General features: G+C 37.2%; 1 long non-coding RNA gene across 1 annotated transcript; it reads left to right on the forward strand.

Moving 5' to 3' along the window:
* Positions 1 to 53,648: 53,648 nt before the first annotated feature.
* LOC118167523 lies at positions 53,649 to 121,297 on the forward strand. Its single transcript, XR_004751179.1, has 3 exons — positions 53,649 to 53,712; positions 53,817 to 53,896; positions 121,201 to 121,297. It is a non-coding gene; the product is annotated as an uncharacterized LOC118167523 (long non-coding RNA).
* The last annotated feature ends 16,979 nt before the right edge of the window (positions 121,298 to 138,276 follow it).

Below are 138,276 nucleotides of genomic sequence, written 5' to 3' on the forward strand. Positions count from 1 at the left end.
TCTCATCTCATGAGCTCCCAATATAAATGCAAAGATGAAAATAAGAAACAATTTTAATACAAGTAATTTGGCAGACTGGCTAAAAGGAAAAACAGGAAATCTGTAGGCCCTTACAAGAGTTTTGACCATGAAATTTGTATCAAAGTGTTCCTGGGGTTCAAAACCAGAGACACAAATAATTTGATCACAGCAAATAAAAGATGAAAATTTGCCCATCTTGAATTTAAGTATTTTCCATTTATCTCTCTGTTAACCTGACTTCATATCCAGTGCTGGCATACTCGTAGAGGAAGATATGAATATTGTAGCCAGTCAGTGGATGGCACAGCCATTTATCTTCCCCTGGGCTCCTTGGGCCTTCTACCATGAGAGTGACACAAGCAAGCATAAGGTAAAAATGGAGACAGGCAGAGAAACTTTAGCTACTGGGCCCCTACTCCCCGCAATCTTCAAGAAGTTTCTACATTCTGGAGCAAAGGCAGAGATCTCAATCCCTTTTTATTTATTTTCAAGTTTCTTCAAGGTTTATACATCATTATAAAGTTATCGTTTTAAAGGTTTGTGAGTAACTATACATCCACTGACATTGGCCAGTATATTTTTTTTCTGGGTATTTTTAATAAACTTTTACTAGTCATACCCATTACTGATTAGCATGGAATGCTATTTCTGTTTTTTATCTGGTAACAACTTTCTGTATGTCTAGATTTCTTGTTTTCGTCAAAGCCATTGCTCCTAGTAGCAAGTGATTGTTCAAAAGACTTATTTTACATTTTCTGCAAATTTCTAACTTTGATAATTATGGACAGAAGTTTAAAGCATGTCAAAAGCTATACCCAAATATTCAGAAGTTCAAAGGAAACTGAAATAATCTGAAAATGTACTTACTTTCAAATGTTCTTAGTTGTAAACCAACTTCATAATTTATTCATGAAGTGATGAAATGGCAAGTTTTCATATTGCTGCATCTTATTTACTGTCAGTATTTCAAAACTCTTGGACAGTAAAAATGGCTGTCAGTCAGCTTTAATTTCCATCCTAGTTAGCTTTATTTCCATTTTATAAAGCCATAGTCAGAATGATGCTCTTTCTGAGTACGCATGATTAAATATATATTATCTCTGCATACACACACACACATATATATATAAACAAGCATGCTCATTTAACAAGCAGTTACAAATTCATTAATTTTAATGGTATGAATTAAAATACCTTTTATGGTATTCTATTCCTACTCTAGAATGGCAGTGTATGGAGACTATTTTCTATATGGAAATACTGTAGAAAATTAATACTAGTCAGTGTTTTGTGTTTTGTTTGTTGTTTTGTTTTTGTTTGTTTTATAACAGACCTCAAACTGCTACAATTTTAATCAATTAATAAATCAGCAATTAACTATAAATTTAGAAAAAAAAAAAAAAAAGTGGATTTTTGAGTAACTTGGAGTACAACAGAGTTGTACTCAAAAAACTGGAGTAGTTTTCTGTAAATCTTCACGTTGCATCTAATGCAAGATCAGGACAGTAAAAATGGCATAGTCCTGTCTTGAAGTGAAAGACTAGCAAAAGGGAGGTAATCATATCTCTTCTTGGATGTCTTCACCATTGCTACCAAAGGCAGTGTTCTTTTCACACGCAAGTCCGTTTGTCATGAAGAAGGAATGTGCATATGATATCCTTTGTGTGCGTCTCTCAGAAGGGAAGGATACTGAGGAGGAGGAGTATCTGAGGGCCTTGCTCACTCATTTGTGTTGCAGGAAGATTTCTATGAATAAATTATTATATTGCTAATGGATATAATGCCTGCAAATCTTATATTTTCCACCCCCATTTTTTCATGTATGACCCTCACTCTCATCAATGTGAAACCTTGCCTGTTTGTAACTGAAGCGTTAAGAATTGATATATTAATTACATTGACTATGACGCTGAAATTCTTATGTCTCTTCAGGGCTAATGATTGTCATTAGGAGCAAATATTACAGTCATTCTCATCTTTTACAGGTTTCATTGGGCAGTCCCCCCTAGCTTATCTGTTACTGCACTTCCGCATGCGGAAAAAAATATGCATCAAGACTCTTAGGTATCAATATAAAACAATTTATTATTTTTTTTCCCTGCCAGATCAGCTGATTATCAAATGCTGTTAATTGCTCTGCTGATAAGTGCTATAAATGGTGATTGTCACATCTGGTTAAGAATGGTAATGAAGTTCTTCTGGGAACCCTAACATTTACTTCTAATGACAATGTACGTATCTTCTCACTCACAAAGCTGTATTGTGAGAAACCTACTGCAGTAACGTAATGATGTGCATACATTATTTAGGAAGCATGATTAGATTCTCCATTCTGACTTCTATTGTCCAACCCATGTAGTTATTTCAATCAGTCTTTTGGGGATGAATGAGACGAAGATAATTAGAGAAGGGCTATCCCTGATGATCGAGAGTTAAAAAATAAAAATAAAAAAAATAAAAAAAATAAAAAAAATCCATAGACCACAATATTAATATACTATAATGAATATTATGCAACGTTTTTAAAAATTGTCTTAGAAGGTTAGGGTCTTTTTTTTTTCTCCATTAACTTTCAGCAAACAAGTCATATTTTACAAAACGCAGAACCAGCAGGACTATATTTTTAAGGATTTAAGTGCTACATTCCTTCCTCCTGTCCTATTGCATAGAATGATTGAAACTACTATATTCCTATTTGGAAAATAATGCTTAATATTATCTATACTATTTGAATCTTGCATTTATCACCTGTGCTTTGATCTTGCGATTAGAACAGTTTCAGTGCGGAATCCAGTGCTTATAAAATTGATGAGATAGCTAGTGTATCTTTCATTCCATATAATCCAGACATATTTACCCATGTTCAAGATTCAGGACAGGTGGATTTAAACCCTGTCTCTGACACAATGTTTTATTGTAAGACCAATAATTTTTATCCTGAATCTTTTCTATTCTTACCCTGCCAAAACTGTGTTAAATGATATTCATTTTCTTGAGATCTACAAACACCTGCATAAGTCCAAACCGTACACCTTCTTTAGCAAGATAAGGAATGAATACTTTTTCTTCTAAAGCTTTTCTACTCTACTGTTGGAGAGTTTCACTCAATATGTGCTGAATAACTTCAGAAAGCTGGTTTTATGATTGACTTTGGAATAAAATTCTATAATCCTCAGAATCATTTTCTGGAGGAAGGGTAATCCCAAACTTGCCTGCAAGAGTTTAATCTCTCTTAATTTGGGGGTTCTGTAACACCTGTGGTAAATGACATATTTCAATATTGTATTCTGTGATCAGAAAGCCAAAACAAGTGGGAAAAAAACCTGTCTGATGACTTACCAGATTCCAAATAATGGGAAATCAAAGCAGCCAGCAGAGTCATAACAGATGTCCTGCTTTCCTGTGAGAAATTGATGGCTAAATGAATAAGAAAATATTTATGTTGCATTAATAGCATAAAGTATTCCCATAATTTTTTTCCATATGTAATTCACCTCAAGTCTGGTTTCTGTTTTATTTCTTTCCTTTTCAGACCAATAATAGTAATAATAATAATAATAAATCTGATTCTAAAGACCTAGAAAATGATTAGGGTCAGTTCAGGGATACAGAATTTAATGCCTGCTCATAGTGACAGATCTAAGCTGCTTCCCCAAGTGAAAAATTAAGATTTTTGGGGTACTGAAGAAGAAGCTTGCTACTTCATTCTGCCTAATATTCTTTTAATAAGACAATAAATATGTTTATTCAGTGGAAAAAAAAAAAAAAAAAAAAAAAAAAAAAAAAAAAAAAAAGCCCTTAATACTTCAATACAACCTTTGATCCAAGAAGAAACTTTCAAACCTCAAACCCTCATTTTTGGAAATCTTTTACCAAGACTAACCAATTACTTTTCGCTTGTATTTTTCTACCATAAGACTTATAAAATGAATGATAACTGAGACTCATTATTCAGATTTTTTTTTTTTTAATTTCCTTCTTATTATTTCCTTCTTTCCTCTTTGATTCCCTTCTCTATTTCTGCTTTCTCCTGTACCCACAATTTATTTAGAGGAAAGCTACTACACTAATGTTTACTTTGGACACAGTACTCAGTGCACTCACTTGGAGATTTGCCTGGGTATGTTATCCCCATACCAAGCTATCCACTGACCAGAAAAAGGCAATCAAAATTAATGTGTTTTTGTTGTTCGAAGTGTTGAAAATATTGCTACATCATCATATTGTCTATGAAACTGACCAAGCCAACAAGCTATTGCAGAGGATGCTTTATATTCAGCTCAGTGTCTTCTTTACAGACTTCCTAATTTGTTTAAAGAATTGCTGATCAACAAAGTGTCTTGAAACCCTGATACCTGATTAATGACCTTGTTATTAAAACTAATCTAAATGCATGCTTCAGGGTACCTTTAAAGGAAAAGGAGTTTTTATTTAGGAAGGCAAGGAGAAATTGAAAACAGTTTATGTGCAATAGATATATTCGTTGACTTATAGCTTAAATATTTGGAAGCACAACACAGCCCAGAGAAAGCAGTCTAGGAGGTTTCTGGAGAAAGTGGAAGATAGCTTCCTGACGCAGCTGATTAGTGAGCCTACCAGGGGTGGTGCCCCGCTAGACCTTCTCTTCACAAACAGAGAAGGACTGGTGGAGGATGTGATTGTCGGGAGCTGTCTTGGGCAGAGTGACCACGAAATGGTGGAGTTCACTATTCTTGGCGAGGCCAGGAAGGGAACCAGTAAAACCACTGTACTGGACTTTCGGAGAGCTGACTTTGGGCTGCTCAGGACACTGGTTGGTAGAGTCCCTTGGGAGGCGGTTCTGAAGGGCAGAGGGGTCCAGGAAGGCTGGGCGCTCTTCAAGAGGCAAATCCTAATGGCGCAGGAGCGCCATCATGGGCACTGTTCCCATGTGCCCAAAGATGAGCCAGCGGGGAAGAAGACCAGCCTGGCTGAACAGAGAACTGTGGCTTGAGCTTAGGAGAAAAAAGAGGGTTTATAATCTTTGGAAAAGTGGGCAGGCCACTAGGGAGGACTATAAGGATGTAGCGAGGCTGTGCAGGGACAAAATTAGGAAGGCCAAAGCTCATCTGGAGCTCAATCTGGCTACTGCCGTTAAAGATAACAAAAAACGCTTTTATAAATACATCAACACAAAAAAGAGGACAAAGGAGAATCTCCATCCTTTACTGGATGCAGGGGGAAACTTAGTTACAAGAGATGAGGAAAAGGCGGAGGTGCAAATGCCTTCTTTGCCTCAGTCTTTAGCGGCAATACTGGTTGTTCTCTGGATTCCCAGTACCCTGAGCTGGTGGAAGGGGATGGGGAGCAGGATGTGTGGCCCTCACCATCCACGAAGAACTGGTTGGTGACCTGCTACGGCACTTGGATGTGCACAAGTCGATGGGGCCGGATGGGATCCACCCAAGGGTACTGAGAGAACTGGCAGAGGAGCTGGCCAAGCCACTATCCATCATTTATCAGCAGTCCTGGCTATCGGGGGAGGTCTCAGCTGACTGGCAGCTAGCGAATGTGACGCCCATCTACAAGAAGGGCCGGAGGGCTGACCCGGGGAACTACAGGCCTGTCAGTTTGACCTCAGTACCAGGGAAGCTCATGGAGCAGATCCTCTTGGGAGTCATCATGCGGCACTTGAAGGGCAAGCAGGCGATCAGGCCCAGTCAGCATGGGTTTATGGAAGGCAGGTCCTGCTTGACGAACCTGATCTCCTTCTATGACAAAGTGTCACACTGGGTGGACGAGGGAAAGGCTGTGGATGTGGTCTACCTTGACTTCAGCAAGGCTTTTGACACCGTCTCCCACAGCATTCTCCTCAAGAAACTGGCTGCTCTTGGCTTGGACTGGCGCACGCTTCGTTGGGTTAGAAACTGGCTGGATAGCCGGGCCCAGAGAGTTGTGGTAAATGGAGTCAAGTCCAGTTGGAGGCCAGTCACTAGTGGCGTCCCCCAGGGCTCGGTGCTGGGGCCGGTCCTCTTTAACATCTTCATCAATGATCTGGACGAGGGCATTGAGTGCACCCTCAGTAAGTTTGCAGATGACACCAAGTTAGGTGCGTGTGTCGATCTGCTCGAGGGTAGGAAGGCTCTGCAGGAGGATCTGGATAGGCTGCACCGATGGGCTGGGGTCAACTGCATGAAGTTTAACAAGGCCAAGTGCCGGGTCCTGCACCTGGGGCGTAATAACCCCAAGCAGAGCTACAGGCTGGGAGATGAGTGGTTGGAGAGCTGCCAGGCGGAGAAGGACCTGGGAGTGATAGTGGACAGTCAGCTGAATATGAGCCAGCAGTGTGCTCAGGTGGCCAAGAAGGCCAACGGCGTCCTGGCTTGTATCAGAAATAGTGTGACCAGCAGGGCTAGGGAGGTGATCGTCCCCCTGTACTCGGCTCTGGTGAGGCCGCACCTCGAGTACTGTGTTCAGTTTTGGGCCCCTCGCTACAAGAAGGACATCAAGGTGCTTGAGCGGGTCCAAAGAAGGGCGACGAAGCTGGTGAGGGGCCTGGAGAACAAGTCTTACGAGGAGCGGCTGAAGGAGCTGGGCTTATTCAGCCTGGAGAAGAGGAGGCTCAGGGGCGACCTTATCGCTCTCTACAGATACCTTAAAGGAGGCTGTAGAGAGGTGGGGGTTGGCCTGTTCTCCCACATGCCTGGTGACAGGACGAGGGGGAATGGGCTAAAGTTGCGCCAGGGGAGTTTTAGGTTAGATGTTAGGAAGAGCTTCTTTACTGAAAGGGTTGTGAGGCATTGGAACAGGCTGCCCAGGGAGGTGGTGGAGTCACCATCCCTGGAAGTCTTCAAAAGACGTTTAGATGTAGAGCTTAGGGATATGGTTTAGTGGAGACTGTTAGTGTTAGGTTAGAGGTTGGACTCGATGATCTTGAGGTCTCTTCCAACCTAGAAATTCTGTGATTCTGTGATTCTGTGATTTTGCTTGTAATAATGTGTTTTAATTGTGGTAAATAGCAAGAATTTTCTGAGGGAAGATGTTCCCGCCCTGAATTATTTCAGTGTTGATTGACCTTACTTACGCTATCAGGATCAATAAACCCTCTCTAACCTGACTGTTGGAGTAGGAATAGCAGTCTAATGTATTTTCTATAGATGACAAACATTTTGCAAACAGGTGGTCTGATTGCTCTTTTGGGGCATAAGAGTTCCACATGGAAAGTTATAATTACAAAGATGAAAAAAGGTCAGATTTTCTAGAGTTCTTCTTGAATAGCCAAATATGCACTGAGGATACCAATATTTTTTTTCCTACCTTGTGAAGGAAGCTATCTTACAAGTTTATTAGCTACATGAAATATATATAGCAAGTAGAAATTTTCTTCAAATCAAACTGAGATGTTTCCAACTGTAACACAAGACTATTTAGTAAATTGACTCTTTATTGCTCTCTTTCATAAGCTACCATATTAGTTTGTCTTAAACCCTCCTCAACACTCTATTAAAATTTCATTAGCTAGAAAAAAAAAAAAAAAAAAGGATAAAACTTCCTTTTAAGCTTTAACTTTACGCTTCTCTATTCTTATTCAGCAAATATCATTTTTGTTAGACATACAGAAGTGTTTGTTTAACTTCATAGAATAGCTACAGGTGTTATTTTCCATCTTTGTATAAATTATTTTTTCCTTAGATAGAGTATTTTTCATTTGAAGTGTATTATCTAATGTTAAGCAGAGAAACAAGCCTGAATTCAAAGTATTTCAGAGGTTAGAACAGAGCTGATCTGAGCATCTAACCAGGAGCATGGTTCCAGCAACAGGAGTTAAAAATAAAATCCACGTGGACAGATTTGTAAGCTGTGGAATTTTTTTTGACTAATCAGTGTTAGCTAGAAGTTTTAGTATGTTACCGAAATTCAAATAAGTGCCTGCTTAAACACACTTTTGCCTGCTAGTAATATCTATACTCTTTCTTTGCACGGGACACAGCTGCAGTTATAAAACCACTTCTATCAGCACACTGACTTTCAGACCCCAAAGTGAGTTTATGGATACCACAACTAGAAAAATCATTTGACTTGTAAACAGAGTACCTGTTGATCAAATAATTGCTGAAATTAATGAATAGATAATTCCAAAATTTCATATCAGAAAATACACACCTAAAGTTTCTGTTCTGAAGATCTGTTTCTTTCAATTCTGGGGTTTGAATGTATGTGGTTTCTAGAGAATATTTTTGCAAAATAAATGCTTCCCTGGCTATCATCATAATTTCCTAACCTCTTAAATTTCTTTGGTACTGCCAGATATCAAGAGTTAAAAAATATCTAGGCCCAGTAACTCGGCAGACAACTTTTATGTGAGCTCTGCTTAAATTCAGCGTTTAATGGAATAAATGGAAATGTTTCCAGTGATTCTGGATGGCCCCATGAAGCCAGATGTCACAGTGGTTCCTCTGAGCTTTGCAGCACTGTTTCATATTGTGTATGCATACCTATTCTAGAAATGGTTCTCCATTTGTGGCGCTTTAAAGATTCATTAAGTTGTATTACTTAGCTGCACAGCAATTAAACTATATAAGCGCTGCAGTTAAATGATGTGGTCTCCAGAAGAGCAGAAATCTCTACTCTCACTTTGTGTGTAGTTTCAGAGTCTGTGTTTCAAAACTGCCAGTCACTTGGCTTCATTAAGCAATGTCTTAGCCAGTGTAATTCACTGCATTGCATTACACACAGCATCTCTAGTGAAAGGCTACAACAAAACCAATCACTTTGTCATTGCTGTTCACATGAAAAAGTGTTTGTCAACTTATCACAGCCAAAGACTCATTTTGTCTTCTCCTCTGCAGCCAACCCCTTTCCAGCAGTGTCATCAGCACACGTCCCTACTGCAGCACGTAATTATTATCTGAACAGACTGGAAGGGTCCAGCTGTGAAAGGTGTTCTCCTACAGGAAACATATGGCTCTGCAGAGGGTCCTGCCTGTGGTGGCTTCAGCAACTGCAGACTGTCACATGAAAGGCTTCCAAGCAGCTCAGCATCCTGCTTTCTTGTGCCCCCTCATCCTGTGTTCTGGTTTCATGCAGCTTTGATTCAAAGCAATCTGCACTCTATCTTATGAGCCATTCAACAACAGTAAAGCAGGCACTTAGAAAACGGCACCTGTATTTATTCTGAAAGTAGATAAAAATGCTCAGTACTCTACCTTAACACCTACTCAAACTTCCTCCTTCACTATTACATTTCATACCTTTTTTTTTTTAAAAAAAATAAAAATAAAAATAAAAAAAATCGTGCCTCTTCACAAGGAAATGCAGTGACCTCTTCCCCTGTGGGATAATAGGGCAAACAGTCTTGTGAATTGAAGATGCTTCACAACTTTTCACTTAGATTACTACATGGGGACAAAGACTAGAAGAGGTGCCCAAGTTTACTTAGAGCTCCCAACTACCGTAAAAATTAGAAGTTTCCAGCAGGATACACGCACTCTTTAGTGAACAGCCCCTGACACTGGCACATCAGGAGCACCAGTAAGGGACATCTTGTTCTTTTTTCCCTTCCAAAACAGTATTCATGTCTTCTTTCAAGGCTCGTTATGAAGTATTTATTGTATTTTCTTTTCAGTAGTGTTGCGTTAAGGGGTGTAGCCGATTAACCGTTACGATTAACCCTAACTGAAAGCCTCTTCAATGCTGGAGATTTTCTTTAGCAAAAGTGAACGTTAGTTTTATTTTCCTAGTTACTTTAGGCTATTGTACCACAAGTAGCCAATCACATAAATGACATTATGCATAATTATGAATGACGACCTCCATCCCTCTCTCCTTTTTCACTGTTGTAGCAGCTTTTTGTAGCTTCACAGAAGCTAAGCTGCACAGTTTCTTATCCCCAGTTTCCATTGCTGAAGAAACACAAACTGGCTAGCAGTCAAAGCCATCATTCATTCCTTGTCATACCCAGAGATCTGCACAGCAATGGTGAGGTACTCAGACAGCATTTCTGGCTCTAAGGACTGCAAAGAATCCTTGGAGCTCACGTTGCCTCTTTCTTTCTTTTTCTCTTCTTATTGTTGATTTTTTTGTTTGTTATTGTTCATTTGATTGTGTTTAGCACTTTCATGAAAGGATGTCTTCTTTTTTTTCCACCATGATAACTGAGATATGACCTGTTTTCCTGTGGAAATATTCTTTTAGGAGACAGAACAATTCTACCAATGTGAAATACTTTTGCCCCTTTTTATCAGCAGTGTTTTACTATTTGGAGTTGAACTGACTTACGCTGAGACAAAAATTGGCCTAGCACCTTTCAAGGTACCTAACAAGTTTTAGTATCTTCTAAAATTTCCCATACAATTTCGAGTTATCAGATTGTAATGTGCAATTGAAACAGAATAAACTGTGTTAATGCAGCTCTACTTTGAAAACAGAACACTTTTTAAAGTTTTTATTGAAGGAGCAATTGCAGGACATTAAAATTACAGGGCATCAATATTATGTAGTTTCTGCATGTAGTTACTTGACCATTTAATATCTTATTTATAACCAGTAGAGGTTGAATTGTAAGCATCATCAAATTACAGGTTTAATAAAACAACAATTTTCATCTCCACTGGACAGATATATTTTTTCAAAGTTAAATCAGACACCATGACGAGGATGAAAGCTGTCAAGCGCTTTAATGTTTGCCATTGTCTCTGGCAATAAAATATGACGCTGCACAATTTTGTAGCTCAAAGCAGGATGTAAAAACTTGTGTCTGTAAGTGCGAGCTAGTGCCCTGAATATTTGCAATCTAATAAACCCAAACACATGTCTCTACTCCAAGTGCTTTTCTCCTTGTTTCTCCAAACAGAAATATATGGCTTTATTAAGTGTATAAATTGTGCTGTGGTAAACACACTAGACTCTATTTCCTTCTGATACTGTGTACATATCCTGCTTTTCTTCACATTTTATTAGGATTGACTAATCCTCTTGGAAAGCTTAGCACACCTATTTAAAAAGAAAGAGGTAAAAACTTCTGAAACAGCCTCCTTTTCTTCCCTCTTTAGATAGTGACCCAGGCCAACACAGTGCCTCTCCAAACCCATTTGCAGCAAGCACCTTCTCAATTATAAAAATGAAAGCACATCCTGTTACATACTGCTTCCTCGTGCAAATCTCAGAGTAATAGGGCTTAGCTGAGATCTCCGCAGGAGATTAAGTCTCTCCCTGAGGTGAGAACGCATCCACAGCTTTATTTACTGCCGTACAAGAAAAGGAAGGGGAAAGGGAAGAGAAAGAGAAAGAGAAGGTGCAAGGCAGGGCAGAGGCCCCTCACTGTCTCTCCTGTGTGCAAAGCAGTGGTGGAGTCAGGCAGGTTCAAAGATGAGCTCCGTGAGTCTGGGGCTCTGCAGATCCAATGGCTTGAGAACAATCTTGTGATTCCTCACCAGGAGTAAAGAAGTCAGAAAAATGAAACAGAAACTCCCAGATGCAATTCCCCTGTCATATTTAATGCTGTGCATGCCAGGGAGGAATCTGATTTTTTTTTTTTTTTTTTTAGAGAAGTGAGTTTATTCAGATGGCACAGGTATGGTCAGTAAATCTCTTTGTCCTACACATCTCTATAAGGATCCTGATTTCTGCAGCCCCAGGGTACATGGATATATATGCAAGCTAAGCCATCAATATGCAGGCAGTGCAGCTCTACTCCATAAGCTTTACTGTAGCCCTTGGCTACACCACCAGCTGCTACCACAGTAATCCTTCCTATACAGCTACTTTTTTCCCATGGCTCTGGATGTTATTGGACCATTGTTCATATCGGTATCTACTCCAGGCAGTTTCTTAGCTCACACACTGCCACTGAGAGAAGTGCCCTGCAAATCATAACACACAGCACACTCAGAGAGACTTCACACATCCTTTTTATGCTCATCTATGTGGTATCTCAATTAAGGTTCAAGAATTTAAAAGGCTCACCTATGTGTATAATCGAAACAGCCATGGACTCCAAGTGCCTACCATGCCACAACAAATTGATATGCAGGAAGGCTTCCCCAGAGCTGAATCTCTTGCTCCTTCCCCTGCTTAGCTCCTCAGGGCTCACTCAGTCTTGCAGATGCAGGAGTACAATAGTATTAAGTCTTATTCATGGCTGGCCAGTCACTTGCTGTAATGACTCCCCTACCTGTCTCCTCACTATCACCTCCCAGCGGGACTGCTCTTTCCCATTTCCCTTTCACCCCCACTGCCTTTAGCTTTTTCAGCACTCGCCTGTATAGCAATGTTTCCTCAATTTAAAAAGGATTGAATAGCAAGTAGAAGATCCCAATGTGATTCACAATGCTGTGTATGACATGGAACACAATCAAATCATACACACCATCAAAATAATGCTTTGTGTGAGATTCATCAGGTTTATCAGAGAGAAAGCCAAGAGATGAAAGAAGAGGATGAAGAGATACAGCCAACTAATTAAGCAGTTGTTTTCTGGAATGGTTGTAGAACAGACTGCCTTCAGGCACTGCAAGATGAAAATAATGTATAAAAAGGACTGAAACAAAGCAGTCCGCAAATGAAGCAAAGCATAATAGAACATGGCAAGTTAGTAAATAAAAATGAAATATTAAAACTTGACAAAAAAAAAAAAAAAAAGAAAAGATTTTAATGAGAATTATTGAATAACCTGAAACAAATCCTGTTTTGTTTTAAAATGAGAAATATTTGGTCACAATGCAGGCTTCTATCGTGCTGCATACCAATTTTCTTCTCCATCCTATTCCCCTGCCTCCCATTCCAATAACTTTCACACCCATTAACAAATGTTGAGCAAATATGGTATAGCTATAAGGTTCTCCAAAGATAAGTCAGTCACTTGTGTTTCCTGAAATAGATCTATGGATATAAATTGTATACTTTGATTTCCTAGTGTAAATGTCTGAAATCCAAAAAAAAAAAAAAAAAAGCCCTGCAAATTCATTATTCCTAATTATGGAAAAAGCTTTGGAGGGACCTACCAAGAAAACACAAAGCACACATGGATGAAATCAGAATAGTTAAGCAAATTCCACATTCAGACAAGGTTGTCAGAAAGAGACAAAGGAAGCCATTGGGGTTGCATCAATGGAAATACGGAAATCAAGAGTCTTAATTACCAACTGTGCAAAACAAAAATCAAGAATGGAAGATATATGAACTGAGCAAGTAGAAGAAACATTCTGGGACTGTTATACTGACTTGTTCTAGTGATTGTTATAGTAGTAGAAAGTATCTGTGGCAATTAATAATGGAGCTACAGGCAGCACAAAAACATAAGGAAACAGTTCTAAGGATCAGAGTTATGAACTTCAGTTTTAAGATGTCATACAAAGACAGAAATGTAAAGGAACTCGAAAAATGCCAAAGGTGAGAGGCATCTGAAAGGGGCACGGGGAGAAAGATTTGGACAGCAGCACCACATGCCATGATACTCAGTTACAGGCAGGGCTGTAACCCAACTAAGCATGTCCTGCATTTTGTTATCTAACTGGAGACTTTCACAATAACTTTACAGAGCCTGGCAATTAAATTTTAAATTACACCAAATCCCAGAAAAAATATTGTTAAGGATCTTATGAACAGTTTTGCCCACTATTAATAAAGGAAAATTAAAAGTTTGTAAGTGTGACACCATTCCCTTTCTAATTGGCAGATTATGGAAACAGAGACCCACTAGTTAACGAACAAAATTACGTCACCTGGAGTTGGTATAGCTGAAGAGAAACTTCATATTCCTGTGAACAGAGCATAGTTTGTCTAGAATGACACACTGCAAGAAAAAGACAGCGAGGAAGCAAGACTGCTCTTTGATTTACAGATGCTTCTCAGCAATGAATTCGTTTCAGAAACAGAAGGCAATCTCTTCTGGAGAAACAAATAAGCAAAAAGCAAAACAGAATAAAGAGCCAGAATGTAAACTAAACACTTGGCTGGCTCAGAGCCTCCAATCTGATGTCTCAGGTTATAAATAATCGAGGGCACTTATATTATCCATGTTGTAGAGCACTGGTATTCATGAATACTTAAAAATCCTCTGACAACTGGTAATGTTTCATCAACCAGAAAGTACAAAAGGCAAATTAGTGTTGTTTTTTCATCACCCTTTGTGGGCAAAAAGATCAAGGAAGAGATTTTCATACTGGCATAGACCTTGCCAGTCTTTTTCCCTGCTTATACATAAAGATGTTTCTGCAATATGACAATGAAGGCTGGCAGATATTAAAAGGAAAGTCACCCCCTACAGAAACTGAGCAACTTCAGGATATGAAGTCTTTTATGAGTATTTCATAAAAGGATTTGGTCTTATTTCATGTTTATTTTATTATTTTATAACAAGAACTGGACAAGTCAATTTTTTTTGGTGAATCTTGCTTTTGGCATCTTTGAATATTTTGTTTTTTAACATAAGAACAGGATATTAATAGCTCTGGCACAGAAAAAAAAATCCAAAATGTAGTATTATAGATGCAATGTTTAACAGAATTACAATACTAATAGAATTTAAATGTCAAGTTTAGCAAAATCACAGTAGAATTGAAATAGTACTTTATATTGTATACTCAATTACTATAGTACTATATTACATATACAATTTAAAATATACGCTTTTGAACAGTATAGATTCCATTGGTGGCACAAAGATCTCTATGAAGTATTTCAGAGTATTTCTTTGTATTTCAGTATTTCTTTGTCACTGAAACTGTAGAATGATGTTAGCAGAATCTGAGCATTTTTCTTCTTCCATTAAATCTCCATCTCTGGACAAAATGATATCTTAAAACTGCAACTCTGCATATTAGCATGTTTCCTATGCAAAGTACTTCACAATACAATTTCTATCCTAAAAAAGAAAATAAATATGTGCATGATTTTCTTCAACTCAGATTTCCAGAATTATGTTTTAGTGATCATTTTCTAGATAAGGAGCAAATTTAAAGCCATATCAACTGTTCATTATCCATCGTACTACAATTGTTTTCTCTTCTACCAGTCTATCCTCTTTCCTCAGCTGCTGTCTCAAAATATGCACATGCCAGTGCCATACCTTTAAAGACTCAAATGGAAAAAGTGACCTTCATTTTCCTCTTGTAACAACCCAGAGGTGAAAGCAGCCCAGAAGCCATGCCTGTCCCCATCCCTGGTTTGGGGCTGCAGCTCTGGGTAACAGCAGCTTTTCTTACAGCCATTTCTATGGGATACTGTGGGCTGGGTGTGGGTAGCCTGGGGTGCCGTGAATGTGCTCCCAAGTCTCTGGCCTAGGCCTGCTGCATCAGGACCTGGGTAGACCACACAGGCATGGCAGGGACAGCTGGTGGCTTTGGGCCTCATGTCACCCTCCGAAGCCAAAGCTGCACCCACTCTGAAACAGCAGTGTGGCAGGATCTATGAGCAGTACTTTGGACAGTTGCTTACTGAAATGGGAGGCAGACCATACTATAAAACAGGATTAGATGCTGCATTAAGGTTTTTGTGGAAGCCTTCAGACAAGTATACACTCCACCTTGTATTTAACATTCATCTGATGAGTTTAATCAAGACTATAGGCTCTCTTTGTGGGACAAATTGGCTCTTGCTAGCATTTCCTTTCATCTTTCTTAAGAAGAAAGGGCATTAAAATGAAAATGCAGTTTTATAAGAACTGTAATTCTAAAAGACTGCAATGTACTCAAAACCCAGCAAAAGGTGCAGAGCTAAAAATAAAAATGGCTACAGATAGAAATTGCTTTTCAGATTTCAGCCATATAAAGATTATTCACTGCCAGTGATATATGGCCACTTCTGAGTAATTCACAAAATATTCTTTGCCATATAATGTATGCAGAAATGTTTTTTCTTTGGTGTTGGAAAGGGCAAGTGAAGAGCAGCCACTGTCTTCCTCCCAGCTGAAACTACAGGTAGAATTTGAGGTAGATGGAAAGCTGGAGCCAAGTTAGCAAAATAACACCCATATTCTTCCGAAATTAAATGCACAGAAGAGATTTAATGTAAAAAAAAAAAAAAAAAAAAAAAAAAAAAAAAAAAGAAGCAGAGACTACCTTTCTCTCTCATTAAAGGCTGTTTTAACAAATTAGTGTCCTTATTCTTAACAGTAAAAGTTAATATACCAAAGTTTATTACTTTCGGTGTTTGACATTTTAGTGACCCATGTAAGAATATAGTAGGATGTATACTTAAAATGCTAATTTTATAGAATAGGAGCTTCCATTATTAAAACAACAAATCTCTGGGTGATGAGGAAACATTTATTTATTTTATCTGGATCATAACTGTCATTGTAGCTAAAGAATATCCATTTGGGTGCAAGGAAAAAAAAATCTTGCTTAAGCATTTACAGTAAGAACAAATAAATAAACAACTGGTGCTTGGCTTTTTAGTTTGCTTTGATTTCAGTAGCAGAAAAGACTTCTTTCTTTCCGAGCTATAAGTTGCATGCGGTTGACAAGCAATGAACTGCCCCTTAAGGCTTGGGATGCATTTCTGAACACTTATTTGGTGTTTTCAGCCACTTTAATTTCTGTGTACAAAAACGGAGGCTCTTGAAAGGGATTTATTTTCAAAATATGTTTACTCTGTAATTTTATTAAAACAGTCCAAAGGATGTGACTAAAGTTGGACATCCAGAAATGAGACACCCAGTACTTACGATGAGTTTGGAAGCTCTTGGCCAGGAATCTAATATTTGGCTGTGATCAGAAAAATAACAGACTTCCCACTTTAATAAAACACCCTAACATTTTACCAGGATGAAGAATAGATCAGTTCCAAATAATACTGTTGTTTCATTCTCAGTATTGCACAGTATCTCTGCTATTCATTACTGAGACTGCACTTCTACAGTTTTTATTTGATTTAGTTACATTTATTATTTCAGTATTGACTGAGGTTTTCCTCTTCACACTTTCTCTCTTTTTCTCTGTTGTGTAGGATTTCTTCTTGGGTGTTTTTTCTTCTATTATTATTATGCTTTTCAGATTTTCTTCTCATAACTTTAAAACCCCAACTCTACAAATACTATTTTAATTTATCTGTCCAGCTAAAAAATAGAAATGTGTTTTCTCCCTGAGAACTGGTAAACTAACTGGAAATGAAGTGGTCACTGTCATCTTCAGCTAACAGCCTGGGGGAGAGAGGCACTTTTCAGGCTGTTTATTCACAGCTAGGACCAAGAGGTGTCTTGATGACACCAACTCCATTGTCTTAATGATGCCAACTCCAGTGTCTTGACCAATTCCAGTGTCTTGATGAAGACTCCATCTGCAAGGTTGGGCTGCTTCTCCTGCAGAGCTGATGTTTACAGCTTGATCTGGGTTCCACCATCTCACGGTGCCAAGATTTTGACCTTTCAGGCAAGATGCCAAGCTTCAGTGCAATCTTACTTGTTTGAGCAGAGTGCATTGACACAAAACACGTGTCCACAAAGTACTGGAGGAAATAATGGGATACAGCCGGTGGCTGGAAACCTGAATTCAGATATTCTCTCAAGCGGGTAATTACTCCTTGTACTAGTCTTACACAGAAAGCCTTATCTGAGATGTACTAGCAGTAGGATAAAGCTTTCTTTAGCCATACACAAACGTATCAGAATTGTTTCTTCATTACCCAATCTTTTAATAGTTAGTAGCAGAAGGCATATAAACACATTGTAGGAAAAATTGCACACACACACAAAAAAACAAACAAACAACAACAAAAAAAAAACATCATAAGACCCTTTGACCAGAACTTGAGCTTTACTGCTTGGATAATGTATGTTAGTTATTTGTTAATTTAAGGCTCCCGACATAAAAAGGTAAGCTTGGTTTATTTGGAGGATTTTTTTTTTAGAAATTTACATTTTTCAAAATTGACATTGTCAACAGCTTATTTTTAGGGCTGCAGCTTTAGACCTGTTGGCCTTAACCCATGGCTGCTAAAAATGAGTATGCATAAAATATATGAGTATGCATCTGAATTTTCAAAATAAGTAATCACTATTACTTTACAAAGAATTTATACATCTGATTTCATTTTTACCTTTTCCCCTCTTATCAAGGATTAATGAGAAATACCTCACTGTCTGAAATGTCCTTTTTATCTATCACTAGATATTTTACAATCATCATTTTGCTGGTCATTTTTACCATCTATTTCTAGTATTGTAATGAAAATCATAGACAAGCTCCACACTGAATTACATCAGTATAAATCTAATTTTCATTTGTGAGAACTGACCCAATGTAACAGGAGGCAAATGGTGCAATAACATCACCATTTTTGCAGCAACTAAGACTTTAAAATCTGTGGCAGGATTTTGAAATCCTGTATGACCACAGAGGAGTTAAATTCAAGGGCATTCACAAAACACCTGAAATCAGATCAGGTACAGGGAACAAAAATGGTTACCTTCAACAAGTGGGGAAAGGAGGGAGAAGCTAGCATTAGAATTGCTAAGGAGGGATAAAACTGGGGAAGGCAGAGCTGTGGGAGGGCTTGCCTTAGCCATCTATTGATTTTCTGATGTACAGAATAACACAAAGGAGAAAGGATATAGCATTGAGCCTAAGAGAATGGTGGTGTTCATGCAGCAGTAATTAGAGGTGAATTATCAGGCTATAGAGAGGGGAATACCTGTGGATAAAAGTCCCAGGCTTTTAGAAATTATTATTTGTAGGACCAGTGAAGAGCAGTCTAGCTCCTGAATGGCCCATTAAGCTTTGAGCTGTGAGGGGAATTGGCAGAAAGACATACACATAGAGATGGCACCTCATCAGGTTAGGGTGAACATAGGGTATGAGATCCACTTACACAATCACTAATGGTGAACTCTAATTTCAGACAAGTTAGTTCTCATCTTTTTGGAGTGGAGGGGGCAATGGTATTTTAAGACCTTATCAGCTGTGCTATTTCATTTCCCTCATTTTAAGAATGGAGAAAACGACTTTTTTGTCTTGTCAGTGAAGCTGTATTCCACTGTGGACAGTCACCATTGAGCACCTCAAGCTGCTTATTGGATTGCAGTGGTACTGCTGGGGGAATATCACTCATACTTCACAGGTGTGGGAGGGAACCCAGCATAAGATAAACTGAGGAAGCCTAATTTCAGCAAGGTTAGAAAGACAGCTGGTGGTGCAAGCTGGCTTTTAATATCCCAAACATAATATTTAACTTTTGTTGGATTTTGTGACTTCTTTCAAAAAAGAAAGAAAGAAAAAATCTGTGCTTTTCATGAACTCACTACATCCATACTTACTCCTATGCTATACTTGAGTGATGTCCAGAATGTTACGGGGGGGGGGAAGATTTCACTTGGATTGAATTAGGTAAGATGCATTACTTAGGAAAGAACTTTGCACTGACTTCAATGATTTATAAAATAAAATAAAAAATAAAATAAAATAAACCCCGAAACTGCATAATCTGCATGTATTAACCCCATGTTTTTTTTTGTTGTTGTTTTATGAGTTATCAGTAAACTGTCTTTAACATGTCCATAGCTGATTGATTTAAGTGAATAAATTTTAACTATGTAAGAGATTTTTGATGTTAATGCCATGTGAGAGCTGTTTTCTCTCTGTGGGGTTTTTGTCGTTCCCTGCAAGCCATCAAATTTTTCAAGCTGTGTCAATGTCATTAAGAGTCAAAGAATAGATTTCTACAGCATGTGAGACAGAGGATGGCCAGATGTAGATATAAGGACTGCATATCTTCATCACTGGAAATATTATCATGCTTTTTCTCAAGTATGTGTGTGCATTTAATGCCCTGAAATAGTAGGATATTGAATTAATTATATTCCTATATTCCCATGAGAAAACATGTAAGGGAGTAAGATGAATAAATCAGAGGAAAGAAAACAAATCAAAACTTGAAAGAGATAGGGGCATATTTTTTTTTTTATTTTTTATTTTTTAGTAAGAACAAAGTGTTACCAAAAAAAAAAAAAAAAAAAAAAAAAAAAAAAAAAAAGGGCCATTTCTGCTTCATCTCAAAATGATAACAGTAATTTTTTCTGTCTTTTCTTTAACCAACCTGTTTGGTACATGGAGCTATAGAACTGAGAGAGGTACTGTCATTCTGTTTTGTGAGTAGCATTTTTAAACCATACAGGACTCTACTTACTCACCTGAATGAATCACTGGGAGACAGATTTTTTTGTTGTTGTTCTCTGTTCCAGTACAGAATGTTATTAAGCATGTTATTATGCTCCCTTTTATGAAAATAAGTTGTTTCCCTAAGCTTAAAATAAAACTTACTTGCTTGAAGCTACACACTTACTCTTAGATATAAAATATTACAGCTACCAAAACATATATTTTTTTTTTTCTATTGAATATAACTTCTTTACCTCTATTGAATTCAACATGGAGATTTCCACTGATTCTCCTCCTGTCACTACCAATACTCCTCCCTGTTTCCACTCTGCAAGAAAGCTTAGACCTTGCTGAATGGGAGACAAAGATGGTATAAACCAACTTTCTACAACTATGGGTATAGTTAAGAAACAGAAGTAGATTTTACATATGGAATAGAAATCAAACTGGTTTTGAAATGTGTTTTAACAGCCCTAGAAGAATGATTGCATTCTGCCAGCATATTATACTGCCTGGAGGATATCTGTCTTATATCTAATTATAGATTCTACAATTATGATATTGCATAGTTTGGATTTTTTTCATTCCTGTGCTTCATTCATAGTCACTGTTGAGCTGGGCTCCAAGCGTAGTCATTTTTTAACACTTATTGCCCATATTTCATATAGGTTTAAGACATGAGCAGTAAAATTTTGCTGCCAACATTAAAGAGAATTGTGATCACAAGACAGAGCTGCTTTGAACCAAAATTCTTCTCGTCAACCTTTCAATGCAAAAGTTGCTTGAATAAAAATATCTCTAGAAATGTGGTGAGAAAGATATACTTCTGAAACATAAAAACATTAGAAAAGAGTTTATTAAACCTCATGCTTCTTGGGAGAGAGAACTGAAATTGGATTCATCTTTTTTAGATGAATAATCAGGAAGGGAGGGTTTATAAAAAGAAAACATGCAGCATATCTCCCTGTTTAAATGTGTGTGAACAAAATCCATCCCTATAGTGTGACAATGAAATGCAGATGCAATCTGAAAAGACTTCTTTACATGAAGTATAAGAAGACTTGATTCTTGACTCAGAACTGTTAAAGTCATTGAAGTCATGGAAAATGAAATGTGGCAGGGCGGGGAGGAGGAAAGACAATCATCTATTTCCAATAATGGTCTAGAATTAGAACTATAAGTGGATATAAACCTGCAATTTGGAAAGGAAGCAACATGAGTTTCCATGTTGCATTGCTCGTTCAGCAAGAAAAGCATCCACTTAGCAGCAGCACTACAGCTCTAAGCACGGCAATAAACCTTTTAAAGTGTCACTTTTTTTAACATTAATCTAATGATAAGAGAGAGAGGCAATCGCAGAAGTCATTCTTTATTGCACCACTTAGCTCCCAGAAACTTCATCAAAATCAGGAGGGACCCCTTTTTGTTCTGATTGCCTGACCCAGAATCTTTAATCCCCTTTCATTAAAACCATGCCGCTTTGTTTCCTCATGAATTGCCTTCTGTGCTTTTGGAAATCACCAGGCACAGACACAGCACAGATCAGAAGGCTAGGCCAGAGAGCAGCCCTGGCACATGAGTAGCAGTGCTCTGCAGCAAGCCGGCTGTCGTTCGGATGTGAGACATAAAACTGACACCCTATTAATGAATGATAGCATTAAAAAATCCACCATACTTGATTAAAACATCTGCTTAGACTTCAAATGAGGTATGCGGTTTTCTTCAATATTTCAACAGTGCTTAATAACATGTCACTGTAATTCAAAACTGATAAGAGAGGAATCTGCATCAGTGTATTTGTTTTTACATTCCCTGTCCCTTTGAAGAGTTTCCATTTGAGCATTTCTTTCTTTCCCTATTTTCCTTCCTCCTTTCCCCACCCACAAATAAAAAGGGTGACTGGTATTTTAGTGAACAACCATGATGAAAGGAGAGTCTATGCAGTGCCTCTCCTATTCTCTATTAGTTTTCTTCTATTCTGTAATAATTCTCATCTATTTTTCTAGAAAATACTTTAAAACATCTATATAGCTCTAGCTGGTAGTAGAAAAGACTAAGTTAAAACTGGGTATAAAAGATTAACAGTGATGATGCAATCAAGGAGAAATTAGTGTTTGACCAGCTGATAGACTCTCATTGACATGACCCTCTTGAGGACATACTAGAAGAGGTGTCTGCATTTGGCTGCAGGACTGTCCCACCAGCAGTGGAGGTGACAGCAAGCAGAGACCTTTCACCGAGGCTGCCAGGGACACCAATTACATCTTTATGGAGAGGTCAGCTCCTCGTCACTGTCCTCCCTTTGTCCCTTGGACTGAAAATCAAACGCATTGCCTGTATTCCCCTATTTTCATCAGTTTCTGTTGCTGTTTGTCAGGATCCATAAATCCCTCACTAGCAGAGTGAGGTAGCGTTCGAGGCAAAGGGCACAGTCACAGTACAAGCAGAGCAGACTTGAAGGAGCTCACCTTCCCTCAGTAATACCAAGGAGGTCAGCTCAGACTTGCTGGCCAGAAGCCAGCTGAAGCTGTGCATTTCACAAGTGCTGCTGGTCTTTCCGCTGGTGAACTGGTGGGCTAAAACACATCTGTGTTACAGATTGACCGCCGGATGATAAGCTAGAGGCACTCTTCAGTTTCACAGTCATGCAAGCCACAATTGTCATAGCAGCACACTGATCCAGTTTATCTTAGAAATCAGGAGCATCTGAAGATTTGCCATCTGGAAGTGTCTACAGCTCAAACTGAAGCTCTCGCTGCCCACATGGGAAAGGGCATGTTATGTCCATTGCCAGAAGGTTATCAAAATTTGCATGCCACTTCAGAGCCAGAAGTGCTCAAGGCCATAATATTACTCTCTCTCAAAAGACTGTTGGAAGCTGAGTAACACTGCTGGACTCAGTGGTGAAATGACAGAAAACAGTGATGGTGCCAATCTGTGCTGTATAGAAGATCCAGGGATTTTATGATTTTCTCCTAAGCTAAACCTTTTATGGTAGGTTTTCTCTGTGATTGTGGTCCATGGGTTTTCAGCATGCCTTATGTTTCTTCTCACTCCAGTTGTGGCTCAGGATGATTTCAAATCTCTAGAACTGGCAAAGGGCAAGGCTGCTGCCCCAGCACCCAGTCCAGCTTTCCAAACTCAGAAGCCTGTTTACCTTGGCAGAAAAAAAAACAAGACTTTCAGTTGGTTCTGATTAAAGTTAAAGATAGTGTAAAAGAAAATGTCTGAATTTGCCACTAAAACCATATTCAGCAGAGTGAGTGATCTTAGTTTTCACCACTCTGTCCCTTGTGAATACTGTATGCAAAACCCAGAAATGAAAATGTGAGACAAAGTTATATAACAAGTTGTTGGAGTGTGCAATCCTGTTGGAAGTGAATGGTCCACTCAGGGCAATGTCTTGTTCATAACAAGCGACACTTCAGAACTAGCTTAAGTTTGTCAGAGTACAAACAATCATGGTTTCTTACCCTGTGAAATTCAGGGTATGTTTTGCCACAGGTTTGATTGCCCAGATTTACTACACAGTTACATCTGTACAGAAACATACATAAAACCAGGCTGAACAATCTGGACTTCCTTGTTTGTTTTTTGTTTGTTTGTTTGTTTGTTTGTTTCCTTTCCTATCCCCTTGGCACAGATGGGGCAATGGATGCTTCAGCAGTCTAAGCATACCTTAAGCAAAAGCTGAAAGGAAGACTAACTCATCTACCTGCCTTGCAAAATTCAGACTAAGGGAATTAGTGCAAGTGTGCAGCTAAACCAGGATTTTTAATTCCAAAGAGACTAGCCTAGACTCCACAGGATGTTATACATGAAGAACTGGAAATGATCTTGCATGTTATTTGACCACTTCTAAGAATTTCTTGGTCTGCCAGTCATAATGCTTTGGACTCTTTGAACATTGCTAGAAGATTTTTCTAATTGTTCTTTGAGTAGAAGCAGGTATAAGGTTCCTGGTAAATATATGTGAATACATGGTTGTTTACTGGAGGCAGAAGTTGTTAAAACCAAAATCCAGAGAAGGTTGACTCACAGAAGTGCAATGTCTTTGCATGATACAATATAGTATGCAAAAAGTTACCCTGTGAAAATCTACTCCAATAGAAACTTTTTTGTATTATCATTCTGATATATTGTGATGTTAGATAATGTAATGATGCTATATATGGCATTCTTGGCATTTAACTGGTTACTATTGCAAATCTCTGTCTTGACTTTCTAGGACCCATTACTTGTATGGAATGATCATACTGGGATGAGAAATTGTATTTTAATTAAATTTACCAAGTAGCATCCACGAAGATGCATGTCTCTTGGTGTGACCTTGCAGCTTTCAGTGTCACAGCTTTCAGTGGGAGATTCTTTAAATTGATCACAGAGATCACTTAGGAAAAGACTTTGTCACACATAAAGGTTTTAATCGACACTACAAAATGATCTCAGTTTCTAGACCTGTAAGAAGATACTGGTCTGACTGAATATGATGCACAGATATGTGTTTGATCTAAGGTTCAAAGCAGAAACACTTGAGAATGGAATTTTGATTCAACTTACTCTGCTTCTAAAACTTTAAAGCCTGTTTTTCCTGTCATACTTAAGACAAATGAAAATTAGCTTCAGACAATTCAACAGCAATTCAAGTGTGCAGCTGGGTTCCTATATTAAGGGATTGGGTTATGAATGCCTTATTAGAAATTTACACATATTATGTTAAGTCCAAAAGAAGTTGTCCAAGAAATACATTTTTTCCCCTATTGTTATAATGATCCTTTCCAGATGAACTAAGAGAAGATTAAAAGCTCACATCGGTTTTGGTTTATGCACTGAGAGTCAAGAGATCTGAGCATTGCTACTCTACCCAGAAAAAATAAGGTAACAGTCTGCTCAACATAGCATTTAACATATTTTCTAATATTTTATCTCTGTTTTAAATTCAACGAACAATTTTTTGTAATACAGGACTTAAAGAAAATACTGTCTCTTTTGATTAAAATGAGAGAGAAATGAAAACCTTTCCCGAAGTGAAGCTATTAGAGATGGCAAAATATGAACTATAATAAGAAAATAAATGGCATACAAAGAATTCATGAAAGAAAAAGTATTCATCTATCACATAAATTAAATGTTTTCTTCCATGTATGAACACCTTCTTATGTGGTTTAAAAGCACACTGACAGACCATCTCCTGCTGAACCTTTGATAAGAAAAACAAATCTTCATATACAATCTAACTGAAAATTGAAAGTCAACTTTTAATATTATCTTCATTCATCTTTGACATTTTCTCACTGCAATATTGTCATTAACAAAATTTGTTCTCTGAGAAGTTCTCTACCTGTTACATTTCAGGGACCTATGAAAGGGAAATTACTTGCTACAGTCTTCAGGAAAGCACAGACACAATTAGGCCTCAGAGTCTGCCATGTTAGTTTCTTCTATCGTCCCTTCCAGTATAAAGTTAAAACAGTAAACCGAAGGACTTCTAAAAGTTGAAAATAGTGTGTATGATGTATAAAAGTTATGAATTAATAATTTTTAATTTATCCTCAGGTGAGTGTCACGTGAAATCATCATGCAGTGGAGCTGTATCACAGTTGCTTTTGGAATGATTTGGGATGATTGTCAATAGTATGAATAGTGCATGATGTTTTCACAAACATCAGCTATCATTCATTATTTGTGCTTACCTTTATTTTACTGGTGTTTTCCCTTGGTTTCATTAATATAAGGTAGTTTTTCTCTCTCTCTCTCTTTTTTTTTTTTCTTTTTTTTTTTTTCTCTGAACCAGTAGTCCACTATTACATTTTCTGTTCAGTTTTGACAATGTTTGTTTGATTAGCAGAATTTTAAGGTCCTATGATATCCTTCTCTGTCAGAAGACACAGTTAGTTAGTTAGTGCTATATTGGCACCACTTAATTTTTATTGTCTGCACCATACCTTCTAGAAAGTCATCCCAGCCTGATTTTCAAATTTAATGCAAGGTCCATAAAAACTTTATTTGTTCTTGCTGTCACTGGTGTATACTAGTAGGTAATACAGAAGCTAATTATTATGAAACTGAGAAAGTAGGACAGTTCTCAGAAGATTAACTACAATCAATTAACAGGGGGAATGAAGTCACCAGTGGCTTTTGACACTCGTCTCCATCAGTACAACCATTCTCCTTCCAGGACATGGAGGGATTATTTTCATGGAAAAGAATAGCTGGCTTGTGGGCTTTGACTGCCAACAGGAGAGTCAGTTAATTTTGAAAGCCACGAAGGATTTTGTCATTTAAACATTTCTCTCCAAGGGAGTACAATGAAATAACTGAGGTATTTCATATTTTAAAATGAAAGTGTTCTAATATTGATAGGGTTTTTGCTTTCATTATTGTTTTCACTATAGAACTTGTTTATTCATCATTTTGAGAAAGGTTTATAATGATGAGCATTTTGACCCAAATGTGTTGCTTTCAATGTAGTCAGAGTGCAAAGTGATGGTAAAGTCAGTATTATGTGATGTTTTGCTGAGCTGGTAGCAATGAAAACCCATATTGTACTTAGTTAATGCTCTGCAGTCAAATAAATGACTACTTAAGAGCTTATGGGAAATAGGTAAACAAATCCATTCATTTTCATAGGACTTTTGCTTGAGAAGGGCCCTTGGCTATGGGTGTTTTTTGCTTCCTCTAATCATGCTTTCATTTTCTTTTCCTCTTTTACATACCCTTTATGTTGGGTGCTATTTTTTTTCTTTATCTTCCAAATAATAAGCAAATGAAAACCTAGCAAAATATCAGTTTGCTTCATATCATAATGTTCATGTTTTAGTTACTTCATATGTTTGAAGCGGATTTCACTCTGTTGTTTTCACTTTGGATTTAAGGTCACATAATATTTTGCAGAGCAGAGGGAGGGCCTAGACAAGAGAAAGCCATTTGTGTTATTTTCAATGCACTATCAGCCCACTCAGCGTATGTATACAGTATGTCCATTTGGTAGTATAAATATAATCATTGGACAGATACCACATATGCTATGAAACTGAGCAAATTAATCTGATTTCCACATTTAGTACTTCCCCATAAATTTCTATGCACTAGAGATTCACCTCAGCACCTGCTGGTTCACATAAGTTGTGACTGATACACACCATAAGACTTAATCAAGAACTAATTTTAAGATCTAAAAAAAAAAAAAAAAAAAAAAAAATTATTGTCACATGTATGTTACTTCAAAATATAATTTCTGTATTACACTAATTCAGATACAATAGTAACATTAAATATTTAAAGGTAAATTCTCATACAACTTCTTTTTACTAAGACTGGAAACTGGAGAAATGCAAGCAATAAATATTTCTCTGGGGTTTGAATGTCCCTATCGCAGCAATAGTGAGGCTGCCTGTCAGTCTTTCCCACATCTTCCATATACTTCTTGTGCAAATTAATTTGGCCACCATGTTGACTTCACTGATATTTGAATGCAAGAGACTAAAATGCTTACTAAATTATTTCCAATGAGAAAAACAACAACAGCTGAACAGAAAGCAGCCATGTTACTAAGGCCTTGAATTCACACACTGAATTGTCTAGATACATTTCTCCAAATTTCCTTCAAAATTCCTTTCAGTGACTCACACTAAAAAAGCTCATATGAAGCTGGAAACCTTGGTCCAGCTGTCTAGTCACTTTTGGTGGTTTCACCCTGATGGGCAGCTAACTCCACCACAACTGCTCCCTCTACCCCTTCTCAGAAGAAGAGGGGAAGAAAAGATGATGGAAAAGGGCTCAAGGGTTGAGTTACGGACAGGGAGATTGCTCACCAATTACAAACATGGACCAAGCAGACTCAGCATAGGGAAATTAATATAATTAATTGACTCTTAATATCAGATTCTAGCAGTAAGAAACAAAAAGCAAACTAAGAATGCCTCTGACCCGGACACTCTCTTCTCCATTCTTCCCCTGAGCAGTGCAGAGGAATGAGTAATGTGGACTGTGATCAGTCCCTAATGCTTCATCTCCGCTGCTCCTTCACAGTCACTCTGCCCCTGCTGCACCTGGGGTCCCTCCCATGGATGCCGTCCTTCCCGAACTGAGCCTGCAGGGGCTGCCCACAAGCAGCAGCTCTTCAAGAACTGCTCCCACATGGCTCTGTACCACGGGGTCCATCCCCCAGGAGCAAACTGCTCCAGCACGGGTCCCCCACGGGCAGCAGCTCCCCCCAGACCCCTGCTCCTGCGTGGGCTCCTCTCCACAGGCTGCAGCTCTGGCCCGGGGCCTGCGCCTGTGGGGGCTCTCCATGGGCTGCAGCCTCCTCCAGGCCACATCCACCTGCTCCACCGGGGGCTCCTCCACGGGCTGCAGCGTGGAGATCTGCTCCATGTGGGACCATGGGCTGCAGGGGGACAGCCTGCTCCACCAGGGGCCTCTCCACAGGTCGCAGGGACACTTCAGCTCCAAGGCCTGGAGCACCTCCTGCCCAGGCCTTGGGGGCTTCAGGGCTGTTTCTCACTCCCCTCTCCTAGCTGCAGTTGTGCGGCATTTTTTTTCCCCTTTCTCCAGTGTGCTGCCACAGATGCCGAACCAGAATTGCTCATTGGCTTGGCTCAGGCCAGTGGCGGGTCCCTTTTGGAGACGTCTGGAGCTGGCTCTGGCTGACATGGGGCAGCTGCTGGGCTCTGCTCACAGAGGCCATCCCTGCAGTGCCCCAGCTACCCAACACTTGCCATGTAAAACCATCACTACATTTGTCTACATTTGTCTGGCAGTCCATGAACAAATGTAAGTTTCTAATGCCTAGCTAAAGAGACATGGGAAAACAGCTTTGGGAGTCTATTTGCAATGCTCACAATGACTTTAATGAAACCTCCAAAACTTTCTGACTCACCTTCCCATGTACAGAATCGATGCACAACAATTGCGGTGTCTTAATAATAGTAACACTGCCTATGCTGTTGTTGTTATTAAATCTGTGGGATCAATCTGAAACAGTGGCAGTGTTTACAGTTTAAAGGAAACCGCTATCGCTCAGTGATATCATAAATCCTAAGGCTTTGCTGACAACTGGAAGGGTATATCTTAAGCTCTTGTGAAATCAAGTTACAGTTTGGTAAACTCAAGAATGTGTGGCATAGGGACATAATATTAAATACAATATTACATTCACATGTTCTATCTTGTATCATCACATCAGTGTGACATTATTTAAGAAGGAGCTCTCTTAATTTGTGCACATATTTTCGTACCCCTAAGCCTTGTTTATGTTTCTTCTTGGTATTATTGTATTCAGATTAAAAAACAACACAAATTATGATCACAGCTACTAATCCAACATACAGAGCATGAATATTCAGAGTTAACAAATTTTAAAAGAGGCAAAATTCACAGTGAGGAGGAACTTATGAATGTATTTGTGAATACAGTCTTATTTAAACCCTGAGGAGACATTTAGCACAGAGATTGCTACTTGTAAATTTTTTACATGGCTTTAATTCTTATTACTTTCATCTAATCTTCCAGACTGTAAGAGAAAAGTAATAATACCACTACTCTGTACAACAAGGGAGTGTGAATTTTAGCTAAACTCAATAATTAATATCTTGTTAAAGAAAATTAAGGAAAAAAATAAAAAAATAAAAAATAAAAAGAAGAAATCTCCTTAAGATCCCAGTATATTTTTGCTTTTTCTCTGCTGCTTCTCCTACCTGATTTTATCCTATCAGGGCAAAGTATTTCTCTCTTTCTCCCTCCCTCACACTAACACTTTTCTAATTTCAACTGTTACTGCAAGATGGAAATCAAAGCTGCTTTGCAATGTTTCAAATGCATAATTAATGCTTGTAGGTGGAATTAGAAAGTCCAGAGGATGTCATCATTTTGATGTCTAATTTGCTGTCCTCTGCCAGGAAGTGTGTCAAAAACAACCATCTTGGGAAGGTTATTACATCACAACAGGATTCTGTTATTTTTTTGGAACTCTGTATATGATGTCACTAGGTAACACAAGAAATCTATTTAAATGAAAGAACTCAGAGATGTACACCATAATCCTACACATCCTGGAATTGTGTTTTCAAACCAAAAATATTAAGGATGCCGATGTACATACATCAAAGTTGAAGATACAGGGAAGGACACACTGTTAATGTAACGTCATGGAATGAAAATTATCAGGCCCTTCAGTGGCTTTATAGAAAGTAGTATATCCTGGATTCAGTGATGGAACAGGAGAAATACTGGTTTATATTGGAGCAATCTGGCCTTTGTGTCTGGTTTTCAAAAATAAATGCTGCATTTATCCTTACTCACAAAATGCGATGTTGAATTACTGACATAAATGACTCCCTTTCCTTTAGACTCTTCACAAGCATTCAAGCCTTGCTGGCTTAAACAATAAAAGAGAACAAATGATTGATCTTTATTATATGATTCAGACCTATAATAAAATATATCTGTCACTAATATATCCAGGCAGATTTCACAATTTTTACTTAGCCAAAGGCATTATTAGAACAGAATATTTAGCTGTTGCAGTGTAGCCTAGGTGCCATTACACTTCCTCTGTTGTTACGATTTGACTTTTTAAATCAACTAATATTTTTATGCTTAGTTCAATAACAAGAATTTTTCCATAACAAAAAAAAAAAAAAAAAAAAAAGTTATATTCATTCCCCTTGCTGTTCATCTACTTCATCTTAATGTAAAAGGAAGGTGAAAATAAGCAGAAATTATACAGTGACTAAACACTGAAACAAGAGAAGGAAATACGAACTTTTATAATACTTACTTGCTTGGAATGTTGTTCAGCAACTAGAACAGGGCAAAACAGTTTTTTCTATTCTGGTATACAGGCATGCACCCATTTACTCTCAATTATCTTCAGAAAGATTTTGGAAGTAGTCATTTTAGTGAATCCTTTTGTAGGACAGAAACATAACCTCCCCGTGTCTTTCCATGCAGTTTCTTTGTCTGAAAGCCATTACCTCCATCATTCATGCTAGACCTCCCATGTCTCTCTGTGGGAGCTGTGTCTGTAGTCTAAGCATGCTTCCAGCTTTAGTGCTGGAACTCAGCATCTCTGTAGTCCACAGCATATAAAATTGAAAAGTGGCCTTATAAAGCCATATATTAATCTATTATAAGAGTAAAGTCATATTTAGAACCCAATCTACATGCTGTTGAAGGCACCTGTTTCTTTTGATTCCATTCTTTTTACATTTTTATTTGTATTCAGGGTGTATTCAGGGTACATAATCATATAGTCAAAAAAAAAACAAATCAGCCAGATGTTTACAGAAGATTGTAACTGCAGAACTAATCAGATAAGATGAGAACAGCTTATAAGGACGGTAGGATAAAGTGCAGTAACAATTTAACTCTGGGCTGTATAAGAATGTGGTTAAGGATTTTTCCTGACTTTGAAAAGAAAAGATAACAATGATCCATTTTTGAACATCACATCAACCATTCACATTTTATAATGAAGTAATAGGTAGTGTATGGGTTACATATCAAAGATCAGCATTTTCAGGTAGAAGTTGTAGAAGTCAGGAAAGATCCTTTTTTTTGAAAGGATCATTAGCAGTTAAGTTTAACCTTATGATTTATCTTATATTTTGTAGATGTTTTTCAAGGCAGAATAAATTTCATGAGAAAATTGCTTCTGAATTTCACTTTCCTCTGACTTCCAAAAGCAAAGACGTGGTCAAAGGTTTTAGGACAATTAATAACATGAAAGATCAGTTGAGCAAATTGGTTTCTTTCTGACAATGAGAATCAAGTCTACAAAGTTAACTTTTTTTTCATGAAACTGTCTCAAAGCTGATTATATTTACACTTCGGTTATGAATTCTACTTCTCTCCAATGACTGTTCCTCAGAAGTCCACAATTCAATTTATGACACTCAGAATTAAAGTAATCAATTGTTCTTCTCAAGCAAATAAAAGAAAGGACAAATCTATGAACACCTCAGAAAATGCCAGTAATTTTAAATGATGTAATCACTTTGAGTTTTTTAGATTATGTACTGTCCAAAAATGTTTTCTTGAGAAAACAAAATTTACCTCTTGAGGGTCAAGTCCATCTTCAGATTTACAATGATGGCCAATTCATGTTTGACTTGTGAGGTTCATGGGGAATAAATTTAAGATGATTTAACTCCATTTTTAATAAAGTCTTCCTGTACACATATAATTATAGACAGCTGTCCGATGTGAAATGGCACATTTCTATCATCTTCACCAATTCTGTATTAATTTGCTAGTGCTGAAGATTGGTCATCTGCACACGTGCTCATAAACAGATTTCCAGGATTTTTTTGCACGTCCCTTTTGACATTCAGACTAATGAGTATTACTACAGGATAGGAACTCCATGATCACCCATATGCAGGGCCAAAGTGAAAAGATCCTCATAGCATATTTTTGTGGTCTGCCTCATTTTGATTTTATTGAACTGTGAAGTAGTTAAGTGAAATAAATTAAAATAGAGATCATTAGCTTTCTGAAGGGAGAAGGAAAACTGTTCATACTTATGGCTACTTTTCAAAGCTCAGAACAGTCTGATTAAACATTTTCAGTTAATACTGTTTGTTTGTTTTTTTTTGGCTTGTTATTGTTGTTGTTGTTGTTCCCCACTCTATTTCAGCATGAAAGCTTCTGTTTCTTTGAGTCCTAGGCTGGTTCACAAGTTTTACCATTCAGGTTTGACTGTTCTAAAGTAATTAAATGAATACAAGGAGGATAAATCCAGCTGTGTGTTGTTAAACACAATTACCCATGCGTACTATTAGGCTCAGCGAGCCTAACTAGAAACTGATATAATAATTACTAGCTGGAAACTGAGTAAGTATACAAATTTCTCTGTATATTTGCAGTTCTTTTTGCCACAGTTCTCCTAAGTTCCATTGCCAGATACAGAATATTTGGCTAAATTAGTTTTTGGCCTAAGCCAAGCACCCTGTGCTTCACATCAGAGAAAAGAATATTGTAGTCTCCTCTTATTTCAGACTTGAAATTGACCCAAATGCACTTTTCAGAGGTCTCAGAATCTCAGAATCCTAGGGAAAAACACCCAACCACCACACACGCGGGGGGGGGGGGGGGGGGGGGGAAGCAATACTAAGTTGGTCCTTGCCTTCACAACAACTTCACACACATCTGTGTCACTCCTGAAAAATATTCATCTAATCTGCTCCCAGCAAATTGTCACTGGTTAAAGCTTCTTAGCCATTGCAAACTTTAATATGGTACTTCTGTGTGCTTAAGATTTGTTCCTCCCCTCACTCCCCCGCCAGTGTCTAATCTGTCTCTTCCTTTCTGCATTTGAGGCCACTCTTTCCTGCTCTGTTCACCAGGGACAGTAAAGTAGATTATTCATCTTTGGCAGAAAGCAGAACATATCTGAAGACGGTTACAGTGTCTCCCCTAAATTTTCTTTTTTGTAAGCTTAATAACTCTAGTGTGTTCTCTCCTTCTCCAAAAGTCATAACTTCTAGAGGGTTGATCAATCTTTTTGCTGTCCAAATGGTCCAGTTCATTTTTGAATTGTGGTGCCCAAAATGAACACAGTACATCACCTAAGGCATCACCCACACTGAAAGCCGTAATTACTGTATGTGTCTTGCAGTCTGTATGCCTGTTTATACTTCCCAGTATGATGCTTTTTCACAACAGCATGACATTGTTGACTGTAATGTGTTTGTTCTCTGCAGAGATTTATTACTTGATAAATGACATGGTACCATTTGTAGTCAAATACACACTTGTATTTGGGACAGGAGTTTCTACAGGGTCTTTTAATTTTTCAATAGAAAGCACACAGTATGCATTTTATTGAGTTATCAGCAGAAAATTAAAGTTTTATTGACTCCTGCATAGGAACATTACTATTCTAAGTGAGTGGGAGATTTGGTCTTTGAGTATTATGTATTTTCCTCTAATTAATTATGCACATTTTACTTTTTAAATACATTTTGAATCTTCATGTAAGAATAAAACTATGCAGCCTGAACGTGGTACGTATATATATGTGTGTATACATATATATACACACACACCATGGAAAATGAAATCAGGAACTCATCTGAATTCAAGTCATTTGTTTTTCAGAAAAGTATGAGTCTGAAGGAAAGTATGACTTCTGTGATAACCTTTCCCATTGTCCAGGATCAACATGGGGCTGTAAGGTTTTGTTTAAATGGAACACAAGTAAAAATGATACCGAAGACCAAACCATGGAGAAAACACACCATTTCTAGTATATCTTGCCTCTTCCTCCCCTTTTCACACTGAGTTTGGTCTCCCTACCTGGAAGCAGAGAACAGGTTCGTTCTTCATTTAAATCACTCATATTAATCTACACCTTTCCTTAGATCCTACATGTATTAATCCATCTTAGTATTAGATCCAACACCCTCTCAGCTGCTAAAGGTAGCCCTGTATCAGATCACACAAAGCAAGGAAAAGATGGTGGCTTCTGCCTGCCAAAGCTTTTCATCCTTCTGGAAGAAAAGCTCTGGTCTTCAGAGATCATTAAAGCAACATGGTACCTCTGCCCTGACTGCTAATGACTGAAGGATGTGGTTTGATTTCTTGGTTATTTTCTACTGCCCACGCTGTATGCTTTCCCAAAAATAGGCATGTGTAGGTGTGGGTAATCACTTGGTGTTTCACTGCTTTTCAGGGTAAAATAACAGTCGTGTAAAAATATTTCAGAAGAATGTAATTATTAAACAAAAACTTTTTTCTAGTTTTCTAGTTCTGATAACCATGAGATGGTTGCCCATGGATATGCACATAAGGATGCTCACTCTTTACCAGTTACTGCTACTTGGCTGGGTCTGCTCCCCATCTTCCATTCAGCCATTTGTATACTTCTGAGTAAAGATATGACTAAAGATAAAGAAGGCTAGCATAATATTTAAAAACTTTATTAAAAAAAAAAAAAAAAAAATCAGTGGTAAATTGCTGCAGGTTTGCTAGGGCTCATACCTGAGATTTTGGGGTGAAGATGAGTTCCCAGCTCATTTTGGAACAGGCTCGGCAGTCTCACTTGAAAGGGGGTTAAAGGACTACAGTGCTAGAAGAAAAGCAGTTTCCATCTCAGAGGACAGCACAAAGCATTTTTTCAAAGGCTGCCTGGGAGGGGTGACTCAGTGATGCCAGTCCATACATCAGTCTTACCTCTCATTTATTTTTATTGATATTGATGTGGTACTTAGCTGGATGTATCAAAAACTCTAATCTATATTCAGTGCTGCAGAATTGCTCGCCCCAAGATGTGATCTACTCCTCATTTTTTGTTTTCCTCTGTTTCATTGCAACAATCAAGGTTTAGAATAATGGAAGAGGTTAAGCAGATGTTCAAATAAGACTGAAACATTTGTTTGCTGACTATTACACGCTGATGGTGCAGTATAAATAACAAATAATGCAGCCAGAAAGCACAACAGCATATCCCCAGGGAACAAATAATGATATCTAAGCCCTATTTCAGCAAAATACTTGAACACACATGCACTTTCTAGAATCCGTGTCTAATCTATTAAATCAAGATAGTCTTCAGTGTGGCAAGAACACCAGAAGCAGAGACTTGCCATGTGCAGAGCTCAGGAGAGAGGGAGGTGGAAACAGTCCATGAAGCCAATCTGTGAGATCTGCGGAGGCTCCACAGAAGGTTGCTCCTGTCCCTGAGGGCAGCCTGCTGCACAGACTGGGACGAAGTTGAGGATGCATATTTTTATTCCTGGGAGCATGCAAACAAGCATGCTCCTCCAGGCTCCCTGGGCTCCTGTTTCATCCAGCCCCACTGGGACAATGGGAAGAGAAGGGAGGAGAAGGGGATACCCCCTTTGCTCTCCTGCCAGAGCAGCAGTACGAGTTCCAGTTAACAGTGTCAGCGTTAGGATCAGTGCATTTTTCTTTCGGCAATTAACATGTCTCTAGATTCCATCTTACCAAAATTATTAAGTTAGTTAATTTTCAGTGAGCCACTGGACACTGAGCTTATCCCTGTTAACATAAATAAAAATTAATCAGCCAAGAAAACATACTTCCAAACCACATGGCTTGTAAAAGCAATGAATTTTTAATGTGAAGATGAAAGAACAGTACATAGTGCTGACAATTCACTATCTGGACCTTCTTTATTCCCTGCTTAAGTAACAATCTAAACATTACTGTAAATCTATGCCTGGAAATATAGACAGCTGAAGTTTTTGAAGCCTTTTATTACTATCCTTCTGTTAGGAGGGCAGTCTTATCCTTCTGAAGTCTGACTGAAAGTTATGAATTTAGATATTCCTCAAAACTTACAACTAGAGTAGTTCTCTGCTTTATTCTTCCTTGAAAACCAATTTACCTCTGCTCTACTGAGGTCTGACATTTTTTTATATTGATTGGTAAATTACATGAAAAATATTTCATTCCATAGCACAGTATGGAAAATACTAGTGAGGAGATATACAGCATTTTATTACTCATTTTTATTTACTTTATTGTCTTCTTTTATTTCATGTTTGCTTAGAGCTTTGTTATCTTATTCTAGCCTTCTTGCAAGATTTTAGAGAGTGATCTATAAATCAGGATAATAAACCAGACCTCAGTGAGATGAATATTCTGTGCAAAGGTAACCAACTCTGGACACCCTTTAAAATCTAAGTGGAAAAAGAGTAGGTGCAGGCTTCATTGGCCTGAATTGTATTCCTTACATCACAGATTGGTGACATGTAGGTGATTAGAGCAATGTCAATACTGACAGAAGAAAATACATCTTCTGTATCTACAATATTCAGCTCACTCGTGAAATCGCTTTTCAAGGCTCAGAAAGCTTCAATTCAGTATTTTGAATCACTCATCTATGCCTTTTTTTTTTTTTTCAAGTAGAGGTACATTCTAAGTTATTCACAAGTCAAGTTCTTCTTATTTTAATGCAAGCAAATTTTAATAATTTAAATCAGCATGGGTACTTGAATGTTTAATTTAACAATTAGTATGGCTTACTTTTTTTTTAACAAGAAGAAAAGAGAAATGGGTTGCTCAGAATTGCATGGGGGCAATCATTGGCCACAATGGCAGGAGACAACCCTTGCAACACAATCGGTGCTAGAGTTACATTCCAGGTTTTTATTTACACTAAGATTTATCATTGTTAGCATTTGTTCAGAAACTGCAGGTATCGTTCATCTCTTCCAACTCTAGCTGTATAAAAGCCAGTATACAGTTTATGTGTCTCCAAAGTTTTCTTTTTAGTCAATGGACAAAGACAGATATGTCCAGATAGGTATTTCCATTTTAAGGATGTGTCTAAAGCGAGTAGGATAAGGCCTGTGGAAGCACCTCTTTCCATTTATTAGGCATAGCTGAAATTAGGTGACATGCATCCTATTTTGTGTGTTTTTGTCATCCCATAAGAAGATCCATTGTACCAAATCTGTCATTAAACAATTTTCAGTCATTCCCTTCAACACTAGTAGTGATATGGCAATTGGCAAAAGATTTTAGTAATATAAATTAAATAAATAAATAAATTTATTTATTACTAAATTTAAATTTAGTAATATAAATTAAATAAATATAAATATAATCTGCTCATTCTGCTTATAATGAGCAGAAGGAGCTGATCTAGACCACAGAAGCAAAGCACCCTTCCACGTAAGGCAACACAGAATTCAAAGAGGCGATGTCTGAGATATTATTAATAAAAATACTTTATATAAGACGTGAGATAAGATAGAAAGGGTCAGCTGTAATGGAATTTATCTTGCAATATATGGATTAATTAAAAGTGATTTGAGATTATGGAAGATAGATGGGTTTTGCTAATAATAGCAGTGGTGGTAACTCTGGACCTGACTTTTTGCAGCATAAGAATTAATTTTTTAAAATATTTAATTCTATTCTTGAAAATTGGCGTGGAAATGATTTATATTACAATGTTGGACTCAGAGTTAATGAACCTGAAGAAGTATAACCTGGTTTTCAGAATTTCTTCCCCCAGACATGGATAATTTGTCTTATGAAATGTTCAAGCATTTAAATGACAAGCATTTGAAGGTAATTGTTAAATTGTTTAATTTCATTTTGGAATAAATGTTGGATCCCAGCCTTTGAGGGAAATACAAAAGAGAATATGGATTTACTGCTAGTCCTTTGGTTCTTCCCACACTTTTTATCCACCAAGCTAACTACTCTAACTGGAGAAAGTTATCTTAGAAATTCATTGAATGCTTGCTTCTGATTATGAATTATTTGCAATGACTTTGAATTCCATAGATGAGTACCTCAAACAGAATGAAAATTTTATGCAAACGCAAAACAGGAGACAGCTCGAGCTTCTGGGGTCTTACGTGGCTTGTAGGCAATTTACTGCTTCTGTTACTTCCTTTATTCTGTATTTTTTTATTTTATTTTTTTATAATTTATTCTTCTTATTTACTGGATCCATATCATTTCATACTATTTTTGTGTCTTATCTGGAGGATTAAGAGTTTATAAACAGGTGACGGATAGCCAAGAAGAATTCATATGACAATATAAAAATTCTGGCAAAATGTTTCCTAAGTGAGTGTTCATAGGAGACTTGTTTTGTGTTAGAAAAATACCATTTCAGGACAATAAGAGTATTTTTGTTTGATGGCTGTTCTGTTGCCAGTGTGATGTGAATGGATTGTATCAGCTTATTTTCCAGGAGAAAGTTATGTTTTATCATAAAATGCACCAGCAACACAGTCCCTTTGATGTCTCTGTGGTCTGTCTCCTGAATATACTGTTGTGGGCAGCATATAATACCATCAAAACTGAACTCAACTTTGATCATAAATCAGTCTCTCCAAAAGAAATCAGGGGTCTGAGATAGGCAGAATGAACTTATAATACAACCATCTATATTGTATTGACATTAAAGAAAAAAAAGATAAAGCTTATTTTTTCCTTTCTACTAACTTGGTATTTTTCAAAATTAACATTATCTTGCAGAAACCTAATTTCTCATTAATTTTTAGAAGCTAACCAAACTAAATGCAAATTCATGCTGCAGGCTTCTTAGCCCTTCAGTTTGAAAACAGACTGAAAAATAAGTCTGACCCCTTTTGATTTGACATGAACTAGCTAATCTTTTGGTAGAAATGAATACAAAAAAAAAAAAAAAAAAAAAAAAAAAAGTGTTCACAGCTGAGTATTATATTAATCAAAGAGAAAAGATTGTTCTTACATTGAAAGCTATGAAGAGTAAGTTGAAATAAAGAAAATGGGTTTGTTATAGTTCAACACTGGCATTTCTCTTTATCAGTGGGCACTGTGGGTGAAGAACCACCTATACCAGATGAATGCATAGTGTGAGGGGCACGGCATGCCAAACGTCCTCTGCAATGTAAAAAGAAAGAAGCAGAGTAGTGGGTTTTGCCCAAAGACTGTGAAATACATTGCCCAAATATTGTCTATAATCTACAGTCCTAAACCAGTCTGAAAATTGATCCCAGGTTGTGATTTAGTGTGTGGCCCTCCATGAAGCTCACAGAGTCACCATCGAGAGCCACAAGAATATTAGCTGTTTCTCATTCCGCCAAGGTTCCTCCAGAATTAGCTACTTTGCATGCTGTCCTCTGTGTCACTGAGGCTGGATTTCCTACTTCCTACTGCAGTGCTGTTTGTGCACCACTCTGATTTTCTCAATCACATGCTAAATGTTTTAACAGCATGGTGATATATACTTGGCATGAAGACGGGGCAGGGGTGGGGGGAGTAGCATAGCCTCTTTTTTCACATTTATTGTTGGTGCTTCATCCAGAACACATTTAATGAGGCTTCAGATGAAATATGTGAGTCTCATCCCTTCATGCAGTATTTGCAAGCAGAGAAATATAAAGAAAGAGATTATACAGTCCTGGTTGTTAAAGCAGGTATAATTGCTTGTGTTTTTTTAAAAACAAATAGAAGTGAGAATAAATTATGTTTCTTAAAGTGTGATATTCTGATCATTCAAGCACAGCAAGAGAAACTGCTCATGCACACATTATTACCATGCAGGAAACAATTTGTATGCATCTACTGTACTTACAGTACTATCTTTTCATTTTGTTACCACAAAAATAAATAGCATGTATTACTACTCATAGAAGAAGTATGTACTGTAATATATTTTTCAATGTTATATTGTAAGGAAAAACAGAGGTCAGAATGCAAATTGATGATTTTACAGCACCTTTAAATAAGAATTGTTGAAGCATAGCTAGATTTAAGGCTTGAGTGGGGTACTGCCACAAGTCATTTTTTGTAGCTGCCCACTGCTTCCAGGGTTTGCAAAGTCATCATCTATGCGCAAGGTTACTGTCTGCCTTTGCAAATATTTAACTGTGTTTTAATGAAACATCCCAAACATGAGTGCAATTTGTAACATATTTCCTGCTCACACTGGGACACCGTAGAAAGATGTCTGGAAGCAGGGATGTGATCCTAAGAGGTTTAGAGCATCTTTAACTCATGTTGCAACTTGTCCTTAGATTCAAGTGAGTTTCCAGTCCCATTGCTCATCATTACTGAACTCCCTGGTTAATGTGCATTCAGAAGCGGAGGTGCTGAATGAGGGAGAGCAGGCTCTGACAGTTCAGTCATGCCAAGAATTTGTCGCTGCAGGATTCCCACAGGGAGGCCCAGTTTCACTTTGCCCCCTACCAAGAGGTCTGTCAGCCTGTGGGATAATTTCTCCCCTGGGGATGGTTTGAGTTCTGTCTCTGGAGGCTTCTAAAACTCACCTGCACTAAAACATGTGAAAATGTCTTGTGGAAACTATGATAGAAATATAGAAATGATGAGCTAAGCAGGCTATTCTCTGTCCAAAGATGCTTGCAGACTCAGATAGTTTGAATTCAGGTTTCAAGTTTCAGAAAGGAAACAGATTCTTAAACCTTCGGAGCCCTAAAAGTCTAAATCATTGTGAATGCATTTCTTAGAAACTCACACGTCCATGACAGCCTTCCACTTGAGAGCTGGTTTTGTTACAGTGAGGGAAAACAAAGAAACAAACAAAAAAGCACAAGAGGACAAATTAAAAGGTTATTAAATTTTTTTAAAGTCATTTTAAGACAGCTTTAAGTTACAAAATGTAAAAGGTCTGAATGAAGATAGATCTATGAACGAACAGTATTCTGGAAAAACAGAATTGAAATACATTCCAATAATATAATACCAGCCCTTTTTAATACTAAAAAGCAATCCAAACATGTCAAAAGCAAAGCTTTGCTCCCTCCCTTCCCCAATGGACAATATTTTTTTTCTTGATCTTTCTAATTACTAATTAACAAACTTAAGGTATGCTTTCCTGGACGACGTGTTGATTAAGTTATGCCAAGTCTCTATCCCCAAAACCAGTGCATTAAAGAAAGTAGCAGCTCAGGATTTCATACCTATATAAAACAAGTTTTCTTTGCATTGTTACTTTCTCATGTGCATATTTAAAATCTGCTTTTCTTTTTCACTGATTTTCTGTATTAGGATTTACAAATGTAAATCATCCTATTTATCCTGAAAGTTTTCTCTAGTAGGCTTTGGCCAGTAAGTACTTTCTTAGGAGCTTAGCTGATTTTCAAATGACTGCAGTTTAGCTTTAGCACAGCTAGAGAGTCGATAGAGAGTAATAATGTGCTCTTTTATGCATTAAGGAAAAGACCGCAACATATTGATGACATAAATTACAAGTATTCAACATTTATAATGAAAGAGTTCAGGATGAATGATACATGCAGTGAAGCAACAACACTAATTCTGTTCTTGATTTTCTGAAAGACTGATCTGAATACATGAGGCAACAGCTGCCTGGTCAAATACCTTCAAAAAATCAGCCTAGTACTATTAATCAGAGCTCTCAGTGAAGTGTATCGTATTATAACAACATGAAGCTGTCACCATACCCCAGCGAGTAACACTAAGCACTGTTCAGACATGACTTGCTCCAGTGGAATTCTTCAGTTTCCTGCAGTAAAGAAAATGAAACCCATGTGTGTAGTTTGAACCAGCTGGCAGCTCTTTAAATTAGATAGGCATGAGCTACTTATGAGATCGGACACTCCTCCAGATGCTGCCACAATTAAAAACAAAATAGTTTTCCTTATACTGAAACACCCACATAATTTCTAGCTGTCAAGAGATTGGCATATTTTGACAATTTAATTTAATAGATGCTTTCAGGGAAAAATATAAAAGCTGCAACTTTTCTTTTCAAGGAACTTTGTTTTTCCCCTAACAATGTGTTGCACCAAAAAAAAAGAAAAAAAAAAGAAAAAAAAGGAAAAAAAAATCAATTTGCTGAGAGAACTTTAATAGAAATTATTAAACTTGCTCAGAATGTAAGAGAATAAGCTGCTCTCTTCCCTAGATACGCAGACATGTGAAGGCATTAAAATACCCACCATCTGCTTTTACTTGTGCTTTGTTTAGTATGCAGAGTTGTGACAAGGTAATCTCTGAAGGCTCCCAGATTTTATTTCCTTTTTCACTATGGCTACAATTATTCTGACTGAAAGCAGTAATCTGAAACTGGGTGAGACACCTTGTCCAAACTAGATGTCTGGTTTTAGTCATCATTCAGCTGCTCAAAGGACAAGTGTCCTTCTCCCCTGCTTACAGAGAAGGAAGAACCCTAAGTATCTGGGATGTCAGATGGAGAAATCATCTTCCCACAGACCTTTTTATGCCACTGTACCAGTGTGAAAGAGGTGTTTCCAGAGCAGACATGCAACACCACCCCTTAATCTCCCTCTTCTGTAGCTCTACAAACATAAGCTCACTCCTACATTATAACTCTCACTACATACTACTTTAGAAAGAGCTTGGAGACTCATACGCGTCTGTCTCAACAAGACCTTTGCAAAACGTTAGACTCAGAAATCAGCAGGAGTAACCTGCACAGATAGCAGAGGCATAGCTGCACCCTCAGTCATAAGGAGGGCAAACAAGACTGTTCCCAGATCACCATCTCTCTTGGGAACTAGATTTGTGCCTCAGTTCAGTCCAATAGACACATTTCTTAGAAAATCACAGGCAATCTTCCACCAACGAGAGTGAACATTGTTTGCACCCTGTGTTGTTAGCTACACGCTCCCAGGACCTCTCCAGAATGGAGATGCAATGTACTGTAAAGCATGGCCAAGGGGAGGCCTCCTTCTGGTCCTGGATGTGAATCATAGGGATAAAGTGAGAAAAAGAAGGGATAGGCAAGGGTTATGGGGTATCTCACTGGCTGCCAGGCAGGGCATCAGTTCCCTTCTCCTGTGTAGCCAAAGCATGGATCCATCACTGTACTAATTATGATTTTGTGGGAAGCCCTGTTATACTTTGATAATCATCATTGTCATAACAAATGCATGGAACCAAATTCAAATTCTCCATTCAGCTTTTCTTCTTCTTTTATGGAAGAAGCAGATGTTCCTTGCTGCTCAATGACAGAGCATTCTTAGTTAAAAGACTGCAAATATCCTCATTAATATAGTGCATTAGGAGGTGTCTCACCTGTGCCAACATGGCCTCCACCAGCACTGATAGAACTGTAAGCCAAAGGATGATGCCAGGATTCAAAACAAACAAACAAAAATCAAATAAAAATAAAATAAAATAAAATAAAATAAAATAAAATAAAATAAATAAAATAAAATAAAATAAAATGAATAGTAGATTATGTCACATTGTTATAAATAGGCATGAATTTATCTGCATTATGGTCAGTCAGTAGCCATGAATTTTAATATCCTGCACCTCCATGAATTTCTGCTTTACACTAATCAATTTATTTATAGTGTTAGAAAAAAACATGAATATAGCTATTTGAGTATAGCTTCTTTCTGTGGGATTCCATGCTTTTCATGCAGACTTGATCCTGCAACATCACTCTCTCCAAGTCAGTGGGTCAGCTCTGGCATGAGAGAATAGCATCAGCCCATAACTGACCAGCTTGACACAAATGCTGTGCCTTTAGAACAGTGCAGTGACACATCTCCAAACGCTTCCCTGGCACCACAAAAGAGCAGCTGTTCCCACTCTTTGGCAAAAAACATGTCCCATGAAAAGATCTGTCTGGTGTCATCTGTCTTGCAATTTTTCCAATACCAGAACCTGAATGAAAAATATATTTGTTTTTAAAAACAAAGGTTAACATAACAGCTTGAATTTCATGCAGATATGATAGCATGGTATGATAGCAAAGACAACGTTAAATATTCATCAGACAGCTGAAGTCACTAGGGTAGATCATCAGTTGGAGACAGATTACAAGACATGTTATTATCTCCTGTAAATAAACAGGATTTAATGCTGCAACAATGACATCTGTTAAACATGAAGTAATTCTGTCCTTGTGGTTCACATTTATGTGAACATTACATAAATGGTCTTAAAAACAACAAAACAAGTCTTGGTAAAGCTATGCTAAGAAATTCCCATAGGTGAAACAGACCACCAGGATCTAACTCCATTATTGTATTTTAGTTTATGTTTGATTTCAGATAAAATACCATTTTATCAAAACAAACAGGCAAACAAATCACATGAATGCTGATTTGAATTTTATAGCCTGTCTAATCAGCATTCTAAGCTTTTTAAGAGACAAAAAAAAAAGAACCTCTCTTTCTTAAAGTGTGTTTTTAATTGTTGAATAATTTTGCTCCTAGATAAAGCTATTAATCAAACTCTGAGTCAGCATTTCCATTTTATGCACTCCACAAAGATAACTCTGAGATAGCCTCAAAGTCAGTAAACTTCATCATCTCTTCATCAGTGAATTCTCTGCAACTCCGAAGTGCCAGTCATCCCAGAGATTCATTTAATACATCTCTCCACACATTCACTGTCTGCTTTTAATGTTCCTAACATCTGCTGTCAACAAAGAAAAATAAAGGGAAATGGGTTTTGATTTGCATCCTTTTATGATAAGGTATTCCAGACGCATATTGTCACTAGTCCTGTTACTGATGGCATTTAGAAGTATGCCTTTATCATTCATTTATTTTTGTTCACTTTATTTAAATATTTTCTCCTTTTTTTTTTTTTTTCTTTTTAATGGTAAAGTTCTCTGTGTTTCTTGAAGGTAGTAACTAAGACAATTTAGGTGAAGATAAAAACCAGTGTTGCTTTGCAACACTGCAATGGAAAGTGATTGTAAAAGAGGATGTTTTGGGTCAGGGAAAGAAGGAACTACATGGGGAGGCATTTATTATCTAAGCTAAGGAATCAGGTGATTTTCAGCTCAAATAGTGACTCGTGGCAAAATCAAAGCAACAGCAATAACCCTGCACTTTTGTTGCAAGTCCTTCCATCTGAGCACATGGAGGGAAAGCAAGCCCTATATCAGGGAGCAGCACAGTCAGGCTGCTTGGTCAGGGCAGGCGAGCTGGAGACTAGGGTCCCCGAAGAGGAGATGGGAGGCTGCACCAGCAGGTCAGGGTCAGCCTCAGCCCAGCATTCAAGACAGCTGCAGTGAGACAGGTCCCTGGTCCAGCCAAGAAGTCAAGTCAGCAAGTTAGGAGTGGGGTCAGTGCAGCTGGGGTGTGGTGGAGGTGGGCAGCATGGGGAGGTGGCAAGCCCTTGGTCCCATCTTCTTCATGGCAATCAGCAAAATAGGAAAGAAAAAAAAAAGTGAATACAAAAAATAAACATAGAAAAAAGAGTAAGATAACAAAGGTACAATACTAACTTGCATGATAAGCATTGCTCACAGCTCTCACATTTTATTTTTTTTTTCCTGAGCACCAAAATAAAACCACAGTGCAATATGGCTGGGGTTGTTTTTTTGGTCATCATTTTTAAAGGATCTTTTCCCAAGCAGTGAAGTGTCAGAAAAAAGTAAGAAAGTGAAGCTTTAGTATAGTTATATGATTAATACATAGTATATTTTGACTTCTCGGTGAGTTTGCATGGAAGCTCAGTGAAAGTAATGGTGAAATTCTTCCCCTGAAGCTGACTGCCTGTCCCCAGAATCTGAAAGGTGTTTTTTCTGTCCCATAATTTACGTCCAATAATATATCTTACCCTACTCTGAGTCCAAGGGCTAACAAAATCCTCATGCTTCTTCAGTAAGGAGAAAAAAAAATCTGTATTTAGATTACTGAAATAGGTATAGCAGTACAGGCATATAAATCCACGAGTCCATCATTTGAAAAAGGAGTTAGAATAATTGGTTTCCAAGATTTTTGGAAGCTTTGATTTGATTTGAAGAATTGATTTTATATGACATTTGTCACGTAGTTTTGATTTCTTATAATGTACGCAAGTTTTTTTCTTTTGTCACTGGGTTATCATGATTTGTCCATTCAGTTATGAAGTATTCGGTGTCATTTATGTCTTTTCAAGTTCATTCTCCATGTCTGTAAATTATAATCCTTTATTAGGGTTGGCAATGAGCTGGAATTTCACTAATGACTTCAAAAATGATCTGTCTATACTTCCAAGCTCTTCACATCAGTGCCAAATTTGGAAAATTAATTCTTCTTCTTTACACCAGCTGTCTGTGCCAGAAGACAGTTGAACAAACGATAATGCAGGGAGAAGAGAACAGAGAACAGAAAAGTGGAGAATTGGGATTGAAATTAATTTGATTGTCAGTCTGAGAAAGGAGTACTTTTATGATTCTAACCTACTCCATGCCAAGAATTATTAAATAAAGATAATTCCAATGAAAAGGTCTTAAACCCAGACAGAAACCAGAAGCACCCAACACTGATTATTGCCTAAGACTAACTCCAACAGGAAACGGAGATATAAGACCACATTTTCTCCAAGCATATTTTCTGCTAGATTGAGCTGAAAGTGTAGGACATCATCTGGAGCCCATGAAAAATTACACCTCTAATAAAAAGATGATAGGACAATGCTTCCCAAGAGTGGGAAAGATGAGTTTAAACACTTAGTCCTAGCTCTACACTGACATGTTTTGTAACAGCAGGTCAGACAGCACTCTTTACAGTGAAGCTCTCAAACATAAGTCAAGGCTCCTTCCTCCTGACTGACAATAAAATATGCCCTGACATATTTAGATTTACTTTTTTTATTTTCCATTTCATTCTGTACTTCTCTATGCAGTCAACCAAATTCATGTAACCTTTCCTCTCAAGAATAATTTTTCAGTTTTCAACTTTAGTGTCTTTGTACAGACAGTAGACTTTGCGTGCAAGCTTACTGTTGGTGCTCAAGCAATGCACAAAAATAGCTATATAGAATAATTTCTCATTTCATATTGTGCTTGATATTAAATACTTCCTGATTTGAAGTTATGGATTCTCGTCTCTAAAACAATACAAAATCTTAGCTATATCTCATAGCTATTACCCTGTTTGTCTTTCACTGTCAAAGTTCTTAGTTGTTATTCTAGGAACTTTGGATACAGTGCTGCACATTTATTTGATTAGAAATTCTGATTTACAGGCAGAACAACAACAACAAAAATAAAATAAAGGAAGATATGCCAAGGTCGATCTTTTCAGCCTCCTTTTTATTTATTTATTTATTTTTATTTCCTTCTCCATCCCTCCCTCCCATAGCAGATATGCTTGATGAACAAGCTTTGGGGGTCCAGGAACAATTTTCTTTATGAACTGTACATGGATTTCATACCTTCTATTCTTGTGTATTTTGTTTTGTTTTGTTTTGTTTGTTTGTTTGTTTCCTAACTGGTCACTATGGAAAGCTTCCAAACATGCTATAGTAATTCACGGTGGCATATTGTATAGTCCCATTCTTTATTATCCTAAACATATGGCCAGTAAAGAATTAATCAGTCTAATAGACATATTTACTGTTATTCCAGGTTACAGTAATCAGACAATCCAGTCCTCATCACTTCAGAATTTCCTGATCCTTTCAGGGTGAAGTCTGAACTTTTCAGTTAATTTTACCCCAAGGAAGGTTTTGGGAATAAGCATAAAGCATCTCAGACAAATACTTGCAGATTGTCAATCTTCAGTCTTTTCTGAATTGTTTATTTTTAAAAATATCTGAAATATTTTAATGTTGGTTTGGTAGACACATACTTTTCAGGCTTGAATATTCAAAGCTAGCCTCATAAATGGATCTGAGAAGTTCACTTCTCAGATTCAAAACAAAAATGAAACAATTTGGAGGAAAATTTTAGCCAAGCATCTCTTGTTGACTACACATTTGGTGACTTGATGTTTGTTTGTTTGTTAAGTCCTACACTTTTTATGAACTTAATTTCTGTGCTTTTTTAATAGACTGTGTTGGGTCTGTCTGGAATGGAGTCACCTTTCCCTGCAGCAGCCCACACAGTGCTGTGCTCTGCACTCATAGCTGGAACAGCACTGGTATCACTCCAGTGTTGTGTCTATTGCTGCAGAGTGCTGGCACAACATCAGAACTCCTTCCAGGCCCCCAAGAGCCAGCAGGCTGGGGGTGGGCAATTGATGGGGAGGGGACATCACCAGGGCAGCTGACCTAAACCAACCAAAAGGATATTCCATAACACCTGATGTCACACTCAGCAATAAAAGGGGGGCTCTCGTGGGGGAGGGTCTCTCCTGAAAAACCGGTACGCGTTTTGAGGCCCTGCTTCCCGGGACGTGGCCGAACATCGCTCGTTGATGGGAAGTAGAGAATAACTTTTTTTTCTTTCTCTCTGTGCTTCCACGTGGCCTTGTTGTTTCTTTTGTTTCTCTTTCTCCCCATTCCCCTTTCCTTTAATTAAATCATTCTCATCTCAAACCTCGAGCTCTTTGTGTTGTCTTTTCTCCCCCTTCCTCTTTGAGGAGGGGAGGAGTGAGAGAGCGGTTGTGGTGGAGCTCGGCTGCCCACTCGAGTAAAACCATCACATAGACCTATGGATATGCATCACACACTTAAAAGTACATGTTACTGCCTCTAGTTTATAACTAGCTGACAGAATTGTAACAAAAGTTGGGACAGAAATAAGAGACAAACCCCATGACACAAAATAAAAGAGAGAAACACAGAGGGAAAAAAAAAAAAAAAAAAAAAAAATACTTCATTATTTCATAAATGACAATCCTGAAGATAGTCCACTGCAAAGACTTAGAGGTGGTCTTTGGGTTGTTTTTAAGATTTAGAATAAATTTTGTTTAGTAGTTATTTTACCTCACTTCAGAGGTGAAGTCCTGTAAGTGTAGATAAATGGCTATACTTATGCAAATATAGTTAGATTCAAATTTCAGAAAAACAATGGAACTAATGTTTAGTATTAATGCATTTTGTATGCATAATAGACCTTAATAGACTGTAAAAGTCATCAGCCATTTAGACACGGATTTTGCTCAATGAAGTTGAATAAATGGGTTAACGTGCAACATGACAGGCTCAGTTTCGGAACATTAGTTTTTAATCCACATAGCAATTATTTAAGTATTTAGGTGGATTTAATAAGCCAAATAGCCCTGAAAATCTTCATAGAATGTGGTCCATGTTCGAACCAAGTTGAAGCCTTATTACTGCCATCACGAAGTGCTCCCTTCCCCTTTTCCTCAAATCCTAGTAGAATTTGACCAGAGCAGATTTTAGAAGAATCATACATGCAGGTTTCCTTGTGTGCTAGCAGACTGTTTTGAAGCTGTTTCAACAGAAGATCATACAAAAATTTAAGTTCCCTTATAAACTGGAAAATATGTATTAACCACTTTGTCTTGTTATAATTACTCTAGTCATATTGCACTACATCTTCCCCTTGCAAGCAACTGCATCATAAACCACCCTAAAGAAACCAAGTAGAACATGATACATTATTCAAACAGTTAAAAGCAGCCTCTAGCCCAGAGACGCTTCTCTTTGGTCTTTGCAATCCTCTGCACAACAAAATTGGATGCAGCAGATGAGCTAATGAGATGGAAGTAACACTGTTAATGACCACAGATGAATGAAATGAGACTCTGATTGTGATCACATGTTCCTGCAGCTGCTTTATAAGTTAGGTTGTGCTCCCCTTTCTTCTTGGGGGTAGGAAAAACAGTGGGTTGTCTACAGTTGCTGTTTCACTGTGTATGCTTGTATTGGATTTATGCGGCAAGGGTTTGGTAGTGGGGGGCTGCAGGGGTGGCTTTTGTGAGCAGAGGCCAGCAGTTGCCCCATGTTAGAACAGAGCCAGCTACAAAAGGGACCTGCTGCTGACCAGAGCTGAGTGAGTGAGTGGTGTGCTTCTGAGAGAGCACACTGGAGAAAGAGGGTGTGGGGGAACTGCTGTGGAACAGCAGCTGGGAGAGAGGAGTGAGAAAATGTAAAGAGAAAACCAGCCCTGCAGAAACCAAGGTCAGTGCAGCAGGAGGGCAGGAGGTGCTCCAGGCACACAGCATGAGTTCCCCTGTGGCCCCTGGAGAGGCCCCTGGTGGAGCAGGCTGTCCCCCTGCAGCACATGGGTCCCACATGGAGCAGATCTCCACGTTGCAGCCCATGGAGGAGCCCCTGGTGGAGCAGGTGGATGTGGCCTGGAGGAGGCTGCGGCCCATGGAGAGCCCCTGCAGGAGCAGGCCCCGGGCCAGAGCTGCAGCCCGTGGAGAGGACCCCACATAGAGCGGTTGCAGAGAGCGACCATGAAGGAGCAGCAGAGACAAAGAGCTAAGGTCTGGCTGCAGCCCCTGCCCTGCTCAGGGGGAAGATGTAGAAGATGGTGCCTGGGTCAGAGGTATTTTTAGTTTGCTTTTTGTTTCTTACTGCTTGAATCTGTTAGGCAATAAATTATATTGATCTCCCTATGCTGAATGTGTTTGGTCCATGTCTGTAACTGGTGAGCAGTCTACCTGTCCATATCTCAACCCTTGAGCCCTTTTCTGTCATCCTTTCTTCCCCTCTTCCTTTATGAAGCAGTAGAGGGAGCAGCTGTGGTAGTGTTCAGCTGATCGCTGGGGTGAAGCCACCAGAATGCTAGAAACTTGGTATGTAATGTTTCATGAAATGAATTCTTCACTGATGTTTCTGCCACCATTCCAGAATTTACTCTGTTTCTACTGATGCCTTGTCTGTGTTATCTGTCTCCTGTTGTTGAATTTTTATTTTTATCTTTCTGTAACTGAAGTACTTCTCTTTCTATTGCTGTACTGTTTGCTGTTTCTGCATAACTTGCCTTGGTAATTGTAATAGCTCTCCATTCCTGTGGTGTTTCCTTCAAGTCATACTTTCAACAGGCTTTGCTTCTGCTCTCTTAAGCAAAGAGAAAAAAACAACTTCTGGGATGTGTTTTTTTTTCTTTTGCGTGTGTGTCTTAAAGGAAGGAATATAGGCTTTCCAATGGCTTTTGTTTTCCCAAGTTGTTTATAAAAACTTCTGCCAAGGACAGATAGAAATGTCAAATTTACAAGTTTAATTTTACCTCTTTTTTACGTCTGTTTCTTTCAGATACTTGTCATAACTACAGCGCTAACTGTTATTGGTTGAAACAAAGGTCTTGTTCACCTTATGTTTACAAAATTTGTCCTTATTCCAAATAGGTCTTGTTGTAGCACTGTGGCATGAAAGCATTTATTTCACCCTATACTCTAGCTCTTGAAGTGTCCCTTATGTTCAAACTTCTTATAAACTGCCTCTTGACAGAAATCACTTTGGAATGCAGGAAATCTATGTAAAAAGTCTCAAAGGAATAGGAGCACATCCTTTGTGATGGTAGTCCCCTATAGGTACCAAGTAAACTGGGTTACATCTTGTAAGTAAACCTCTTTTCCGCAATCTTGATTTGTAGGCTCTATAAGATGTGAGGTTCCTCTATCCTATGCTAGTCAGTTAACTACTGTTTCCAGTATGTATTCTCTTCTGCTGTCATATTAAGTGAACTCAATGTTGGAATGTTTATCATAATCTCTTTGATGTTGAGTCATATAATCTCTGGGGGGAGGGTGCAACAAGCAAAAAATATGGTTGATGGAACTCGGAAGCCTATAGAAGGAAAAAAATGGCTTTCAACATGTTCTGAATTTGTAAGTTCTTTCCTCCATTTACCTTAATAATTCTGTTTGCCCATACTGGAACCTAACTGTCTCTGTGGACTGTAGGGGCTCTGGTCTGATCCCATCTGCTAGGTTTCCTGGCCTTAAAACTACTGAAGATCAGTCTATCAGGGTCTGATGTACATATCCAAAGGTGTTTTGGGTAAAACTGTTTTCAGGCAGTGAGCAAATATATCCATACAATAAGTGATGAGTGCTTTATGACTGGTGTTAAATTTGCCCCAAACTGAGTTACTGTTACATACTTGTTTGGTGTTTTGAAGTAACCAGTATGCACTTGTAAAATTACTCTTACCTTCGAAAGATTGAATTTTCCATTCTGAACTTTTTCATGTTAACAATGGGCAAACTGAGATACTGTTTATCACTTGTCACTTTAAAAAAAAAAAAAGTGTAGCCACTTTCAGTTATTGTTTGCTATTAGATAAAGTAGCTACTCAGCAGTTGAGGTTCTTAAAGTTTAATTACCTCCATGAAGCATTGCTATCAATTCTATAGCTTTTATGCAAGACTGTAAATGTTAATTTCTTCGACCACAGGCGAGTAATTACTGTGCTACTAAGTTCAATTTTTTCTCTACCGAAGATTTAAACCATTCTGGAAGTTTACTTCTGGCTTCCAAACAGTCACATGTATATGGTGAAAAAGGAAGCCGTGTATAATGTTTTATACTCCACCTACTAGTTCCTTTAAGTCATCTTCTTATTGTTTTTCCTTCCATTGTGTTTTGAGGACAGTGAAAAAGAAAGTAATATCCTGAAATTTATGTTTATTTCTTCTTTCTATCACTTTTTGCTAACACAGTTAACAAGTGCATGAAATTTTACTGTGGTCAATAGTAATGAGCTACATTTTTGTGTTCACCAACAAGAGTTAATGAAACTAATTAATTCCTCTTTGACTTAGTTGTGATTGTGAATGTCAATTAGCTTCCTCATCTGCAGTAACTTTACACTAGTATGGACGTTTAGAATTAATTAATCTTAAAGAAAAATAACTTACAAAATATTGTAGATGGCATTGGCCTTTTAATTTCCCTTTTCATAAAACTAACATATGGAAGGATTTCCTAGCTGGCCAACACAATGCCTTATGAAAGGTATTAGAAGTCTTGTGTCCAGCCCAACATGAACATCATAAAAGAAGGTATGTGGCAGGGGAGCAAGGAAGCTGTTCCTGAAAGAGTGAAATGTAGATTTCTCTGGAGAAGTATATAGTTTTATGACTAGTGATGTCCAAATGGCCCATTTACATAGATTGCTTTGTGTCTTTATGGAATAGCTAATTCCTTGTTGGTGAGTAGGGCTGCTACGTGTTCCCCAGCACAATTAGTATCCATATACTGTAGTGTTTTTTTAACTTGCTAATAGATATGCCTCTGAATTGAGAAGGAAGAATGCATTTTGACTTTTTTTTTTCTCAGCATAGTTTTCTATTACTTCCTTGAATACCTTGCTTTCTCAAACAGAATTGCATATTCTTTGAATCTATCAGTAAATCACTTCACAGAACTTCTCTATAACAATCTCCTAACCCTCTTTATGACTATCTTTTCAATTTAAAATTCTTAGAGAAGAAAGTCTTAATTTCTTATGTATCCCATGACAATGCAAAAACGTCTAAACTTAAATTCTTTTGCTTCTAGGAACTAAGAAGTCTACATAGCATTGAAGAACTTTTTTTTTAAAGGAAGATTGAAGAGCTCCAAGGTAAAATGCAACATGGCTTTCAATGGGGATATGCTTTAGAGTTATATATATGTATTTTATATTTTATTTAATCCTAATATGACAAAATATATATATTTTTTAAGGCAATGGAGAGCACCATGAGAATGTCATGGACTTAGTACGATCCAAGAGCTTACTTGCTCTCATTCTTCACTTCTGTACAGTAAGTAGTTACCTGTTGGTCCTTTCTCTAATTTGTTAAATCCTCTACATTTTTATGAAAAGCTGTTTCTGACCAAAAAAAAAACAACTTGGCATTTGTTAACTTATTTTTTTGAAAGATAAAAACCTGCAACTGATTGTTGAATTGATGCTTCTTTGAAACTTGAAGGATGGCAGAGGTTCTAAAAGATTCTAAAATTTTAATACATTTATTATAATCAGTATCCTCAATCAGTGATATTTTTTTCTTTAGGTTCATTTCATGTTCTATCATCAGCAATAACACAGGAATTTAATATATTTCTGAGCAGTACATCCCTCTTAGTTTCAGAAGCTAGAAAAAACTACTGTCATTAGCAGTTGCCATCCTCAGAGTGGCAAACATGGGGTAGACAGATCTTCTTTGTTTCCTAGTTGTTTGCAATATAATACATTTAGACAAAAAGCTAAAACTGGAAAGAAAAATGAAAAAAACCAAAGCCATGAAGGGGTGCCATATTTCTTCTTAGATGTGTGAATTTGGGACCTGAGAATGTCATTGCACATTAGGTAATTAAGATGTGGAACATATCACTAAGAATATTTATGTTGATAACCACTTACTAAACAAATGTGTAACTTCATCTTGTCTTATTTGCATGTCCAAGTGGAGAAATAAGGGAATCTGCATCTTGTTTTGTTGTTTCAAATTGTTAGTAAATAGTACTCATTAGTTAGGATAATGCAGCTAGAAACAAGAGTAGAATTTGGTTCTTATCAAAGTTATTTTATCTTTTAATAAACATCCTTAGAGAAGCAATCGCTCACTTCCTTAGGGGAGAATGCTGTTACTAAAATAAATTCCATTTTAAAATGTTTGCTTATGCATTTTTGTAAGAAGTGTTGTGTTAATTCACTTTGGTGCTAAGAGCATAGTAAAATGAACTATTCAAAAGTTCAAATACAGTGTAAAAACAATCTATCATATGCATGATATGGGTTTTAAGTTGGTATTAATACAATCACTTTTTTCTAAGCTATACAGTCATTCATCTCCTGTACAACATAATGATTGAAGTTCAAGAACAGTATGGGGTATTTTGCAAACAGAGAGAAACGTCTGTGTTGTTAGTGGACATCTTTAAGTTAAGGTGGTTGGTGCTATTAAAGTCCAAAAGTGCTACTGTGGCTGAGCAGTTACTGTTACTGTGTACTCTTACTATTTTGTATACAGCTTTGGTGTTTCTGATTTGCTTTATAATTAAAGTGGCACTATATTGGTGGAAATTAGAGGCAGTTGAGCCTAATTAGTTTAACAGGTTTAAATAAGCTGATTTAGAAGAAAATACTTTTAATTGTTTATAGTTTTTCATTGTTTATAGTCAAAGCAATGTTACAGGTAGGGTTTGTTGGTCTTCATTAGCTTGTGCTTAGATTTCAGGGATAGTTTTTTCATTATGTCTATGAAAGGAAATAGACTGACAGTTTTCAGATGTGCTAAATTATATTAGACATAGACTAGCTTATTACTAAAGTTTTTTGAAGCATATTGTCCTAGCTTGATCAAAGAAGTAAACAAGCTTTAGCCTGATTAACCTATAATAGTAATATTCTTTCCTTCAGATGTATTTTCCTTCTGACAGTATGATCTTGACTTCTCATTTTCCTCTTATGACAATGTTTCACCAACCTTAAAACTAATTTAGGAGGAAATAAGCTAATTGTTTTTAAGAAGTCAAGTAGGAAGTTTCTTTTCGTACATGCATCATGAATAGCCAGTTAGACAATACTAAGTCAGATGCTCTCAGATCACCTAATGAAATTTAACCTTCAGCATTCCTTTTTATTCTGACCTCTACTCCTAGGATTGTTAGTTTTATTTCTGAAATATAAAATACTATGTGAAAACTATTTCAAATGACTGGGATGAAAAGAAATATACTTGTCTTAAAAAAATATCTGAGGAATTACAGGTTAATTCACTTTGTTTCATTCTGAAAAATGAAGCTGAACTAATACATTTTTAAATGCCCTCAGGAAAACAAAGAAATAATTATCCTCAGATATTTGACTGAAATATACTGCATCAAAATCAGCTTTTTCCTGACAAGCTTGCGATTCCTGTAGGTAAGCGTAGCAGTAATCTTGACTTCAGCAAGGCTTTAATATGGCCTCATAATGAACTTAGGTGAGCAACCTAAGCAGTTATCAGCTAGGTAACGCTGGTGTGAGTTTTCCTGACTATTGTTACCCTCAACTATCAACGGATCACTGTCAGACCAGGAGGATATGCATGGTGGATTTCTACAAGGCTGCCCATGTGTTTGTGCCCCCTGAGTGACTTTTTTTGCCTCTTCTGTATGAAAAGCATTGTATCTCTTATAAGATAATAGGGAAAAAGGAAGGAAATGGAGTCTGTGGCTTGGGATCTGTGAATTTTGCACATGCAGTAGCTAAAATCAGCAGCCTAGTATAAAATAAAACCCCAGGAACTTCAAGAATGAAGAACAGGAGTAACTTACAAATGATACTAAGCAAGCAAAATTGGAAAAACTCAGCAGTACAGGATTAGGTTAAAAAGTAGCCTTAGTTATACTGGAGACATGGTTGAAAAAATAAATATTAATATAGAAAAGCACTATGCTTGAAGAGGATCAATGAATGGCAAGCATAGTACACAGTTGCATGTAGCAGTTCTGCACTTATAAAATAGTTATAAGTCATGTGAAATATCTTGCTTTATCAGAAGTACTATGTCCCTTTTGGGCACAAAGTATAAGTCCATTTTCAGGCCACCTTCCACTTTTGACCTAATAAAAAATAGATTTGTTGAGTTTAGGGAAAGAAAAGACTCTCACTGAGATTAGGATGAGAAGGGGTATCTTTAAACTGCAGCCATGTTGTGTTAAGCAAGATCTTTTTAATTATAAAAGCAGAGGAGCACCAGAGTTTACTGCCTATAAGGGTTAGGGATATCTCATATTTGGAGACTTTTAGCTATAGATTAGGCTGGTATCTTCTAGAAATGCTTTTGTTATCTTAGTTTTTTTTGCCTTGGAGCTTTGGACCGTGAGGGTGACTAATGACCTCTGAACACCCTTTTCAACCCTCCAGCCTCCAATTTCCTAGTGATAAATCTGAAAGAATCTTACAAAGGGAACTCTGAAGAATTACTTAGGAAAAAAAAGCTTTTTATTCTTTTTATCAAATGACTGGCTTAGACTGAGAAACATGTATATACACACGCACTTTTATATATTCTGCCAGTATTTTAGTTTGAGAGTATTATATGATGCTAACAAGTGTTTCTTCACAAACATTTTCTATTGTTTGCTGGTTTTGTTGTTTTATGTGATTTATGATGTTATTTAAACCAAAAATATAGTTAAAATATAGTTTTGACCACAATAAAGTTCCCTCAGGAAACCAAAATTGAACAAACTACACACAAGTGCTTCCAGAGTCAAAACTGATTTGATAACAGAAGACAATCCTGAATTTATTAGTTACAGATTTTCATTATATGGATGCTTAATTTGTACTTTAGTCAGTACTTGGAATAGACTTTCTTTTTGTCGGTGTTCTTAATCTTTAGATCTCAACATGAACAAAGAGCAACTGAGACCAAAAAGACATAATGAACGGTCTCTTTCAATTTGAATACCTTCAAAATTTTTTCTTGTCAGTCATAAAATGTAGAACTTGAACTTAAACATGCCTGCTGGAGGAATTGCTGTGATTTATTAGGCAGTCTAAAGTGTCCAATTCTATTTACTGTTATTTGGTACCCAACAATTTCTGATAGTTCTATTTTCACTTCCAATTCATTTACACAGATTCATGTTACTGCACAAAAGCAACAACTGTTTACAGTCTTTGCTTTCATGCTGTTATACTAAGTGCTTCAGTTGGCATCTGCTGTTTTGTGCTGTCAGTCACCTGTTCAGTGGTAGGGCACCTCCTACTGTCTTTTATCTCTGTGTACGTAAAAGAAATGATCAATGTTATGTGTACCAGTTGATTTAAATACTTCCTGTTTCATTTGTGTAGGTTTGCCTTGTCAGAAAATAGGTAACTATTCAATCTCTCTACATGCCAACTTCTCCTGAGTTCTTCTGTTAGACCTGACATACAGCCAAGCCTCATGGGCAGGAGGTATCAGATGTGAAGAAGCAATAGGCTGCCTTCCTGAACACAAGGCTAAATGCAAATACTAGAAACATATTTTACTTTAATAATAGTAAAATAATGCTTCACAGATACAATACGGACATAGAGACTGGATACTGAAGTAATCAGTTTTTCACATATGTATTTCTACATTGCACAAGCATAACTGATGTGTTTTTGTTCTTGTTGCTGATGACTATGGCAATTGTCCACCCTATTAGCTATAAGCAACTTCAAGCTCTTGCACAATTCTATACATAGTTGGGTTATGTCATACCAAATGAAAGGTTCCCATGTTTCTATCCCATCCTGTGGGATATAGTGTCCAGCAAATGTGAGATTCCTGTTTTCTCTCAACACTCTTCAGTATATACCATTCTGATAGTATAATTGAAGACTTCATTAGCATAACTAAGTCACATTTCTTACTCTGTATTTTAAGGCAGGTCCAACTCCAACTTGAATTGAAGCTTAATCCTAAATTGCTGTCTATGTATATACATAGATTCTGAGTTCAATCTGTTCCTTTGATGTATACATAGGATTAAAAACATATGGAACACTCTGAGAGCAATTATGTTATGGATACAAAACTGCAAGCATCTAACCAGATGGATATGGAATCTTTTCCAGAGCAGTTATTTTCAGCAGTGCATGAAAAAGTGATATAGTTTTAAATGTCACTACAGAGGTGCAGTCATTAGGCGTATCTTTAGTAAATCTGCAAAAATAATGTTATTTGTTGGTGGTGTTCAAATGAAGAATAATTACTTGATTATGCAGTTGCAATTCAGGAATTTTAGGTAGAGAGACTGATTTCTGAAATCCACAGCTCATGATAGTTTTAAAGTCAAAACCACTTACTTGACAGGTATCAGTTTTAACAAAATATCACTTGTATCTGTCCAGGACATGAAATTTAGAAGGAAGTCCCCAGTTCATGAGTCACTAGTTACACTACAACTGAGTTTGCCTACAGCAACACTTCAGTCAAAAATCTAGTGCAGCTTTCATTGTTTTGCTTTATGGAAGGAATCTCCATATTGTTTCCTAATCCTGGCATATTTTTATTTCTTAGCAATATTGAAAGTTTAAGCAAACAAAATAAAGTTTCCATCAGAACTTTATAGTAGGCCCAGGTCAATTGTAAAAGACAAATATTATCCCAGCATTGCGAGCTTTTTTTTTTTAAAAAAAAAAAAAAAAGGAAAAAAGAATCATGTCTCATGTCTAAATATACTTAGAGGAAAAAAAATAAAAGGTCTTCAGTTACACTGAAAAATTTGAGATCCCAGCTGCATCATTCAAGCTTGGCAGTAAGAATATACAACTTTTAGAAAGTAAATTCAGTTTTGTAGCTAATGGTCTGACCATCATGTATAAGATCTGATTGCGAGGAACTAAGATATAATTTAGATTAAACAAAAGTATTTCCATTTGCTAAAATAATTCACTTCCTCTAAATGGAGAGCAGAAACAACTGCTGTTACTGTGTATCATTAGCAGCAATTCTAGAAACAAAATCATAAAGATACTTGAAGAAAGAACTGTGTGGCAGTTACATTTAAAAAAAAAATAGCAACAAAAATGAATGGAATCAGTAGGTGTTGTACAGAATGTGATAGTATTAATTGTCAAAATACTAGTGTTGAAACAAGAATTGGGTATGACTGGGGTGGGGGGGTAACAGCTTTATATTTCCCAAGGAGTGGCCTGGGCTAGCCTGTACCAGTAATAGCTCTACCAGAAACTCTTGTACTGCTGGAGACCCTCATCATATGTCTGCTACTGAGAGTGTGTTTTCAGTGATACTTGAGAGATGTGCATGCTGCTGTTGGATGATAGTGATTTTAGATTAAAAAAACTGCTATCCCTGCTATTGCAAAGGTAGAGAATTTACTGTCTGTGAAAACTACAGCCTCTTAACTTCTGCTAATTATTTTCATGTTTTGTGGGAAAATAATTCCTCTGCCTCTTGCTCATTTATGAATTACTAAAGAAATAATACTCTATCTCCATTTGAACAGGTGAAATTACATTGAACAAAAATACAGATGCCCAAGTGAATAAATGTCTATATGTAAATAAAAGTATACGTATCAACAATTGAATTAGACATTACTTTAATGGGAAAATTTAGACTGATAGATCAAGCCAATTTTAAACTTTAAAATAGAACTGAGCTAGGCTGGAAAACAGAACTGAGCTAGGCTGGCATTCATTAACTCACTTCGTGCTAATGGTTAGTTCTTACACAGTCAAACACAGTTCTTAACACTTGAATCTTAAATTAGCTGTAGCTACACGCTACCACAGAGATGATGCTAGGTAGTAAGGACTGACAGCTGAAGTCCCTGAGGTCAAGGTGAGCAAGCTTCAGAGCACTTCCATGAGGACAGCCAGAACTGAAGAGTGACTTTTCTTTTTCCCCTATCTCTTTTCACTTTAGTGTAGTGTTTTTTATATTGCTTGCCCAGCCAGGAGGAGGATCTCATCTGTTCCCAGTGGATCATATCTTGTTTATGGTTTTGCCGCTTGTCCTTCTTGTGTGTTCAGCAAGATGCTGATGCATCATTTGCAGTGCCTTGTGTTCGTTTTGTTCTTTATTCTTGATTTTACAAAGTATCTGTGATCTTGATCTCACAAATTATTTGTTGCTGTTTACATGTTTTCTTATGCTATCTGAGTGCAGCTGTACAAGTCTTTGCCTTCTTTGGAGGTCACACTGCTCACATGTTTATGTAAAACACTTATACAGGGGGCCTGCACTAACAAAATACATTGGTTACAGTATTTTAGTATGCTTGGGTTCAAGGCAAGCTAGTATTTTTCTACTCTGAATGCAATTCTCAGGTATAGACGTTATGGGCCTCTTGAATGTACAGCTGTAAGAGTAGGCTGCTACTGGACAGAGACATATTTGCTGCTTACTAAGAAAAAGTTACTGTATGGGGATCTGCATTCATATTATCTGTGAACAGCTGCAGAGCTGTACCAGTTCAGTACCCACATGTTCTACCCTTAATAAATGAACTGTATAATAGCACAACACAGAAATCAATACTGGAATACCGATTCCTAGTCCTTAATGCCACTGAGTTCATAGAATAGCAGCTCATGATGGCTGATGATCCTAAGTAAAATAATGATGGTACACATGCAATTGCTGAACAAAATACTTTGTCTTCATAAGCAGTGGTAATACTATAGTAGCACAAGTTTCACTGTAGGCTCTGTCCCACATGCAGAATTTTTATCAGGAATCTGTCCTACTAAATGCATGTAATTCTTCATATTTAGAGGTTATATCTACCCAAAACAACTGTATCCAACAGATATGACTAACTCTGTTGCTTTTGGTGATATACTTGAGATCTGTTTAATAAATAGTCTTTTTAATGTTACTCTGTTGGGTTGATCTCAAATCTACTGGAAGTATTAGAATGGTATTTTTGGCAAGGATAATTTCTTTGAATAGTGTCATATACAGTCCGTTACCTTTTCTGAAGTACTCTCCTGATGATGTGGGTGTAGGACACAGATCGATTTTCATAGTTGTCTCTGAAACACTTCTAGCTCTTCTAGGAGTGTTTTCTTTGGCTCGTTTAGCCGCATTTGTTCAAGGGAACTTCTCCCTAGCTTTACAAATGTTGCTGTTTACCCCACAGTCACTGGAAATCATCTAGTTAGGAAAAGAGATTCACATTTGTCATCACTAAAAGGACACTTTTTTTTCCCTTGAAGAATTATGTTGCAAGGTTCAAATATGAAAAGGGCTTTATTGGTTCATTATGAGACCTAACATGCTCAAGAAACCAATATCAGTGGTTTCTAAGTAGGCAATGGCCTCCACATTGCTGCTACAAGCAATATCCAAAGTACAGTAGATGTTATGTTCCCACAATAACATCACAGATCTCATGGAAGTACTTGAGACCTGCTAGCTCATTTCAGTTTCATTCAGAATACGTAACATGAAGCCTTTGAAACTCTATGCAGGTGTGCCAAATATTGTCAAAAACTGCCTAAGCTGGCATGACACGTTTCTCAAACCCCACTTCTAAAGTCAGTGTAGTCCTGGCTCCAGAGCTAGTTTTGAAAATACCCTTAGAGCTAGTCTCAGCAGCCAGGGCTGCATTATGAAAAATGGTTTATTAATGGCCCAGGGAAAAACCAAAATGTTTATTTGCTAGGATGTTTTTCATCCCTTATTTCTGCCACAGGGTCTTAGCACACACAGGTGCACATTTCCAGGGAACAGAAAAAAAAGATGGAGAGTTAGTGCAGCAATCATAGGTTTATTAGCCATTTCTGATATTACACATCACTTTAGCTACTCAGAAAAATGATCATTTAGGAAACATGGTGATTAATAACTGAGGAGTCAGGCTGCTGCTTAATATTCATCTGTATTAAATCAATTCCACTGTACTGTAGTCTGGATCATTAAAATAAAACCCTTTCATCAAAATAGATTTCTGGTGTGTTCAGTAAACCTGGTGCCGAGGGAAGAAAAGATTACCATGCTTCTTTTTGCATTTTCTGAATCTAGCGCCAGTCACTAACTGTTTTGGCTCTTACCAGGAATTGGAATAGGCTTAGTCTCTTGGTCAGGACAGTTCTTAATTTGAAGAGTTCAACTGAGGTTATATAAAACGTGAGGACTGAGGAGATTTTTGCTGTGTGCTGGTATACCTGTTAAGCTGTGTTTTTACTATCAAGCACTTAAAAAGGGGGAAATATATACAAATATGTCTCTTGCCTAAGAATTTGAGTAGACTATTGCCTGGTTGAGATTTGAATTTTGTTTTTAAATGCTTTGATCCAGCTGATAATCAAGTATTTTCTTTAAGCAAGCTGTTCATTTGATCCAGTGATCTCAAGCTTGAAAAGAAAGCTAGGTGTCAAAAGCAGGTAGGATCTGGAGGAATGGTCTGTGAGAGACAAGACCACAAGACCTCTGCCCGGGTGCTCTCTCCTGTTCAGGATGGGACCTCCACCTACTGGCCTTGATGGCACATTCAGCAACAATATGCCGTGAGCCTTTTCCTATGCACAACATCTGCAATTATAAAAGTCTCTAGACAAATAATTTTCCATATGCATTAAAATTATCTGACTGTGCATTGATTATCAAAGGCAAATTTAGAGGACATCTATATTTAATATACTACCAGCACTTTGATTTCTGCCTTTCTGTTTTGTGTTGATTAGACTGCTAAAGCAGGCTGCAGCTTTTTATTAAATTTAGAGAATGTCAGTCAAACAAAAGGTGTTTTATCAGTTTCCTCTGTGAAAGGAACATAAATGGGAACATTGGATTTAAAAGAAAAAAGATGACAAAAAACGGCTCATCTCTAACCATTTGATATCATCTGCAGTTTAGAACCGGAATATATATATATATATCAGATAAAAGGAGCACCTTTTACTGCCTTTACCATAAGCCATAACATTTTACATACAAATATATAGCAAATTTTGAGTCCTCAGTGAAAATGTTTTAATGCATCTCCACGAAGGTTTAGGTATATATATTTTGATGTGTAGGTGTTACATATTTTTGATATGTAGTTGTTTAGGTATATGTGTTTTGATATGTAAGGTGATACGAATATAGCTAACCTTGAATGTGAGCTGCACAGTAAAATATTTCTGATAGCGCTGTAGGCTGAAAGGCTTATAATGCAGAGTTATCTTATCCCTTAGATTCTAATTAAGGTCATTTTCTGATAACAGATTTCATGCCCATACTGATATTCCAAATGTTCCTAGAGTAAATTCAGAGGAATAAAATTTGCAATGAGCAGGAGGATACTTATGTCACCATTGTCTATGGCTATATTAGCAAGTACTATGGCATAAAAGGAGAAAATCTGTGGAGTGTTATTAAGGAGGATTGGATATCTGTAATATGCTTGATGGGTGAGGAGGTGAGCTGCTTTGGACTAGTTTTACTCGGGTCCTAGAGACTGAGCATGGATTAATTACTGGAGGGCATCGAGTACTGTATGCACATCTTTCAGTTTTGTTTCACCCAAAAGAAATACAGTTCATATGCTCTGAGACTGTTCTGTAAGGCAAGCCAAAGCTCTGTGACCAGGCACAAACAGGTTTGTTTCAAAACTGCACCCTGATCCTCACTAAAACACTAATGTATACATTGTGCTATTTTAGTTTATCAAAGAAGATTCAGCTTCAGTTGTTGCTAAATACAGCATCCAGACAATTTATCCAAACAAAGACTCCATTTGCTTATGTTACTAATTGCCACAAGGTGAATTAGATAAATCAGCTTTGTAACAAGTATAATCTGGGGGCCATGTTCATAATTATAATGAGAGGCTAGGATGTTCTTCAATTTTTATGTGCTGCTGCAGCTTCAACTTAGACTAGAAGAAACTTCCTACAGTGGCACCTGATCTCTTTGACTCAATAGTTAAAGATGAAATAGGGTAAGCAAACCTTCTCTCACCCTCCTTATTGCTCACCAGATCAGGACTGTTGCTTTCATACCTTAGCGATTAAACGGAAAGGGTTAAATTAAAAGCTAAAAAGTATTAAATATGAACCTTCCGTACCATTACCTCCTTATCAGACTTGTGAAAATTATAGGTGTAGCTTATAAAATAAATTTATTTTCTAAGAGTTTGTTTTTCAAGTTGCGCCAGTACTAACAAACACTTTTGCTTTCAAGGATCATTACTCATCAATATAATTTTTTCCAGATAATTTGCAGGAAAATAAAGCCATTCAGTCCTTATGGGACAAAGTTAAGACTTTAACTCTTGATTCTTCATCCTTTGGGCTACCTTCTTCCATGAACATATGATATGGAAATGAAAACAGATGCTTTCCCTGTAAGGCCCAAGTAGACGTTTCTGGATGAAAAGAGCCACTGAGAAATGAAGGAAATAGTGCTTTCCACTGACAAGAAGCAAGAACATAGAGTAATAGAAAAGGCAGGAATGTAATCAGGCAAACCAGTCATTTTGCCTAGCCTTGTTGTTGATAGGTAATACAGCACCAGGTGTTGATGATTTACTAATCATGTTTCAGTTGTGAAAAATTATATACAATTATCAGAAGTGTTCACTATAATTGTAGCGTTAGCTTCATAGTCTTGATGTCTGTCTCAGATATGCTAGATGTAGAGATGAATTTTCACGGCTTTCTACTTTTCGTCAACAGCTCATATAATATGCTTACAGGTATAATGAGCAACCAAGCAACTGGAATAGTTTGAAGATTGCTAACCCAGCAGTTCTGGAGATCATACCATGCTTCAAACTGCAATTAGCAAGTTCTGGTTTGGCTTAATTGATTACGATTTCCAGCAGGTTACTTGTACAGTTGCTTTGTTGATATTTTTCTCAATTTCTTTTGGCTGCTTTTTGAATTTCATCCTGGGAAAAAGTGAATTGCAACCATTCATTCACTTGGAATGTCTACTTTAAAGGTGGACAGTTACTGTAGGACTTTGAATTTGTTTTCAGAATTCATTTTTGTAGTATGGTTAGTCATGGTTCATTACTTGCAGCATCTTTATTTTTCTGTTTATCCCAGTTTTAAAAGGATTAGTGTTTCTGTACCACACTGAGACCCTTAGAAAGACCTTGTTAATATGGGTTGACCTTTTAGGGTGCTGTTTTGATTGTTGTGACAAACAGGTATATTTTCTCAAGTATTCATATTATAATATGAATATTCACTGAATGCTTGAGCGGTTGAGCGGGTCCAAAGAAGGGCGACGAAGCTGGTGAGGGGCCTGGAGAACAAGTCCTACGAGGAGCGGCTGAAGGAGCTGGGCTTATTCAGCCTGGAGAAGAGGAGGCTCAGGGGCGACCTTATCGCTCTCTACAGATACCTTAAAGGAGGCTGTAGAGAGGTGGGGGTTGGCCTGTTCTCCCACGTGCCTGGTGACAGGACGAGGGGGAATGGGCTAAAGTTGCGCCAGGGGAGTTTTAGGTTAGATGTTAGGAAGAGCTTCTTTACTGAAAGGGTTGTGAGGCATTGGAACAGGCTGCCCAGGGAGGTGGTGGAGTCACCATCCCTGGAAGTCTTCAAAAGACATTTAGATGTAGAGCTTAGGGATATGGTTTAGTGGGGACTGTTAGTGTTAGGTTAGAGGTTGGACTCGATGATCTTGAGGTCTCTTCCAACCTAGAAATTCTGTGATTCTGTGAATATTCAGTGAATATTAAGAAAACAATTCAGTGTTCTTTCAGATACACTATGGATGGTTGGAGAGCTTGACAATTATTCCCACATTGTATGTAAATATCAGCTTGATATAGTGGACCAAAGGGTATTTGGAGTGTAGTGGTCATTTAGAGATTCAAATATGACTTTAAAATAATTTTGAAATGCAATTTCTCATTTTGGATAGAAAACCAACTTTTACCTATAAACAAGTAATTCTGCTGTTTGGGTGTCTGTTTTAGTCCAAAACTTTTAAATAGATAGCTAATTGAAGCCACGTGTCTAAGTTGCAGAGAACACAAAACCGCACTAGCTTATCTCTTGGTGTTGTGAAGGAATAAAATGGGTGATTGGATGAAGCTTATTCCTAATGCCGATTAAATGAAGGATTACTGATCTCTCTCTATTTCTTTATTGTTAGTGTCCATTTCTGGATATATTGTAATTAAGCTCTCCCAATAAGCTCATTAGTAAAGCATGAGAATTTTTGTTTAATATACCAATATGTTCAAAGCTGGTTTATTTGTTTAAAGAAATAAGCTGTTTTTGAAAAGTGCAAAATTTATTTTTATTCTGTTAATGACAGATCAGCAGCATTTTGCTGATCTAGAGTTCAGTGTAACTGTGAAATTATTCAGAGAAATTATACATTTTTAATCAGCTACCCAGTCTGCACCATATGAAGTACTGATTTAGCTCCTGCAGTTCCAAATCATTTGAGTAACAGTAAGAGTAACGTCACTGTAAAACATTTCCAAGGGAAATCCACTTGGATTTTAGTACTTGGATTTTAGAAATTTTCAGAGTAAAATATTAGTAGTCATTAAAAACAGAATTTCATTGTAGATTAGGGTGCGATTAGCTGTAGATTAGTTTTCTTCAGATGGTTTATCTGAGCTATTCTTCTTTATAGTTTGAAAGCAACCCCAGTAATTATTACTAAATAGTACTAATTTTATGTTTACAAGTTTCCTATAGAAAGAAATGGAGGGCAAATTTTCCTGTAAGCTCCAGATCAGTCTCTATCTAATGTGGAAGAGTTTATGATGTCTGCAATGTTAATTGAACAGTATTGCCAGAGTAAATGCAGATCATATCGGAGATGCTGGGAAATTTAGCTGAAGTTCTTGATTTATCACTCTAAGTTGCAATAGCTCCTTGAAAAAAAAGAGAAAAGGCTAACATGGATTAATTCTGCACTTGATTACAAGTATAGCTATTGTTAAATACTCCGTATCATGTGTAAGAGAAATTACCGTTAAGCCTTGTAATGACTTACCTGGTTGTGTGGAACAGAAACAGTCTAATGATCTGCTGCTATACACTTTACACTTGTATACTACATGGAGGTTTCATCTTTTCAGTTGCAAGCTTAGGAGCAGGATACATAAAGTTACAGTGGAAGGAAAGGAGATGGGTAAAGGAGCGGTAGATCCTCTTCCATATGTGTTGTGTGCCCTGCAGCTCACTCCACCAAACAGTTCAGATCCTCTTCTGTTCTCCTTCACCCTGACACAGAGATGGAGGGATAGCAACAGAATCACAAATTGCAGTTTTTAAGCTGAGAAATTGTCAGCTCCTTCAGCACAGGAAAAGGAATGATAATGAGAAGCCAGCATTTACAGAAAATCTTGAAGACTGTTTTCATGAACAAGAATAGTACTTTAGAAGGACCAGAATGTTTACTTGTTCTTTACTTGTTCCAAACTCTTGATCTGCTATGACAAATATTTTTACGACTAATAGGAAAATATTCTTTTTCTACTCATCAGGTTTTGCCCAGAATCTTTAGCATCAATGGAATTTATAATTTTGTCTGAAATACACTTAACACTGCATGATTTTTTTTCAGCTTCACATGAGTTTGGTTGTTGAAGTGTGTTTCCTAACAAAAATCATCAAAACTGCAGATGGGTTAGGTCTGCCATTACTCAGGATGTAGGTCCATCTCACTGATCCAGCTGGCAAAAACTCTACCTTGGCACCAATATTTATCACTAAATATCACTGAAGTAGAGAATAATTATGTGGTTTGGCTGGAGAACTTCTTCTGCTCTCACAGATCTGTTCTGGTAATAAACTTGGTAATTTCTTGACGCATGAGGATGTGCCTGGTTGGTTCTCTGTGTTGCAATGACTCTTGAAGTTCGTTGTGTCTTGTCAGAAGTTATAGAACTTCATGAAAACTTGAAAAGTATTGTCTGTTCTTTTTCAAAATATCTAAAGAAAGTGGCTAACTTTTGATTGGGACCTGGCCCCCTCTCTTCACTTGGTGTCTTAGAGAATAAAGAAAATGTATTTTACTTCTTTTGTATATGTTTGAAACTTTGTCTTTGTTGCTAAATATATGTTCACAAAGACAGGATTTATGTCACGTACTTCATTCACTCTTGCTGTCTGTTAGTGTCTGAAAGTCATAATCCTGTGAATTTGAATCCCACGCTTCTCCACTGCTAATTGTGATGTGGCAGACAGAGGATTATGACTTTGAGGGAAGAAGAAGCAGCTGGAAAAGATGACCATTTACAAAACTAAAGTTGTCTTTGCATTAAAACATTTTTTATTTTCCTATTTGCTTTTTTAAAGATCTTGCAGAGAGAGGACATGATTATAATCTGACGGCTCTTAATACAAAATACTGGCTTTAATACAAAATAAATTAAACTATTGATTTCCACAGCAAAGCAATGACAAGGGAAAGGGGATGTCCAGCACTTGAATGATATCCTTGCTTGGTTCAGGACACAGGCTTCTTATAACCATCTAAAGCTTCAGACATGGCATGTTAGCCAGAATTTAATGAAATGTATTTATGTCATTTTCCAAACTCATTCAGTAATTTCACCCATTTCATCATTCAGCTTTTGTATGCATAGAACGTAACCATAGGTCAAAGGAACATGAAGAGAAAAAGAGAAATACAAGTTTTTAAAACATCCGCTTTCACATCTGCCAAGCCATTATACTTCCATGAGGAAGTGTTTCATGCTGTAAAATGCCTGAGTTTTATTTTATTTAGTGAAACCAGGAAAATTCTTTTTCATGTATTTTCTTATCACATGTATTTATCTCGTACATTATTTAACTGGTGCTGTATAAAGGAAATAAAGGAAGCTGCATTAGGGCCAACCTTTTCAGGAACATTTGAGTATAGCATTTGTGTAAATCACTCGGGTCACAGTTGAGTGTAAGAAAACCACAAATGCCTCTTTCTGTCCAAATATAGCTACTATATACTTGTCCAAGCACTTGCTTTACCCTGATATTAAATTAGTGTATATATTAGTTAAAAATAGAGACAACACATGAATTTCAACTAATACTACCTCCTCCAGGGCCCTATAGCTGCTGTCCCTAGAAATATCTTCTTTATTCCTCATTTCAATGAACTTTAGGATAATTTTTGCTCTCTACTTCCCAGTGCTGCTCAAATTATGAGCTTAGATACCTAGATATAGTCTACTTTATCCAAAAAGGAGGGGATTTTCAAGTTAGCAGACAAGTATTACTAAGTGTTGATAAGGGGAGGTAAAAGGAAAGAACAAATGTTTGCTGGATGCAATACCTGTTAGCAACTTAGACCTCCCCTTCTTCTCTTCCATTCCTATAAAAGAAATGCCAAATATTGTCTTCCTCTTCAAATCCAAGAAGTTGGAGGTCTCACTCTCTCTTTTGAGGAGAGGGACAGAAAGAAGAATGGTAAAAAAGCTCATCTTTAAAGTCTTTTTATTAGTGACAACTTCCTTCCGTTCCACATGCAGAGAATTACAGTACAAAAAAAGAGGAGGCAGAATGGCATGAACTATAAAATGTACAATGCAGAACTTGGAGAGGTCTGACAGTAATGTCAGCAAATTGGTGTAAGTTACAGTGTTTTGCTTTAGTTTATAAGCTCAGAGCTGGATTCACATCTTGCCAGTGATGAATCTGGCAAAAGGACTAAGGAATTAGGCACAGTGACTGCTTCTGGCTGTCAACAGCCTATTTCAGCAGTAAGAAATACATGGAGCATGAAAAATGACCCAAAAGGACAGAAACCAGGAATCTGCCTGGCATGGCCCCTATGCAGAAACCTTATGAGTAGCAGCGAGCCAGCTGTGCTGGGCATTCTAAGACTGTAAAGATTTTGTGAGATTTTTAGGAGATTCAATTTGGATCGAGGCCGGAGGACCCAGTTCTCTTTCACACTCAGTTTGGATTATATTTTTTGTTATTTCTATTGTAATTTTTAAGTAGAAAAATTAATTAATGGAGACTGGTTAACGAAGTGATTATAGCATATGATATAGCTTTATAGTACAAAAGATTTATATATTTTTTTCTTTATTCTAGACCTAGTCAGTCCTCATCACAAACTAACATTTTGTTCCTGAGCACTTAGGTTGCATTCTGGACTCTTAATTATGGCAGTTGGGAAGGCCAGCAATTCCTGGTACACCACACCCAGAAGTCACATGCCTCACCTGTGAGCTCAGCCTGTACAGTGAAAGTTGTCAGGTCTTAAATATCATTAGCAAGAGCTTGACATCATTTGTGAATGTTTACAAACCACTCTATATTATCTCCTTGGAACAAGACCCAGAATTCTGTTTGCATAGTTAAAATCCCTAAAGAATGGGGCTCTTGTCCAACAATATGGTTCTCAGGACTGCTGGAAAAAAAAAAAAAAAAAAAAAAAAAAGAGAGAGAAATACAAATTAGCTTCCTACAAATCTTCATTTTCCTCTGTTTTGCTGGTGGGAAAGTGCTAGGCCCTCCAGTGCTTCCCTCAGCCTTTCCTAAACCCAGGCAAGGTTCTCTTTCATTTTAAATTCCAGTATGCCTTATTCCTTGTTTATTTTTCCCCATCATTTCACAACAATGCTTTTGTCAGATGGAAATGACTCCAACAAAAAGCCAGGTGCATGCACTGGCAGCTTCCCTGCTAAAAGGGATTTTGTCAGATGTTCCTTCCACCTGTGAATTGGCTGCCTGGTTTCAGCCAGCTCCTGTGAATGCAATTATTATGCTCTATTTCAAAAAGCTGAAACAAGTTCAAGTTGGTTCTGTCCAATTAAATAAATAAATTAAAGGCTACCATTACAATTTCTCTCCATTTCTTGGGCCTCATTATCAATGAAATAATTTCTCTGACAAGTAGTTTTGTTATGAGTTTGAGCACATATCCTGATCTGAATTTCTGTAATGTTACTTCAGATTTACACCACAGTAATTGCAATCTGTCTCTCTTCTGCACACTTTAAATGATAAACAGATATTTATATTCACATCTTTAACTCTGTTACCAAACAGTAAAATCCCGTCTTTCTCTGCGGAGGGATGAGTCAGGCAGTAATGAGAGACCGCGTGTATGCATGGCTTCATGTAGAGCTCTGCTACCTGGAGGGAAGGCTGCCGCTATCAAGCATCTGTGGCCTTCCTGGGTTTTTAAGATCCTTGAGCTTTGAGACACCCCGTTCGTTTATGAGGAGCAAACCCATTTTCTCAAAACGGCAAATCAAAGCAAGATTTATTCCTTTCTGTGAGTTTTCTAGACTGACATGAAGAGGCCCATTAAGCAGCGTGAAAAGTTCAAAATGAAATGAGTTGCTATCATAAAATAAAATAAAAAATAATAATAAAAAAAAAAGAAATGTGAGACATACTCCCCATTAATGGACTGAAGCACAAAACTTCACACATAGTAACAATGCAAACAGCATAGCGCTTTTTGTTGCTGATCAAAAGCACTTGGGTAGAAGCAGCAGTCTTCACACAAGTGTACTCCAAGACAGATTTGTGGGAGTTACAAACTGAAAGCAGAAAAAAAGCAGCAGCCCAGCATGAGCAAGGAAAACTTGCAGCCGATGCGCTAGGCACGCTGCCTAGGGCTAGGCTTTTCTGATGGCTGGTTGCCCAGCCCTGTGCAAAGAAAGATGGGAGTCCTGGTATTATACAGATTCCCAAGATGAAAAGCCAAGGAGGACCGGAGTGTTCACCAAGTAGCCTGATACGGACAGTATATCCTTGATTTAAATACTGTTCAAGTTACAACATAACAGAAACAAGTGGCCAGTCTTGCTTATAGGCATTCCTGTCGTAATATAATGACCACCACAATGTTTAGTGTGTTCTGTGAGCCTGTTTTCCACAATCTAGTTAATACGCAACTTGCCTCGTTTATTGTAGTCTCAGCTTCACGTTTCAGCTATAAATAAATATATTTTGGTTAATAAACAGTTGATCAGCTTCTATGTTTTCCCAAATATTACCTGTTAGTATTTTTAAACTGACCACACCTGTTTTTTTTATAGGGAGGAATAAGTTAAATGTATACAGGTTTCTGTCTTTCATTGAAAGTCATGGTTTCCAGGTCTCTAATTGTTCCCATGATGGTACTTTGGAGCCTTTCTGTACATAAATATATGTGCCTGTGTAAGGCCATGACCACAATATGGTCATGAAGGTTTTTTTTGTTTGTTTTTTGTCCTTACATTTTCTTACTATTAACCAAGTTGTCATAAAGACTGTGCTATTCTAATTTGTAATCAAACCTTTTAAAGATCTCAATTTTCTATACATAAAGAGCTTGGAAAGTATTTTTTTGTATTATTCTATATTTGTAGCATTGTTGTATTATTCAAATACTTTTGGAAATTGAGAACATGCTGTTCACAAGCCCATTTTGATCATATAGTTTAATTTCAGAAAAATAACAGAAGTATTTTACATAGAGAAAAGCAACAGGTTTTCTCCTCTCCTTTCAGTTTCTTTTGTCTTTGATTGGTCATAGTGTAGAGGGCTGTCCTGAGGTGCAACATGTGGGTACACCAGGATGAAAAAATGGAGTAATTCCAGATATAATAGCTATAGTCAGTGAAACAGGAAAACATGAAAACAAACACACTTCCAAAATGCCTGAGTCTGTTTTGCATGGTGTACCTCATGACAATGGATATGCTATTAGGTCATGAGTCAGTGCAAATGCTATGATTAGAATTTTAGACTTATCAGTAACTAAAAGTGTATTGTTTATTTATTTTTAATGCAGGATGTCCTACCTGATATCTCTTGTCTAGTGCATCAGAAAAATGTGAACGGCACTAATAGGAAACAGCTTATAGACCCAGAAGTAACATGGATTGCTTATGATTGTGCCATTTGGATAGCAGTTAGAGCATTTTTCCTTGTTATGACATCAGAAAAAATTGCTTAATCCTATGTTCCTTGCTTTAATCACATTTTTTAAAGACTGAATAGATGCATTTTATTTTATCTCAGAAATAACATGATGCAACATTCAGAATTTGTTTTAAAGCTCACTGCAGTCCTTTTCAAAGGTAACTTTCACATATTTGTGGAGGTATTATGTCCATCTGGTTGGCTGAGCATGTTCACAGCTAAAAAAGGTTTTCTTTCCAGCTAGAAAAATTAAACATTAAAACCATTGCTGTCAGCAGCTCAGTCAAAAGTGACTCATCTTTGCAGTAGAAAGGAGAAGCAATATCAGAACTAACAAACCGGGGACTGAGTTTTTGGGATATTTACTGGTCAAGACATATCTATAATCTGACTCAGGTTTCTGACAATACGTTTGTTGTTCATAAGTATTTGTCCAGTAATTTACATGAGCAAATGTCAGACTGTGGGGCATTTGTGAACTGTTCACTTTGTTTGCTATGCAGTTGGTTATTTTGTCTAACTGGCTGAATGACTGAAACATTGCAAACAGGTAAAGAAGAAGCAGCAAACAGGGCATATCCCAATCTGAATATGCAGATGAGCAATGTCTAAATGCACTAAACTTTTGGAAGATTCTGACATTTCTGTGAGTGCTTAGTAACCCATCTTCATCCTTTCATATGTTGAGAAATACAACAGTGAGATAGTGGCCAATTTGTTTATTTTACTTGGTAGAAGTTAGAGTTGCATGGATTCCTATCAATTTGCCAATTAATGATAACCGGAAATTCTGTGTGAAAAGTAATGGGAAACCTTCTGCTCACTGCATGGGAAGTAGGGTTTATTTTCTGAGGTACTCAGCCATAATAGGCAGAATGTGGCAAAGCATGCTGAACTGAATTGTGCTTCTATTCAGGGCTACTTCTTGAGCGTATAAAGCAGAAAAACAGCATCACTTTTGTTTTTTTTAATACATTATGTCGAGACCGGTGATGTTTACACTGAAAGTATTTTTCTCATAAGAGGATTTTATAAGAAGAAAAAATGATGGTATTTGGAAAATAAAAATAACATCACCTTTTTTGTGTGAAAATATAGTTTGTTCTGCACAGCATCTTGCATGCGCCCACTTCTTAAAGGTAAAAAAGTATTCCAAGCTTTAAATCATTATAATTTATTATAATTTTTTCCTTTGTTGGTTTCTGTTTGTAGTGAAACTAGCTTACACATTTTTGTTATGTATTCTAATTGGGTCAGCTGATACAGATTGATCCTTTTGTTGCTTCTTTTCTTAAACAATAAATAGATTAAATGATAAATTAATAAATTAAATTCAATAAATTAAATTTAATTAAAATTTAATTAAAAATGAAATGCACAAATAAATAAAATAAACAAGGAGAGAAAGCAAGTTTGGCAACATTTTACAGTTCTTATTAGTTATTAAGGCAGATCCTGAACTTTGGCTGAGTTACAGTCTGGTCGCCACTCTGTAGTTGCACAGATTTAGTCCAACTGAGCATCTGCTGTGTACTGGCAAAAACCACCATCAAAAACAGGTTTTTACCTCCTGAAGCATGTTTTGAGGATGTCTACAATCTGTTAGGAATCCTCTGTACAATATAAATCCTTATATATTGTACTAACAGGAATTTGATATTAACCCACTAATAATTTTCTGAGTGTCGAAAATGTGCACACTGACCAATTTAAAGACTGCTACTTTTTAAAATCAGAATAGCTTGAATTATCATCAGTATCTTTTTTTGTGAAGATACTTGAAATATATCTTCAGACTTGTTTTATAAGATAGTTAAATTCTGTAAGCTGCATAACATTTTTAGGAAGATGTGGTATTTTGTCTTAGACCAGCTTAGACCAGACACTGCGTGCCTGTTTACAGACCTTAGATCTTCATGGTTACAGCATCACAGCTGCTAAAAGGAGAGACTAAGTGAAATGATAGACAACTGTAGGGCACCCACGTCTCATCTCAAGTTTCTGGCCTTTGTTAAAGGGGTGGAAGGATTGACAGTGATACTTTCCATCTCTCCATGTGTATCTGCATGTAAAAGGTGTGATATCTTTCAACAGTTAATTCTGTTTTTAAAAAAAAAAAAAAAAAAAAAAAACTCTGAAAGAGTGGATAGGTTCCATTAACTGAATGCTATAAATGGAAAATTCAAAGAAAAGTGACTAAAGTCAATAGCATGCAATAGCACAGATTCTCTAATGTTGTCTGAAGTGTTGGTAAAGCTGCTTTGAAGCTGATTGTTGAAATAAATACATAGGGTCATGACCTTGCCCCTTCTAAGTACCTTAACACCGGTCCTCTAGAACAGTTAGCTGAGGGGCAACTTTCCCAAGCAAGGAGGAAGGCACAGTGGAGCCATTTCAGATGCAATCTCACATGAGGAAATATGGATTAATTTGTTGAGTCAGCCTAGCCAAGAGTATTGCATTTGTTCAAGACCAAGAGACTGTTGGAAGCAAACGCTCTTTCCTGCATTTTATTTAGCATCTCCTACGACACTGCTGACTCAGGTGTAACTGAGCAATTTGACCCCTACGCTCTCACAAAATCACAAGATTGTTCTTCCTTAATCTGTTGCCACAAGCGTGTATGCTTCAACCTCCTCGTATTCCATGCAGGCAGTCAGCAGTGTGCAGCAGGGGATACGGCTGTGTCCCAGACAGTCAGCCGTGCCACCAGTGAAAACCATCACTAGCCTGCAGTGTGGTAGCTATCGTATTTACTTGTTTTGCTAGAATAAAAAAAGAACAAATGATTAGGACTGAGGCCAGATGGAAACAAATGATCTGAAACACTACTAAATATACCAGATAAAACTCCCATTATCTTCCTCAGATTCACTAGTATTTTGGTCCATACTCCTTATTCCCGTATACCTGCCTTAAACAAATCCAGCATCTTCTATCATATATATCTAACAGAAATCCACACTCAGTCTAAATTTAATGCATTGAATTGCTCAGCTACAACAACCAAAGGATATCAACATAAGTTTATCTGTATGAACAAAAATCTGATTTTTGAGTATTGTCATCTGTAGACAGCTAGGACTCTCACACCACCACCACCATCCTCCACTCCATCACTCTTCTCCCAACCATCTCCCCCCCCACACACACACACCCCCAAAACACAAAAACAAATAAACTAACAAAAAAACTTGAAGAGATCTGTCAGCAGTCAGTAGAAGATGTTTATCTGACAAATTATTTATTAGCAAATGTGTTTATTTTTGTCTTTCAGTTCTTTTTATCTACCTGGCATTTCTCAGCAAAGAGAGCATGACTTTCTTCTATTTATAATTTCTTGGGGGAAAAAAAAATAGAGAGATAATTCTTGTCCTGGAGTTTGTTTGTACAGAGATCAGTCAAACATTTGAAATTTAAGCAGTGTTCACTGGACCTGTACCAGAAGGTCACAGCATGTGTTTCTGTTTGCAGTTTGGATGTATATAATTACTGGAACTAGGTTTCTGGAACAAATGCTCATAACCGTATATTAAGTTTCCCTTAAATTTTCTAAATATTTTACAGCATTTGCATTTTTTTTTTCAATTTCCCTAGCAAACAAGGTAAAAATTAATACATTCATAGGTAAACTATATAAAGTTTGGAGATACTGGTTAGTCATTAATTTTTATAAATACGTGTAACACCTGTGTTACTCATGATATTCAGTCAATTCTGGTAAGGGAGAATATGTATTTCATTTATATACTAGCTGAGTATTAGCTGAATTAGTTGGACACAAATCAATCACAGCAATGCTGGTTGCACAAACCACAGATGGTCAGTTATTTCTACTTTGACCAAAAATCACCCTGATTTCCTTCATATTTGTTAAAAGGCCAGCCAAACATCATCAGTCCTGTCTTGTAGGTTATTCTTTATGTTTTCTGCGATGTTGGGAGCACCAAGTGACTACTTTGACCTTTCCCCTGTTATGATTACTGCACATTTTCTGTCAATAGATGATACCTGTCTGTTTCCAGAGTGAATAGTGCTTTACAAATGAAAGGAGTGAGAGGTATTGATATTTGTGCATGGACCATTTGATGGTGTATGAGGATGAGCCATACCTTCCAGGGAAAGCAAAATTGAATCCTGTCTCTGATGGTATTTATTTGACATGTGGCATGAAAGAGTGTCCTGGAAGAATAAATGGTAACCGAGTGAAATGACCATACTTCATTTGATGATCACCACAATAATAATTCCAGCTGCCTCAGACCATAATGTAAATTTTTTGGACTTTTTTCTTTTTTTTCTTTTTTTTCTTTTTTCTTTTTTCCCCCTTAAATTGTCCATGCAGGCATGTCCCAAATAAAGGAAAAATGAGCAGTATTTTGGCAGCTGGTGCTTAGGGTGTTAGCTTTTGAAAAAATATGCAGCAACTGGAGCCTGCCATTTAATTGGCAGGAGACTGAGAAGGAGGGAATTTGGATCAGTTCTGTCCAAATCTCATTCAGGTAACAAGCCATTCTCGGAGACAGTGTTACATGAAATGTAATAAATGTTGGTGAGGTACCATTACTGCTGTTCTTCATGCTTGCTACATCAATTACAAGATCAATATATTTGCAAATAAGTATGTTATTCTTGCTTCTTACCATTAAACAATAAATCCAATAATAATAATTTATCTATCATAAACCACATCTCAGCAGTATAGTATTCACAGCCCTCAAGAATATATTTCACTAAAACCCAAATCTTTGAATTTCATTGTACTGATGATTTCAAGACAGGTCTAAACTTTACACAGAAACAGTGTCCTGGGCCATAACTCATACTGTGTGACTCAAAGTCCAAATTTTGCTTGCTTCAGACTCGGCTTGGAGATTTCGATCTGTTAATTTCGTTACTTCTGTTTGTGGATAAGACTAAGGTAATAGCCTATTGATTGTATTACACGCGCAGCATATGGAATGGCTTATTACATGGAATTTGGCCTCCTATATGCTACCGCATCTTTGGGATCTACTTATTATCAATGGTGTCCATGAAGATATTATTCATCCTGAATCTTTGTAGGCTTATTTTTCCCTGCTGAAAGATGTAAGAATGAAATAAAGCAGGGAAATGAAACATTTTTATCTGTGTACTGTTTTTTTCCTAGTCATTTAACTTTCCAGATTTTAATTTGTCTACTGAGGCTGTAGCCATTGGTAATGACATACTCACTGCTCTCATGCTTAAAGTTAGTGCTGTCCAGAGAGGCTGAGCCAAATACTGCTTCCAGTAATAGCAATATAAATCAACCTACTTTGTCTGGGCCCATTCTATCCAAAATATGACACAAATTTCTGTGGACTTATTCTAGATATACTCCAATAAAGCCTTGAAGAGAATTTGTCTTTTATAGCTTAAATACTGCAATGGTACAAACAGTAACAAAGCTTATATATTAGGTGTGATTAAGTCATAAAACAGAATTATGAAACATTTGCCCAGTTAAAAAGCACCCTGTAGTGTACTTAAATGCTCAAATGGTTGTGGGGGAGCATAAATGTATATGGGAGGTTATTCAGTCAAAAGGAGGTTGGATCATCAGTGGTTCATCAGTGGAATCCTGCAGTGATACAAACTGATAAATAGGACCAGCAAAAACTGCCTTCCCTTCCATAAGTACAATTCATGCTTTTTCTATTTAACTGTGTTTCCTGTGGCTGATACTCCACACCTTTTCTGGGAAAAAATAATAATAAATAAATAAAGATCTACCAGTAAAGCAGCAATTTTGATCACATGGAGGAGGAAACTGGATCCCTGTAGTTTAATTTGAATTACTGCAGCATGCCAGCACTTCAGCAGTGTTCCTGGAGTATCACAAAGGACCCCGATGATCCAAAGTGACCACCTTTGTTTTCCATGCAAATGAAAAATTTGAGCAGATTTTGGCATGCTGTTTTTACACATTTGTTTCTCCTTTTCTCTTTGTTTTTTAGAGTTCAACTCTTCTTTCACAAACACTTTATTCTGCGTATCATTTTCTCCCCAGTTAGATCATACTTCATATTTGCTACAAGTTCAACATTTCTCACTTTTCTAATTTTTTGTGGATTTCTGCTAGTTAAACCTGAACAGCAGCAACAGTTGTCTGGAGAGAGTACACCTTTCTTTCAGAATGTATAGTTTCTTGGAAAATAGTTGATTATCTTGACTTTGCACTTTTAATTTTACTTTCTTTCCAGAACTACACTGTGCTTCTGGTTTTAATTGTCTTTTTAAAAAAGGGGGGAATGGGGAACACTGCACAAACTATTAGTGGACATGTGAAAGACCTGAACAGGGGAAGGAGAACCTGTTTGTATTTATGTGATTCATTTCAATAGAAAAGAAGCTGACTGTTCTGAAATGACAAATACTAAGCTGATTGTGCTTTGGGGCCTGTTTGCAGTAATGTTTATGATGATCATGACTGCGAATGAAAATAAAAGGTCGGTCTTTCCCTGCACTCTGTTTTTAACCTTTGTCATATCATCTATTTCTGGATTGAAATTTGGATTCACGATCTAGGAAACAAACATGTAGTTTCTAGGTGTTACCGAAGTGAAATAAATCATTCTTGTCTCTCCTCATGCAACAAATCCCTCACCAAATACCTCTATGCTTACCATATGTCAGGAAGCCACTATGGCTGCTCTCTCTCGTTCTTTCTTCCCTGCATGTGCTAACCTTAACCCATATATAATTTTGCATAACTACACTTCTGTTATCCATCATTTTCTTAAATGTGGCTGGAGTTTTCTGAAAACAGAGAAATGCACCTTAAATAATTGGTTTAAAGAATGTACTACCTGTTTGAGAAAGTTAACGGGAACATGCAATTGCTTTTCTCCTACCCCTTAAATCTGGCTGGTAATATGCAGTAGTCAGTAACAGCAAATGATATTCTTTATAGCTTGTGCTAGACTAGCTGTTATGCACAGTAGATTTGATGAATGATCAAAAAAAAAAAAAGTAGATATTGGGTGATTTTCAATATTATGTTTGGGTAGAGGTATGGATAAGCATGTATAAGGTGTTTGCCCCTTGAAAATGATAATCTGTGCAGGGCACACAACGCTTTACAAGCTATAAGGCCAAGAAAAATGCTTAAGACATTTCTCAACATTATCCTGAGACATCAATGATAACATTAATTTACTGAGTATTTTATTTCACTAAGTATAATATGAGAAATCATGTTTTTGTGAGATTGTTTTAAATTGCTTTCAAAATAATAGCCATGAGGAAGTGGGTGTAAAACTTTTTCTTGCAGTGTTGGAAGCATGAACACAACTTTGTGCTTGACAAGAGAATTGTAAATTTAAATGTGAAAATTACAGTGATAAAGCAAGCGAAATATTTAATGTTCAAGTTAAACAACTGAAGCTAACTATTGCTTTGCAACTTTTTTTTTTTTTTTCACCTGCTGGAAGTTACTTATTAGTACATCAGCCTATGGAAGGAAAAGCACCATTTGACCAAGCAAAGCCTATCTGTGCTTCTCTTGGACATACAGTCCAGGATAATCAAATAGCTGCTCTTGAAATTCATATTATAGCCTGTGCAAACGTTGCTCTACGAGTTAGCTCTGATTATAAGAAATATATGGTCTAAATAGCTTAATTCTTCAGTATACAGGAAATTCAAGATCTTGATACAGAATTGATTTTCACTAATTTCAGTTGTCAGGTATTAATAAAAAATCATAAAATTTGAAATCAAGATCATCTCTCTGCATCCTGGTCATACCTGTTGTTATGCTTGTAGATATTCCTACTATAGTCCCAGCTCCTAGAGCTGTTACCCACCTCTTTTTATTTATTTTATTTTTTCCAGAGCTTCTAGCTGCAGAGAAAAGCTTAGAAAAACAAGGTAAATGGAACTGAAGTCTCAAAAGGCCAATAAATTGGTATTATAATAAAGCAAGCCATAGCCTGAAATCAGCCTAATTTTTGTGGCTTTGTCTTTTGGTCTTTGAATGTGGTAATTCAGCTAGACTGAAGTGGCCCTTTCCTTCCTGCTGGTAACTTTAAGATACAAATTTTCAATGGGTATTTCTTATGAGGAGTGCTTTGCTAGTTCTTTCTATAAGTCTGTGCTTAAATCCTGCTCTGTTTCTTTTCTGTTCTTCCTCTTTCTCTAATGAAATCTGTGAATTTTAGCAGTCTATGTGAATGACAGCTCAAAAAAAAAGTCTAAACCTGCTTTTTTATGCCTTATCAGGAAAAGGTTAGCATAAAGGTTACCATAATACAGAAGTACTGAACTTCCAGAATTATTTCTTCCATAAAAATAAATACATTTCAGGCAGGCAGCTGAAAGTAATTATTTTAGAATTTTGAATGGAAGCTACTTTCTAATCGTGTAATCATCAGTCACGTAAGGGAATGGAAGGACACTGTAGACCTCTGTTAAAGGTGGCCTTGCATGAGAATGTATTTTCCATTAGTCAGTGTTTTCCTGTCCCAGAGAAGAAAGTGAAAGGTGCTAATCACATGGAAGTAAAGGACATTTATGATGTGTAAATATTAATCTTCAGTAGTGATGAAAAGACAGCTCATAAGATTTATAATCAGGACTATGATGGAAAAACAGGGTGTGGGAAAACTAACTGCTATATCCATCTCAATTTGGGGAGTTTTAGTGTACTTATTTATGGACTAAATGTGCAGCATTTGGTTAATAGTCAAGTGCTATTACAGGCTGCATCTGATTCATATGGGTGTTGTCTGCCTGCTACCCATTCTTAGCAATTCAATATTAGCAAGTGTCTTTAAAACAATTTTAAACATGCCCAGAGGCTTGACAATGGGCACAAGTTTTGTAAATGCAGATAAAATAAGGGATTATAATAATCATTCATGATAATACATTTCAGAGAAGATATAAACAACATACAGCTTTAGCCACAGTTGCTGCACTAAGTCAAACATCAGAGAAACCCGTAAGGATCAATTAAAACATTTTTCAATTGCACCTACTTATTTTCGTTCATCCCAATTCAGAACTTACCCAGGTTCCTGCTGCTTAGGTTACTGACAGACCCATTAAGCAAATTTTGTCATTTAATAGTAGGGAACTTCCTAAAATCATATCTCATGCTATCATGAACAATGAATACACTAATGTGAGTATTTCTTCAGTAAAAGTAGAGGAATATCTGTGAGGAGAACAATATCTGATTTTCTAGTTCTGTTGCTAGAGGCATTTCATCCTGCACCAGGACTGTACAGGGAGGAGCAGTTCTACCATGACCAGCAATTGTGCATAAAGCGGCATCAGTTCTTGACAGGGTGTTTGGGCACAACAGGTATGCAAACTGTAAATATCAGTAATGAGTGATGCACTTGAATAATTTACATTTTAAATACAAGTTCATTTGTTTTCAGTAATGTGTATGCATGAACTTCTTCACATTTAGAGAGTGATTTGAAATACCGCAGTAGATAATGGAGTCAGGGTCTGCCAGCAGGAATTAGGCCTTACGGGGTCTGGATAGTGCCTTTTTTTTACACTAGGCTGTAGTATTACACCATATGCCAGTTCTATTTATTTGCTTACCCATATGGAAATTTCTTTTTTTCCATCCTTGTTAGCTTGTCATGACACTGTTTATGCTAAACACGCCTGCATGCTTGCTTCCTACCTTCTGTAGCAAGAAATAACTCTTCTAGATGGATTCCCACGCAGCTAAACTTCCAGGGTTTCCAGGCAGTTTTCTGTAGCTTTATATGTGCAGTGGTGCCCTGAGCAAGGTCTTGTGGGAGAAACCTGTTTCTTTGGAGATGTCACACTTGATTCTTCTTTCACTTGCATTCAGAAGGATAACAGTGAGGGCCAAGAGAGTCCTGTCAGCAAAGAGCCAGTGTCCAGGCAGATTGCAGATTCAGGCAGTCTGGGCTGTAAGATTTGTCCCCAAGCTGTGTGGACGTAGAGAAAGTTCCAGGAGCAGAGAAAAAACTTCCTTTTTTTCCTATCAAATCCATACCAAGACCTTTGCTGATTTCCCATCTGTAGAATCTTTTAAAAGCGGTTTTTCTATTTGTGTAGAAGAGCTCTCCCATGGCTGCTGCCCAGCTGCACACCACCCTTGTATGGGGCAGCAGGGGTGGTCTGAGCTTCCACAGCACCAGCAGTGTTTCGCCTTCTCACCACCACCTTGTGACTTGAGAAAAATGACAGAAACTTGAGTAGTGTGGTGCTGTGTGTTCTGCTCAGCTCTCCTGTCTTTGCTTCTGCCTCGAAAATGCAAAATTAAATCCATTTCAGAGATCTAACTATGAATTTCCAGCTACTGCTCTGGTGAGCATTTGGCTTTGCAGAGAAAGACCCCCTTTGCACTGTTGTTCTACTTTACGTTGTACTGGGCCACTATTAAATTTTAACAGGAACTGGTAAATACATCCTAGCCTTACAAGGAATTTAATTTCATTCAGTACAAGGAAATGTAGAGGCTAGATTTCTGTATTTTCAGGCAGGATTTTCACAGAATATCCTTGAGCCAGACAGATGCTGTGTATCTGTCCTAAATCAAACTCATCACCCTTATTATCTTTCTTCATGCACAGGAATTCATCCATCTGGTGACAGCAGCAATTTCACAGATAAACAGGTCATCTGGGCCTTTATTAAGGTCTGGAAAATGTAATGGGAATCTTCACATTGATTTCAAGGATCAGCTTCTTTATCACTGACTGGCTGTTTCTGATGCTGGAAATAACCTAGGAGGGGGAGTATTTAAATCATCTGAGGCTGTATCTATACTGCTGAGGGAAAGATGACCATGGGGCAGTTCCTGGTGCTGAAGCCAAATGGCCCAAACTGGTTCACAGCCATAGTGCATAGAGATAGTTCTCTAAAGGAGACTGCCATATACATATATATAGAGTACTTATTCTATAGAAGTGGTGTATATACACCACATAGATGGTATGCACGTATACCCGTAAGGTGCCCTGGTAATCTTAAGATAACATTTCCTATGCTTTTTTACACTTAAATATCTGAAATGGAGCAGAGGTTTTGTTGCAGATCATCAGAGTGGTATTTTATAGCACAAAAACTGAGGGTGGATATGAATCCAGATGAACGTTGTATGAACAGGCCATACAGATTCATCTGGGTTGGCATGAGAATCCTAACATTCCTGTGGCTGTCTCCAAGTATCTAAATGACTTGGAAAGAGAATGATGAATCATATATCATTGGGAATAGACCTTACACAGCATTTTCCTCTTCCAAGAATGGCATAGCTAAGCAATGCAAAGGAAGAGTGAAATATTACTTTCATGCCTTAGGCAAAAAATGACCTTTGCAGTCTACATTTTGAACTGGAGAGCTTGCCCATACCTTAAACAAAGTTGGATCCCATCCTATGCCTTTGAGTTAGCTCAGAAGTGCAGAGATACAGGGTCAAGCGGGTAGACTACACCTTAGCAAATGAAAAACATCCAAGGGAGATCTGCAAAACAAGTTGGCTACCAAGAAACTGTTTTCCATCATGGTTATTTTTGTCCCTAAAAAATAAATTCATAAATAGCTGGCAATGGATTAACCCCAAATATACATACAGAAGACTGAATCTGCTTATATATGGACAGACTGTAAACATAGAAGAAAAGCAGCAGCTGAAGAAGCATTAGGGGAGTTGGGGAATTATTCCTCAGAGTCTTTTGCCCCATTTTTAAGCTAACATTTCTTTCAGTGATGCTGGTATGAAGTTGGCCAAAGAAACAGATACCTTTTTTTTTTTTTGCAATCTTTGTATTGGATTTTTTTGGCTGACCTTTACCTTGTGTGGTAAAACAGTCATAAAATATTACCACATACAAAGTTTTTGTTCTAATAATATAACACTTGTTTTTTTTTTTCTCTCTCTAAGTAGTAGGAGGCAGTTATCCAAAGAGAATGCATTTTATACTTATGAATTACAGCTGCATTGCTGCTGTGAAATGGAGCAACATTAATCCATTCCTTGGCAACTATCACAGCAAGAATGAGAAATGATGCAGTAAACATATGTAACCTATTCCTCTTTACAAGCTAAAGAATGTCTCCTCAGAGTCCTTCTTGGATGCTGCAATACAGAGATGTTTCAGCAGTCCTGTCCTGAATGAAATATTGCTGGAGAAAGAAACAAAATCAAAGGATGTCCATATTTAACTTTCAAATATACTGGTTATTCTATCACTGTTCTCATTCCAAATGATTTCACTAGTTTGAGGACAACAAATCATTGTTTGGCTATGCAGCTTTGAAAAATCTCTGATTACACTGTGCAGCCTATCAAAATACTGTTTTTTCCTCAAAATGACAAACATGGTTGTTGCCAGACCTAGCCTTGATTGTTTTTCCTTTCACTCTGGCCATAAAATGCTATAGCAGAGAAATAGGAGGGGGTGAAATAGTGATTCTGTTATCTTTAAAATAAAATGGATATAAATCTATACATTTAAACAGAACTACAACTGTTTAGCTGTTTCAACATTGTAGGTAGTTGAACTAATGTGCAAACAATATATGATGTGAATCACTAAACATAAAAAACAATTCCAGGCAATTTAAATGAATCAGTTTATAAACATTTATGTTTAGCAAAAATCTTCCCTGAAATTAAAAACTGATTCCATGATGTTTTACTAGACCAAGTAACAATATGACAGCACGTGTGAACAACATTCCAGTGGTTTCAGTGCATTGCTCTGGTACTTATAGCTAAACATATATTTAAGCTGGATAAGGACCAAAATGCCCCTTGGCCTTTAATACACTTTATGCTTAGAAACAAAATGTTGTGATTATTTATTCTTCTTAAAGAACATACTGAACAATGTTCCTTACCATAAACTATTTTGAACATTCAAATAATCAGATTATATACCCCTATTACAATGACTTCATTTTTCAAACTAATGTAAGTAAATGCTTTAGAAAAATTATAATGACAATTCATTTTCAGACTAGCATTGTGAATATCAAGTTCTGTCCCAAATTAAATGATTAAAAAAAAAAAAAAATTAACTAGGCTAGCTTTAATTATATACATTTTATATTTTTCTTAATTTAAACCAAATGGAATTAGGATATTGGAATAAGGATAGTGAAACAAGGGTCATGTTTGGGATGCTGTATTTGAAGTTCAGTATACTATTTTAACAGTATCTTTGTTCTTTGCATGAACAAGAACAAAGCGATGTTAGAATTACATCACTAATTCTATGGCAGCATTCTCATCTGCTGGAATGCAGAATTAAACCTGGGTGAACATGAAGAACTCTACCTTCATTAACAGCTATCCAATTAAACTGTCCGGTTTCTCAGGATGCTGACTGATGACAGGACATTAAGGCAGAAATTAGTCACTGCAAGTGATTCCAACTAATGCCATCCTTAGACATGTACTTCTCTGCCACTGCTGCGTGTGTGTACCATCCTGTGTTGCTCGGGGACTTGTCACCCTTCCAAGCCCCCAGCTTGTCACAAAAAGTATTTTGTGTCAGCTGCCCATGCTCGACTTCTTGGATGTGTCTGTACCTTTCCCTGGTGCAGGATGTCAGTTCTCCTTAATGAAGGGAATTAAAGGTAGATTTCCAGTCTCACTTGAATGGGAGCATGAGGCAAACATACAGCGCCGACTCCAAATGTTGATGTAGACTCTGGGTTATGGAAATACTTGCAGTCACTTCCTGAGGCTTGAAGGAAACAGCTTTTTGTGCAAGTAACTGCAAAAATACCCAAACCTCCTGAGGCTGCAAACCCACAAGAACCTAAGGGAAATGGGGAGAGGGCAGCAGATTGTTGATAAGTCAGAATAGCATTCAGAAGGGAATAGGGATTGGCAGCAAGAGAAATGGGGCATCTTGCCTAATATTTAAGTCACATTGGAGCAAAACTAAAGCTTCCTTGCAATAAGCAGATAATAAATTCCTTCAATTCCAGTTTAAGTGTATTGCTGGTGTGATCCTTCCAAATCAAGCTGAGCATTTTAGGTGCACAAGCTATTTTGCAGTGTAGCCATGAGCCTTTTCCTGCTCATATAAATCAGAAGTACTTTTATTATAAGCAAAATGAAGTTACGGTACTTGAAAAATTGTAGGAGTGAAGAATAAGCTTCTGACATTTTGATGTGAACTCAGGCAAGATTCCTTGCATATGTACTACCTGTTAATTACCTTAATTGTCTTTTCATTAGGTACATCCATCCACATGTCAATCACATTCTTTTCAGTTTTCACCTCATATTAAGCTTCAGAAGCATTAACAGGGGAAAAAAAATATCAAGTTTAAAACAAGGTTTTGTATTCATACAAAAGTAATTGCAGGAAACATTATGGCTGTCACTGAGTAAGAGATCAAACAGAATGGTTGTAATGGTCACCTCTGGCCCCAGGCACCCAGATGCACTCCCAGTGCAGGTCTGGTGTTAACTCCAGCGCTGTGTGTGATGGTACATGTTTCTGAGATGACAGCAAAGCTCTCATGCTTGCTGAGTATCAGGAGCCCTTAGCCTTTTGGCTACTATTTATGTTTTTTGAAAGCAGAACCTCTATAAACTGTTGTATAAAGAGCTATGCCTGATGTGGGAGACACTTTCTAAGTTGTTTCAGGATGAGACATTGACACCAGAAGAGCCACCTTCTGTTTGATGAGGCCATTTCAGAGTCTGCTTACAAGGTTGTTTCTTGAGGCAAAAGGAAGCAGCTGGCAGGAACTGGTGTACAGCATCTTTTTATTTTATTTTGTGAGGCTGTTGGGAAAACATAAGGGAGTTCTTAGGGTATGGAAAGTGTTCCCAGAGCAGTGTCATGGGATATCATCAGCACATCCCAGCACACACAAAGGAAGATGGCTTAGCATCTGTTCTGGAGATCCAGAGAGTGCAAGCCAGCAGTACTGGATACTGACAATCAGGCATGGGGATGGATAACAGTATGCAAGCCAAGACTCCTCGGATACTGGTAATCAAGCATGGAGAGAGTTATTTTGACAGGAGGGCACAAATGAATAGCAGTAAAATTGTGTTTCCTCCCAGTGTTTTGAATGTGAACAAACTAAAGAATATGCTTGTCTTCTGGTTAGCTTGAATATTTCACATAGAAGGAAAGAGGCAGAAACAGAGCAGAATTTTAAATAAGTGGAATTCATTTTTTTGAGATATCTGTTCCTCTCAACTCTTTTAACCTTTCTGTGTCTCCATTACTGTTTTAAAAACAGTGATTAGCACTTTATATATGCAGATAGAAATATATGCTCACATAAGCAACCTCAGTGAAGCCAACAGAACTTAAAATGGTGTAAAATAAGAAATGAATCACATTCCATTCATTGTAACCATATTTCAGACTGTATAGAAGTCTGAAGACTTGCTTTACTGAAAGATACAAATTTTTACTGTAATTTTAAAAGTAAATAAATAAAAATTCTAAAGGAGAAACAGGTACAAGTTTTAGGGTCTCACCTCTACCATTGCCGTACTGCCTCTCCTTTTGAATGGCACCGATGTGTTTGCGTTGATATGCACGGGGTGGCACCAATGGGCACTGAATTAGCTCCAAGGAATATTTGACCTGCGGCAAGCTCATAGCAGGCTCCTGGAGAGGAAGAAGTGGATGCCACCACTTCCAGGTGCAGAATTTGGGCCATCAAGTGTCCAAACTTGCTTAAGGTACACAGTGCTGTTCAAGCACATGGCAGTGTTTCAGGAATGTGTGTTATAAGGGCAGATTGCATGGATTTTGAACATTGAAAAAGGAAGGGTCCATTTTCCTGGCCAGGTTGATTAATAAGCATTAAAGGGTAATTGCACTCAAGTAATGTGCTTTCAGTGAATCAAAGACTGGAATAAAAGGGCTATGGTAGCAAGTGAAGATGTCTTCTAATATCCATTGAGCTATGAACATTTCTAACAGCATATATATATATATGTTCAAACACTTATTTTAAAGGGGATAATCTATCCTAGTGCTGGAATGATAAAGACATGTTGTGCTGATCAGTGCACACAAGAACCTGAGCCTTGGCAGGAAGGGGTGCTGTCATCACGGAGACGTGTATTTCAAATGGCAGAACTTCACAGGACACAATTTTACTTATTATGTGGCTGATTAATTGTTTCTGTTATTATGTTATCACCTGAAAATCCTGCTGCTATATAAAGTGCCAGCCTTGTGCAGCTGAACTGTATTGGTAGCAGCTAATGGATGTCTGGGGTAAAGCTGTCATTTTACAGCAGATGTCATTTACTTGCACGTGGTTATCCCCTGCTGCCCTTGCTCAGCAGGAGCAGGATGGCAGCCCTGCCTGCATCCCTTGCAGGTCTGCAGGTGCTCGGCAGAATCCACCGGCTGCTGTCAGGATCTTGGAGGAGTAGGAGATGCACCGACACTCCTGTATTGACTTTTGGATGACAGACATTGAGAAATTGGATGGCAATCTGAGCAAATAAAGCAAATGGAAGAAATAAAGAGATTAGCACAGTAGCTAGAGATCAAGGAACTTCAAAATGAGATTAGATGTGTTATCTGATTTACATTTTGTGAGAAAATCATCAGAGATCAGACAAGTCAGCAAATTATCAAACTAATCCTGTTTTTTCATTACATCAGATATGAAATTCCAAACAAAACAAAACATGCCCTTCCAAAAAGCCCCAAACAAATAAGATTTTGGTATTTAGTGGCATTGATCAGGTATTTTTGATATCATTCAAAATGAATTTGTTGCATTCAAAACAATAGATTTCAGGAGATACCTGTGGGTCTTGTGCAATTTACCATTGCCTACCATATCTGTTTTGTTCTGAGCTTCCCCACAGTCTCTGCATACACTTGTGCTTTACTTTTTACATACAGCAAGAGCAGGATTCTTGAATTGTCTCTTTAACTCTGCTATTGAATTGCTTGGAGGCCTTGAGCCAATCATCCATTCTCTCTCTCCTTCAGTTTTCTTACCTGTGAAATGTACATAATTTTATTTTCTAAAGTGCTTTGAGGTCCTTACATAAAAAAACAACAAAGTAAGTGTAAAATACTACTGGCAGAATGCTAGGAATGCCAGCTGGGAGTCATCAGTGAGCACTAAATAGTTGAAGATCCACTCATAATCATTCCAGAGTTTAAAAGTTACCTTAAGTATCAGGAAAAATTCTGAAATTGTTAATATATTTAAATCAGGACTTGACTTCTTTCTGTCTCCCATAGTATCAGCCTCAAGCAACCCTTATTTTCATGCTTAAATTGATATTTTAAAAGGTCAGGCCAAACAAACAAAAAGTCAAGCCAAGATCTTGCAGAGAAAGGAAGAAGATAGGAGAAGAGATTTGTGCCACGTTTTCTACATATAGAGGAGGTCCTGAATAGTTCAGTGTCAGGGACAGAACAGAAAAGAAAAGAAGAGAAAGCCCATTTTCAAGAGAGTGAAATTTATCATCCTCCTGAAAGAATGTTGAAGATCGGGTAATATAGCTACAATTTTCCAGCCACAAAGGCACAGTAGCTGTCGTGTTAGATAAAGACTACCATGATTCAAAATCATTTGGTCACATCAACAATGGAGCATAGAAATACTCAGAGAAAACACAGCTATCCTAAACTCCTTGCAAGCCACAGACAATAACAACTGCTATAAATGAATAAGGCAGGATAATCAGTCGGAGAGAAATTTCCTCTGCCTTGATGTTCTTCTGAAACAACATCTTTTCACCTGTGGACAGAAACTTCAGTCATACATCTTCGTGGGCTTCAGAGCTGTTGTGAGCCCTGCCATCAGAACAGTGAGAAGTTTCTTTCATAATTTACCACACAGAAACTACTTAATTTAAACTTTTTAATAGGACATTATAATTAATTTCCATGCATGAAGCCATATTTCACATTATTTAATGACTTTTGCTGATCTTCTAGTGTGTAGAAGAATAAATGGCAATAAAATATGGGGCAAACATCATGAAAATAGCAATAGAATCATCATCATCTCCAAGCTACAAGCTTGGACATAAATGTCAAAACACCTTATGAGATCTCAAGCATGTGAACTGCATGCTATGATTGCATGAATCCAGGGTAGCCAGTCCTGCTTTATTTTGGACCATCTCAGCCATTTCTATTTTGATATGTGTGTCTCAGAATCACAGTAGAGGGGAATTTCAAAACTGGAAAAAGATGGTTTTGTTTCTGTATTTTAAATAAATTAATTAAAAAATAAAATGTCAGTTGGACCTAAAAGGTATGCATTTAAGTTGGAATGCATCAGCTAAGCATAACCATCTAAAATTAAGCACATCTTCCTCTTTTTTCCTTGGACAGCCAATGGAGGAACATCCGGTCCAACTATTTGAATATATTCAATGTTTATTTAAAATCATTAAACTAGTATTATAAGTAGCCTACTTTAATTTTCCAACACTTCCCTGTGTCAGAAGCATGCACTTAAAATAGGAATATGAAGACCTTTCTGCTAAGTAATACTATAGCGCTTACATTTTCCCTATTCCAAACAAAATTTTCCATCTAATTTGGTCTGTTACTGGTTACATTCATACACAAAAGGAAAGGACCTCTATTAAATTTAATTAGAGATATTTATTTGATTTCAATCCAATCAAGATACTGGGCACAACATTCAGGTGGCAGATGTTACTGTAGCTACTGCAGCTGCCTGATGGTCTGGCCCAATCTGTATCTTGACTACATTTTCGTTCAATCAACCACCATACTGTTGGCCAATGTCATTCATGGCCAAACAGATATTTTTAATGCCATCCATCAGTTAATATTACGATAGACAAGCAAATAGCAGGAATTATAATATTCATCTTTCTTTTTCTTTGTTTCTTAATTGTAGAAAATCACTGTTCTCAAAGTGTTGTTTGTTTGTTGTTGTTGTTGTTATTGCTGTTCGTTTTTGTGTTGTTTATTCCTCAACATTCTACTGCAAAAGCAGGTGGGTGCTTTTCTGATACGATAGCAAGTTTCTGGGTTTTGTTCTTCTTGGTTCTAATATCCCTACTGTTTTCTTCCTTAGGAGGAATTAGATTTAAATTTTAAAATTAGAATGTGTAGAAATATATAATTCATATGTGTAACAGAAAACAACCTGTAAACAATGGGTTTTAGGAAAAAAAAAAAAGCCAACAACATTTCTGATGGACCAGTTTGATAACTCTTTACTCTAAAATCCCTTTTTGGATACAGGCTATTAAAATGAAATAGTTAACAGTGTATTTCTTAACTCTTTCTTAAAAACTCTTTCTCAACTCTTTCTTAAAACTACAGAATTCAATGTAAAATCTCACACTTTACAGATAGCATGTTACCGTTCCCTCTGTTTCAGCATGATTTTTTTATGTCTGTGTGTTGATTAATAGACAATGACCATCTTAAATATTTGGTTCTATACAGACCATGATCTGCAATAATGGAATGACAGTTAAAAGTCATGCAGCCTTGCCTGAGTAGTGGATGGTTAAATCTAGTTTTAACACTTTAAGCAATAACATGTCAGGTGAAATGTTAGCTGCCTTTTTTGAGTTTCTCCTGTGCTTTGTAATCTATATAAATCTACCAAGTCTCTACCAGCATACAAAAACAGATAGGTACTGGCAGAATGAGGGAGGTTTTTCAGCCAGAGTAAAATTGTGAATGGCCTCTCCCAGGGCAAGAGAATTTATTTATTTATTTGTTTGTTTATTTATTTACTGAAGTGATGTTTGTGTTATATGCTTCAGTGAATTACAAATTATCCAAAAGAGTAAAAATATTGTAGTTAGGAAACTCTTCTTAATCCCTTGGAACTGCACTGAACAGCACTAACTCCCTTGCTAGATTACTGGAAGGCAAATATTAAATTCGACCAAAGAAGCAATTACTAAATCCATGTTTGTAGTTCATTCACTACTGATTAGTTCTGACATGCGAGTGGTCTCATTAGGTCTAAAAAGACAGCCAAAATAAAGTAGAGAGAAAATGTCTGTGACTAGTGCAAAAATGCATTTGTTTCTTCTGTGGGCAGAAACAACGCTACTAAATGAATGCTGATTATTTTTTGAGATAACAAGATCTGGAACGTTGTCCTTCTCCCATACAGAACATTTCAGAGAGAAATCCTGTGTTCCATTCAGTTCTTTCATTAGAGACACCATATTGTATATCAGATCCCAGCCTGGTGAAAATCATTACAGAGATATTGAGGATGATCATTTTCCTCATATTACTTCAGCTAGAAATGTGCTTCTTGTTTATTGACAGATTTATTATGATTAAGCATTCAAAAATACATTCTGTTGTTCACAATTGTTTCTTGGCAACAGTACTAATTAAAAAGTTTAAGTAATCCAGTTGTACAGCTTGTGTTTTTAAGTGCTTGACAAAATGCCTGTAAGTGCTAGTACTGGAAGTAACCAGTTGGGAATGCTGTCTGTATTAGCATAAATTACCTGGTAAATATCAACAGATGCATCTGCAGGAATAAGATTGATGTAGAGATATTTTAATAGCTCACAGTAATAAATAAATAAATAAATAATAATTAAAAAAAAACTTAAACACCTCCAAGATTATATTCTGCAAATCACAGCACCTCAGTGAAAAAATAATCATTTTTTCTTTCAGAGGGACTGAAAAGATACATTTTTAAATTGCCTTAACATTGCCACTCTTCTTGCTTCCCTTTCTGAAAGCTTCCTACTCATTAAAACAATGTTGTGATCTTTACATAAGATTAAACTGTTCCTGTGGCAAGGCAAGGAGTCAGTACAGGTATGTGGATTTACATATGCTGTTTGCTCTCCTCTGGCAGCTCCAAAGACATCCAACAGCCAGGTGTGTATTCTTTCTTTTCTAACAGCCCCCACATCTCAGCCTGACCCCAGTCTGACTCTGGAACTGCAGTATTCAAAAGCAGAGAAACAGAGCAGCTGCACAGAGAGAACTAGAAACAAAATAGCTGATTAAACTATTGATCAGCCACTGTGTTAAAACAGGTACTCCTCTGGAATTAAACTGCCAGATGAGCATTTCAGTGAGGTGAAAGGTTCAACCCAGACAGAGGACGGGCACAGAGATTTGGGGTTTGAGGTGCACACGAGAGCAGAGATCAGTCAGGAAAAGCTGGGATTGTGAAAGGGAGAGATGGCACACACTTTCGGCAGACCTGTTTTGGGTAAATCCTCTCTGTATGATCACTGTGCCCAGCAGTCCAAACCTAGAGCAGGGCTCAAGAGGAGCTGTTCTTTAGAAACCTAACTGATGCTAGCAAGAGGTAACATCATCCTGTTGCTGAATGGGGAAGATATTGACAAGTAGCCACATTGAAGGCAATGGAGGCAGGAAAACTAGAGGGAAAAATACAAAAAGAGTCAAGGCATTGTCAAAGGGATTGAACAGGAGGATAATTCTTACAGCATCAACACTCTGAATGAAGACAGGTAGGGTATGTCTGCATTTGTCAGCCAAAATGCAAAGATGTAATCAGAAGGTAAAGTACAGATAAAGGGGAATGGGCTGGATCTTTCAGCTGTTTTGAACAACAAGTATCTAAGAATTAGACAAAGTTTCACGGTGACAATTTAGAGTGAGGATGGGCCCAAAGAAGAGAAGAAATTATGACATACAGGCACCACACCAGAGGCCTAGCTATTTGCTGACTGCAACTGAAGAGGAATGAAGATGTGACTGAGAGCTTTGTTACCTCCAGCTATGTAGTAGATGCCATGGATAGACGGAGTGCAGGCTTAAGAGCTGAGTTTCCAGGGGACACACCGCTTTTCCATGTGCCTTGCCGCACCAAATGCCCTTTTGTCAATGAGTGTGAGTCTGCACAGTGCGATTATCATGCCAGCTCTAAAAGTAGTCTTTCCTATGCAGACTGCTTGTTAAATACATCTCCCCTGAAACCATCATGAAGTGAGTTAATTTAAAACAATATACTAGTGACTGCAATTCACAGGATCCCTGTTTGTCCTTTCTTCTCAGTATCTGCCTTTTAGCTTCTAAACTTTTAAGGTTAATATTTCCCTTAGTTTGAACAGTGTTAAGGACAAATGTTGTCATCTATGTTGTCTCTTAAATAATAAGATTTAATATTTTTTCCTTCTTCCGGGAAATCAAAAACATGTTGACAGCGAACATCTCATCTGCAATTATTTTTCTTGTACTTCTGTATAGCCAGCTCTAAAAAACACCCCTTCTTCTATCAGAGGTCAAATAGAATTATATAAAAAGATAGAATTAGGAAAGCATACCATATAATTTAGCTATCTGTAGAAAGCAATAAGAGAAACAACACTTTACTGTTCAATTCATTGCAACTTGCCTATGCATGGTCCGTGTGCTGCACATGAAAATATTGTATTACATTATATGGTTTACAGTTGATCTGAGACAGTTGTGAAATATCTTCAGTCTATCTTTTATTCCTACTGTTTATTTATATAAACAGAAAAATTAGGTATGATAAATAGTGCTGTTCAATGTATTCATGTATGAATCTTCACTTTTCAGATGATGCTAAGCACTTGAATATTCAAATTGGAAGCCATTAGAATTAAAAAGCCAGGAAGCAATACTTTCTGTGAATATGAACCTAACCTCATTGAAAGCATTTCTTAATTAATATTCCATCAGCTGGTTGGTGGTAACTTGTAAGCTAAATTAGCTGATCTGGGTGTAATTAAATCCTCATAAATGGAATGTGCCTGTACACTGTAATAACTGTCTCCTACAAGCAATGACTACGACAATGCACAAGAAATCATATTTTATTCTCACTCCTATGTTCTCTCAGTTGGTTACTCCTTCTGAATAGTTAAAATAATTTTATTATACTCTTCTGTGGACTGAGCCCACTCTTTAGGGTTGTATTTAAGTGGTTTGACTCAGCACATAAAAATGCCTGAAGTGACAAAAAATGTGCAAAAACATAGACCTGGAAGGACAATTTTTATTTATTTATTTTTTTCTTTAAAGGAAACATAATCATTGGGAACACAGCATTGTTATCTATTTAAAATTACAGTTGCTTTGTTTTCTGTCAGCTTTGTGAATCAGAGGGATGTGATGAGAGAAAATGGCTTCTTGGTTGTAGGTCCAACCATCAGCTATTCATACCCACTCTACTGGGTAGGTAGCTCAGCTGCCAGGCTACTAAACTGCTGCAAATCACAGCAATTAAGCTGCTGCAAATTACATGTTGAGGAAAAGAGAGGTAGATGCTGCCTTATGAGAATTGGTTGGTAGGGAGCATGTAAAGGTTCTGCTGGCCTCCATAAACAGCGAAGTTATCCCTGCAGTGGCCACAGTAACCTCTGAGATGGATTTCTTGACAACTGTGTTGCTAACCACCATGGTCAAGCTGAGATCCCCACGTGTCAATCAGAGCTTTTCTTCCTTTACTGCTTAATGTCAGCTGTGGGTCTGAAGGAAAAAAAAGAGCCTTAGGTTTAGCCCTGAATTCTCCATACTCACCAGAAATTAAATATTTTGTTAGTGAAATAAAGGGAAGCAGCAAAAGTTGAATAACTTCATGAGAAATTCAGGTTGACCTTGGTAGGCTTCAATTCATTGCTGAAAACCAATGCTAGATAAAGTTGCAAATATTTTTTTGTTAAGACTGTCATGATTTTTGCTCTTTTTTTTCCCTAGTAGTTTCCCTTTACTGTTGCTTTTCATAAATCCAACAGTCTCTGAGATTACTAAATTGGGTGCAACCAGCAGTAGGAAAGAAGATATTGAAGAATTTTCAGAAGCTTCATTTTGAAATCAGTATTAATATGACCATTTGCATATGGAACTGACTCAGAAACATTGCACCAATGTTTTATGTGAATCCTGAGCCAAGTGACAATGCTCATATTTTACATATCAAACATTCACACTCAGTTGATTGGAAATTATCTGTAAATGGACATGCCTTTGCAGAATGCATTTAAAAATAATAAATCTCTTCATATATTTTGCACCCAAAAAAAAAAAAATGGTATTTTAGAGCAAACTTGTTTTATTTACAAATGATCTGTTCCTATGGAGTGCTATGAGGAGATGGCTGAGTGCCCTCCAGTTGTGACAATTCAAGGCTTGTAGGTATCCATCTGTCAAAGATGCTTAAATAGCATAATTTCCCTGGCAATCCAGCAATCATTTTAGAGGTATGGTCCCTGCTTTACAGCTTATTGCATGTGCCACTTACAGAGTTATGGGGAAGATTATTTTCTGTCTTTCTGTTGGTGGGTAAGGAACAGAAATGGGAAAATCAACCCTGACCTCAGCAAGTGATAAATAAAGCTCCTTTTGGTGGTCAGGACTGTACTTCATGGGCTGCTGATCTGAAAGACAGGAAAAAAATAAAGCTTGAAAGCAAAACCTGTCCTTGTTACCATAAACAGTGCCCAAAATGGCAAACTGCAAAAAAGGAAATGTGGAGAAGAAATGTTTGCATGGCCGCCCTGTCAGTTCCCATGGAGTGTGTGGTCAGTGGACAGCTATCACTGACCTCACTAACTTTGATTCAAACCTGTAACTGAGAGCTGTGCTGAAAGGCAGTATATAGAATTGTATTTCTTCTTTAACTGAATTTCTCTGTTTTGATACTTTCAACAATATTGAATTATTCTCAGCATAGAAGATAGAAATCTGTATCAGCTCCTAGAAGAAATAACCTCTGGTCTTCTGGATACTTAGTAGATAAGTCATTAAGTGCCTGCAGAAGTGGCATTGTTGTCAGTTGTGGGTTTGGCTTTTTTTTTTTTTTTTTTTTTTTCCAGATGTCATTGTAGGGATCACTTACATAACGTAACTGTAGTTTTATTCCAGAGTGTTAAGTTAAGTTTTATAAATGTGTAGCTTATGAGCATTTAACAGAGAACTGTTTGAGAACATTCTGATACAACCAAACTTCATCGAAAGTACATATTTGCCCTCTTAAAGAATTCCAGTTAGAGGCAGTTTGGTATACGTCTAAATGAACAAGAGAGATTTGAAGTAAATTGCGTTATTCAAGAATAGTTGATAGAAAAAATGTGTACTGTGTTTCTTATAAGAACAATCACAGTTATTAGTAAATATAACATCCTTATTACTCTGTTTCTTCAAACTTCTTCAGTTTATTCTTGAATTCATTTAATTCTGGTTGGGCTGTTGGTCTTCATATTGGTATGTCTACTCTTATTTAGCATCCCTCCTATCTCTCCATTTCTCTGTATCAGTTTTGCATGTTGAAAGCTACCAAATTGCCCAATTCTGTGCTGCAGGGAAGAATGGCTTTAGTTTCTTCCATTCTTTCTTAAAGGACCAGGAGGATTTTAAAAACAGTAAAAGTCACTGTTTAGTTTTCAGTTTGCCAGGCTCTTGCAGTTCATCTTTTTGCAGTTTGAATTAGGAGACTGGCCATCGACTCATGAGATACCACTTCCAATCTGTGCTCGGATAAGTAGAGCTTCTGAATGGATAGGATAACGAACAAAGAATGAGAAATACAAAGAATTAATAATAAAGCATAGATATTCTCTTAATGTATGAATAGTCTTCTGAAAATGTCTTTAAAATATTTTGTCTCAGGTGACTCTCAGAAGATGCAGTTTTGCAAGGTAGTTTTTGCTGACAGATGAAAGTAACATCTGGCTACTCCACTATAATTCCTATAATTCATTCTTCTGAAATACTGTCAAGAAACAAACAAATTATTGAACTATTAATGGTTTTATAAAGCAAGAAAAGACTGGCTCACTGATTCTGTTTAAGATGTAGCCTTCTAGTTCTTTAGGGCTTTCCACCACAAACTCATCCTTTATAGTACACGGAATCACAGAACTGTAGGGGTTGGAAGGGACCTCGAAAGATCATCGGGTCCAACCCCCCTGCCAAAGCAGGTTCCTCAGAGCAGGCTGCCCAGGTAGGCGTCCAGACAGGCCTTGAATATCTCCAGAGAAGGAGACTCCACAACCTCTCTAGGCAGCCTGTTCGTTTAGTTCTTTAACATTAGAAATAATTGCTAGTTTGAATAAATGCTTCTCTTGTATGTACAAAAAGGAAGCTTAAATACTGTCATTATTAGCTGATGAGTAATATCATTATGTTCTCCTGGAAAAATTGAAAACAGCTTTGTATTTCATTGCCTCTGTGTTACTAAAAACTGGTATGCACCTTAATACTCAGTAACAGAGGCCAGCTCTTCCCTTGCAGAAAGATCTAAGCCCCATCCACACAGTCTGATTTTTAATGCTCACATAGCAACAAGCAATTATCCTGCGACAGGGGTCACAGCGTGAGATAAGAGTTCACACAGCAGAACACACCCGCATCTTTTTTAAAAATGAGATAAGGGTTAGTTACAGTGAGCGGATTATGAAGTCAGTCTGTTAGGTTTCATGACTTTTAACAAGGGAAAAAGAGAACAGTGCCTTCCCATCTGTCTGTCTTTTATACCTGAAAATGTGCAGTGTACTGGCATTATGGCCAGTACTTAGCAACTGCTCTACAAGTGGCGGTGTCTGGGGACAGGGGAAAGGTGCTTCAAAGGAGTCGGGATTTAAGATTTCATATGAGAGACCCACTGACTGGAAAATTAGAAATGCCCACATGTGTTTTCATTTTCTCTTTTATTTTTCTGTTTGAGCAAGTTGTCTTCCCAACTGTGATTGATGGGCTGTGTGGCTGACATCTGCTCAGGAAATCAGCAGAGACTTGCTACCTATAAATGACTGTATCAAGAGCACTGCTTAGACCAAGCTGAACTGTCAAAGCCAAAGTTCTCATGGTGAACTGTAAAACTAAATCTGATGTGCTTCCTAGCGATCTATCCAAAATAAATAAATAAATAAATAAATAAATAAATAAATAAATTGCTACTATTTTCTCCTGTTAAACAGATTCAGTTTTCATACTGGAAACCACAACAAATAGATTTCACTTCCATTTTCATGCTCTGTAGGATTCATTGCTCAGTTTCTAGGGTGTGTATGACACAAGCAGAAGTGTACTGTGTTTGTAGAAATTGACTTAAAATTCATCTTTGCACTTTGTTTTTCTAAAAGCTGATCTCACCTTTTCTAAAAGCCCTCTCACCTTGCTCTGAGTTTTAGCTGATGAATTCTGCTAACTACAAAGTGTCACAAGAAATCAAAGTACACTGGAAAAGCAGAATAGCGCAAATGCATTTTGGCCATGGAGCCTTTTAAAAAACTTTGCCCTAGAAACTGTGAGAGCAGCATTAAAGCCCCATCATTATATAGTGCTAAAGGAATACCCTTTAATCTGGGATGAAAAGAAGTGTCAAAACAAGAATTCAAATGTCACAGGTTAAGCCTTCTTAATCATTTATTTATTTATTTATTTATTTATTTATTATTGAATAAATGGAATAAAGGTTAGGTTTTAAAAAGAAATTTTAAATAATAATGTCTTTATGATTCTCTTTAGATTATGTTTTTTGAGACTTCAAGTTAATTTGGTTTACATTTTTTTCTGTATTTCTGTCTGCAACGGCAATGAAACGAAAATCAAAAGATAACGAAAAAAGATGTGATAGTCTCAAGTAATTGTTGGATTTAAATATTTTGGTGAAACTAACATTTATGCATTTCATTATAAAATAACAAAAGCTGGTAATGCTCTTCTTCCTGCTCCACCTAACCTACTGTTCAGGCACATTCAGCCATTGTAACAAAAACCAGAAAAACAACAACCCTTCTCTGCTTGGGGTCACTCAGCCGTCCTGCTGACATCTTTACATTCAGTCTCAAAGACCTCCAGAATCCTTAATGAGGACTTTCCTTGACACAATAGTAACATGACAGTCTTAGGGAGACGTGGACTACACACCCATTCACTGATATATCAGCTGCTTTATTTTTCAGCTAGTAGATGGAGATCCAAACCTTTGGGAGCAACTCTACTGGGTCCATCATTTCTAAGAGTAAATAGCTCATTTTCCCTCCCTTCAATTTCAGATGTACAAAGGCTTTTGGAGTTCTCTGAGGAAGCTGGTCTAGGAAGTGTGGAGTTTATTATGTTAGAAAGCAAGCAAGCTGTGACCATCTGACAAATGAAAATTCTCCCCTGTGCTCACTGTGCTCACAGGTCCAACCAGTTTCATGCACTGTTTAACAAAGCATCAGCCAAGCCCAGCAAGACAGGAGATACCTGAGAAACACTCTCAGAGTCTCCGGCACCAGAATTCAGATTTCCTGCTAGACATGACATCTTTATTTGGGAAGTAAAGTCTGAAAATAAAGAGGCAATTTTTAGTACAAAGAACTGGGTTCAGCAAACTGTGACAGACATTCAGATACTCAGCTCATATAACTCGGTTTGGCTCCATTAGTTTCAATGACATAATGTCAGTTTATACCACCTAAGTATTTTACCCAGAAGGCTAAAATCATGAATAGTCACTCCAGAGACAATACTGGGCACTTCTGAGAATAAAATTGCTTACTCATTCATACCTGAATTTAGATGTCCCATCTGACAAGGGTGTGTTTTGTGATCAAACTGTGTCTGCTAATACAGTGAGGATAGTGAGATCCCTTCTTCTCTACTTCTCCACATAAAGAAAACCTCTGGAACTCAAGTGCCTTTCTTATGCCTCTTTTCCCGAGATGCAAAATAGCATAGAAAAACAGATTTGAGTTTGAAAATCTTTCATAGGTTTTTGAAAATCGATCCAGCCTTCATGTGTAAGTGCAGTTTTGGAGAGAGCATTCATGGGTGATTTATGCCTCCCCAGATCTAGGAAAACCCAATTTTAAACTTCTTTAGCAATGGGGAAATTATTAATCTTTGTGATAAGGTAGCATAGATTGTTGCTCAAGACGTGCTGACATATCTTCCATCAGTAGGAAGAAATGGGAAGTGATTATTTAAAGGAAAAGGAGACAAAGAATGAAATCAACATAGAGATCTAATTACCAACTGCTGCTTTAAATGATTGGCTTAAGAGGGGCAAAAATCAAATTAACTTTAACATGATAACCATCTGTAATTGAACAGTATTCATGCATTTTCCATGGGACAGTGTGGAATTCAAATGGGCACAGTAGCTGGAGTTCAGTTGCATGGAGAACAGGGATAAACAGCTTTAAGGGATTCTTGGATGAGTTGTCCTGTTAATTGAATGGCAGGATCTGGCTTTATTATAGTAAATAACATATTCATTAACATGTTTGAACTCTCAAGAAGGGATGAAGAATATGTTAACAAGCACTTTACCAGCATAACTGGCAAAGCATTTAAAATTTTCAGTAAGCTAGAAGTGTATGCTGAACTGTTAACTTTGGTGCATTTTAGCACTGTATACAAAGTACACAGCTGCCTACTCAAAGCAACCATTAAAGGAGTACTGAGTCCAGTACAGGTGTGACTGAAGTCCATTTAGAAAGCCAGGCAGAAACTGATTCTGGTATCACTAGGCAAGAAGTACAAATATATACCTATGGCATAGGACATGACAACAGTTCAGATGTTGTTCATTGATGTTACTATAGCAAATTAAATTCCATTGCTGTATTTTCCTTTATGATTTTTTTTTCATCAAATGTGTACAAGTCATTATTGATTCATTGACCTACATTTTTAGAACTGTATCTCAAATACACTGAAAAACAAAGGCTAGAGGCTTCTGTCTGTCAGGACACCATGGAGCCACCTGAATTCCTGAGAGAACAAATCCTCAGGTAACTGAAAGTCTCTAAAGCTGCTTATATGTTAACAACGTATACATGTGTCACATATGTATATGTAACATATATATATTGCAACCCCCAAAGAACAGAACAGGTCTAGAGAGTTGTGGCATATTTTCCTGTGCTCCACAAATTCAAGACTCAGAATAATTGCTGGGTGCTGTGATAGAGTACGTGGTGTAGATTAGACTGAAGGCTTCTGTGATGTCTGTAAATACAGATTCTGTAAGATGCTGGTCTTGAATAAGTCAAAGAAGTGCACCCACCATGAGCTTCTGGATATGATGGTTATAGTGAATGTCTTTTCTAGTCAGGTTAGGTAATAGCAAAAAACATCTTTTCCCCAAACGGGCAAATAGGAGAACAGAAAAAGTATAACTTAATCTTCTCTGCTATGATCAAGGTTGAAAACACGCATTCAACTATCTCCCCTGTGCAGAACACAGAGTATATGGGATACTTTGCAGTAAGGAAGAAGCAGAATACAGCACATCGGGCTATAATCTGTGCTGTGCCTGCAGTACCTAGACAGCTTTCAGCAGGAGGCGTTCTTGTCTACCAGATATATCGTGTTGAAAATCACTGGCTATATCCCCATTTTGCCAATACCATTCTAGTGCTGAGCATGCAACACAGATATCTCATCAGAGGATGTCCCATGTCCAGAGGATTTCCTGCACAGAAGAAGCCTCCAGTTCAGCTGCATCCTGGCCCTTCAAAATACACTTCTTTTCCCAACATTTTTTTTTCTAAATCAAATTAAATGTAATTTCTATTGTCAATAGTTGCCTCTGAGAAGAACATGGGAGCTAAGGAAAGGTTCATTTAGGGAATTCATGGCCAGAGATGTGCATCTACAATTACTTGTGAGGTAAAAAGATCATTCTTCTAGCTTCAGCTGCCATAACTTTCTGACCACTGCCAGTGTGAAGTATATACTAGTGACCAGGACAGCATAACAGGTGTCTGAAGTCATTGTGTCATGCTCAAAAGGATAATTTTATTTTATTTTTTTTTATTTTCTTCATAAATCTTTGTCAATTTTGAGCATGAAGAAATTCTGATTCATCACTTATTTCGCTCTGTAGCGAAAATCGAATAGCAAAGGAAATGATACATTTGAAAAAGTCCTTGTGAAGGTACTGTTTATTTGTTCTAGGAGAACTGTAATAAATTATACCAACTACATAATTATATGGCTGCTCTCTCTAATAACAGCTTTGCTGGAAAAGTCCTCAAAACAACAAACCTTTCCTCAATATTGTCTTCATTGCTTCTTTTACTCCTCACCTGCACCCACACACTTTCAGATCATAAATTCAGTGAGATGGCAGCAATCATTTTATTGGGTATTTGTACAATACAAGAGTCTTTCTTGTTTATTTTGGGCTTTTTCACCAAATATCATGATAACATGATGTCCCTGCCTAGGTGTTAATTCTCTAGTTTCTGTGATTTTTATTTTCTTTTCTGTGACAGAAATCACACGGAAGACTGCTTTACATCCTATTAATCATTCATACATACATGCAACCCTTATATATGTGCCAGTGCACATTTGAAACAGGGTCCCCTTTAAGTAATTTACAGATGTTAATTATCTCTGTGTCCATATACATAAATTTTATTATCACTTCCATGAATATGTTATCCAGCCTAGTTTTAAATCATTTCTACTTTTATTCGTTATAAATTTATTGCTCCTTACACATGGCACTGAAGTTTAATTAAGTAAGGGTCTGCATCTTGATTACCCTAATTGCTATGCATTATGATAGCAGCTCATTCACACTAGCAGTGTTAAGTGGGTGGTAGGGTTTTTCTTCTCAGTTGCTCTACTTTAGGGGCTCACAGACATTACCCGGTCAGAATCTGTTCCTAGCAGATATTTAATAACCAAAGACTCAGTTCTGTTTCCATAGCTCATTCTCTTCGCTCCAAATAAATATCGATTTCAAGAAATGTAGGATGAAAGCTATATACATCAACATGAAACTGATTTTTGTTTCTCTTGTATTTGAAGGAGCTTTTTATTTTGCTTTTCTTTTTTCTATTTTATGAGGGGAAGTGCTCTTTTTTTTTTTTTTTTTTTTTTTTCCAGCCTGCAAGTAAAATAGATGTTAAGATGTTTTTCTGCATTGCTCTGGAGGGGAAAGAAAGTGATTAATTCAAAGCATAATAGAAATAGCTTACATTTCTGCACCGCCTTTCATCTTGAAGGATACCTATCCCAAAGCACTTTACAACCTAAATAAAGCTAGAATAATTAAAATTCAACACTTGCAATTCCGCAGGGATTGTACTGTACCCTTAGTGTTATGTATACAACAGTACCATGGTTACTGCAGCTACCTACAGCAGAGAATAGTGATATTTTTTTTTTTTTTTTTTTTTTTCTGTGGGTGTTTAACAGGTCAATTTTCTATAACTGAAATGTAGCCCAGTTTGAGGTAGAACACGTTACTTATTCCATAGCATTCCACTAGTCAACAGCTAAGCAGAGATTTGAAAAAATACAACTGTTGGGAACCATGTATGAAATGGAAACAAATGGAAAATGATTTCTTGTGTTGGAACACGACACCATGTGTAGAGATACCTATGTCTTGTATGTGAAAAGTGATAATTCATCATCAAATGTCAACTACAACAGCACAAAGGCTAAATCTTTGATTTTATTCTGAATCACATTAATTAGTAATTCACTTTGATGAGTTAATACTAGAGCACCTAATTTACACACACATGCACATACACACACATATAAAGCACCCCGAAATTTTCCTCCCAAACACAACAGGCCACAGACCTTTAGATTTGGTGAGGTCATTGTCCTTTACAACCTGGCTGCCAAACTGACTGGAACTGTTTCCCAGCAAAAGGAATTAGTTTGTTAAGAAAAAAGAAGTTTCTTAAAGCTTTTGTGAGGGAAGTATTGGATATTGTAATAAATTTAGACAAGCAACTGTATACAGTACTTGCAGGAAGAAAATTGTCTCAAAAAGAGCCTTTAAATTGTCAAAAATGCATAATTCTATTTTAAGAGATTGAGGAACATTTTAGAAATCTACTGGAGCAAAAGAACTATTGGCCCATCCAGAGATCAACTTTCATTTGTATATATTATTTTAAAGGACATGAATAGCATAATACATCATAGGATGGGAGGATCCGTAATGTCAGCTGATTTCAGATATTTTCATAAATCAGTAATTCAGACAACACAGCGGTCTGAAACAGGTTAAAAGGAATAGTTTTACCTCCAACCAAAAATGGTCACCTTGTTTTATCTGGATGTTTTAAAAGTTCCATTAGTTCTTAATAGAATAAGAAACAAAGCTTCTTATCAATATTCAACATCTACATGATGATGTACTGAAGGATAAACATTCATAGTGCTCCAATGAGCTTTGCTAAACCAATATCATTTCTAAGGGACAGAAATACACCCACCAGCTCCGTGAGAGAGTATGGTGCCTCATGCTCCTTTCAGGTGATTTTAAGCCTCTAAAGCTTCTGTTGATATACTGGAAGAATTAACACAAGATATAAATTAATTCCTGACCTAGAATTAGGTAACTGAGTCTTAGCTGTATAGGTTACTACCCATGGTCTGGTTTAGGACCCTTTTACTGTATTTATCACTTACATTAATTATGTCCCTTGTATTGACATTAATTTTGACTCTTCTTGATATTTCCCGTTGGGTACAAACTAAGCTGACAAATGCACTAACAGATTTAAATAATACTTTGTAACTTGTGACATGCTTTGCCCAGATCTGACAGTAATTACTACTTTGTCATACATTTCTAATAAGCTACTTGGGGGGAAGAATAAATCAGTGCTTCAGAAACATGTAATACATATTACACAAAATACTGTCTTTAAATAATAATAATAATAATAATAATAAAAAGGAACAGGCATTTATAGAGAATTGAGGAAAAATAGCAATTAGCCATCCCGTTATTAATCATAACTACATTAATTATAATCCCAACTAGAGCAAGCAAGAAATTAATAAGATTAATTAAGGTTTGTAACGTATCAACTGTGTCGCTAATATCTGGCTTGGTTCAGTTTTAAGCTTAAACCCTAATTCCACCAGCATTGCCAAATTCTGACATTCATCAGCATGATGAATGACTCTGCTGATTGGCTCTTTTAATCCTTGCTTGGTGTTTAGTATTCTGGGAGGAGGCATTTTAATAAAGGATGGCAACTTGCCAACAAATTTTGTGGAGATGGATTTAAAACAGAATCTGTATCAATAAAGACTTACTTCAAAAATATACTTGAATTTAAATACTGCAGCTTGCTGGGAGAAAAATATTTCTGCTTACACCTCATCTCAGTGACAACAGCCCCAGAATCTGGAAAGAAAGTTGTTTATTTGACTTTTTGAAAGCACTTGCAAACCTTCTTGCTCCTTTGCTTTGCCTCCAGTTTTCAGAAATTAGGTTGCAGTGAACAAAGATTAATGTTCTTGGATGATCTTTGGTAGCTCTGGTTTTAGACAGCTCAAAATGAATAAATCTTCATTATTAATAAAGAAAACAAAAGAAACAAAAGATTAAAGGTAAGCTGATTATGATGGCTGCAAATGAGATACAATTTCATTTTCACCAAGTCCTTAAAGAAGCATGGATAAACCTCTGCATCTGCTGGAAAGTGAATGTAACTAGCTACCTTGTTTACCTTATAGATTGGTTGAAGCTAGTGCTTGTCTATCATCATTTGTCTTGAGAAAGATTGTATGTGCTAAGATTCCAAATATAACTCCAAATTTTAATAATGCAGAAAACATTGACTCCTTTCTCCTTTATAAAAAACTCAGTTGTACCTGAAATTTATAAGAAAAGGAAAACATGCTACGTTCTAAAGATACCCCTGCTTGTCTTTGGTCCCCCAAGTCTGTAAAATTAGCACTGATATGGGTCATGCCTCCAGGCAAACACTCCATCAACTATTCCTCACAAGAGTGTAGATCTCTGAGTGGATGCATCATGCTGGGCACCCCTCTGAGTCCTGTGAAATTGTACAGAAGTTTCTAATTTGGCTTCTCTGGATTTCATTTGGAAACAGCCCTTCTCAGTTTCATTTTGTGTTGTGAAGTCTTTCACTAGGTTGTTTCCTTCTGTATGAAATGAAAAGTAGGCTTATTTTCTAAGAACGTTAACTCAGGAGGTGTCCTACATTTTATTTAGCATTTCATTTAATTTTGAGACCGTTTATCACATCTGTCAAAAATTATCCTGGAAAGCTGTTCTGCTGCATTATCTGGGCTAAATCCTGTCCTGTTCACCGCTTCAAAATTGTGTAGTATAAAATTAAGGGTAAAACTAGGCTGCAAGTGGTTAACATGGTTTCTCATGTGTCACGTTTTAAAGACCACCTTCAAAGTTGTTTTAAATTTAGTGGTGGCTGGTGGCTATGTGACTTTTCAGTTCTGAAAACTGGCCATCCAGGACAGGAGCTGGAAGATTTGCAGGTCCTGGGTAAATGCTGTCTCATTTCTACCAACAGTAGGGAGGTCTGCTTCTTAGAATGCTCTACAGGGGAGGAATATACAGTCATAGCTGCATGAACTATAGTACACACATAGAGCATAATTGCATATCAACACATACATGATACCTTTTTGCAGGTTCCATTCACAGATGTTACATTTCCAAATTCAGCTAAGTTTAGAGTGCTATATTCAGATTAAAAAAAAAAAAAAAAAAAAAAAAAACGTGTTATATTCTCACTTCAACAATTTCTGTCAGGTTTTTCTATTGCTTACTGGCATTCAGGAATGATTACAGTATGGACTAGGAAGAAAACATCTGCCTGTTTGATTCTGTCATTTTATGTTTCTCTCTTTAATGTTTATGCCACATTCATCACCATTACAGTACGCTTACATTTTCATCACCTAAGAACTGTGAGATAGTATGTCAGCTTTGACAATCAAACAAAGGAGCATCATGTTACCCTGATGTAAACCTCATAAAATACATTAACACCTGAACATATGAGATCTACTTGAACTTATTTAAAGACATGCAAAATGCTAGCACATAACTGCTGCAACAGATGACTGATAACTGATCTTGGAAACTCTGAATCCTCAGGACCAGATGGTTAGTCCCTTTTTGACCTGACAGCAGACTTAGCTTCCTCATGGGCAGGAATTCATACTGCCCCTGAGCTGTCCTCTACAATTAAGGATTAAGACAAGTGGGAAGGGAGCTCACTCCAAGCAGGGCAATTTCCAGCTGGGTTGTGCTCTTTCACAGGTGATGTTCATATTGAGTGTAACACAGTCTGGAGTTGTAGGTGCAGACATTAAGAATAGTGCTTATGGGAGTGAATGTTACTCTTATTTAAATGCAGACAGAGAGCTCAGATCAAGATAAATACCATTATGGTAGGTCAAGTAAATTCACAGCATTCATAAACCATTCGTAAAGATCCTTGATTCACATAGGTTCTTCAATATTTCTGCAGATGGCTTTCCTCTTTTTCGTGACTTGTACAGAAAGTTTCTGTCCGCAGACCTTAAAGAAATTTTACAGATGATTATCTACCATCTTTAAGAATATATTTCTATACTAATTGCGGGGAACTTCCAAATTTCAGAAAATAATCAGATGAGGTTTGTGGAGGAGTCAGGCATAATCACCCATTATTTCTGACTGCTAGCCTGGTGTTCAGACCAGTGGAAATGGTTTCTAATATTTAGATCAGCATTTGTAAAAAGTATTTGTTTACCTCTGAGGTTACTACAGCCATGGTAAGTTAATGTTACTCAATTTTGTTCTTAATGTACCTAAAGGGAATGGACGTTCTGTTAACTAATTGGTATTTACTGGAACTGAACAATACAATTGTCTATCACAAGAGATTTTCTTCCCAGTTGACATCATGTAACTTCTTTTTGTTAAAGTGAGGTTAAGCATCTTTCATCATTTTTCTATCAACTAAATATATATTCTTTTCTTTTTAATATAACAACAAAATAGAATTCAGGTTTTTGAAACAGCTACCTACTTTGACTTCCCAGTGGTTTTGAGGTGAATACATTAAAAATGCCACTTATTTGAACACACATATCTTAATGGAGACCACTGTGTAAACTCCAAAGTAGCTATTATCACATAGTACAATTAAGTTCCTATTTAATTCATTTAGATCTCCCTCATTTTGCACACCAAGCATTTCTGGAAGCTAATTGGCATGAAAGGCAGGGTAAACTAAGCACAACAAATTGAGTGTGAAACAATGTTAATTTAGATAAAATCCATTGTACAACATTGCTGGTTCAGCAATATTTGCAAAGTGCAAAGGAGAAGAGTGGCTGGCTCTTCTTTAATGTCATTGTCTCTTTGCACGGTGTCATAGTTGAGATTTCACGTAGGCATGCACTTAAAATTTGCATTTATTTAAGCCCTAGTCTGAATGCAAAACTCTCTTTTATGCTCATAATATAAGAAGATACAGAAGCTACTTCAAAGAAACTACTGACATCAATAAAAACAATAATGAAAATTAGCTATAGAAATAGTTTTAGTTTCATAGTTTATAGGTGTGATCTAGCCTTGTTAAATCCTGACAGTCTCCTGAGGTCAATGCTAAGTATGCCATTTTCAGCCTACATATTTTCTTAATAATCATCACAAAGATAATTCATTAATGCATTTTGATACATCTAAGCAGTCATAACTGCTCTAGAAAATACTTTCCAGAGAACTGAGGAGGCTGGGGAAGTGGGAAAGGAAAAAGGTATGAGGTAGTGATTCTGACTTGAAACAAATGAAAGACAGAGCTGTTGTGCTCAATGATCCTTGTGGGTCACTTCCATCTCAGGTTATTCTATGCTATTCTGTGCTAAGAATTAGAGCTGAGAGTATGAGTCAATGATTTCTACAAGAAACTTTGCAAGTGGAAGTGTAGCCATTTGTATTGTAGTACAGAGTATGAAAACTCACTCCGTAACAACTAATGTATTTAAGCAAATTTTCTAACATAAATATTAAAAGTTACAATATATATTGGACAGGGAATAAGAGAAAGCAATGAATGATTACATGCAACTGGATACTCAGATGAGTCCCACGGCTTGCGTGCGTGCGTGCGTGTGTGTGTTGTAGAAACCCATTAGCAGAAGCACAATGTTGTGGTTTGATTCGTTAGCTGAAACCTGTGTACATTCTTCTGCTCTTTAACTTGTGCCTTTCTGTTTGCTCAGATAATAGTCTTCTCATATCTTTTGTCTACATTTCTCATTTACTATGCTGTTCTTGGTAGCACAATGCAAAACAGTTTTTATTCCTGAGAAGAGAAACATCTCCAAACTACTTGATTTCAAATAAAATGGATAGCATAATAGACAAATGTTTGATATTGTCCTTCCAAAGGATTTGAAGATAGGCCTGTCAGGAATGACAATGCCTAAGAAGATTAGTGAGGTTAGGCTGAAATGCCTTGTGTATGTATTAGTCATGGAGAAAAACCTACTTTAAACTACTGCACTGCAGAAGCTAAATTTGCATATATTGTGTAGCCCACCATTATGAAATACTTCCTACAGATGGACAAATTACTATATATATAGTGGACTCCATAAGGCAAAGAAATACTTGAAGATAAATCAGTGGAAGTAATAAGACTGTATGTGTTACAGAGAAATGAAACGTATTATATTCTACTTTATAGTCATTATTATACTGAAATTTATGGGGCAGATTAGCTAGTATGTTTTTGGCCATCCCTTTTCCAGCTGCATAATTGATCATAACTAGAGTGCAATATTTCTATAAAATCAAGTTAAAATGGTTTATGCTGCATGAGATGGCCTCATTCAGGTTTGTCTATCTATTGGGAAAAATCATACTTCTTTCTGTATGAAACTTCTTCTGTGCCATTTTTCCCAGTTAGCTAGTGTTCAGCATAAATCATGGGGTAATAAAGATGCAGAATCTGTGAGATATCAAGCACTTTGAGAACAGGACTGGAGGCCATATTTATGAAAATGGAGTATCAAGATTCCTCTAAAGTATCCCAACAAATCTACTATTGTTTGTGAATTTAATACCATCAATGAACAAATTGCTGCTCACAAATCTGGAGCTGGAAGTCAGGCAGACGTTATTTTAATTGTTTCAGTCACTGGAGTCAGTTTTCATGTCTGTATTCAAGACCTTATTCAGCAGTTAGTAAAAGTCTGAAAGAATTCAGACCAGCATTGGTAGAAATTAAACTCTTCTCATCCGTCACTGAAAAATTGTTTATCAAGATGTTGCAGATGAATTAGTGTAATCCTTATCACTTAATGTAGCCTGATAATGCACTTGTAGGGAGCAGCTCTTTTCCTTTTTTTTTTTTTTTTTTTTTATTAGGTGGGCTTTTTTTTTTTTGAATTGCAAATAATTAGCTGACATTTCTCTTCCCTTAAATTTCTTAAGCTAATTAATTCTGAGAAGTAATTCCAGTAAAGGTGTCATGTAGCTTTTTTTTTTTTTTACTACATCCTTGTAAGTCTTCAAAAGGGAAATGGAATTATCCTATTCAGAAGAAACACCATCCAGAAGCAACTTCAGTTGTTAGGGCCTGAATTCTCGCAGAAACCAAAGGCAGGTGAATCATAGAATAGCCTGAGTTGGAACGGTCCCATGAGGATCATCGAGTCCAACTCCTGGCACCACACAGGTCTACCCAAAAATTCAGACCATGTGACTAAGTGCACAGTGCAAACACTTCTTAAACTCTGACAGGCTCGGTGCAGTGACTGCTTCCCTGGGGAGCCTGTTCCAGTGTGCGACCACCCTCTCAGTGAAGAACCTCTTCCTGATGTGTAGCCTAAACCTCCCCTGCCTCAGCTTGACACCATTCCCGCAGGTCCTATCGCTGGTGCCTAAAGAGAATAAATAGGCGCCTGCCCCTCCACTCCCCCTCGTGAGGAAGCTGTAGACCGCGATGAGGTCTCCCCTCAGCCTCCTCTTTTCCAGGCTGAGCAGGCCAAGTGACCTCAGCCGCTCCTCATACGTCTTCCCCTCCAAGCCCTTCACCATCTTTGTAGCCCAGTATCTTACTGACTTGAAGAAAGAGGCTTTAATCGTGGTTTGTTTACTAACGAAGGAGCACGAAAGAGACGCGTGTCCTTGTCTCTGAAGAGGAGGTGAAGGAACAGCTAGTGCAAGGAACACAAAAATCAGTTGCGCCAGACTAATACGTGATTGTATCTGAGCTTGGAGACTGCAACCCTCTTCAGACTTCCACATCTAGTGGAACACTTTGGCTGCAGCCTAAAAGCCACGTGTACATAAGCTCCCCCAAGCCAGCCAATCTTCTTCCCATGACCTGCCAGGAAATAGCAATGTAGGCATGGAACCAAATTAAAGCCCAAACCTTCAGCCCAGTCCTTGACCTGAATAAGGAGTGAGGATCCAGATCCTGGCATTTATACGTGATAGTTTATATGCAGCCAAAGTAAATGGGGTAGTCAGAGGTCAAGGGGCTAGATTTTGAAAAGTCCTAAGTAAAGAAGAGATCTTAGAAAAGCAAATTTAAATAACAAGCATGTCAAGAAAAGTAATTCTGCAGAAAACCACAGGAACTGCTCCCTACAAGTGATCCTGTGATTTCTATCTGTACAGCAAAAGTCAAACATCACCAATTTGAATACCATGCAAACATGAACTCTGGTTATTTGTTAGGTTGCTTTTATTCTGGTGTATCATGCTGCATGAACATCCTTCTTAAATGTGTGTGTTGGACTACACCAGGTACCATCTTCTTTTGAAACACTGATATCCTTTTTGTAGGAAGCCAATCTATCCAGAAAGGTGTTAACTTCAAATGATAGGCTTTCATTGAACTTTAAGACAAACTACAAGCAGTAGACTCTAGTTTCCAGTCAGGTTTTAAACTATGCCCTTTATCACATGCAGGGATACAGGTTTGTGTGTCAAACTACTTACGTACCTTCAAAAGATTTTGCTAATGTGCTTGGGGAAAGATTACTTCCCCATTCAGCAGTGTGCTAGGACATAAAGAACAGCTTCATCTGACTCATCATTGGGTAAGGAAAGTGTTGTGGTTTAACCCGGCTGGCAGCTAAACACCACACAGCTGTTCGCTCACCCTCCCCCCTCCCTCTATGGGATGGGGGAGAGAAATGGGAAAGTGAAGCCTGTGGGTTGAGATAAAGACAGTTTATTAAGATAGAAAATAATAATGATAATAATAATAATATGTACAAACAAGTGATGCACAATGCAATTGCTCACCACCCACTGACCGATGCCCAGCCCAACCCCGAGCAGCCGGCCCCCCACCCCGGCTAGCCACCCCTATATATTGTTCAGCATGCCATCAGATGGTATGGAATACCCCTTTGGCCAGTTTGGGTCAGCTGTCCTGGGTCTGTCCCCTCCCAGCTCTTGCTGCACCCCCAGCCTGCCCGCTGGCAGGACAGAGCGAGAAGCTGAAAAGTCCTTGGCTTAGTGTAAGCATTGCTCTGCAGCAATTAAAACATCAGCATGTTATCAGCACTCTTCTCATCCTAATCCAAAACATAGCACCCTACCAGCTACTAGGAGGAAAAATAACTGTCCTAACTGAAACCAGGACAGAAAGATTCAGGAAACAGATGTTTATAAAACTTTTTTTTTAGTTCACAGCTAGAGCTGGGCAAAGAGTTTGCATCATAGCTGGAATGAAATAATAGGAAATATACTAGCACTATTTTACATCAGAATGCTACAGAAGACTTCAGAAGATTTCATATCTGTAATTTCACTGGAATTTAGGACTGAAGCTGTGGCAGAGATTGTTCAGTCTGAGTGTTAGGAAAAGGTTCTTCGCTGAGAGGAGGATGGTTGGGCACTGGAACAGGCTCATCAAGGAAGTGGTTATGCCACTGACCCTGCCAGAGATGAAGAATCATTTGGACAATGCTCTCAGACGTATGGTCTGATATTTGGGTGGGTCTGTGTGGAGCCAGGAGCTGGACTCAATGGTCTTTATGGGTCCCTTCCAACTTGAAATACTCTGATTCTGCGATTGGTACTCCTACTGTGTGCTGGGTGAATGAAAGCCCCCTTGTGCAAATACTTCCCAAATAGGGCAGACGTGGAGTGAGATTTTAAACTGTGGTTTAAGACAACCACCAGACAAAGACTCTTAAAAAATAAACAAAAAACTGAGCATGGCCTAATTGTCCAAGGGGGTATGAGGACTAAGATTTCATTGAAAACTTCTCTAAGGGATGATTACTAGCACCTAATTAGATATATACTGAAGGAAAAGAGTTGGGAAGTGATGGACACTTCAGATAATGATGGAAAGAAACAACTTAAGTTGCCACATTTTCTCCTGGCCATAGCCAGGATGGCAACAGAGGCTCTGCTAACTGTGGCGTGTGTCATTCAGATAGTGGGAGCAGAAGATGAGAGTGAAAAACTGAACAGAACAGAGATGCAAAAAAGAATTTGGGAAGATGTACTTTCTGGCTGGTTTGCAGGGAGAATTTATCTATTAGGACATTTATTAATCATATTTGATTTGATTGAACACTTTGAATTTCAGCTTGGATTCTTGGAGGAGATAAAAACAGATTTTTTTCCTGATTTGTATGAAGCTCCCAAGCATAAGAAGACCTTTCTTCATTCTTATCTTCCTGTTAGGAGAAAGAGCCTCAAACTTTTCATTTGCTACCTGTTCACGTAACAGAAGAATGATGCCTATTAGACATGTCAAATTGTTTTCCAAACGGAGTGAAGTTTAGTAATGTATGTTGTCCCAAATAATATTGAAGTTATTTCCTGAATTAATGTAATTATCCTATCTGGGGACTAAACATATCCTGACATTGTTTGGAAATAAGCTGGAGAACTCTGATCCTACTTTGCAGTTATTCTTTTGATGGTAGTATTTAAAGTGCTTGTGAGCTTTGGGTTTCCCTTGTGCTCCTATCCTTTCTGTAGGCTAAAAAGGGTCTATGGCAAGAGATTTTGTCCTTCTCCTGAAGGAATGAGCATAATAAGATTACTAACGCTACCCTCTTTCAGTTTTTCTGGGCATTTTGCACTTTCATTCCCTTTGATCAGACATTGTAGTGGTGTTGCTGACCCTGCCAAGAGGGGCCATATGAAATTGCAGTGTTCATACCACACAGAGAATTAGATTGGCAATCTAACAAACTATCTATAAATTCAGAGTCTGCAATAGGAGTAGAGATGAGGGAAGCTATACTTGAGCAAAACGTAGCAGAAAGGAGGGATTGATTCAGGATTCAGGATATTGCAAAATAAATAATCAGTGATGTATAAAGACATAAGGAGTTAAAAGGAGTTAAAGTGACTATGAATTCTTCTTTGGGAAAAGCTTTTCAAACTATTTCTTCCTCTTGGGATCTTCAGGTAACTGTCTGGACTTGCTCAGTCCACTCCTTCTAAAACAATTTCATGGTGACATCAGAGAAGACTGCTGTAAGAACAATTTCATGGGGACATCAAAGAAGTTATGAAGCACAGAGGATGTTACAATAATTAGAGGAAATTTAAGGCAATGAAGTCCAGGAAATTATACAAAATTTTCTATTTGTAGTTAATTATCTGAATGCAGGCTCCGCAGCTGCCTTGCAGGAAATGAGTGCTTGCTTGAAGAGCTTTACCCAGTTCTGTCATTTTGTAAGGAAAATGACCAAGAGCGGCAGAGAGTTTGGAGCAACACCGATGGCATAAACCTTTGTCTCCTGTTGCCAAGACTTTTGCAGTACCTGAGACTGAACAGGTTAAAAGCAAAGAAGCTTTTTTTCTTCTTGGAAATAACAAGAACTTTCATGAATTCAGTATAGCCTACATATTCACAGTCCATGAGATGGCAGACCCTATGCTATAAAGTAATAATATCCTTTACTGTTTGTAGTTATAGTTCTCAGGAGTGGGTAGTTAATGTGTGAACACATATTTTGAAGGCACATTGACCCATGTTTACCAATAACTTCCACAATTGCCACAAAAGCGTAGAATAAACATCTGAGATTCCACAACTTTATTATGAATTCTGCCACTTCAGTATGATTTTGCACTTTATAAATAACACAGTCCAGAAGGTACTGAATTCTCTGGGCCTTGGACAAATGTCCTGCAGGTTGCATGGGGTCTTGTGGAGCGGACTTCAAGATGGAGCACTGAAAGGGAGTTATTTTCATACAATTTTTTTGTGCCTTTTGACATTACCATGAAAGAGCAATTCCAGGCAAAACAGACTGACAAGCTACTATTGCCTGCTCAGACATTAGCAATAATACAGGAGCTTTCATCTAGTGCTACACCCAGCCTTTCCCGAAAATCTAAGCCTGAAACAAATCCATTGGCCCTCAGGGATCTCCCTAGCAGGGGAAGCACCACGTGTGCAGCAGTATAGGCTGTACCAGCAGACCCTGGGCTGTGCACAACACAGACAGCAAGCAGAGGAGCAGATTTCAAAGGGGACCACTTGGTCACCAAGAAGATCTCTGTGAGGTAGGCAGGTGTCCTGCATTTGGCTCTAGTGAATTGAAGTGCGAGAGCCATGAGCAAATTAGGGTCACCAAAGTAAATGCATGTCAGCCCATTGGAGCACATCTACCAAAGACAATACAGCTGGCTACAGCTCCAAAGACAAGTCTGCCTGAAGGACTTGCCAAGATCAGCTCTTCACAACTCCTACTGCTGTGCTACTCTAGAAGTTACAATATAACTTCAACTCAGACCTATTCAGTCTGATTGTATTATTATTCACTGTGCTTTCAGTGAAGTGATTTTTAATTATCCTGCAGTATGTTTACTCAAAGACACAGAAACAGAAGAGCAGGGAAAAAAAATCAAATATTTGAGCTCAACTACTTTCCATTTCCTCTTGTGTTTTTAGGGATACATCTGTGGGGGCTCCAACTCATGGAAATTGGAAGGGGAAATAGCTGATAGTAGGTCATCTAATCTGTCACTCTTCCAGTACAGCCATTTCTTGTCATATGCTTCCTATTGTTTTGATCCACATCAGATATGAGTTTACCAGTATTTTTTTAAGGGATGCTGTTCTACAGGTTCCTATAATTGTTGTCAGAAGTTATTTAGCAAAGACTATGTTTCTGTTTTCTTAATTTCAATCTGTTATCTCTATTCACTTATTTTTCACTTTGCTAATTATGTTTCCACATAAATGTTAACAGTTTGGCTTTTAACATTGCCCATAGTGTTTTTTTTGTGTGTATGGCTACAGACCATTGACTTCTGCACCATATTGGCTTTCATAACTCTCCCTTAACTCCTTCAGTTTGCCTACCTCTGTAGAATAAAAAGTACAGAAACCGAATACAGTATCAGAGATGCACTAACCAGGTTTTACTGCAGACGCAGAACAGCTTTTAACACTGAGCTGTGGCATGGTTCACTACATAGTCAATTTACTTCTCTCTCTTCCTCTAATTATGCATGTCATGTTTACAGTCCATAGTGAGATACAAGTATACTATAAACACTAGACCATTCTAAAATAATTTCCCCATGTAATCACAGGTTTGAGATCAGAAAGGCTTTAATAAAGTAATTTTTTATTATTATTATTTTGTGCTGTTCTCCAAAAATGCTTTGCAATGATCATTTTCCATTCCAAATTGTCCTACTATGCACACACCTTAATTGACTAGTTCAATTTTTCTTTCATGAGAGAAATTTTATAATGGCTTAGGGGACTAATTGCTCTGTTTGCTGTAAAATATTGCAGAAATTTTGTAAATTTCATACCTAAGATAGAGGATTCAGGTGAGTGATATGGGTTGGTTATTATGATCAAATGAAATGAAAATGGAAATCACAGAGAGGAGGATATATTTGGTTTATGACGCATCTCTGTTTTAAATACTATTCCAAATGATGTAAATCTAGGATTGTTAATTAACGACTACTGAAATACCTTTAGCATCTCTGCTATCTGCCTGTGTTTGTGAGTGGGAAATTCATACAGTAGAGCAATGCAGAAGCTTTTCTAATTCTGAATTGTTGGCATCACAGCAAACAGAATCTCTGAGAGAAAGGAGGAGAAATAAACTAAGCTTCAGAGTTAGGCTGCTCGGTTGCTGAGATCATTCTAGGTTACATTAAATATATTTAATATAAACACTTATAATGTTAATATATTCCATAACATGATAAGTGGCATCAAATTAATGAATGAAAATAAAATTCAAATTCAATGAATCAAAATTACTGAATTAGAGTGGTAAGTTTTGATACCATGACATTAATGAGGGTGATTCAAAGTTTGTTCTGAGTTTGATATCCACTTAAATCCATTGACTTATGTGCATTAGAGCTATGTGAGCCAAATTTAGGGGAAGTAGCTTCTTGCTAATAGTGAAATAACAATGAAAACTAAATAATAATAATAATAATAATAATAATAATAAAATCCTATCTCTTTAAGGTCCCTTGCAAAATGACAGCACACCGCAGAACGATATCAACAAATACTTTAATTACTAAATAGGCAGAATTTGGGGGCAAATCTAATAAATCTAATGAGAAAAAAAGATTTAGTTAATATGCTCAGAGTAACACCTTCATTCTTCATTAAATCAATTTTGTATCTATTGGATGCAGGCTTTAATGTCTCAGTTGAAAACAGCTTCAGTGCCTGTTGCAGGCTAAGATTTTGATTCGGTGCTCATTCTGAAGGAAGAATGATCCTCACAGTGCTTAATTGACCACAGCATTTCTCAAGAATGACCTGGGGTAGTCTCAGAGGTCTCCCATGCACGCAGGAGCAATAATCATTGCTCACAGATGAAATTGAGTGTATCATTACAGAGTGCAGTGATCCTACTCCTAATGGGCTAAGTGAAAAACGAAGGAGGATTTTTAATTTGAAGTTTCACTGTATTTGTCAAGTACAAAACAAAACAAAAATTTAACCCCTTCTGATGTTATTTTCAAGAAGATTTTTTATTCTGGAACACTTTTTGGCCCTTACAACCTATCTGGGTTCACAGCCATGATCTTGCTGCCACAGAAAACACCAAGGCCACATGAAACTACCCTGTGTAAATCCTAACCTCAACCTCTGTTTGATTCCATGCCCTGCAAAGACCTTTCTGGCAGCATACACTCTCCTAAGCCTGCAATTACTGTGCTGCCCACGTCTATTTACTGTATTCACCTCAGTGTTTATGCTGTTAGCCAGTAGGTCTGAAATATGCACAGTGACCTCCACAGACAAGTCATGCCCCTGATTAATACAAAATTCCATCAATTTTCTGTTCAGTTTCTCATCTCTAGCTCCCTCACTGGAGCACATTTGCTTTACTTCAATTGGATGCTTGATCTCTCTGCAGCAGGCCAGCACCAGACAACCAAGGAACCCATTGCAATTACAAGAAATTCTACCAAGAAATGAATAAAGACTCAATTATGGGGCATTTTACATGCAGACTGCACCATGGCTCTGCTAATATGTCACCCCCTACAAGCACTGTGCAATGAGATTGGAGATTGGCTCTCTAATATGAATTGGATTTCTGTGAGATCACTTGCAGGTATATTTTTACCCTTCAAAGCAGCCTCTGTGTTGATTATCTGCTCCCCTCACACTCCACTCCCATTTAATCTGATTCCTTTTAAATTCCTAAGTGTCTCAGATGTTTTCTGCAGATTATTCTTTAGCAAACTGAAGAGATAAGTTTGGCTTTTTGGCAAATATATTAGTAACATATCATTTTTGATGAAAATAGAGCCCTACCCATTTTCCTGAACTTTATTCTCCAGTACTAGCACTAAACATATCGGGCAAATATAGTTTGATTTGCACCATCTTATAATTATCTTTATGAAATAAACAGAAGGAGTTAAAATGCCATTTTTCTTCCATTTCCCTTCCATTCCCTGAGCAGGAAGGACATGTACTTCCCAACTAAAATCTGGAATTAGGACTCAAGAGAGAGGTTCAGGCATGAATATTCTTGCATAATTCCGTTAAATTATTTTCTTGTTTTGGATATGTAAGTTCATAAAATGAGGATGATTACCTGTTTTTCTTCCTTGCTTTGTCTTTTTTTTTTTAACCTGTAGAAGCTACTGAAATACCCTTCCCAACAGAGAAGTTTTGTCCATGCAAAGTCTTGAAGTAGACTAGTGCTTCTAACAGTATCAGAATACATAGAATTCAGAATTCAGGAGCAGACCTAAATACTTCTATTCTTTGATATTTTTAAAATAAAAACGTTCATGTAAATTTCTTATTATGACAGTTATTGTTTTATTCACTCGAGATAGCACTTTTTTCTTCTTTTCACAAATTACTCCCCTCCTCCTTTACATACATATATATATATATATATATATTTTTTTTTTCCCCAGGGTAATTTCTACCTATTCATTTTGGTCATTGAGCAGCAGTTTGATAGTTTATTTACAAAATTTTGTACTCTTTCCAATGGGCATAGCAGTTGTCATATTCTTTTTCTGTTATCAGTCATGTTTACTTTCTCATCTTACTTATTTAAGCCTAATTTTTAGAGCAAATACTAACAATTCCAGCTGCAAATCATATTATGACAAGTTTTCTGATGTATTCATTTTCAGCTGTCTGTTCCAGAATGCACTGCTGCCCAGAAATTTACATATTAAATATTTTATATTAATTTTAAAAAGGATGGACTTATTTAAAATTTGAAAAAATATTTTGTATTTTGATGAATGTTTGTGTATTTAACTTATTCATATGTATTTTATTTTACTGGATTTACAATTTAATGTATTCATGTTTGCTTAGGATGCTCAATAACTCAGCTGTGCAAATACTTAAAATTTCATTGAAGTCATGATATTAGCCCCACAGTATCTTTTCACCTCTTAGATTGCAACCATCTTACATTCACTGAAAGTTGAGTTCAGGCTTTATTTCAATTTTTTGCTATTATCTGTGCGAAATGGAATTACATCTGACTTGTGGGTAATATTCTTGATTCAAAGCCTTTTTATCTCTTTTTTAAATTTCAAATGCAGTTGTTTCACGTACAAAAGGATAATTAATAGTGTGACAGCAATTTCTATTAGACGAGGGAAAAAATCATTATTATTTTATCTTATCTTATTATCATGTTAAAACCTGGGACAGCAACTCCCTGACAAGAACTTTGGTATTTTGTTTCAAGTGTGCTCAAGTCTGCTCTTGCTACTGCATTGAAGAACTACTCTGACACTCAGAAAAGAAACAAATGCAATGAGTCCTTTAAAGAAGTAGGTCAGCTGCTCATAAGACACCATTAGTTTACCACGATCCAAAAAGACACAAAATCCCTATATGACTTCTCAGGCTTACCATCTAGGTCTATTCAATTGTCCATGCCACACTTCAACTATTCTCTCTTGTGATGAACCAACCAATGATTTTTTTTTTCTTCTGAAATTTTAAAAATAGAATGCTCTGGTGTAACTATCCGCATTCTTACTTCCATTTTCCTTTGAACTTTTTATCTCTTCACACCTTGCACATTTTCATCACCCATACCTCCATTTTCTTGCTCTTTTACAGAGATAAGGTAGAAATAAACACTGAAGTTGGTCTGATGTTGTTACCCTGATAATCAGTGCATCTTAAACTATGTTCAGATTATGTTCAGACCTCGTTCCAAAGAGATATAGCTTCTCTCAGAAGATCTGGTCAGAGTTTGTAGAGACTGGGACCAACATATGGACAAGGTGAATGTAAACAAGTACCTTCTGTTTAGTTTTGTGAGAAAAACAAGTAAGGTTTTTGGATGCTTTTGGTACCCAAAAGGACATAAAAGGATGACATATAAGAAGGACATAAAACAAGTGGAGTGTGTCCAAAGGAGGGCAACAGAGGTGGTGAAGGGTCCAGAGGACAAGACACGTGAGGAGTGGCTGAGGACACTCAATCTGTTCAGCCCAAAGCAGAGCTGAGGGGAGGCCTCATGGCGGCCTGCCATGAGGGGAGCGGAGGGGCAGGCGCTGAGCTCTGCTCTCTGGGGACAGTGACAGGACCCGAGGGAACGGCATGGAGCTGGGACAGGGGAGGGTCAGGCTGGGGGTTAGGGAAAGGTTCTTCACTGAGAGGGTGGTCAGGCACTGGGACAGGCTCCCCAGGGAAGTGGTCACAGCACTGAGCCTGATGATGGAGTTCAAGAAATATTTGGACAGTGTTGTCAGACAAATGGTTTGATTTTTTTGGTGGTCCTGTGTAGAGCCAGGAGTTGGACTCAGTGATCCTTGTAGGTCCATTCCAACAGGATATTCTATTTTGTGGTAGAGACATGATAAGTAGAAAGTTTATAAAGTGGAGGAAGTTTTTGTTTGCTTTATGTAAAATAGAGCACTTGTTAAAAAGAGAAGCTGATCTATGAGGAACTGATTAAAAAATACATTTATAAACAATGTAAAAATATTGACTCTAGCTCACAGACATAGAACAACTTTGGATTTAAGACTGTAGTAAGAACTTGTACAGTTACATTGCATAGGAAGGCTATGTAATCAGAAAAAGTATATGAACTCCTATGACTTCTGCCATGAACTAATATCTACCTAAAAGCAGCTAGAAATGTTAGAAATGTCCTCTAAGAACAGATTATTCCATAATTGTTTAAAACTAGTGTATTATCATCTTTCTCTGGAAGCATCTGGTACTACTCACAGTCAGAAAAGGGATATTGGACATGGCAGCCTGTTAGTCTGATTGAGTAAGATAATTATGATATTGATGCTTTGTTCAAACAGCTAGATAGTATGTTTCTTAACCATAATGTGCCTTTCTGTAAAAATGGTGATTGTCATGGCAACAGGAGTAGGAGGACCATTTTTCCTTTCTAAGAGTTTTAGCAGAGCAGATGTGTGACACACTGTACCCTTTTGCTTTTATTTATTTATTTTATTATTATTACTATTTTACCAGCATAGGCACTATGCACCTTAAAAAGAGAGTTCAGGATCATATATGACCCTCTGGAGGATGAGGGAAAATGTTCTTTGGGAGGAATTGCACAGACACAGAGAATTGCACAGCTTCAGAGAAAGGTAGTGATATGAGGGAGAAGTGCTTCAAGAAGGACATCCAGGATCCTGCAGCTCCAAGAACAGCCATGGTATTGCTCAGAACAGGACCTGGTGATGCTGATGGGCCTGAGACACTATAAGATGTCCAGAGGGATGGTGCAAAGTTTGCCACACTTCTGAAAATCATGGAGCTGGTTGAGACAGTGGTCTGCCTGCAGGACACAGTGGGCATGGATAAATTGGTTTATTATCCCTTTCTGTTACTGCTGTCTTTGTTTTTCTGTATTTAAAACATTATTTAAGCTACTGTATAGTCTACTAAAACAGTGTGTCTGTTTGTTTAAAAAGCTGTTAGGGAACTCTCTGTGAGACCTTGGATTCCCTGCACAGCTGTGGCTGACCTAAGGTCACATCCATTCCTTTCTCTTCCCCTCTCAGCCATCAGATCTCAAGACTGTAACTCTCCCCAGAATGAAATCTGTCATTAATCTTCTCTCAAACCACAGCTGATCGTTCAGCTGCATTGGTGCCAGCTATTATTTCAGCAGGTCTAGGTAGGTTGAATCCTGCAAATATTTCAATACAGGAACACATGACAGAAGTAGATTAACATGATGCCTAACTAGCTTCTTCAAAATTCAGTGTGGTTTATTCATTCCTCAAAGGCACAACACATTCAGACTAATGTGTAAACACAGTAAATGGCCTGTGTTGAGGGTATTGTTTACACCTTTGGAAATTCCCTCCAGCCCAGGTATCTTCTGCATTGACATAACAAAGCAACTTGATTTCTTCAAAGCTTTTATGTCTGTAACTTCCCTGTCAGCTCCTCCCCAGTGTCTCCTCTTTGTTTAGGCTCTGGGAGCCCACAGCCCTCCTTTGGCACAAACCGAATGCTTTGATAACAGAAAGCCACCAAGCCCAGATGAAAGCAGATAGGTACCTTCTCCTTTCAATTAATAACCCAGCTACCACTGTCATAACTCCTTTGATGGCTGGTGCAGGAGGTTTTATTTGAATCCTTGATGTTGTCTGCTTATACTCAACCCAGAAAGAAAACTAAAATGCTGATTTCCTTTAAGAATGCTGTGTATTCAAAGGGTTGCACTTAAAACTATAAAGGTTAGACAGTTTCTCACAAATACGAATACTTTACTCATGCATTCAGTTATTAAGCTTGTTATTTTCTACACTAGAATGAAATATTTATGCTACTAAAATAAATTAGACCTTTGCTGTTACCTTGCACAGGGCTGGGATTTCAGGCTGGAGAATTCAAATTATATGAGAATGCTTTAAGACATTAATGTTTCAGTTAAAACAAAAAACAACTAATAAGGCAATGAAAGGAATTACCAGATTACTATCAGCAAATTCAACACTGGAGAAATTAATTTAATAAATAAATAATATTATTTTTTTAAAAAAAGATAAAAATCAGGGATTATAACAACTTGCTACTTCTCAGCAGCTTAATTAAACTAAAATGAAGATAGGCTTTTTGCAGCACTATTACTTGTGCTGTGTATATTTTAAATACCAAAAATAATTATTGACTTCCAACTAGATTAAGTTTTGTCATTATTTTTAACAAAGTAATTAACCTAAAACAGCCTCTAAAATCAACTTACTAATTATTAATCAGTAATATAATTGTTTAGTGAAACATACTTACCAAAACAGAAACTAGGATTAGATGCAGTGTTTTGGCTGTGAGGCTTTCTGTGGGCTGAGGAAGAAAGCAAAAGTCTATGTATTTTATTTTCTTCTACTTTCAGAAGGCCAGGCAGCCAAACATCACCTTTAATCTTTTATTTCCTGTGTTAATTTTAGTTACTTTGCTTTTAACTTTCATTCTGTACGTTCAAGGGTATCCCTGTTATTCCACACTAAGATTCAATCAGAAAATTCCTGCAGATCTGGCATCTTCAGATTGCTTCACTGATGTACAGCCTTCATGGAGATCTGTTGGCAGAGTGGATCCACCTCTCCAAGGCAGTACCACTCTGTACTTTGGGATTGCTGGAATAGTATCCTTCATGCAGAATGACAGTTCTTTTAAATTTATTTCTTTTTAAAATTCCTTCTTCATCTTCTTTGTGTAAAGCCTTTTCAAGGCTTTATGCATTATCCCAGTTCTTAACAGACACAGATCTGTTTGTAAGGTATAACTAGGAAGACTTAATTGAAAATAATTTTGTGTAGTTTCTTTGTCTGAAAGTAAGCGAGAGAAAAGGCAAAGGGATATTTAATCTCCTGGGCTCTGACAATAACTTGCTTCCAAATAGCATAAATAAAACATCATTTTCCTTGCCAAATCAAGAGAGTGTGCAATTCACTCTTTGTTTCCCTGCTGTCTATGGCATGCAAGAACTATTGAAGCTCTTCCATACAGGGCAAGAACTTGGTCCAAAAAAGAAATCACAGCATGAAATACCATGTTCTTGCACGAGATCATAGCTTTCTTGCAGAACCTCTCCATAAATAGACTTGAATAAAAAGGCAAATCTGGAACAAAGGCAAAGAAAAAAGCACAGTGTGGCTACCAGGGTCACTGACTTCTTTCTATTGAGTGTCCCAAAATACAAGACATATAATATCCTGCTGCCACTATTCAGCACAAATGATGCTACTGCTCTTGGGTGTTTCAGTGCCTGAGTTCTCCTCTATTGCACTACTCAGACTCTGGAGGACATTCTTCATGCAGCCTTCCATACTTTTTTTTTTTTTTTTTTTCTGCAGAAATAGCCTTTTAGCATATTTAAACCTTAATTTAACCATGAAGCCATGAACACCATGAAAACACTAAACAAATAAATTAAGGAGATATATACAATTTGAAAAATTAAGGACTTCAGTCCTTTGCTAGGACTTTGAGCTCGACGACTTCATTTGATTACACTTGTTCAAGACTTGCTTCTTTCCTTGTTTTTGTTGTCTCTAGCTAGAAAAATAAGATCAAATTCGAGAAGAGAGTAAATTATGAGCCTAAAATACAAACAAAACCAAGAGGTAAAGTTCATGAAGTCAACACATTTAGACTTTCATAAAATGGTGTGAGTTAAAAATAGGTATTTACCTGTAAGCATTTGAAAATGTATGAATAATCTCTAATGATACGAATTGACAGGAAGTGAACAAACTAGCTGTTTTTTTACGGGATATTTTTTTACGGGATATTTTGTTCCTGAATTTGACATGCTGTTATTTCATAAGGCCAAAAGCCCTTGAAATAGATGAGGCAATGACCAGGTTCAGAGACCATTCTGAACAATTACAAGTACAAGGGTGCTAGTGGAAATAGTAATTATCTGGATGGATTTACATAATTTATATAATTTTTATATAATTTAAGTAGGGTATGTTACACAGTTTTGAGAGAAGCATTGGTTGTAGGAGGACTATGACTGTATTGCACAGAATTGTGTCTAGAGAGATGTCCTTTAGGGCTCTTGTGGCAACCCTGAATGTTTGGTTATCCCAAAGGTATCTTCTCTGTGATAGGACATTCTGATTCAGTCACAATGATTTCTCTGTCACATTTCTCTTTGCCAGAGTACCAGAAAACTACAGCTCTCATTCAGCAAGCAATTTATAGGAAAGGAATCTGTAGCATTTGGAAAATTACACAACCCTTTCACACTACCAAAGCGTAGTGTGAAATAAATAATACTCCAGTTTCTTACTATGCGTTATGGATTTTTTTTTCTTGAAAGTCTACAATGCTGTTGTATTTTTTAGTACGACTTTTGCGAATCCGTGGCATTATTTTTCCTGTTTAATGCCTAAGGAGGTGAAAGATTTCATATTTCATAGTTACCTTGGTCTTTTAGGCAAGGTTATTTTAATGTGTGATGACAAAACTGAGATAATAACCTAAATAATGATCACTAAATGATAATTTAGGTTAGGAAGGAATTTAGAAAGGAAATAAACACAAGTCTGCCAAGCTAAGTCTTCACCATTGAAATTTTTTTTAGAGAATTTGTTTTGTATTCAAAGTACCATTTACTTGCAAACTGCCTTCTCCTAAAACAAACTAGAAAATACTTCTGACTTCAGGCAAGAAGTATAGCAAGAAGATGAAGGAGGCTGCAGTCATCAGAACTAAGATATTTCACAGACTTTTAACAGTAGTATTTTGTCCCATTGGATGGTGCAACTGGCATCTCATGCTAGTATGTTAAGGGACATCTCTCCTATGGATGTAGTGTCACTTAGTTGCATTTCTGCTGAAGTCAGCCAGTTTCAGTGGGAGCAAAAGTGGGTCCTTCTCCAGTGGGAAATGCTCTGTGGTCTCTTCTAAACCAAATGTTGACTTATGGACTGCAAATATAATGACCAAGAAAGCTATTCACATCAGTAAGGGCGCAGAACACAAGAACAAAGTGAGAAGAGCTAATGAATATTTAACCGATTTTTAGGATTCTTATTAGCTTAACATTATCACTTCCTTATTTACACACGATACCTGTCATTTTTGTATCTTTACAGTAACTCTATAGATGTATTCATGGAGTTACTTGTGGGTATCACAGGCTAGGTAGAGCTACCTCGTTTAATGACATCAAGTTTTATGCAATAATGTTAAACTTGCTTTAAATTGTTGTAGGATGGCTTGTGATATGCTCGACTTAGCACCATGTCACACAATTTCACTTTATTAAACCTCATTTCTGATCAATATTATAATTTTCTTGTTACTACGGTCCTGTTTCTTTATAGTCCTCTAAGAATCTGTAATAATTTCAAAGATTTAAAAAGCTAGTTATTCACAATAGGGACCATGTGGTTGCCCATGTTGCATACCCATCACAATGAATTCAGTTACAATCAGCAGCATTTTCCAGAACTGGGATAGTAATATCATAGAAGACATATTACAGAGTTTTATCTTTCCTAAGGAGATTTACAATGCTAAAATGACCTCATGAAAACATCACCTTTTATGTCTATCATGAATTGCATGAAAAAAAGCGTTAAAGGAACTAATTTAGATTCTTAAACTGAAGCCAATATAAGCTTGGCATGGCTGAGAAAAGGAGGAAAAACCAAGGTGGCTATAAATCTCTTTTGTTGTTCTTCAGTCTCCAGTGTAATTTAGAAAAGCCTTGGGGCTCCTTAAATTATGCTCCGCTGTCTATAACCTTAAGGGGTATGTCCTGCTTCTAGAAAGTAGCTCCTCTTGCTCCTGGAGCATACCAGGAGCATACCAGGAGACTCGTAGCCCATAATGACTTGGGAAAAAGAAGAAAACACTACATTAGATTTGTGTGTGTGTGTGCACGCGCTTTAGAGCATGCTGTAGCATGTTCATTAAGTAGGTACTTATATCTAACCCAGCTTCTTTCTGCTGGGGTTATTCACAGTACTGCTGCCTTTATTTTCCAATTACACATTTGTCAGCCCATCCAGAGGAGATGGAATCAGCACATAATAATGGTCAGGTAGGGATGCAATTTGTAGTCATAAGAGAAACTAAATCCGTATGTATGGAGATATAATTAGAAGGATCACTATTTAGATATGACCAGCATTCCAGGTCAGGGTCAACAGTACTTCTGACAATTGTAGCTAATTATTTCTGTGCACAGGGGGTCCAAAGTTACTGTTATGATTTGCACATAAAGTTAATATTTTTGCAAGGTTTCATTATTTATTTTTTTTTAATGGTGGAAAAACTTTCATCCTGATTTTTTTTTTTTTTTTGGGGGGGGGGGAGTGAAGAGAATTATACAACAAATCAGAACAAAACATTTCATATAGCTTCACAAGGGACTAACTGTTTCATTTCACTTCATTTCATTTGGAGAAAGCAAAATAATTGTGTTCTAATCTTCAGTTAGAAACTTCCAGGGAACCTCCTGGAAAATCAGTATCTAACCCAAGATCTCTGGGCCACCATACTAATCTGTGCGCCATGCTTACAGGTAGCTTGGAAATCAAATAGAAATGGCATCAGCATAACTGCCTAGAAAACAGTAGGGAGCAGCTGCTGCTATAAACTTCAGGCAGTTCCTTAGACAAGGTTAGACAGAACAATTTTTGCTTTCAAAGCTTGGTAACTATTCCTGTTTAGGCAGTCTCATTGTTGAAAGATTTAAAAGTGACCTAGATGTTCAGCTGTGCTGTGGGTATTTATACAGGCAGATAGTTCAGAGGAAAAAGAGACAAGGGAAAGACTGCTATCAGTGCACCAGGTGTACCACCCTGCACCCACACTCATTTATTATAGTAAAAGGTCACTAATCTCTGAGGAGCTTTAGTAATAGTAACTTCTTAAATGAACTAAACAAACTTCAGCTTAGTCTACATATACCTAGGTATATAAACAGATTAGCTACACATGGTACCTAAAGTCTTACTCATTGTTTCATTGCTCCCCATGCATTTTTTTGTTGTTTGTTTGTTTGTTTTCTGTACAGAATATGCCATACTCCATGTATTATAGATGCTGTAACAACACCTAGGTACAGATCACCTGTGTATTTCAAATTCTGTAGATATTTCCTGTTGTGAACACACCTTTTTCCCACTGAAAGACTCATTAATGAAGAAGTCAATAAAGGTGTAATAAGTACTTAATATATCATGCCCACACATGCATCATTTTTTTCACTTTTTTTTTTTGTTTTGTTTTGTTACTGTTTTATAAGTCTGACCCTACCTTTAGGAGAGGGCTCAGTTCATTCTTGGACTCAGGAGTATCACTTCTGTCTTGGGACATTTACAGTAGATTCACTAAGACACAAAGTGTGACATTTTCAAGTGTAAGCTACTGATTAACATATCCTGTAGTTTGTCTTGATCAAAATTTCCATCATGTCATGTCTGTAGCCTATTGTATGAATGCATGTAATGAACTAAATCCTGCCCGCAACTAATACATATCCACCTAATGAACAGAAAACACTCATCTGGCTCATATCAGCATGCCTGTTAACCTCCTAGTAAAGTCATGAAAGAAGGTAAAGGCTGCAATAATTTCTTTAGGAAAGAGTTGCACACAAGGCATATTAGTGTTAAGAAAGCAGGCACTGCCACTTCTTGTTTTGTGAATAAAGAATTTCCATCTCTGTGGCCATCAGCATGAAGCCTTTCAAAAGTCATAAATTCACTAAAAATAAAAAATAAGACTGAAAATCTCTGAAATAGATCTGTATAGTCAAAGTGTTGAATTGTGCAGTTCCAAAGTATGAGTCTGCAGTCCTTCCTAAACTGGTTCTTCCGATCTCTGCCAGGGTTTGATGTACTTTGTTTTCAGTTACCCTGTGGTGACTGCCACCACTTGCATTTTTCAAACAGCAAGAACTGTATTACTACCATTGATAATTAGGCTCCATAGGGCAGTTACAGAAGCAGCCATGTTACAGGATTGTCAAATTAAGCCTTGCAGGTATAACAAAATGATAGTCATAGACTAAGCTTTTGGATCTAGTGTACAACCAAGTCTTTAAAGAGCAGTTGTTGTTAAGTGAAGGTGGCATGGTACAGCAATAGGACAGCAAATGTACACACAATCACACAGATGTATTCCAGCCCCCTACAGTGAGCTGAGAGTCACTCTTCAACAACAAACTACAATAGTGCCCTTATGCACAGACTGGGCTGTGACAGCAAAGACACAGGGCACTCTGCAGCTGCTGTGCAGGAGGAAAGGATGGGTGCTGGACCTGAAGAAGTGCATTATAAAGGCCTAAGGAAGCAGAGAAATCTGGGCAAGGGCATCTATATATGCTCATACATGCTATGGAGAAAACCTCCCTTTAATATATGGAAAAGGCAACAGTGGCATGACTTACTAGAGAATGAGTTTCCTCTAACAGACAATCAGCTTGCAATGCTAGTGGATCCTTCTACTCATGGAGAGGTTGTCCCATAGAGTATTAACATGTTCAGAATCTCTGCGTCATAAAAAAAAAATAACACTAACCCATCTTGTTCACTACTGTGGAAGTTAGGAACTAGAAAAAGGACAGCTGGATGCTCTGCACACACCTAGACTGGCTTACTTCTGCCATCTTGTGTGTTGGTCTTCGGTCTCTTCAAGTGGAAAAAAAAATGTAAAACCCTGTTCATGTTTTGCTCTAGGAACAGAAGAAATATAGCAAAGTCTGAATTTAAGACAAAGACCAAGATCCAAGAGCTTGGATCCAGAAGATGCAAGTACCACTACCATACGCAAAAACAAGTTGCTTAATTTGAAACTATTGAGACAAAGAGAAATGGCCCCTGAGACCTCTTCATATGATACAGAGTTTCTTAGAGGTTCTTGGGGAATGTGTCACACCATCAGTGGCTGATTTATTTTTTTTTGATGACTGTGGGACTCAGTCCATAGCAGTTAGGTCTGGCCTTTGAATGACTTTGAATGCTAGGCAAGAAGCTGTTTTCCTCAAAACTTTAAGAATTTAAAATGGTTCAGAAAGGAAACCCCCATTCCCTCCCACATAGTTCAGTTAACTGTTCCAAGCAGAACAGTTTCTGACTGGCTGGTATCTGGCTTGGGCTCCAAAGCTCAAGAGCTCTTGTGAACTGAGTTCTACCTTGTATAATTGCAACTGCTTATTTTATTTGATATAGTACCTTCTCTTTACATTCAAAATGTTTTGCTGTTATTTCCAGACAGTCTCATAATATGTATTCATACAATAATAATGAATATCACTCTTACTATTCTTATTTAGCTAGTTTATAGACTGAGAACTACACAAAGTCATTTGTTAAGCCAACAGCAAAGCTTCAGTAGGAAGAGACAGCACTGCAAACAGGAAGGCCTTGAAGTGTGCGAGTAGTGATGAGGCTTTCAGGCTCAGTTGCTCTTGAGGGGACATTCTGTAGGTTAGAAATCAAAGGAGAGGAAACCACTTTTAAATTTACTAAATGCAGAAGCATATTTTGATTAAATAAACTGAAAGGAAGGTGTGACTAACTCAGTCACTTAAATGGTCAGTCAAGGTGTAAGAGGGAATAGAGAGTCTGAAAGTAACCAAATAAGAATAATAAAAATCAATATAATACTGCACAAGGATTCAGTATAATAAGTACAAAAGCAGAAAAATTACAATGCTTACATCTAAAAACCTCAGCTTAGCAGTGACCTTTGGAATATGCAGCACAGGTTTGAAGAAGACATATTTCAGATGCTAGTTAAATCTGGAAAGGCACTGGAAGGTCACCATACATATGCACACATTGGGAAAAACAGACTATTGTTTTTTTAAAAAAACTCCAGAAACCGGTGTTATTAGTTACATAAGTGAAGATCAGATGCCATGCCAGCCTGACTGGTGTAAATGGCAAGAAGTAAATATGAATATGATCACAGTGCCTAAGTAACATATTATTGACTGGAAGACAGAAGTGTCTGGAAAGGTTAGAGCAGCTTATATAGTTTATGTCTGTACCTCAGACATTCATCTCCAGGACCTCAGCTGGTGTAAATCAGCATGAACTAATTGGATTGAGGTTAGCCACACTGATTTTAACATCTGGTGGGGATTTTGCCCTCTGCTTTGCTCTGTCAGTCTGTAAGACTGACTAAGGGTTTTTATTACCTTTGTATCCATATTCCCTCTGTTTTGTTTCTCTAGGGATGACATTAAACTTGTTTTACCACCTAGCTGTACTTGTGAATTAGTATGCCCAAGATCAAAGCTGAATCATGCAGCTGACTTAAAAAGAAAATCAGTGGAACATTAGTCTTCAGGAGCACAGTTTGTTGAGCCTATTGTGTACTAATGTGATGACTTAAATGAAATTTAAAATTTTGGAAACAAGATTTTATGCAAAAGGTTTATTTCAATGACAGTTTTTCTGAAATAGACCTATGTGTTGTTTGCTTTGTTTTGAGAAAGCTTTGCATAACTGAATTCTAACTCAGTTCTCTTGAATTGGATTAGAATTGCTCTGCTTGATCAAATATATATTTTTTAAATACTTTAACACTGGAAATTATTTAACACTGGATTTTGATGTTGTTCATGTTCAGATTATTAAAAAGTAAAAAAAATATATATATAAAAAAATACCAAATCTAGTACTTCTGGTCCCTGTACAATTTTAAGTGACAGCTTTTTGAAAGGAAGCATCCTCACCAGGCATCATAAGTATTTATTAGAGTTATTTGTTAAAATATTTTTCAAAATAGCTATGGGTAAAAAACTCTATCTAGCTCCACCAAACAAGATTTTCATGTAAATTTTGATTATCCATGTTCTCTGGACAATAAGTTAATTCAGTAATGAATTCAGGTACCAGTGAATTGAGTAGATGACCTCACATAGAAATATTTTGCAACTAATAAGCTAACTTATGGTCTTGTTTGTTAACAATGACCATCCATGAGCATTGTTTTCTTTTTCCACAGACACACTTATTATCCAGTCAACTGTTTCCTAGAAACTGAGCATCTAACTTCAGAATAAGCAGTTTGTCATTTTATGGTTATTTCTGTAGAACCTTTTCTGCCATCTTGAAGTTTGTCTGTGGGTTTGTGGCTTGCGTGGTAAAGAATCTCAACTTTAAAGGCATTCAGAGTTTTGCAAGACTTGGAATGAATCAAATTGTTTATTGTATCATACTGACAGATGGGTTTCCCTGTCCTAAAAGAAAACATAGTCTGCCACCGTTATCATGCTGAATAATGTTTTACTTCTCAAGCAACTTCCTATTCCTGTTGAAACAAGTGGAACTATCAGAGGATTATGGTCTCTTCGCTTAAAAAAAAAAAAAATGGCAAAAACTATTGCAGGACATTTTACCAACACCACTACATTTTGTTGAGGAGACCAATTAAAACATAACCCCATCAAAACTGTATTTCTACTTCTGAATGTATTTCTACTTCAGTCAAAAGTAGTCTTTCAAAAGTGTGTGTGACTAATGAAAATGTTTTAGATTATTCCTTTCTACATTTTCATTCACAAGCCCTCTCTGAATTTTGGGCAAGAGCTGAGCTAGTACCAAAACTATTTTTCTATGGATATTTGTTTCAGCAGTTACATGAATTCATGAAATATTATTTTGGATGCTTTGCATCATTACTTTAGGCAAGCATTCATGCACCTGACTTTTATTAACAACTGCTCACAAAAGTTATTTTTAAACAGACATCAATAAATATGCATTGAAGATGATTTTTTTACAATACAGTTTTAATAAGATATGGCTACATCACTTAGCCCTTCAGCTAAGCAGGGTTTCAGAGACAGAGTGAACATTTGAAGGTTCTTGTCACTACTGAAACAAAAGTTTGGTGGATTCATTACCTGGCAATGGCCTTGACACTTCTCAAGCAAGAACACTGACTGTGCATGGTAGAGGAAGAGGGTTGAAGACAGGCAAATCCAGAAAGGCACATCCAGAAAAAAAGGAAATTTACAAGTGAATGAAAGACAGCTTCTCTCTAAACAACATCTACTCTGCCTATGAATTTCACCCTATTTAACAACTCTTAGATTGATGATTCTGGCCATCTTCTTGATTTTAGTGAAAATGGTGACTATGAAAATTAAAGTGAGAGCAGAAACATCCAATTTTAATATTATTATTATTTTTACTTTTTCTTTTCCAGGGATAACATATGGGAGAACTTGTAAGTCAGGAAACAGGTACAGACATGAATATATCTCCATTTGGATTGAATGCTCATTGCCAGGAACAGGTTATTAGAACAGAAGGATAGGTATTTTCATCTATTCAGATACCTTTTGTTTCCTTAAGAATTTAAAAATTACTGAGGCAATATGACTGCCAACCTAATTGTTAAATTTATTGTCTTTCTATCAATCATACTGGGTTTAATCCAGCTCTGTATGAAGTCTCTGAAAAATTATCTTTGACTTCAGGGGAAGCTGGATCAGGAAGTAATAGAGATGCCAGTTGATGAAATATGTGTAGAAAATGCAATCATCTCCTAAAAACAAATGACATCCCATCTCAAAAGTGATAAAATGTCATTTAATTTCTGTTGGCATTCCTACTCACTTCTGCACCTGCAGAGAAAATATTCTCAGAGTTGAACGATATTTAGAATGAAGACAAAAGCAGAATGTCGGCAGGTAAAGTAATTTGGCTCTCATATTGACTAGAGCAATTTGGGTGGCCACTGCTGTGAATTAGATGAAGGACAGCTGGGGAAAATAAATAATAATAATAAAAAATAATAAAAAAACATCAGCAATAAAATACCCTATTAATAAGAGAAATATATCTAAAAAGTATAAAATATTAAAATGTGTGATTACCTTTCTATAGTTACCTGGAAAGCTCTCTTTTTAAAGTGTTGTCCTTAAAAAGAACCATAAAACATTTCCCAGAGAACACGATTGCTCTTTTTCTTTTCCCATACTGTATATTTAAATATCTACGTTTGACAGATTAACAAAAAATGGAGCTCCAATCACAAGGCACTGGCTGACTATTAATCAAATCATGGTGAAAGACTGGGATATATAAAAAAAAAAAAAAAAAAAAAAGACAGTTAAGCTAAATGAAATCAAAAGACAAAGGAAATATCCTTCTAAGGAAACATTTGCCTTGAAGGAGATCTGACAACTATGAACGACTTTCTTTAGCCTTCAGGTTTTAACATATGGTAAAAAACACAGAGCAAGATAAACAATTGCTCAGTGGCCTGTATGTTTTGCCCGTAACCCCTTTTCTGTGTAACCCGTACTTTTCTGTGTGCCCAGTAAAGCCTAGAAGATTGGTTGGAGAGAAGTGAGAAGAAGGTATGGCAGATGTGCTTGGCAAGGATTCATGTGTTAGCGTATTTTCACCAAAAGTCATAGCCTAAACACAACAAAATCAGTGTAGACTTGCCACTGGGTTCCATGGTAGTGACATTGCACTGCTGGGATGAGAGGGTTGTGCATAACACCAGAATTATCCTCTTGAAAAGTACAAGCCAAATACATGTATTGACATAGGGATATAGATGAAACAGGTATAGATGCAAATGATAGAGATGATTAGATATAGATATGGATATGGATTGATAGATATCTATATCTATGAGTATCTGTATCTCTGATGTAGATACATGTGTACATATATACTTATGGCAATTTGGATTCAGATTGGTATGTCAGAACTTATATATGTAGATTTAGGGGGAAGAGAATAATTTTAACTAGATAATGGCAATATATTTTGTTTCAACCTCGTAAGAACACTGCCTTTTTTCAAAAAAAAAAAAAAAAAAAGTATTTTATTTCAATTCAGTTACTTTGGTTGTTCATATTTTATTTATTTGCATTGTATGAAGAAAAGACAGAAATAAACGCAGTCATTTAAACATGTCAGTAGGGTCTTTCAGAAATTTCTAGAATAGCTTTTTATTGTAATATTTATTGCAGACAGTTTTAAGATACTGAATTCTGTTATCAATGTGGGATGAAGAGAAAATCACAAATGATAGAAATTTGTGGTATAACAAAAGGGTATAACAAAAGCACAGAGTTCCAATTAATGCTAAATATGCATTTAATGTTGCTGCTTACTTGCCTCACAAGGTTGGTGGGAGATTTTGCTAGGTTTCTCAAGCTTTGAAGACTGTCTAATGAAAGGTGCTCTTTTGTGTTATTACTGCATTGGCTTCTAAAGCCAACACAGAGACAACTCCCATTCCAACAGAGGCAATTTGAGATCCTCATCTAAGTAACCAACTTGCATACACAGTCCTCCCCTTTGGGGAGTATTTTCTATAAGTATTTTACAGTCTGCAGCTTTATTTATTTATTTTGCTAGTAAAAGGTAACCTGCATCTGTGTAATAAGCAGTAAAAATGATGCTTGGAAAAAGTCTGTGTTGTTCAGGATTTTTTCAATTCCTTCAGAGTGAAATACGTGCAATAGTATGTAATGACTTTTCATCTCGGGGGGGGGTGGGGTGTCAAATGGTACTGTGTTATTTACTTCAGCATGTGAAGAGTAGAGTGTTTTATTAGGAATATATGGAGCGAATCAATAACCCAACCTCACCTAGCAGCAAAAGACAAGATCCCCCCTCTTGTGATTCTCCCAGTGTGGCTGCCTGACCTAACCCTTTCCATAAAGCTGTAATATCATTTAAGCCATTCTCTCTCTCTCTCTCTCTCTCTCTCTCTCTCTCTCTCTCTCTCTCTCT

The sequence above is a fragment of the Oxyura jamaicensis genome, chromosome 5 (genome assembly GCF_011077185.1).
Source record: "Oxyura jamaicensis isolate SHBP4307 breed ruddy duck chromosome 5, BPBGC_Ojam_1.0, whole genome shotgun sequence".
NCBI classification, from domain to species: domain Eukaryota; kingdom Metazoa; phylum Chordata; class Aves; order Anseriformes; family Anatidae; genus Oxyura; species Oxyura jamaicensis.